This window comes from Phlebotomus papatasi, chromosome 1, assembly GCF_024763615.1.
Source record: "Phlebotomus papatasi isolate M1 chromosome 1, Ppap_2.1, whole genome shotgun sequence".
NCBI lineage: Eukaryota > Metazoa > Arthropoda > Insecta > Diptera > Psychodidae > Phlebotomus > Phlebotomus papatasi.
Window position 1 is genome coordinate 5,548,819 of NC_077222.1, and position 107,800 is coordinate 5,656,618.

A 107,800-nucleotide genomic window follows, 5' to 3' on the forward strand; every position below is an offset into this window, starting at 1 on the left:
TAAGATATTTTTTGTAGGACCTCAATTAATTCCTGAGCTTAGATATTTTTGATTAAAAATTGTGAAATTGGCTTGCAGCATAATTATGCTGCGGTCTGGAAAAGGTTATTCGCACATGCTGCATATGCTGCATAGCATACTACATATCTTACTAATCTCATTCATGGGTAACGTTTACGCTTACACAATGGAATTGAGCGTAAGGTGTAGCCAAGCTGGGTTCGTGAATGAATCAGCTGTCATTTTGCCTACTTTGTTTTCAATTCGCGCAGCAATAAACAACACAAAAAACCGTGTAATCAAGTGATTAAAATTGCCAAGAATGGCTCTCACGAATGTGCTACTCCTCTCCCAGATAGCCGGAAATGCCGTGGCATTTGTCCTGTCCCTGTGCATTCTAGCCCCATTGAGTCTCCATGTAACACAATTCGAGTGAGTTCGCATCCCAATTACCGAAATTGCGATTCTTTTGCACTGATAAGTGGGTGTTTGCGCACTTTGTGTCTTTCAGTGGAAAATGCCTATTATTCGCCCAAGGGACTTGGGGTGAAACTGATGGGCTATTCAATGTCACCTGGCCATCGCAGATCAATTGCAGCTTCCCAATAATCACCTCAGTCATCTTGATATCTGTCTCCATCATTCAGATCTATCGATTTGCTCGATTGTCCATCAAACAGGAGGAAGCCTCCTTCCTGGAGCTCTTCCTTGATGTCTTCATCGGCTTCATCCTGTGCCTCATGACAATCGTATCTGCGATGATAATCACAATAGGCTTCATGGATTGGTGCGCAGATATCACACAGAGATTCCCATCTTGCGAAATAGCTGCTGGCCAGAAAATCATCAAGGGAGATGACAAAATTGACACTTCTGGATTCTACGTACAAATGGGTACTGCACAATTTGGAGCATGGGGAGCCTTTGCCACTTGCGTCTTGATCACGGTAGCAGGTCTGTTGAAGCTGATCAACAATCACGAGATGACCAACATGAGAGTATCAATGTACCTCGAAAGGCAACGTTTGGTCAATGAGGATGCTTCTAGGGAGAGCCTCGATACTCCAGGAGATTTCTCCCATTAAAGCACTGCACTACAGTCATATCACGAATTTCTTATCCAGTAACTAATTAATTAATTATAATAAATAAATAAATATTCCAACCTCTTGTGATCCCTCAAAATTCTGGTGAAATTCATCATTCGTTCTACTTATTAGACAACAAAAAATCATTGAAAATAGAAAGAGCAATAGTGTATTTGCGCGAGTTAAATTAGAATAAATGTTTTTTTCTTAATAAATTGTTGGTTTTCTTGCAGATAGCTAACGGTAAGCCTAAATCAGCTATTGTAAGGTGTGCTAATTCAATTTTAAGCTGAATTTTTGAGGACGTAATGCAAATTTTGTATTTAAACCGAAACCAAAACCTGGCCAGGAATCACTTTTACCGTACAAAAACATAAAAAATGAGAATTCTGGACAATTTGAATGAAGATTTCATGATTTCTAACAATTGATCAGGAATTTCCAAATACCACAAAAGACTCATCATTTATCCTTTTTTAGTTCTGCGCAGGAATGATTGAGTAAGGTTTTACTGTTCCTGAACAGGAAGCAATTTTACTCAATATTAATACAGTGGTGGCCAAAATAATAGGACCACCCCTGCAAAAACCATTATTCTTACTTTTGTATTTTTTTTATTTCAATTTCAAATAATTTTGATAATGTAAATGTCCTAGTTCAAAACCATTTCCAGACGCTTTAACTTTGACAGAAGATTCAACACATTAAGTTCATAGTTTTTTCTGAAGAGAATTACAGTAGACTCTCTCTCAATCGGGAATATCGGGCAAAATGTCATCCGGTTTAGCGATAGAATTGAGCGTCAAAGCCTTTGTAAATTCCACAAAAAACGCTCAATTATAAAGAATCACGATAAAATAGGAAGAACTACAGCGAATTTGAGCAAATTAGTTTTATAATTAAACGTGAAAATTGTTAACAAAATTTGTTGCCCGATTGAGTGAAAGTCTACTGTACGTAAATTTGCTCCTTGACTCTTCTAGAATCTTGCTGTTTAGTGAAAATTCTTTAGATATATTTTGAAAACTTCTTAAATACAAGAAAAATACGCGAGTATAAAAAGCTTCAATTGGAAACAAATAAATCCAAATGGAGACAAGAGAAATGTTCTAATTGGAGACAAGCAGTGTAAGTGAAACCGCGACGAAAGGCTTCCAAAAACTTGTTGAGTTGCTCTTGAGTGCAGGATTTGTTCTTATTCCTGGTCTTTTCTCCTTTCTCATCTAAAACAATAAGAAAATCTCTCCAAAAAAATCATATTTCCGGGGTTTCCTATTGAAGCATTTTCAGACACTTCAGAGAAACCCTTTTTGTTCACGAAATAGGTAATTATTTCATTTGAAAACTTCACATATCGTTAACAATAAAGATTAGCACTTAATTTAACTAAAATTAGCCAGAAATATGACATAAATGTTAAAGAATACGAATAAACAACAGTCAGTATTGTGTTTTTCAAAAAAAAGAAAAATGAAAAAAAAACTATCAAAAATTCAATAGTGAAAAGGTACACTTTTAATTTTTCTGAAAAATTAACAAATTAAAATTTGTGAATATGAATGGATTTTCGCTTTATTTGGAGCAAAATTAACTAAATAATGAAACTGTGGTATAGAAAATATATAAATAAAAATTTAATATTGTATTTAATCATGGAAAAGAATGATGTTTCCATTTGGAGTAGCGAAAAGTTTCCATTTGGGACAGGTTTTGAATTAGCTTAATTTACCCTATTCTCAAAATATTTGGAGACACGATAACGTTTCCAAATGGATTTCTATTATTGACTGAAAAACAAATAATATTCCCAATTGAAAATGTTCTTATGTGTTTATCTGGTGGATTTCGTAAACCGAAAGTTTGCTAAAGATACCAAGAAGCCAAGACTTTTCTTGAAGAAAATGCCGTAAAATTTATCAAAAATTCAATGGAAAATGCCCTTTAAGTTTTTTTAGATTCTCAAAAGCTGTAAAAGAAAGGATTTTCCATCGTTTCCGTCGGGAGTAGGATACAAAACGGAGGTGATAATAAATCAATCAACCAAAGTTTCTTTCAAAAATTCGCGAAAAAATCATTGAGAAACCAATTTTTGATTAATTTGAGCAGAAGTGAAATGCTTGAAAGATTTCCAAAAATTCTCCTCTTTTATTAAATATTGATTTGCGTCGACGGGTTATTTTAAAAACTCCGTAACAAATTGATAATTGCAGTTAAATATTGTAAAAAGCAATTGCTTTGAGTGTTCCCACTTTCGCCGTGTCTGTTCCCACTTTCGCCGCGTCTATTCCCACTTTAGCCGTTTTTGTTTATACTTTCGCCGGTTCTGTTCCCACTTTCGCCGGTTCTGTTCCCACTTTAGCCGTTTTTGTTCATACTTTGGCCGGTTCTGTTCCCACTTTCGCTGGTTCTGTTCCCACTTTCGCCGTTTCTGTTCCCACTTTCGCCGCGTCTGTTCCCACTTTAGCCGTTTTTGTTCATACTTTGGCCGGTTCTGTTCCCACTTTCGCTGGTTCTGTTCCCACTTTCGCCGTTTCTGTTCCTATTTTCGCCGTAAATAGACCTAAAAGACACAAAGAGACCACCCGAGTTGTGTCCCTAGCCCAATGCTTTTTATAGGGACATTTTTACACAAATTACATTTTCTGATATTTTGATTATTTTGTTGAAGATGTGGAAAACTTGAGAGACTCCCTGTAAGCTTTTTTTAAGACGACGTTGGAACATTCTTTAAGAAAAGTTTATCATGAGCACAACGGCCCGAAGTCAGACCAAAACCCCGTTTGAAGCTTTTTAAAATTAGATTTTATGCAATATTTCTTTCAAAAATCCATTTTTAATCCAAATTGAATGATGTGGGCTCTTTGGACAGTTTGTAAGACTATTTAATTCGCAAGCTTTAAATTTAAAAATTGTCCGTACCTAGTTAGTATGATACAAAACACATTTTGATAGAGTTCTTACCTAATAATACAATGGACTTTAAAAATGTCTTTTAGAGAGAAGTTTTCCATAGAACTTTAGTAGACCTTCTGGCAGATTACCAAAAGAAACCATTGGTCACATTCAGTCACATTTATTGTCCTCATAATAAAATAGAAAATCTTACCTTATTTTCCAGTTTGGCATTTATGAATCATTTCGTCGATATCATCCCCGACATAATCTCCGCACTTTGGACAGGATTTATGGAATTTCCTGAGGTGCTTCTTTAGTGAATTTGACTGCGTGAAGTTAGCTTCACAGAAGCTACAACTGTAAGGTTTGTCTTTCGTATGGACTCTCTCGTGTTCCTTTAGCATGTTTGACCTGCTAAAAGCTTTATCACAGTATCCGCATTTATGCTCCTTCACATTGAAGTGAATCTTTCTGTGCTCCAGAAGATTCGTACTGTACCCAAAACTCTTTCCACAATCCTCACATCTAAATGGCTTCTCACCCGTGTGAGTGTTTTGGTGCTCAATCAGAGCCTTTTTGCTCTTCAGGCCCCTCTTGCAGGTGGAACAAATGAACTCTCGGTGCTTCTTCAGATGCATGTTCAGGAGATTTTCTTCAGGGAACACTTGACCACATTTCGAGCAAATGAATCTCTCACTGGCTTCATGGATTTCCTTCTCATGGAAATACAGCTGGAATCTCGATGAGAATTCATCAGAACACCTTTCACATTTTATCCTAGCTGGAGCCCCATTGGACATTTCAATCTCCTCCTGATTGTGATCCCTGAATATGTGATGCTTAAGACCATGCTTCGTGGTGAAACTCAAGCAGCATACACTGCAGGGATTGTCTGATGTGTGAGTACTGAGATGCCTCTGAAGATTGTTACTGCGCTTTGTGGTGTGATTGCAAATTTCACATATGTACAAGTTACTTTGCGTCGCTTTATTCTCTCTCCGAACTAAATAAATGTTCGATGAATTCTCCTCTAAATCCTCCTCGAGGTCCTCTTTTGTAAAACTGCAAAGGAAATTTAAAAAAAAATCAAGACTACCCTTTTTTATTGAAAAATATTTTGCTATTAGGGTCAGTCCAAAATTTCTTGCGTATTTTTTAATAAATACAATATAAACCATTTAAACTTAAGAATAAAATTCATGCGAGAAACTGATATACCAGCGAATGACTAGGAGGCGAATTGGAGGCCAATGAATGGAATATAGGAGGTCAATTCACAGATTCAGCTAATTAGGGGAGACTGGGGCAAAAAGTCACAAAACGGATATTTTATTTTTTTACAAGCTACTCGAGCGCTTCAAAAACTTCTAATTAGCGCAGTTTCATAGGAAATTTACCGCTCTACAACTTTGTGAAAGTAATATTCCTCTATTTTGTAAGGAAATGCGTTTATCGAGCCGATTTCTGAAAGGTAATTTTGTGAAAATTCTTAAAAATGCTGGGGCAAATAGTACCAGACATTACGTATTATCATATTTTGATTCGCTTCATTACGGGCTTCCATAAATTTACCTGAAAAAATACCTAGAGGACATATTTTCATAGAAAATTTATTCAGTAAAACACCGTTATCTCTGCGAGAAAAGTGAGAAAAGCACTTTTCAAGCTATTTTAGAAAAAAACACACTAAAGACTGCAAATCGTTTGACCACTGCATACAACGAGCGGCGAGACATGATAATGACGTTTCTTTTCGCCGTGAGACATCAGAAATTGCTTCGCTTTTTTGTTACTTTTTGCTCTATACCTTTTGTTACTTTTTACCCCAAGTGGCCATTTCTAATAAAAGGATTTCTGGAGAAAAGAAGTTTTGTGAAATTCTAAAATATATACCGGATTCGTATTCAAAAAATCCAAATTATTTAGAAAATATTCACCAGTGCATTAAATTTGGAAAATAAGTAGGTAATAATTGTTATCTTCTGCAAGGAAAATATTTCAAAAAAAGGGCTAAAAATTTCAATATTTTTTATTTTCTAAATTCCTTGTTCGAATTCTAAGAAACTTACGACATTGAAGAAGGTCTATGGAGGCTATCTATAGAAAAAAATTGAGCCGCTATCTTTTTTACATTGGAAGATATTGAATTTTGAATTTTTCGATTTGTGACTTTTTGCCCCAATCTCCCCTACCGTAGTACATGTTCCTACACTGAGAAAAAAACGGGGGTGCGATTAACTTTATGTCCTCATAACTGTAACACTTTTTAAGTGTAAAAATATATCAACATTTTTTAATGTTAATTTTACACTTTTTAAGAGTAGAAATAACATGAAAAAGGGTAACTTTAACCCCTAATACAACTAACAAACACAAAACAGCCGAGTGCAACAAATTCTATTCCAACTTTGAAAAACAAATTTCTATAAAAAGAAATCAACTCAAATTTGAAGACATTCCACCGTATCAAAACGGTTCCAAAAGAAAACTCTAACAAAATTGTAACTATATTTCGTAACAAAACTGTAAAGAAAACTTTTTGGAACAAACAAATATCTTCTCTAGGTACAAATTGATTCCAAAAAAATTTGTTCCAAGGAAAACTTGTTCCAATATTTTGGTCAGTGTCCAAAAGTTTTTACCGTGTATGGACGTAATATAGATATAAATGTACTCTACAATTATGCTGAAGTAATCATCGAGATCGGTTAAGCACCGATCACTAGCAGAAAATTACTTTTTCGACTGTGGCGCCCCTAGTGTTGGCCCTACGAAGTTTAATGTTCCAGAAAGTTGTAGCGCTTTGCGAGACCTTTAATTTGCGCCCTCACTTGTCAAATTTGGTCATATAGCACCGGAGATATGACGTTTTGAATTTCGTGAACTTTGATTTTGGGATTAGTTTCCTACAGATTAATAGATGAATTTTTTGAAAAGAAATTTTTTTTTCCATTATGGGGACGCGGGGAGCCGCCCTCAAATACGCGTCTTAACGGTCACTGAATTTAAATTTTGTGCATTAATTCATTACAAACTCTATTGAGTTAGATAGAGTAACTATCCAAGAAAACATATTGGGAACCAGAATTCAAATCAGGAAAGAGGAATGAGGCCAATTTTAATAAATTCAACGGGATGTCGAATTTTCCGTCCGCCATTTTGAGCAAAATTTTTGCATGACTTCGCGCGAAGCGAGAAAAGAACAAAATGTATTCCCATCTCTGTCGAGCTATTTTTTCCAAGTAATTGAAGGACTAAAGTAACTAAAAATCCATTCCCGACATAAATTCGCATATTAATTTCTCTGGAATAAATCATCTAAAATGACTCAATTTGCGTATGATGTATAATACCATGGTAAGGAATGGGTTAACTTAGAAAATTCATTTTTTTCTTTTCAATAATAACGCTCCTAGCGGTGATTTTACAAACTTCTGATGTTAGAAAGGAAAGTGGCATTTCACGAGAACTTTTCAAAACGCTCTTACTTTTTAAATTATGACAATTAGAACCGGAGTTATGGCCATTTTAAGATTTTTCTATATTCGTGATCATATTAGTGATTCGTGCTCAGGAAATGACAAAACACATTTTGGCAAAGTTTGGGCGCGATCGGAGGACATGAAATTTTGTTAGGATTATAGTAGGTGAGATTATTAAGAATCTCACATAAATATTGAACAAATTATTGAAAAATAATTTTTGAAATAATTTTAATAAAAAACAGAAAATAAATTGCGCAAGAAATAATGCACTGACCTGAGAGCTGAATTAAGTTGAAAGTCCTACTCTATTTCCTCTCCAAAGATATTAAGTGTTTCCTCTTCATATGCTGGGCCAAATATCTCTTCTGTGAAGTTATAAAATAGCAAATATGGCACTTAAATTGTCCGACATCCTCATGAACCCTCAAATGTTTGCTGAGATTAGCCTTCACCCTAAAACCCTTCCGGCAAATCTTGCAGAAATGCGTCTGTTCCTTAGAATGAATGAGCAAGTGCTCTGTCAATTGCTTCCTGAATGCAAATTTCTTGTAGCACAATTCACAGGAGAATCTCTTGTCATCGTGCACCTGTTTCCTGTGAATGTACAACGATGAGAGTGTCTTGAAAGCCTGGCTGCATTCTTTGCAGCTAAAATTCCTCTCTGTCCCATGTAAACTCTTCATGTGATTGTTCAGTGTTGATCGACAGCCGAAGACTCTGTTGCAGATCTCACACTTTTCATTCTTAATCTTCTCATGATATTGCTTGAGATGGTAACCAAAGCCACTCTTGGAGAATTCTTTGAAGCATAACTGACACTTCAATTTCTGCCCTTTTATCACACAAACATTCTCTTTAACTTCCTCCAGTTTTTCCTTCTCTCCCTTTTCTGCAAGTTCTGGCTCTATTTCCGTTGCAGCATTCTCAGCCAAATGACTGATCATGTGCTGAATTAAATTACTTCGATCAACATAATTCTCACATTGTTCACAATGAAAAACTCTTTCAATATGCTTCTCTTCGATGTGAAGCTTCAATTGGGTGTCACCTTTGAGGATTTCAGGACAAAAGGAGCAACTCTTTGAGAGGGACTTCTTTAGGCGTCTCTTGGATTTTTTTCTACGGAGCCGGCGTCGCCTGGAAAGACAACATTTTCCAGGGGAGTGAGATTAGGCTCAAAAATTTCCAAAATGTTGTTTTATTTCATGACATTTTCCCATATCAATTTGAATTGGATAAATAATTTCCAGGAAGTCCTTAAATTTAGAGGCAATTTAAGTGAACATCTGGCGCGCCACTAGCGGCAATTAGAGGAACTTTCAATATTATAAAAAGTTGTACCATTTGTAAACATTGTCAAAAACATTTCTCATGGACTATTCATCATTGAAAAAATTTCGCATTATCATTTCTAGAAAGAAGTTTTTGTCGAAATGCAAAAACTTCCACATAAATATCCTTTTTGCATTTTATAAAAAAAAAAAACACTTTTAAAAATGTTTATTCAAAAATTTGACATATTTTTGATTGGCAAATAAAATCGGATGCACAGTAAACTTTAAAATAAATCCCATGAATTAAAGAAAAACACATTCAACCAAGAAAAATGCTTTTAAAAAATCCCCTCGAAAGCCAATACAAAATTAATTGCTTTTAAAAAAATGTAGGAAATCTTTGACTGCATTTGTTATGCTTACTAAATTCCGTGTTTTTTTTTAATATTGAATTATTTTGAAATGTGCGAATCAAATTGATAAATACAGTTGAACATTATAAAACGCAATTTTGCCTCGACTGTTCCCACTTTCGCCGTCTGTTCCTATTTTCGCCGTATATGTTCTTATTTTCGCCGTAAATGTAACCAATTTGCTAGCCAAGTACAGTCGTAAACGTTGTGTTTTAAAGGACTTTTATACAAATTCAATTTTCTTATCTTGTTTTAATTATTTAAATAGTTTAAAAACAATTTAAATAATAATTTAAAGAGTTCTAAAACACGGCGAATACTGATTGGGGAAAACAGTCAAGACAGGAACCAACACAAAAAAAAGTTTATTATTTAAAACCTTTAGTATGTTATTACTGGGCCTAAAAGCTTTCGATCAGTACCAAACTCAAGGTCCTCCGACCCCCCTAATCCGAGCTAGAGGGGGTCAAAAATTCAATTTTCAAATGACCATATCTCCGGTTCTAATCGGAATTCGAAAAATTTTGGTGTTTTGGAAAGCTCTCGTGGAGTACTACAAACTTTATGACACCCTAATTTCATGCGAGTAAATCAAAGGTTTTGATTAATCGGAAAATCGATTGTCGATTAATTGATCTTGAATTTTTCGAAAACTAGACGATGCTTTTTCTTTAAATTTTAATATGTTGTAGCTGAGGTCGAGACCTTTCCAACGATTGGTCGCACTCCTCTCTCGATGTTCCCTGACCCGAGCTATGACCAAAAATGTCATGACCGGACTGAATTTTTGGTGTTTCTGAAGCGATTTCGATGAAATTTTAGTATATATTGTATCTGACATCGAGATCTTTGTAACGATGAGTCCCATCCGTTTCTACACCAACCCACTGTATCCGGATTCCGGACCCTTACTATATCTATGTGGACCGGAGCCTATCTCTAATGTTTAATAACCGATTTTAATGTATTTTTTTCTTCCATTGGCCTTCTGCACTCAAACTATTTAAAATAGAAAACGTTTGCTCGGCGCGATTTTTTACCCCCAAAATGCAATCCACAATAGAATTTTCACACATTCCTAGTTGCAAGCATTCCGAGTTGCACGCATTTCGAGGTCGCCTGTAAAGAATCTCAGCTACCATAAGCTTACCTGGGCTTATCATTGGTTTTTAATCTTTATTATACACCCGTTAATAGTGCTTTTTCAATTAAAATTATTTTTTTTGTAGCACTTTACTGCTTTCAATTGCTAAAGGTTTTAAATTTAAAAAATGGACTTTTCTATGTGTCGGTTCCTGTCACGAGAAATCTTTTTCCTTAAAATTTTTTTAGCACTTCACTGTTCTCAAGTGGTTCTGAATTATCGACTTCTCTTTCTTTTGGTTTCTCTTCCGACTGTTTTCCCCGAGTGCTTCTTGCATTCCAAAACCACAAAACAAGTTTAGTTGGTTCTTGTCATGACTGTTTGTGGTTTTGGAACACGTCAAGAACTCTAAAAACTAATTGAGACACGAACCAATACAAAGAAAAGTCATTAGGGGAAAGTACTCTCCCTTCCAACGTTCATGCCTTAGAATGATGCGAATTTTCTTTTACTTTTCCTATGAGACTTACACATTTTTACTAAATATTAGTTAGTTGGCTTATCATTAATTGTTGATAACTCCGTGATAATTTAGTGTAAATCTTTTGCGAAAAACAAAAGAAATTCACATTATTCGAAGGCATGAACGTTCGAAGGGAGAGCACTTTCCCCTATGTGTAAGAGCACTTGAGAATTGAGAATAGTAAATTTCTAAAAAAAAAAACGTTAAAGAATTACGTTTCTCCTTTATAGCACTTCACTATTCTTAAGTTATTTTTGCAACATTGACTTTTCTTTGTATTGATTGCTGCCACGACTATTTGGTGATTTTAAAACACGACGAAGACTGAGGAAGATTAGTTGAGACAGGAACCAACACAAAGAAGAGCCTATTATTTAGAACCATTTGAGAACAGTAAACTGCTAAAAAATTACATGTTTATTGTTCATTAGGATAGCACCATAATAAAAGGGGAAATCTTTTCCTAGAATATTTTTTTAGTATATGGTTGTTCCCATGTTCTTCTGCGTTATGGAATTTTCTGTGTTGGTTTATCGTCAGTTAAATCAGCATTTGTCGTAACTTCCTTTTGACAACTTTTCAGGAGACGAAATTTTCAGTTCAGCTTTATTTTTCTTAAATATGAGCCCCGAATGCGATACTTTTGAGTCAAAATAATAAAAGTGGCACTAATAAACTGTAAGTTAACTCGAGAAAATCTTTATAAAATGATTTAAAAGCTGAAATATTGAGAAATATGTGAGGAGGAACACAATAATATTTTATCGTAAGTTCTATCGTTTATAAAGCCGTAACTTCCAATGTATGGAAATCTTGGAAGTTAGGACAATTTTCTAAACAGATTTTTCCTCACTTTTTTCTCGCAAATATTGAATCAAAATAATTTAATTTTGCATTATTCGCACTGTCTTTTGATATTTGGAAGAGTTTGTGAACGTTTTATTGAGAAATATTGCAATTTTGCTGCAAATTACAAGCCACGCAAACGAGCAAAAGAAGTTACGGCAAATGCTGATTATTGAAAATTTTGTATGGAAATTTGTCGTAACTTCCCCAAAAATGGAAGTTACGACAAATTCTGATAAATTTTCGTTAATTAAGGCACTTACGATAATTTTTGTTTAAAATAATTTTTATTGGGCTTATAAAAGTTTCTTTTTCACAAGTGCGTTTAATAAAGAAAATTACGCTGATTTCAAATATGTATATATCTCAAAATCGCAAAAATGAAGTTACGATAAATGCTGATTTAACTGACGTTATGTCTCGACTGTTTTTCGTGTTCTTATGTCGTGCTTCAAAAGCACCAGACAGGAACCAACTGAAAGAAAAGTCGATAATGCAGAAGCACATGAGAACAGCCGTGTACTAAAAAAAATATTCAGGAGAAAAATTTCCTCTTTTAATTTTTCATTGGAATATCACCATAAATCCTAAGCTATTTTGGACAATATTTGAGGTAATAGTAAATCGGTTCAAATACGTTACAGGAAGAAAACACTTTAAAAAAATGCGCGAAATCGTGAAAACGAACTATATTCGCGTCAATTGAATCTAAGACAAGACCTAGAGCACCCTGCAAAGGCAGGATGATTTGTAATCTTTTTATTAAAACAGCCACAAAAATCTCAGCAAAAAATCAAGATAAAAATCAGAAAATAAATAATGAAATATGAAAAATTACCAAAAAACAGGTAGATTTTCTGTTGATTTTTTTTTAAATAATTCTACAAAGAAACATTTAAATAGAAGCAATAGCAGACTTAAAAATGAGACTTTCCTATAATTTCCGAATGCATGTCATACTCTCACCTTAAATACTGTGATGATGACTCTTCATATGCCTCATGAGATATCTCTTCATGCGAAAGGACATCAAACAATTTTCACATTGGAAGGGTTTCTCATTGCTGTGGAGGCTCCAGTGACGCTTCAGTTCAGCCTTTAGCCGAAATCTTTTCTCACAAATCGAACACTCATGCTCCTTCTCGCCCGTGTGGATTTTCATGTGAAGCTGCAGGGCATACTTTTCCCTGAATCCTCTTTTGCAGCATCCACAGGTGTACTGATGAACTGGATCATGGATTTTCCGGTGAACGAACAATCCTGCCTTCTGCCTGAAGGTCTTTCTGCAGATCTCACACTCGTACGGAGTGGATTTTGTGTGCAATCTTCTGTGCTCTGAAGCTGTGTGATAATTTGAGAAGGATTTGCTGCAAAATTCACATGAGTAGCTTTTCTCCTTCAAATGAACCTCTCGAAGGTGCCGATTGAGTCCTTGATGGATTCTGAAGGATTTCTCACAAACAGGACAAGTGAATAACTTGAGACCTGTGTGGATCTGTCTGTGCCACACAAAAGTATCCAGAGACATGAGAATTTTCCCACAATCTCCGCATTTGTATGCCGTTTTGCCTCGATGAGCGACTTTACTTCTTTTAACTTCATTCGGATCAATTTTTGGACGGATTTTGAGGCGATCTTTAACATCTTCGCTGAAGCCATGAATGTCAACGAGATGCTTCGTAAATTCTCTGCGAAGCTTGAACGACAGCTCGCATCTTGGACACTGTAGGACTCCACAACGACGGAAAAAGAGACCCTGATAGAGGGCTTGATCTACTTCCTCACTCACATTCACCCTCGGATCCTCTGATCCATCCAAATCAAACGTCTCAATCTCTTTCTCATCCATTTTCTTCTCATCCACCTCACTAAAATCCACTTCCCCCTCTGGATATTCTCTGAAGCACAGTGTTGCGAGCTGATCCGGAGATCTGCAAGTGAAAATGCTTCAGAGAAATCCAGCGGGGAGAGACAAATAGAAAAATATCTACGCACCTTGCATCCTCAAGTTCCTCCTCAAACTCTCCTTCCTGGACGATGTCAAAATTCTCTTCTTCCTTCAGAAACTCTATTTGGTCCTCCAATTCGACATCTTCCACTTCTTCCAGTACCTCTTCTGCTGTTTCTTCTGCTTCCTTGGGCACTTCAATCATCGAAAGAAACTTGGAATTTGTCTCTTGGCAGCTCAAATAGAAGCTGTGCCAGGATGCTAGGGTGTTTGAACAATGGATACAGAGTCTTTTGGGCAGGACATCTTCCAGGGAGACCTAGAAAAACACCTTGAAATTAGCGGATTCTTCAAGAAACACAAAAGTGAGGTTATGTTTACCGAAATGTTGAGATGATTGGATATTTTCTGCAGGAGTTCCGTCTCTGCCCCATCCTCTGCGTACACAGACAAGAGATTGATGTTCATATTCCCACAGAGTCGACAGAGGGATTGAAAATCCAGCTCGAAAGCTTCCAAAGTGGAAGCATCTCCTGCTTTCACTGCCCTCACTAAATTCGCCATAATTCCTTGGTCTTTTACTTTTCTAACTATTCTTTTTGGTTCTATGATAGCTGTGCTTGATCTTTTCACAATTCCCAATGATCCAAGTCCCAGGGAATACAGGAAAATCCCTGAATCCCTTATTAGCTCCGCAGACTCGAAAAATAGCAACAAATTTGACAAGCAGCGCCGCCTACTGGAAGATTCAACTCAAATTGAAATTTGAATTTTCCAACTGTCTCTAAAATTCTCAGCTTAACCCTTTAAGGACGAGAGGATATCCGCTGAACGAAATTCACTGAAATCAAGTTTCCTTTAATATTTTGGCCTAAATAAGCAATTCATGGTTAGAAAAAAAATTTTCCAGTACCTATGAGTCTTGGAAAACTATGGGACATATATGTTCCAATCGTCCATAAAGGTAAAAAACACAAAATTTTCCGGGTGGTTAAATTACTCTTTTGCTTTATTATTTTTGTGAGATAAACGGAATAAACAATTTATTGAAAATATTATCTATTGTGAAAAAGACCATTAAAGTACAAGTTTAAAAATCAGGCGATGAAACGTTGAATTCCAAAGCAAAAAAAATATAATGTATATCGTATATACCGTATATACCTATAATTTTTAGCCTCGAAAAAGTATGAGAAGACTGATAAACACAAATTTTTGTATTTCCTAGATTGTAAAGAATCTCAGCTAAAACAAATAAAACTCTAATCACATTTTTTACATAATTTCATATTTTTATTGTAGTCTTCCAAACAGTTTCGAGTACTAGTAACACACAGATAAATTTTGCATTCCTCACAAATACAGCATGGTCCTTTTTTCTTTTTCTTTTTTTAAGATAGCACAATGCGTGAATCTACGCCTTTCTTTAGTTTGTGGGCTCTTGCGGGAAATGGATAGCACTTCTAATGCTTTCAAATCTGTGCCTAGTCATGGTGGATGCAATGAAAGGAACGTGGAACGCCCATGTTAGGAGAAATGGACCAGTAGTTGCGAAAATGATTCCATGACAAAGGAAATGCCCTTCCGTCTGGTGTATATTTACATCTGTTCCAGAATTAACGCAGAAAGATCTGAGAAGCAAATAGTTGCTAGAAAAATGCTCTAAGGCGTTAATTCTATATCCTGGAACTTATGCTTCACAACTCCGGAAGGATACGTAGATTTCTCCTGCGCAATTGATGTGAAATCTTTCGACCACCTCAGGCGTGGTTCAGTCTTCTACTCATTCTTCATTGCATCAGCCACACTATCGCGAATCCTTCGGGTTTTCGTAGGAACCTCAGAAATGTTTTCAGCAACATTTCAAAGTTCCGCGTTTGTTGCCTTCCTCTTGATGCTCTTGCGAGTTTCACACGCAGATGAACATTCCTCTGGAATTGAAGGTTGTTCTAGCGATGAAGCATTCTGTATTCTGTACGAGGACTTCACAGTCTAATTCATCACCGTCTTGTTCCAAAAATGTTATATCTTTCTCATATCGAATAATATTGTTCTCATCATCGCTGATTTCCGGACATAAGATGTGTATTACTTCATGCTGGTTGATCGCAAAAATCTTTTTCCTCTGGGAAGTCATCTAACAGATACAGTAGACTCTTTCTCAATCGGGAATATGGGGCAAAATGTCATCCGGTTTAGCGATAGAATTGAGCGTCAAAGCCTTTGTAAATTCCACAAAAAGCGCTCAATTATAAAGAATCACGATAAAATAGGAAGAACTACAGCGAATTTGAGCGAATTAGCTTCATAATTAAACGTGAAAATTGTCAACAAAATTTGTCGCCCGATTGAAAAAGAGCCGATTGAGTGAAAGTCTACTGTAAAAACATAAGAATTATAATGCTAACGTAGAACTATTTGATAAATGATTAAAATATTACCTTTTCTAACCAAAATTACACTGAGGAACTTGATGTAATCACACAAGTTTTCACAAATAATTGAATATTTTGTGCACAAATAAGCAAAACAAAGAGATATTCCACCCTCAAACCTTGGAAAATCCAACAGAGACGGATTCAGTGTTTTTTTTTTACCTCTATGGACGATTGGAACATATACGTTCCATGACATTCAAGAAGCTTTCCTGAAAATACCAATTCATAATAATTTTCACTCTGAATAAAAATATTATATGCAGTTATTGTAGTTTATAGATCCCAAAAGGTTTTGCTTAAAAAAATTGTAAATATAAAAAAAAATCTAAAATTCATTGACCAATTCGAGAACTTGAAAATTCCACACTTTTGAGCTTAAATATTTAATATATACCTAATAGCTAGAGATTTGCAAAAAAATATACTAGATTCCTACATCCTTCTACTTTGCGATTACGTATAAATATTAGTAAAAAAGTATCCGTATATCGTCAGGAAAAATAATTTCTTCTATGGAACACCGGTGTTCCAATCGTCCTTAAAGGGTTAAAATAAATATTTAAAGTATTTAGAAATATTTTCAGGGTATTTTCCTGAAGATCGAGACTAAATCCAAAGAAATATCCAAAGAGGATCGAAGTTTTTCACTCTTATAACCATTTGGTAAGTCTTTTAAGGTAGTGACGGTTATTCATACTACTTTTCATGATCAATTTATTCATCCATTTTCTCTGGATTTTACATAATCAACATAAAATCATTATTAACTAAAATTTACTTGGGGAACTAGGAGCAATCTATCCATCAATGTCGTCTACGACCTCCTCCGTGACATAATCAATCTGGATGACCTGCTCAACGCTCGTGTCCACACTGTGGTAGCGATTGCAGTGATGCTCCAGTTCCTCCTCATTCAGGAAGTAATTCTTGCACATCGGACACTTGATGGTGAGATCCTTATGATTGGCATAGTGCCTTCGTAGATCCTTGTTGCTCTTGAAACTCTGCTGGCAGAACGGACACGGATGATTCCGTTCGCCCGTATGGATAGTCAGATGATACTTGAGGGCTCCAATCTGATTGAATGTCCTCTGACACACCTCACAAACAAAGTCCCGACGTCTCTGATGCTGTCGCCTGATGTGATTATTGAGACTAATTCCAGCCTTGAACATCCCATCGCAGTGCGGACACGGCACCGGTAGAGCCTTGTGCACCTGATCAATGTGCCTATCGCAATAGTACTGCTTCCGGAATTTCTGCCCACAGATCTCGCACGTCACCTTCTGCTGCACCTCCGTGTGCTTCATCATATGCGCTTTGAGTATATTTTGTGCCTTGAAAGCCTTCGAGCATATGCCACACTTGAACTGGCCATTGTGGGACTCAACGTGCACAAAGAATTCCGCCTTGGTGTTGCAGATATAGCTGCATTTGACACACTTAAATTGATGATTGAATCGTCCCTTGTCATTCTCCACACTGACATGGGCATGTAGGGATTCAATCAGCAGGAAATCCTCCCCGCACGTGCACATACACTTCTTCCTTCTGCGCGGAAAGGCCTGACAATCATGTGGCTTCACTGCACTTATCATACTTCCGCACTTATCGCAGGGTTTCTCCAGAGTCAAATGCCTCAAATTGATGTGCTTCTGAATGTGAGCCCGAATATGCCCACAGTACTGACACAAATCCCTCCGATCTCTTCCAGTTGTGATTTTTACTGGGCTACTCTTTTCATCCTCATCCTCCATTTCTTTTTCTTCTTCTTTCGAATCATCATTTTTCCCACGATTCTCCTTGTTTGACTTTCTTGACTTTTTAGTGACCGCTGATACCTTTGCAGCCCTGACAAATTCACAAAATATATTTTTAATATATTAATAAGAAACGCAAAATATTTAGAATTTAGAACATTGATGTTCTGTACAACTTTAGCCGTGCACAGTTTAAAAAGGAGAAGCAGTGTATCAGATAAGTGAAGATTGTTTGCAATGAAATCCCTAAAAGTGTCTCGGCTAAAAATAGCTTCCCGTTAGGGGAAAGCGCGTTACCTTCGGATGGTTCAAGCTTCGCACAATTAATTTTTTTTCAATGTATTTTAAATTAATTTTGCCCATTTTATTATTATATTTTGATGGCTAGTCTCTCTAGTCTAATACCTCAAATTTCCAGAAAAGAGCAGAGGAAAAAATCCATTAAGAACATAGAAAAAATTGCATTGTCCAAAGCTTGAATCGTCCAAAAGTAGCGCATTTCCCCTAATAGGGATTTCTGTTTTTTACATTCAAAATTTACACAATGTTTTTATGAAAAACTACAGTACCATATTCGATCGGTAAAAATCAATCTTTAACTCATTCGTACCCTTCGTACCCATCGATTAATATATTAATCAGAAAATAGACGATTTTTGATCATTTATTTCTGCGCAATTGATGTTCGAATTTCTGTCGGGAATGGATTTTTCGTTACTTTGGTCTTTCCTGGGCTCCTGAGAGCGAATAAAGGGGTTATTCCAGGGCCCAGGACAACAAAATCAGAAGTGGGATTCGCAGTCCACTTCTGTGGGCGTGGGTTCGAATCCCACTTCTGATTTTGTTATTCTGGGCCCTGGAATAACCCCTGTATTCGCTCTCAGGAGCCCAGGACTCGGAGCTTCATGCTCCTCACTTCACGGTCCAACCCAGACTGCCTCTATTTCCCTCTGGCATTCCATTTCTCTCATTTAGGTTATTCTTTAGGGTTTTGATTCTGAAGGTTGATAACTGCATTATAAGTATCTCTGATAGTGACCCCATGATATCTGTTCCAAAAATTCAAAGTCACTTGGTTACCGAAGGGATACAGGACACTTTTGTTACAAAAATTAAGCTGAAATTGAAAAAATGGCAAGAATGCTTGAGTGACTCCCGGGATTTCATGGGTAGGAAAGACTAATTTGTTAAAATGTTGCAAATTAACTTTTTTAACGAGTTTTGAGTAGAAATACAACATTTTAACCAAATTAGTCTTTCCTACCCATGAAATCCCGGGAGTCACTCAAGCATTCTTGCCATTTTTTCAATTTCAGCTTAATTTTTGTAACAAAAGTGTCCTGTATCCCTTCGGTAACCAAGTGACTTTGAATTTTTGGAACAGATATCATGGGGTCACTATCAGAGATACTTATAATGCAGTTATCAACTTTCAGAATCAAAACCCTAAAGAATAACCTAAAATTGCTAAATTATTTTTAAGGTAAATATAAAACCAATAATTAACCCCTATGGCTAATTTTGTTGCTAAGAGGAAAAAGAGGCTATTGTATATTAATTTCCTCATTAGAACAGTGTTTTCTTTTGCACTGTTCACAATTTATCACTATTTTATGTTTTTTTTTCTGTATTTTTGTTAAGGTTATATCCCCGTGATGTTTGAAACGGAAGCTGTATGAGGCAGGGGTTTTGAGTAAAGATTTTTGGGACGAAAAATAATTATTTAGGAATGTGCTTTATATTTTAGTAAATTAATTTTGAAAAAAAAGTTAAGCTGCCTGTAACTACCCCACTCTCCCCTAAATTATTTAGTAAGGTTTTTCAATTTGGGAAAAAATGATTGTACTCACTTTGGCTGCACGTTGACGGGTCTTGCCCACCATGGAACGCCTTCATGCACCCCAAAATCTTCCGGATCATCGAAATCGTGCACAAATTCTTTGGGGATGTCATACTCCCTGTAGTAGGCTCTCTTTGTCTTTTCAGCTTCCTCCTCTTCAATTTCTTGCGTATAAACCTGATCCAGATGATTGATGTCCACTGGTGGAATGAGGAATTTGACCAGTTCATCGGCTGAATCAATGCCATGCACAGTCCGTTGGTGATCCATGAAAGCCTGGCCGAAGGGGAACATAATTCCACAGAATTCACATTCTCGCTTCCTTGTGGTGCTGTTGGCCCCTTTCAGGAGTGACACGAGCTTTGTCTTCTTCAATTCGGTGAGTGAAGGCATATCCTGCGGGACCAGGTTTGTGGATCTGAAGCAGAGGGTACCATTGGCATCGATGTGTCGCTTGAATAGGCTCAAATCCCGGAACTGAGACTGACAATTCATGCATTCCAGATTGTGAGTTCCCGGAGCTCCTCTCTTGATGGCCGCCTGAATATGCTCCACGAGATTCTCAATCGAGGTGACAATCTTTGAGCATGAGCACATGTACCTGTTTGATTGTACGGTTTTCTGCTTATCTGGCATTGAGATTTCTGGTTTTTCCTCAACAATCTCATCCTCCAGAATGTCATTGTCATCATTTTGTTGTGATTCATCCTGGACAGTGACTTCGTACTCCTCAAAGTCCATAGGCTGATCATCTTGCACCTCATCCTGAATCTCTTCCTCAATATCCATGTCCGGCTGATGAAATAGGATCATATGGAGGTCATAGTTCATCTCAAACTTCCCACATAAATGGCATTGCTTCTTCTCCTCAATTCCCGGCTCTGTATCAATATCCTCGTCATTCTTTGAACATTGCATTACCACAGGACGTGCCCACCATGGTAGCCCATCGTAATGAATGCCAAAGTATTCAGAATCATCAAAATCATCTTCAAATTCCTTCGGAATCCCCAGCAAACTGAAGTACTTCTCTTTGGCTCTCTTGTACTCCTCCAGGACCTTGTAGAAGTTTTCCGTTTCCTGCGGTGGTTTCCTCTTGAGCTGAACCACCTTCTGTACAACTTCCTTCACGGGTGACGGAACAGCATTCCAGGCCAGCCTCTTCTTCCCATCTGGTGTTGCTTGTACATATTTCGGATTGAAGTGCTTTTCGCAGATTTTCTGTGACACACCCGGCACAGCTTTGACTCGCAGTAACTCCCGCCATTTCTTCTCTTCCTTCTCAAGTGGAGGAAATCTGCAAGAAGCGCGCTTTTGAGACCTCGCACAAGGCTCTTCCTCTTCTCCCCTTGGCTTTGCCAACCTACCTGAAGAAACTATGATGCCTCAGTTTTATTCCTCCTTTGATGAGATTAGCACTGGTACATCCAGGAACACAACACTTCATTGTTTTTTAACACAAAAACTTGTAAAATCTAGCCCAAAAGTTTTTACACTTCAATGACATAACCTCAAAAGCGTCACCTCTCAATATTCCCTTGAAAATACAATGTTTTACGCGATTCTCTTGAAATTTTCACTGCATCCACCTTCTTTGAAAGTTTAACTTGCTTTTGCATGTGAAATTCACCGTGAAAACTGCCGCAAAGTAAGGTTTCTTGAAGAAAATTGAGAATAAAAGACGCTTTGTTGACACTTTTCAATCCACAATGGCTTCCATATTTTCGTTGGGTTTTTCGTTAAGTTTCCGCCTACTTGACGAAGGTATCATAGTAGAGATGTGCGCCGAGTCAATTTTAGCCACTCGGCGAGAGCCGCCGAGTTTTTTACTTAGCTGCCGCCGCCAAAAATAAATAATAAATAATGCGCGCCGCCAGCCGCCGCACGTCACGACGAATTTTGTTTTTACAGTAGACTCTCGGAAATTCGGCTCTTTTAAGATCGGGCTACTTTTTAATTCAGACAGCAGTTACATTTGAAAAAAATTTGTTGTCATTTTTCAATTTTGATTATGATTATCAAATGAATCAAATATGCCCAAATTTGGCATGGTTTGTCTTAATTTTGATGTGATTTTGCATTATTGAGGGATTTTCATGCAATTTACGTTATATATCGCACATTGAATATTACAATGGCGGATGTAAGATTTCAGCATTTTTCAGGAGACGGCCTCAAAAACTGAATTTCATAATATTTTCTTATTTTCATTTACAAATTTCAAAGATTGTATATGATTCCACTGGATGGAGCACATATGTGAAACTCGTAATGTTGGACTTTTGTTACCCAAAAATATAGTTATTTAAAAAATTAAAAAAATGATCCGTCACTTTTACACTTATGCGGCAAAATTGCCAAAATTATACGTCACTGTAATACTAAAAATCCAGACAAGGATTTTAAGATACGCCTCTTGTTTAGTAATTTAAATTTTAATAGAATTATTTCTTATTGGATTTCAACAATATTTCTTTTGTTGTTCGACCATAAATTAATTTTAAAAATCATAGACCCATTGAAATTAAAGATAAATAATGAAAAGTTGTGTATTTTTTATTTATATTTCTTTTTATTTGTCCATGAATCCATTTCATTTCTTCAGATCTCTTTGTACTCTATATACAATTAACATTTTTTATATAAAAAAGTCAAGTTTCGAATATTTACTTTTACAATATAGTCAAGATAAAATGTGTGGTGATTTTTTGGAATAAGATTTCCCTCACACAAAGAAATAAGATCACGTTTCTTTGTGTCTTTTAGAGGCAGTGGTCAATTGTAAACCTTTTCCATTCTGCAATTTCAATCTACAAAACAATCCACTGCACTGCACGAGCGAACTAGGTTATGTTGTCACCGTTTATTCCTCGAAATGTCAAAAAATGAATGTCGTTTAGTGATATAGTGGATTCATAGTCAGTGGAATAGTGGCGTATGATTCCTCAGATAACACCATTGTAACACTAAAAACACTCAGGGAAATAATTATACGCCACTTTTATGCCATTTTTGTAAATAATGCAAAAAAATCTAACAAAGTTGTTTAGATTATAAAATATAATGAATATTTAATAAATTTCCTATCAGAAAACATTAATTTCTCAAAATTGACAAAAACCAAGATCCGCCGTTGTAATATTCAATGTGCGATATATTGTATTTTCCAAAAAAAAAAAGTATTTTTCAACTTCAAATAAATAAAATGATAATTAAGAAAACCATTCCTTAAATTTTCCTCTCGAAAATCACACAAAAACAGAAAATCTCGTACTTTGCGGGCATCTCTGAAAGTGTCCAATAGTTATGAGACGTTTTGAGGTTGGAATTCATATTTTATAAAATTCACCACTCAGGGTTGCATCGCAAATCTCATTAATATAAAATCTCGTTCTAAACAGAGCCTGCCAAAAAAATTACGAGATTTGACATCTCGTTCATAAGTTAATAGACTAATAGACGAGATCTGTAAAGTTGCATCGCGCTGTAAATTTATAATTCCAGATAAAATTATTTTCATTTTTACGTATTTACGGATTTTAAAATTTTTTTAAAAAATATTTTTATTGAATCTGTCTTTTTGTAAAATCGTCAAAAGTTCTGCCTAAAGTTGACAGATTGTTTTCTATCTGTTATTACTACAGTGCTGTCTCGCTATATGCACAGTTTGGGTACTTTTTTTTTGACAGTTCTCTCTCTGAATATGCACAAATTTTTTTGAAATTCCCAACGGTTTTTTCTTTCTTTTAATAAATTATTATATTTTTTATTGTTCTAGTATTTCTCGTGTTATTTTAACTATAATATGAGACAGAAAATATAAAATTAAGATAATAAAAAACGAGAAAAATTAGTTACCAAGAAAATAATTTTCTTTATTACTTTGTCAAAATGTAAACAAATTGATTTTGAATGCAACCGACACAAAAGCTGTGCATATAGAGAGTGTGCATATAGAGAGACAGCACTGTATTTTTTTTTTAATAGTTTTCCATTATTAGTAATTTTAGCAAGAAAAAAAATGAGAAAAATCGATAATTTATGTGGATTGTAATCAAAAAATATTAAGGAAAAGTCTGGCGCGCCTAGCTGAGCCGCAGCCGTTGCCTCAGCTGGCGCGCAGCCAGCCGCCAATTTTTAAATGTCAGCCGCCGCCGCTGAAATTATCTCGGCGCACATTCCTCTATCATAGTCGGCTAAATAAATTTTATTCATTTTCCTTTCTGCTTTTCTGTGTCTATTGAAACAAGAAAAATCTTCCCGAAAAAATGGTGATTGAAGTGAAATTGAAAGGATATGAAAATTTCCTCGAGTACATTGGAAAATTGGACGCCAAAGGGGAGAATGTAAATGTTTACTTTACCGGTGATAAAGTTGACGGGGTATCCTGGTGTCCAGATTGCAATGATGCAGAGCCCCATGTCCGGAAGGCTCTGTCCCTGGCTCCAGAGAACTCCTACTTTATCTACGTGGAAGTTGGCGATCGAGCATTGTAAGTAAATGTGATAAAATTGAAGATAGTGCCTTGATAATCACTTTTGTACACGTATTTTGTATTCCAAGTTGGAAAGATCTCAAGTGCCCCTTCAGAACTGATAAGAACATCCATATTAGCGTAATCCCCTCATTTATTCGCTGGAAGAATCCACAGCGTCTCGAAGGCGTTGATCAGATCTCCAAGGAGGATTTGCTAGAGCTCTTCCTGACTGATTGAAAAGATATTTTGCATTATATTTTCAAATGAAAGACAAATATATATATTTTTAAGAAAAAAAAAGTCCAAGAGCGTATTTTAATGACGAGGAGAACGATAGTTTCTTGGCACGCGGGGAGAGCGAGAAGCAGCCCGAAAAGCCTTCATGGGCGTACTTGGGCTGTGCAGACGCTGTGACACTTTCACCAGACGCTTGGGGGTATTTTCCATCAGAGCCGGCCGAATTGCTGGTGGCTTTAGGAACATCTCCGTGGTGGCCATCTCTTGAGTTCCTGCTTCATTGACTTGTTTGAGCACTCGACTGGATTCTCCTCCTGCGCCATCTCTCATTCGAAGTTTCTGACCTTTAGGGCTTCGGCCTCTCTTTGGCGTGGTATTTTCTGCATCCTGACCCCTCCTGATCAGCCTTCCCGAGCGACTCTCATCGCTAAGTCCATCGAAGAGTTTCGCCTTAGCCGCCACCATTCCGGCATTTTGACTCCTAAGCCGGGCAATAGAAGCGCGTCCCGTGGGCGGAAGTTCAGGATGATCGTCAAAGGGACTTTTCGGGAAGATCATTCTCGGCACCTTCTGGCGCTGTCCGGGTGTCTTTTTGGGCAGACTCGTTGGAGGCAGCATTGGTGTGTCATTGACTGAGATCTGTGTTTTGAATCTTGGAGAATCATCTGGTTTTTTGGCTGATCTCAGACTCAGCCGACGCTCCTCAGCCTGAGGTGTCCTGTACGGTGAGATCTCCTTCCGTTTCTCCGTGATGAACACAATTTTCTCCTCATCCGTGGCCTGTGGCTGCGTCAGGAAGAATTCCTCAGCACTTGTCCACAATTCTTGGTCAGTTTCCGCAGTCAGAGAGATGTCAGGGATTTTGGTGGTCTTGGGAGCCGGACTGGGATGCCTCAGGCCAGTCTGAACTGTATTTGGGCGTCCACGCTTGAGAGTAGCTTTGGGATAGAATGAGAGATCGATGATTTTCTGCTCGGGAAGTGCCTTGGTACCCAAATGCCAGGACATTGCTCTGGTCACCTTGGCAGAAGATTCTCTCGATCTCCGACGAATTGTACCAATCTTCCGTGCACTGGGCGACCGGAAGATCCTCCTTTCATCACTCCGACGAATCTTGAGATCCCGGCTGAGCCTACGTGCCAATTCATCCGTGGCTGGCTGACTGATTGACTCAGCCTCTTCCAGTGTCTGTTCGTAGATGTCCTGCACAAGCCCCGGATCCGCCGGAAGCGTCTCTACGGCAAATTCCTGACTAATGCGTGCCTCAATGGCCGATAGTCGTTCATTGAGAGCCTGATATCCACGATACTCACTCTTCGGGATCTTCACATAGTCCTTGTCCTCATCCTCAGTGTCTGCCTGGGCTGAAATGTCCACAAAGTCCGTGGAAGTGGCCATATCCTGGTGACTAGGCTCAGCAGAGGAGAAATTGAGGCATGGCAGAGAGACCACGGGCGAAAAGTACTTTGTGGCATCTGCATCAAATTCCCCAGAAGTCTCCTTCTTTATCGGCGTCCCCACAACACTCCAGCGTCTCTCCATCTGTGGCAGTTCCAGATGACCTTCGGTTATTGTCTCTGGAGGCTCCACTCCCGGAAACTTTGTGATCCTCCTGGAACTCCCAAAACTCAGCCGGATCTTTTTGTTCTCCCTCACGAGCATCGGGGTATTGGGCAGGAGGCTCCCATTAGGCAACAGAGCCATAATCTGTTTCTTCTTCTTGGCACTCATCCCACTCTGATCCCCGGCTTTGCGTTTTTTCGTGGACTTTGTGAGACAGGGAGTTGCTCCTAGAGTTTCAATACTCTTATCCAGATCATCCGTTGATCCCCGGACGCCAACAATCTTCTTCAGGCCATTGAAAACCCTAGTCAGTGAGCCACTTCTTCGTTTTTTCTTCTTTTTCTCCTCCTTTTCAGCCATCTCATTTTTTGCCTTCCCATCCAGAAACTTCTCCGGAACCATGCCAATTCTGTCTGAATTCAAGATCAGCATCTCAATTATCTTTACATAGTTATTGAGCCTTGCCGGATACATCTCTGGAAGGGGCATGAGACTTGGAGTGAATATAATAGCGAGATTTTCGATTGTCATCAGATTCTGATCACTGTGCAGGGAAACCGTGTGGAGAAACTGCATAAAGAATGCCAGAACATTGAGCGTGAGCGGAGGCAATAGGAGGCACGTTAACAAAAGAGTATTGAGCTTCTGTTCTCCAGTAAATAAACACCTCAGCATCGAATCCTGCACATTTCCGGACGGCAAAAGTGCCTCCGGCAATTCCCTGAAGAAACTCTTCAGCAAATTGGCCACATCAATCACATGATGGCATTTCTCCAGATTCTCTCCACTCTCCAGCAGTCGCCTGATAGCCTTCTGCCTGGCTGCTGAGCCAGCTTTCCGGAACAATCCCTCCGTTGTCACTTGATCGAGAATCCTCTGACAGGCGTCAGAAACAAATTTTGGCACCTGAACGATGCTCCCATTGACCAGGACCCCATCTGTCAGTTCCAATTGATGCAGTGGCGTATGGAAAATCTTCCTAATGCCACTTTTGTCCTGAAATTGAGCCATTTGATTTACAAAATATCCCAAAAAGCGACCTTATCAGCTTCCTTGTACCTGACCCAATTGACGCTTCTTTGATTTTGGGTATTTAATCCCATGATCTCGGAGTTCCTTCTGCACAACAGTCAACACAGAGTCCTTATCTTCAATATTATTCACAAACATTTTCACTTGCGCATCACTTATGGTGTCAAATTGGCAAAAATATAATTTTTCACACTGAAAACAATAGACATGTTCAAATTGAAATGGCCAACTGTTTGCTATGGCGAGTTTTTGGGACAGTTCGCCGCTTGTGGAACATGTGGAAGGAATTTGAATTTTAAAAAATCCGTTGATGGGTCGGAGGTCAAAGATAAGAAAAAACAAGGAAATAGAACAAAATAGAAAGTATTCCAATCTGGATTTCGTAACTTTACAGCACGATCAGTGCGCTTTTGCGTGTACATCACAATATTTGTGTCAGTCTTGATAAAAAACAATTCACAATCATCATATTTTTAGATTTTTCTAAGGCTTTTGATAGTATCAATCACGAAATTGTTCTAAATAAATTTTTAAACCTTATAGGGTAAGTGTGCCTAATTCCGGCCAGCCTGCAATTTCGGCCACCTTTTTTGTTCCTCGAATTTTCATGAACTTTTAGATTTTACGTACTCCTAGGGATTATACAATGCAAAAGAATAACAAAAAATATAGCTTTGACAAATGAGATGACTTAAAAAGATATTGGAAGAATTCCCGAAGGGCAAGGAACTATGAGAATAAAGGTGGCCGAAATAGGGTACCAAAGCTGTGCCTATATTTTTATTCATTTTAAAATGTATTAAGAATGATTTTAGAGTAAATAAAGACGATAAACTCTTTTCAAGGTTCCAAGCAACACTCTTTCAGAAGAAAGAATAAAAAAAATCAATTTGTATTTTAAATATTACATTTCATACTAGACTTTGACGCTTGCATGCAACTATGCCGAAATTTGGCACACTTACTATACTAATTTTCTTCTTCCAGCATAAAACTGCTCAAATCGTATTTATCTGGCAGAATTCAATCTGTTAAAATAATAAATAAATAAATGTAATCGAAAAGTACCTTCTGATTTTAGGCATATTAGCCTTCCTCCTGTTCTCTCGAAAGCATTTGAATTTCTTCTTCATGAACAAGTTTCCCAACATTTGAATGACAATGGATTACTTTGTGACTTTCAGTCAGGGGTGGAATGATAACTTTTCGATACTATCGAATCGATAAATCTATATCTGTTAGATTAAGTGAATGTCGACTTTTTACGGATTGGTGGGCCATTCATTGCAACATTCTTAAAAGAATGAGGCTGTTGATAAACATCTATACAGGATGGATACATGGATACAGGAAATGCAGCTATCGTTTAGTTTTCAGAATCGACAGTCGATAGTATCGAAAATAAGTTATCATGTCACCCCAGGTTTCCGTAAGGGTCACAGTACTACTTCTGCCCTCCTCAGAGTAAGGGGAGTAAGGCCTTCGATAGTCTCCTTCATGATCTCCTTTGCTATAAAGGCTATAAATTATGCACTGTGGTTCAGTTCTCTTCTTCAGCAGTTGCCCTTATTCGATCTTAGTTTTCTGACAGATCACAAATTGTTAAGTTTGGTGATGATATGTCGCCACCTTCTATCTTGAGCAAGGACATTGGCCAAGGTTCCATTCTTGGTCCTCTGCTCTTCTCCCTTTTCATTAATGATCTCCCCTCTGTCTTGTAAAATTGTTCGTTTTTCATCTTAATGCAGATGACCTACAAATTTATTAGCAAAAAATTAGCACTGGTTTTCTTCAAATGGGCTAGTTCTGAATTCTAAAAAGTCCCAAGCCATAATCATCTCCAAAAAAAAAACAGTCTCTCCTGTTTTCTATCCCTTATACCTTCATGGTGAAATTATTCCTTTCGTTGATCAGGTCAAAAACGATGGTATTTTTTCAATTCTACTCTCTCATGGTCTGATCATGCTACATCCATTTGCCGTAAGATCGATTATTTTCTCTATACTCTGCGACGCTTCCGGGACATCACACCCTATGATACTCGTATGATTTTCGCACTAGCGCTTCTTCTTCCTTTCTTTAGTATGGTGCAGAGCTTTTTTTTTGCAGCGGATAGTAACATATTGTGATAGGATAGGTATATTTCCGGTTTAAGTCGCCGAGATCACATCACTCCCTACAGAAATCAATTTATTGGCTGTGATTTGCCATCACTGCTATGAACGCTATGAATGAGAGCTGTATTATTCCTGTTTCATCTGCTGATTTCTGAGTGCCCTGTGTACCTATCGAGCCTTAAGTTAGGGGGGGGGGTTTGAAGACTTTTAGGTTCATGAAGACTGCCTTTATCGGTCTCTTTTTGTGATAGGTGTTATTTGCTGCCATTCGTGGTTATTTCCATGCTAAGTCCTAGAAACTTTTTTTTCTTCATATTTTTGCTTTTTGTGTATTTTCTTAACTTTTATTACTTTTTTTTTTTTCTCTTGAATATTTCTTAACTTATCTTGTCACAATTGTAAGAGGGATGACCCTATTTTTGTGATTAATAAATATTATTATTATTATTAAGAACTACGATATTATTTCGTGCCTCTTGCCTCTTTCTAGGGGAATTGGTCAGGGTTCGGTATTTGGACCTTTCCTTTCACTCATTCATTTTCAACCGCCTATCCTTATTGGGATCGCGGGCCCATGATACCCACATTAGCAGACCACGCTTACCGATCCTCCGCCACTTCAGGAAGATGTTGGGGTTCGATCCCAAGGCGTTCCAAGGCAAGATTCTGAATTTGATTCAGCCACCTTGTCCTAGGTCTGCCTCGAGGTCGACGCCTTCTCACAATGGCTTACATAGCTTTTCTGTGGAATCTTTTTTTAATCTCTTCTTTTTTCTATATATCGTCGGTTGCGTCTAAGTCTATCGTATCTGCATTTCTTTTGTGTGACCATTTCACGCAATCGGGGACGTCTGCATTGTAGCTTGCACCGAATGCAGACACAAAACAAATGCATATATACGACAGAGGTAGACGCAACCGACGATATGTTAACGATCTCTCCTCAATTTAATCATAGTTTCCATTTATATGCTGACGACTTACAAATTCGTCTTTTTGAAAATATCCGGGCTTCTGAGAACTGTTTTACTGATGCAAATAATATCCTGAATTCCGTTTCACGGTGGGCATCTTCTAACGATCTTCTTCTTAACCCGAAGAAGTCACAGGTTATGACTGTGTCAAGTAATCGGCTTCGTCCTTCCCCAATCCCCATTTTTCTCAAAGGCAAAGAAATTTACTGCTTACATAAAATCAGGAATCTTGGAATAATTTTCAATGATACCCTGACTTGGGACGATCCCATATTTTACATTTGTAAGAGAGTGTACTTTTCACTTTTCGTAGATGTCGTTTCTACACTCCTCAGAGTGACCGGCTTCTTTTAGTGCGAGCTCTGCTTATTCCTTTATTTTCCTATGATGCTGAACTGTTCTATTCATGTGATAAAGCTTCTTTGAGACGTCTCCAAGTTACGATCCAAGTTCGTCTGATCATATCTCTCCTTTTACTAATTCTGAACAACCTTTTACAATCTGAAAAGGAACATTTCTACCGTTTGGCTCTGGAGTGGTCACCAATGCTGAGACGGCGGTGGACGTAAATAATTTCCTACCTGTATTTTCGCCTCTAAGAAACACACAGTTTCAAAGGCAGTTTTTTCATAAATAAAAGTATTTTCCAAAAGAAATCGCAGAGAAAACATCCAAAAATGCTTTTGAAAGTCCTTTGTGACAATTTTCTTATTTTTTTTCACACACAAAATACCATCAATGTTTCTATACATTGAAGTATATATTTCTATTTTTTATCATAAATTGTTAATTAACATAATGGAATTTAGTATTTTCCATAGGATGTACATTAAAACGTAAAATTAATAACTTTGTTTTTTAATTACTTCTACCATCTAATGCATTTTTCTTTCTTTTCATTCGTGAACTCTCTCATTTTTATTCTTAAATTTAAGAGAACGCTCTTCTGTAAAAAAAAAACAATAGTTTTCAATTAAAAAAAAGAATATGTATATTAAATCCGAAATATACCCTCTTCAACGTATAAATTGCCAAAGAAAAAAAAATTGTATATGTGTGAAAAAATATTCAGGTAATGAGAAAAATTCATTTGAAAAACGAAAAAGTAACATTTTTCACAGTGAGGGACATTTTTTTTTAAAAAAATATTTATACATTAAAGGAAAAAAATAACACTTAAAACCTAAAGGAGCAATGTTGAGTGAGAAATAATCAATTTCAACAGAGAGTTTGGTAAAGAAAAAAATAAAAGATTTTTAATTCAGATTCGCGACTGAAAGAGGATGAAATACGAAGCTTGGATTATTAAGATCATTTTTTCTTTTTTTTTGTTGTTTTTCTTTTTTAAAGGGGATTAATTTGTTGGTTGAAATCAGTCCTTGTACGTTTTTTTTTCTTCAACATTTTCTTCTTATCCTGTGCGGCTCTTTCTAGGCCATCGCTTGCACAGAGCAATCCCCCTCTCTCTGCCCACACCCGCCCAAAAAAAAAACTCCCCATTTATAAGAAAATGGACACATGAGACGCAAATAAAAAGTGTGCGATCCGGAGAGAGAAATTTCTTAAGGTTTTCAAGCGAAGGATCCACTCGTTTTGAGTTTCTTGGTGCGCCTAGCACTCAGATTGCTCTCTTCAGCATCTGAGCTGCTGTCTGAGCCACGTGAGCTGTCCGCTTTGGAATTGTTGACATTGAGGTTCATCTCATTGGATTCATTGCCATTGAATGTATTTCCATTGGCCCGAGCTCGTTCCAGCTGCCGAACTGCAAAGAACCCAAAGACATCATTCTCCCCTACTTTCACTTCTGATTAACCTTTTAGCCAAATATTCCACTCACTCTGTGCTTCCAGAACATTGTTCTGCTTCTTGAGATCCTCAATATCTTGGTGGTGAGAGTGATTCTTTCGTCGCATAAACTGAATATACTCGGCAGCCTTCTTCAGTATTTGCGCACGACTCGCCTGAAAAGATTTGCCAGGCTGTAAAGGTAAATTTCTGGAGGATCCATCACGAATTATGAGCATTTCACATTCATCCTTTTAATCAAGACTTTTTTTTTTAATTATCCCTCGTTTTGGGTCAATTCAAAGCATTCACTCAAATATTAAAATAAATTTGAATCACTTTAAAAATCCTAATTATTTCTGGTATTTATTTTAGGCAGGAGAGAGCTAGGCAATATTCAATGGGAATACCATCACTGAAAGAAATCCGAAAGAGTTTAAATAACATTCCGGAAATGTTTATTTTACCCTGCAGTATTGATCCGAAATCGGTGTAAATATTACGCTTTTTTGGTATATTAGGGGTTAAAGTTACCCTTTTCCGCATTAATTTTACCCTTAAAAAGATGTAAAATTAACATTAAAAAATGTTGATATATTTTTACACCTAAAAAGTGTTAAAGTTATGAGGGAAAAATGTTAATCGCACGCCCGGCCCCGTTTTTCTCTCAGTGATCCATTGTTATTAAGGGAAAGTACTCTCCTTTCGAAAGTTCATACCTTCGAATGTGATTTTTTTTATTTTGTCTAAAAGAGACTTTCACATTTCAATTCAATTTAGTTAATTTAAAATAGGATAAACTATCTTCTGTACAAAAATGGACCTACACTCTAAGAAAAAAGAAAATAAATTCACATTATTCTAAGGCAGGAACGTTCGAAGGGAGTGTACTTTCCCCTCTTTCCCCTATACCTAAATTTTTCCGGCCTTCTAATTTACCAGACGTAGATGAAAAATAAATAAATTATAAATCCTCTAATGACCTTGAATTACTACTTTTAGATTTTTTCAAGGTCAAATGTATGTAGGTGTCTAAAAGACATAATTCAGGAAAAATCATTTTCCCTGTAGGACACCGGTATTTCAATCGCCTATAGTCCGGTTTCTAAAAAAACGATTTGGATGATGAAAATTGATGAAGACTGACCGAACTTTAATAATATAAAAAAAGAATTGACCACTGCCCGGTAGTTTACCATCTCTTTGCCAGGTCAGACCGAATCAGTAAGCTTAGGATTTTCAAGACCTTTCAAATAAATCCAATTCCGATCAAATCGGCTAAGAAATAAAGCTCCCTAAAATGGTTTAACTATGACTAATTTTCGCAAGAGCTACTTTCAAAAGATATCGCAAAGTGAAAGAAGACCCTGGAGCCGTTCTCGCAAAAAAAAAAAACGCAAAAATAAAAGATTTTAGAAGGAAATTAATAAGTAAAAGAATAAGGTGAAAAAATCCCTATTAGACAATATTAATTTATACGGTCTTCAGACATAAAATTTAGCCATTAGCTTAACTTCTGTGCTTTAATCAATCAAGACTGTTTTTTAAATGGGTTTTGGATATGATTTTATTAAAGCCAAATGACCTATGAGACCAAACACAAGTAGATTTTGATTCTCCAATAGTGTCTTGGATAAAAGGTAAATGGAACTCTATGGGAGCATTTAAACGGGGGGATTTCATTTCGAAATCGCCATTGTGACAAAAAAGTCCCCCATTGAGATTTAGAGCGGTGCATTTTTACCTATCTTTCGGCGCTTAAAATCTCCCTCTTTGAAAGCTCCATTTGTCTATGTTCGAATATTTTGACATTTCAATCGATTTTAAATATTTTTTTTTTGTTTTTCAAGAGATGTTTCTCTCGTGAACTATTTTCAAAGTTATCAAAAGTCGAAAAGCAGGTGTAATAGGGACACGGTATCGATCACTCTTCTGAATGTATCGTTTAATTTTCATTAGAATATGGTCGAATTGTTAAATAGATATCCTTAAATAGAAATAAAGAAATAAATAAATAGAATAAAGTTGATTTATAGAAAAATGAAAACTTAGGATATTTTCTTAATTCAGGAACAATATTGGCATAAAATCCTGCGGTAGGACGGTTTTGATATAAGAGGATGGGTGCCTCATCTCCTCTTCCTTATAAAGTGTGCGTCACCAGGCATAAATATATACTTTACCACGCTTTAACAAATTCATTAATTGTAAAACACAGTGTGATTGACGTCTGAAACGTTTCGAAATAAAACAAAAGGTCTTCCAGACTATCTATTTTAGTTAGAGCACACTTGGAAAATTTATAACAATGGGTGGAGAAAATTTATCTCAGGAATGAACCACTAGGGGATATTTCCCGAGACTCACTGGTGCATAGCACAGTGGGGTGCATTTTGAAATCCCCCCGTATCGAAGACGCCTATTTGCACAAAAAAGTATTTGATGTTCGAAAAATTCAAATTCAATTTCGAATTTTCATACAAAATTTTCGAACAAGATGGGGAAAATTAACAAATATCACTCTAAAAAGCTGGCAGAAGAGTTAGTGATTATGGAGTGATTAAATAATGGGACAAGAACAGTAAGCATCGCTGTTCTGTTTTTTTTCCTCAGAAAAAATGTGAAGACCGACACATTTTGACACTTGAGCACTTCGAAATTCGAACAGGATGAATATCAGCCCCCTTGCGGAATTATCAAGAAGAAAAAAGTCTCCTTTTTGGATCTTCAAATAGATTTTCGAATTTTTCAAGATCTACTTGTGGATGGAAAGATTGTATTATAGAGAACCAATCAAATATGGTACATTTTAGGATTTTAGGACCATTGCAAACTGGGCTGAACCCCTAATCTGAAATCAGCCTTAGAAAAGAGGTGGGGGGGGGGGTCATCGAAGACTGGAAGCCGATATCTCATATCTAGCTTCCTAAGTGAAAAACTGTGAAATGCTTAGTTCGAGTAATAAAAATATTTTAAGAAGACGAAACTTAAATTCCAGTATGATGTCAATGTAGCCCTATACTCTCCCTATATTGTTCCACCTGATCTCAATTCTTAGAAACACCCTCAAGAACCAAAGGAAATCAAGTATTCCTAGAATCTTGAATTCAATCCCTTCGTCGATTGTTATCTTTTTCAGTCCCAACTCAAAGAAAACCACAAGAAATGTAATGAAATAAGCATGAGGGCTATAAGCAAATCTGAAAGAAATGCTTCCTCAGCAAGATAGTCATTTCGTGGGTGTTCTTTTCTCTTGCCTCCCCTCCTCCGTTCTTAAGCAAACCCCACGAGTCTTACGTAAGTATATGAGAATAAAAGAAGCCCCATTGGGCTGAGTCTGGCTCACCTTCTCTCCCTGAAGCGATGGCACGGAATCCCGCAGCGATGTAAAGCTGTCTTTGATGTGATCTCGCCTCTTCCGTTCCAGTGCATTGTGGTGAGCCCTTTTTTCTGCCTGCAAAGAGAATTTAGAGAAATTTTGATGGAGGATGAGAAGAAAATTGTGGGTGGTGAGTGATAGGGAGGGTGCTTTTGGGGGGGTGGTTTTATTGAATTTTTTGGGGGGAAAACCAATTCTGTAACGGCCATCTTCACGTGATTGCACCGTGCAGAGTTTTGGTCTCCCGCGAGTGTGTGTGCAAAAAGGCACAAAATGGCGATGAATACGGTGTCTCTGTTTACATAAACGCTCTTTTGCACCCCATTTGGCCCCCATGGCACTCACCTGAGAACAGTATTGGCTATTTACAGAGTTCCTCTGCTGAGGACGGGTACCGTCTGAGTCATTGTCTTCCTGCAATGATGCCAAAAATGCCCTTGAAAATCCACTATCGAATCATAAGTCGGGATGGGTTTCTTTGTGTGTATGAGATTGTCAATTTTTGTTATTTGGGATTTTATTTGCAACTTACATCGCTCTCAATGTCAATATCACGATCATCATCGCTCATTCCGTCGTACTTATCCTGAACCTTGCCCTTGGAAGAAGCGTTCTCCTCGTAGAATTTCATTCAAACTGCTTTTTCACAACCACTTTGTCAAGGGAAAAGAAAACACTGCACAAGAGATCCCAAAAAATCCTCTCTTTTTTTTGGACACACAAGCGCTGCCCTCTGTCAAAACGCGTGCGCATACCCCAGCGCCCCCAATCGGAGAAAATTCCCGCCTTTCTGGGACAGACACGTTTTGCCATCCGTTACAGAAGCAACTTTTGAAATTTTTCTCTCCATTTTTACTCCGTAACAATTAAATATTACAAATAGCCCCCTTTCTGGGGAGCAAGAGACAAAAAAAGATAGTATTATTGTTAAAATTACTCACAAATCGATGAGATTTTAGTCTGAAGAAATTATATTTTGAGTTTTAGAGCACGGAGATTGTCCCAGAAAAATTTCCTTTATTTTAATTATCCCTTTCAGAGTCATCATCCCAGATATCCTCAATCTCCGTGGAGGCTTCTGTCGAAGGTGATTTCCCTTTCCGGGCTCGGTATGCATAGCTAGCAGAGACTGCAGATGGGGGAATATTGTGGACAGGATGCGTGGGAAGGAGTTCATTGGAAGAATACCCAATAACTCGAGGTTCCATATTGAATTCCGCATGCTGGGCTATTGAGAGTCCACTGAGGGCGTAGCACGTATGATAGACGTCTGCAGATCTGAAAAAAAGCCAGTGATAAGCCTAGATCAGCTTATAGAGGTGTGATTCCTTCATTGCAAATTTGGATTGTGGCAAATTCGAACGATATTTAGACATAAATACCTAATGCAAATTTCGTTTAATAATTCTTAAACTGTATGTAACTTATTATCATTACTAATGAGGGAAATTGGATGAGAAATACATAAAAGTGTTTGAAAATCTTTAAAACGATTATTTTTCATATGTCATATTATAATTTATTTATTTTTTAAATAGTCTTTATAATAGGGTGGAATAACCACTTATCGCCATGTTTAGGAAAAACGGGAATTAATTTTATTTTAACTTCTGAACACTTATTACAAGATAACTCAAATTTGACACAAAGTTACTTAACCCTCTAACGGTGTTTTCTTTAATATCCAAAAAAGTAGTTAAATAATTTTGTCTAGGGTAATTAATGGTCCACTGAACTCAAAAATACTATCAATTCTTCATTATCTCTTTCCGTTTGGGCGCCAGGTGAGAAAAGGTAAAAGACCGCCTCCAGGCGGTCATATGCGTTTAAGGCATAAAAAGACAGAAATATTTTAATTTAAAAATAGTGAACAAATAGTAAAATAAATTAATTTTAAACGTTTTTTATGGATGAATGTTGTATGATTATCTAAGAAATGATAATATTTAGGAAAAAACGTTTATAATTTTTATAATTAGACGTTAATGAAGCTCAAGATGTTTCAATAAGACTAATTTTTACCGAATAGGTCACAGATCAGCTATGAAAACGTCATCTTCTTGTATAATTTAAAGGTCCTTTGAAATACATTGCTCATTTTTTGGTTTTATTTCACGATCCTGGGCATTAAAGGACGAATTAGGGAATTCATCATCACTGTTGCATTCTGCTTCTTTTTCAAATTTGCTTAATTCGCAGAAATCGACCATTTTACTCATTCTGGACAGTCTTCGTGTAATCTCAATTGTTTTCCATGATTAATATCATGGAAAATAATAATATATTTTACCAGAACAACCAAAACAATAAATAAAAAAATCGGTAATTTTTGAAAATTTTACCCTTGAACCGATAAGACCGCCCACAGGCGGTCTTCCTTTTTTTCTTCTAAAACTCATACTTTTAGTTTTTTCACACTTTTGAATTGCAATATAGAAACTAGAAAAACATATCTTTCAGGAAATAATATTCTTACTACAGTTAGATTACTTTAAAACAATCTCTTTTGTACTTGAAAACGCAAAATGTCGCGAGCGACATTTTGTTGTTTTTTCTCTGACCTGTCACACAAAACTGAAGATTGTAAGCAAACGAAAAGTGAAAATTAGTTCAGCATCAGAAAATAAGTTAGTAAGACTACAACTGAGGACACTGTAGATATTTAAACTTCAAATAAGTAATATTATCGCAGTAAATGCGATTTATAGAATGACCGCCTGGAGGCGGTCTTACCCGTTAGAGGGTTAAATGTATTGGTTGCAGATTTGTGAAAACAATAGTCCTCCAATTTAACCTTGGACTATTTAAAAAACTGATTTTTATTAACAATGCAAAAATAACCACTTCGCCGCCACTTTTTAGCAATTTTCGCCAGTTTTGTAACCACTTTTCGCCACTCATTTGAAAAAGTTCGAACTCGATTATTTTGGGCAATATTATGCAATGAATACATTCAGTATTTCTCTTTCCTCATGATCACCCTATCATTACTCAATTTAAAGGATTTTTCTTCGCTTTTATTTGACAAATCAAACTATAGGACTAATGCATAAAGTAAACAACTGACAACTGAGAATCTACGAAGTGAAGTTTGCGTCGCGTATTGAAAAGAAATGGCGACAGATGGTAAAATCATTCCAAAATATTACCACTTTTCGCCATGCCTCATTTTTATAAAAATATAATATAAAATGAAATATTAATTAACTAAATACAAATTTTATCTATTCCACAAGTGTAATTAAATATTCAATAGTCAAATTATTTATCCAAAAAGGTATATTTTGCTTGATGTAAATTTGATGACTCTTAGCATATTGGGTAAGAAATATTGGATTCGATGCACTTGCTTAAAATATTGCTCTAAAAAATTATGAAAATCGTAAATTCAAAACGAATTTCGACTCTATACGTAGCAGCAGTAAAAATACAAGTAACTTTGCGGCTCATTTATTTCATAAATCGCGAAAAATAGCGATTTCAATATGAGTGGCGAAAAGTGGGACACTGACTAGAAGTGGTGATTCCACCCTAGTCAGATTTTAATGTCTGAAAATCTTTAAAGTCGATTATCTCGTAAACTATGAGAGATAGAGGCCTCAAACTTTACATCCTTTTAGAGCCTCCCTCTGGCTTGATATTTGCAAAAAGTCACTTGAAAATGAGAAGAATTGTATGAGAAATGCATAAAAATGTCTGAAAATCCTTAAAGTTGACGAAATTTCGCGACTTACGAAAATCCGCGAAAAATTTCGCGATCCGCCAAAATCCGCGAAAAATTTCTTAAATTTGCAATCTTTAACTTGAAATATCTTGAGAAATCATGAAGCAATCTCCAATTTTTTTTTTAAATTGGTCTACTCAAGTAGCGCTACAACATGAACATAAAATGGTTCAAATTGCATAGGCCAATTTCTAGAAAACCTATAAAAACCGGTTTAGAACCGGTTTTTTAAAAAACTAATAACATAGAAATTGTCGCACGCGCAAGTAGACATTTAAAAAAAAATTATGAAGATAATCTCTTTCCAATACGGAGATATTGCGTACTACGGACGGCCGGACGGCCGGCCGGACCCGAAAATGGCGGCTTATTATTTTTGGCATCAGGGATGTTCAAAACATATACCCAGTGAATTTTAGCTCGATCGGAGCACTTTTAGAAAATCGGAGTATCACAATAGGTGTGATTATGAAGAAATCACATCTAAAATCGTTAAAAAAAATCTCATTGTGGATTTATTCCCCAAACTTACTTCTGTGGCTTGTCGATGAAGCCTCCATTGGCTCTCTGGCAGCAGATCAGGATGTACTCCTGAAGAGCTTCACTGTAGAACATTGGTCGAGTTGTTGGGACTTTTGCAAAGGGATCCGAACTGGCCATAAGTGTCTGTACAATGACCACAAGGGATCCCTGCCAGAAAGAATAGCACGAATCCACCAGTTTATTTGTCCTTCCCTGAAATCCACCCTCATAGGCCATCTGCCTGTTAATTGTCCACCTCAGAAGTGCCTTGAGATCACAAACTTCCGGCCTTCCTAGCAGTGCCAGAGCAGCTGCTGCACAAAATGAGTATCCACCATGAGCTTCGAGATCTGGAGCACCTCCAAATCCCCCTTCATACGTCTGACAGCTGGCAATCCAGTCAGCTGTACCCTCGAATATCACTGCAAAGTCCTCAGGTGGAATTGCAGCCAATTTAGCCGCAGCAATTGCACAGTAAGCCCCCCGGACATCCAACTCTCCATCAATGTGCATCCGGAAAGCCCCATTGGGCTCACGAATGGTCTTGAGAAAGCTCACCAGAGCCTCCCGATCGATCGCTTCTAAGGCACTCTGAGTCCCAATGATAGCCAAGGCATTCACAGCAGCATACGTAGGTGCCAGATGCGGAAATTGTCCAGGACCTCCGGCAAAGCCACCAATTGGACTTTGGCACTTTTTCAAAAATTCCACAGTTCGTTGAAGTTGACTGTCTGTGAATCTGTGATTGAGTAGAGCTGCTGAATTGAGAATCCAATAGACTATCCATGGGCGACTACTGTCCAGAGTTGAGTAACTTTCCGGGAGTCCCTTGAGGCACTTCTCAAGGTATGCTGTGTGATTTTCTCGGTGTAGCAGAGGTAATTCTGGATCAAGTGCCGCATACTGGACAAATCTCTCAAAATGTTGAAAGACAAGTTGCTCTGTGGCAATCTTTCCGGAAGAGGAAACACCGTTCAGGGCAAATCCATGGCAAAACGTAGGGAAAACTGTATAAACATACCTGTTCTTCAGATGTTATAGTATCTACGCCTTCCGTGTTGAATCTGTAGTTCTTCAGCCTTCGAAAATCACGTATTCTCACAGAATTTTCCATTTTCAAGCGGTTTTTCCTGCACTATTTTTCTTCACTTTGTTGACACATAACCTCACAAATGGACTGTCCCAAAATGATCTTTTCTCTGCATTGGAGAGGGGGTATTTGTCCCAAAAACCGGAAAATCAAAACAAATTGTTTCTTTGTGGAATTTTTGAGAAAAATTAGTTATAAAAATGATGATTAACATTAATAGCAGTAGAATTAGATTAACAGGTATCTTAAGAAGTCGTGGGATGGGAAATTTCTCTACAAAACCTCTTCCGAAGAGCAAGTAAGTCAACTCTAGAAACATCACAAATCAAAGCAAGTTTCAGAGTCATCCTAATAAGTTTTAATATTCCTGGCCAAGGCTGAAGTGGAAGAGTGTTGTGGGATTGGAGATCCACGCTCAGATCGAGACAAATTCAAAGCTCTTCTCAGGAGCTCAAGTGGAATTTGCAGCTCCTGTTAATGCCAATGTCTCCCTCTTCGATGCTGCAATTCCCGGAACTCTTCCAGTTCTCAATGAAGCCTGCGTCCGAGCAGGACTATCAACAGCCTTGGCTCTATCTTGTGACATCAATTTGGTGTCAATGTTCGACAGGAAGCACTATTTCTATGCAGATTTACCAGCTGGCTATCAAATAACTCAGCAGAGAGCTCCTTTGGCTCGAAATGGAACCCTATCTTTCCCAGTCTTCATCCCAGGGATCACTAAGAAGCCCTACCAGAAAACTGTCCATCTGCACCAACTACAACTGGAACAGGATAGTGGAAAATCCCTCCATGATGATGCAGCTGGGAAGAGTTTAGTAGATCTCAATCGAGCAGGAGCACCTCTCATGGAATTTGTTTTTGATCCTGATCTCAGTGACGGAGAAGAAGCTGCAGCATTGGTCAAAGAGCTCATCCTAATCCTTACACGATTGAAAACTTGCTCTTGCAAAATGGAAGGTAAGGAAGACTTTAATCTTAATCTCTTCCAGGAAATCTCAAGAAAAAACATTCCTTTCAGAGGGAGCCCTTCGAGTGGACGCCAATGTTTCTGTGCACGAGCCAGGAACTCCTTTGGGCACAAGGACGGAAATCAAAAATATCGGATCTGTCAGGGGAGTTGCAAATGCGATAGCTCATGAAATCTCCCGGCAAATTGACATAATTGAAGATGGTGGGAAGATTCACAATGAAACTCGATCCTGGGATGCCACCTCCAAGACTACAGTGGCCATGAGAGACAAAGAAGTCCTGCAGGACTATCGTTTTATGCCTGAACCCAATCTTCCTCCATTGAGACTCAGTCAAAGTTTCATTGAAGATCTCCGGCAAGGACTTCCCGAACTACCCGAAGAAACCCGTGAAAAATTAACCAGGGATTATTCACTGCCTCCAGAGACTGCAATTATTTTAGTGGTGAGTCTGGGAATTGAGGAAAATTTGTAAGGATCTCATTGTGATTTTTTCCCGCAGAATGATGACATTCTTCTGAGATTTTTCCTGGAAATATCCAACCAGGATGGGAGCATACCGCCAAAACTAATTGCTAACATTCTCACCAATGAACTCCTGACCATTTACAACAAGAACAAGGCATCAATAGAGGAATGGTAAGGGAAAATCTTAAGGAATGTTCAAATTTTTAACAATATTGGCCTCATTTTTCAGTGAAATCCCTTCAAGATCCCTTGGGAATTTGATCAAGATGCTTCATCAGGGTAAAGTTAATCTTCAGATAACTCGATTGATCCTCCAAGAGCTCTTTCAAAATCCCTCTGAGTGCCCCAATAACGTGGCAGAATCCAAGAACTGGAAGCAAATCTCTGATGAAGGCGAAATTGAGAAAATCTGTGAGGCTACTTTGGTCGCAAATCCTAAACTTGTAGCTGCATACCGTGGAGGAAAAACAAAGGTATTCTACGCGATAGTTGGTGAAGTGGCCAAAAGCACGGAAAATCGTGCAAATATATCGATTGTGGTGGAAAAACTCAAGAAAATGTTGAAATAAATCGCAAAATCGCCATGCTATGGCGCCCGTTACAATTTGAATTTTGCCACTAGAGGCGCTGAAAGCGCAGCTTTCGGGGATGTTCGTGGGCGTTCGGGTCGCATGTAGACAGGTCGTCGGGGATTTGATAGCGGAGAGTCGAGTTGTGTGAAAAAAAGGAGGGTGGTTGTGTGAAAATGACTGTGTAGAACTCCTCCAGTGATTGCCCAGAGTGAGTGCACTGGATGTGACAAAGTATGCTAAAAGTGCACTAAAATTGGAGAGGAGGAACCGTTTGATACTCGTATTTGGCTACGAGAGGCAGCAGGACGCGCTGGAGGCAGAATGGATGTGGTGGCCAAGATGTTCAATGATCTCGAGTCGAGTGATCTGAAGGAGGTGGAGGAGAACAAGACTAAACTCATCGAGAGCTTCAGCCAGAGTAAGTTACCTGACCACTCTATCTACAACATGGTAGCTTCTATTGCATGGAATTATCATGGGAAAAGATTGTAGTCCGGGAACAAAGACTTTTTTCTCGCCCCACGCACACATACACACACCTTTTTACATCCAAATGGGAATCAGCTGTCAAATGATCTAACCTCACTTTTTGCCTTTTTTTCCTTCCGGCTTTTACTCTCAAGACCTTTTTTTCTACCCAATTTCCTGGCCATTTGTCTTATTTGCTAACATTTCTTTATCACTTTGTTTTTCTCAATTCAATCCTATCTTTTTTTTTACTAACTGCTCACAATGATATCGTCTAACAAAATCATTTTCTTTTGATAAATTAAAAGCCTACTGTTTATTTCCAATCAGCGGAATATTTCTTTTTTTTTTGTTATAGCTGCACAAAGCAATTGTTTCTGATAACAGGAAAGAATACGTCTTTAGGTTGCTAATTATTTGATAAACTGCTGGGAAAATGCATATGAAATTTTTAAAGCTAAATTTGATATCACAAACACATCCAATATTAAGAATATTTACCTACAATAAGTTTTATTATAATTTATTATGAATATTTTATAATAGAGAACAATTAAATAAAACCTGTATTTCTTCTATAATTATTCAAGGTTAAACTTATTCAGAAAAATAGAACTTTTCCTAGATGTTTTTTTTATATCATATATTATTAAGTAATATTATGTCGTCGGTTCCATTATATTACTATTTTATTGATTTTAGGCGCTTAAGATATTCTTACGACTTTTTTTATCAGGAGAATTTCAAATAGTTTTTATAAAATATCACCATCTAAGAGAGAGTAGTGCAATAGGCCTCTGTCGATTGCTGAAACTCGCAGTAACTTTGTAACCTCTCCCCCCATCAAAGAATAATATTTTTGCATTATTTTTTAGAAGTTCAAATCAGAGAAAAAAAGTTTGTATTTCCTAACTGAAGTAACATTTTACGCTAATTTATTTTTCTTTACCACAGCAAAAAAAAATGTTCAGTAGGGGAGATCGGAGCAGAATTAGACAGGGGTAAAATTAATGGACTGTTAAGCGGTCTTCAGACTAGAGGCTTATGCCCTAGACACACTTACGAGTTAAGCCGAGAGACGACTTAGTAGAAAATGATGGAAATGTACTTTAATCATTATTTCAAATATAATTACGCTAAGCCTTCTCTCGGCTAATCCTCAGGTCTGCCGAGGCCCTTAGCCCAGTTCCCAAAGGTCTCAAAATGCTAAATGGCGAGCAATTTTATTGTTTTGTGAGAGCCTAATAAGTCAGTTATCTTTAATAATCCAATCCTAAGTAAAATTTTTCTAAAAAATCGTGATTGATAACAAATTAAAGCAGTTAAGCCATTTGGCTAAGCCTTAGGCCTGAAGCCCGTATTATAGTTTTCTTAGAAAGAATATAGAGCAAATTACTGTTAGTTTAGAGTCTTCCTCTTCACTAAAATATCGGTCCGATCTAAACATATTTTCCACAAATTAGAGGCAAAGAAAAAATAATTTTGCTATAATAACCAATTCGATTATACCGAAAAGGAATAAAAAAATATATAAAAACAAAAGATTTTCCCTCAAATTTTTGAGTGTTAAGTCTGTATTTAACTTATAAATACGATCTGTAGACTTAAGGATCAGTCCAGTTCTCTTAGGTTTTGAATTTCTAATAGTAAGCAATTTCAGATAGTGACAGATCTAATACCCCTTTAATACATAAATCTAAGTAAAAATTTTCCCAAAAATTCGCTAATTATCGTACGAAATCAGTTAAGCTAAACTTTAAATCTAATCCTAATGCCCTAGACCAACCAAACGTTTCCGTTATTTATAGATTATTTATTTTTTAAGTTATTGACAGTTTGATCCATTTGGGTTTTTTATTGGACAGGATATCGGTCAAAATAGGCCTAAGGCCTAAGACCTGAGCAAGGGAATTAAAGGAGGGGAACAAAAAAAAAAGACATTGACCAATATTCTTTGACGCGCGATTTCTCTAATGGTTCCGAGGCTTATTGGAATCTCCACTATTTCTAACCAATTTTTTTGTGTACTCCATTGCTTCAGAGCTTCTTTCAGGACAATTTCATAGTCCAAAAGTACCAAAGGAAAGCGATAATTTGACATCGCAGAAGTCCATACTATAAAAAATTATGGTCCTTGACTTCAGGTGGACGTTCAAATGTTGAAATTATAGTATGACCTATAGTAATAGTATATAGTAGTGTAGTATAGTATAGTAATACTATACTATAGTATTACTATACAATACTATAGTAATACTATACTATATAGTAAATTTTGAAGCTCAAAAATGACGAATTTTTTAATTCTTATAATGAAAAAAATTTTAAATATTTTTTATACTTCCAATTTTTTTTAAGCAAAACTGTTTTGGGAAAAGAAACTACAATACTCAAACATATTTTTCATTAGAATGAAAATTATCATTCATTAGTATTGTTAGAAAAATTACTTAAATTTGTAGGCTATTTTTGTCCCCATCGTTCATAGAGACAAAAAAAATACACCAAATCAAACTCTTCTGGCTTTTCGAAGGCCAGATATAAGACCTTTTACTGATTTTATTTATTGGTTTCATTTTTATTGCTGATTTTCAGTCCGCGAAAATTGTCTCGTCGTTAAAGGGTTAAGGACGATGGCTTACAATGAGGCATTTTTTTTCAACATCCACCATAGAATTTTATAATGCTGGAAGGGCTGGAAGTATCCCTGTTTCGGGTTATATTTGAAAACTCAAAAGATTTAATCCCAATCAGGTTTTGATTATAGATAACCATTGGAACCTTTCCAGTCGAATATAGAGCAATTGCGCTATCATATTTGAGTGCCATTACGGATAACAGAAAAATCACAAAAAAATGATAAATGCTTTTGTGGACTTGTAACCAATAAAATGAACTAACTTTATCCTAAATTTGACCATGCTGTCCCGAACGGTTTCATAGTTATAGCGATCTAAATTTAGTTGCAGTTCAATTGACTCGTCCTAGTGACTTTTGGAACCCTTGGAACCTTCAGAGAATACCTCATAAGTCGACCAGGGACTATTAGCATGAACCTGATGTTTTTTGGGGTGTGCTTAACTCTTTCGTCTCTTTTGGGACTCTGAGTACCCAAAGCAGCATATGAATATTCAGTGAAAAACAATGTTTTTTAATTATTCAGGACTGATAAAATTCCGATTCTTGTGGATGATTACAAACTATAAGGATGTCCAAATATAAAATATGTTTTGTAGGACCTCAATTAATTCCTGAGCTTAGATATTTTTGATTAAAAAATGGCGCATTTGTCTTGCAGCATATGCTGCGGTCCGGAAAGAGTTAAAAATACGTAGTGCGATTTTTTTTTATTTTTGGATATGTTTTCAGATTACCCAGACGCACATTTAGTCCATGCACGAAAATAATGTTGAATCATTCCTGATAACGGTTTTCAAGGTCAAAGTTTTAAAAAGCTCTAAGGAGTGTATTTCTCAACCGAGTGGTACATTATTTGGGGCCGTAGGAAAGGTCTTGGAATTTCTGATAAGACTAAACCGATTGCAAAAGGGTTCTGAACCGATAACTAATTTTTATCCGAAAATTAAGGTTATCACTCCCAAGTCATTTTGGGTGATGTTTTGAGTAATTTTTAAATGGGTTTAAATCGGTTGTGAATCTGTAAATGATGGGAAAGTACTTTTGAGGTGTAGCATTGAAGCCACGAGTTCGGGCATTTCACAAAACTAAGACGCTTTGCACCCCTTTTTTATAGAGAATTTCGAAAAACTGATACAATTTGGCCAGGTCTTGAATTGGAAGTCCTGGGAGGATGTGAAATATAACTTTGCAAATTTGTGTTTTTATAATGTATCAATGATTTAAGAATAACTCGGTTTATATTTGATTCACCCTTGTGTAAGTAGTTTAATTTCTTCAAGAGGAGTCATTCAACAGTTATAAGTACTTTAGGTACACAGGTACACAAAATACAAATGTGCAGTGAAGTTTAGTGAAGTTTAAATAAGATTATTTGCCCTCTGGATAAATCGAAATTCTTTTCATACTAAAAAGTTTTAATAAAATAAATTCTATTTAGAGCAGGTTCTGAGTTTTCAGAATCAATCCCAAAATGGGATAGAATCAATCCCAGAGTGGGATATAATTAATCCCAGGGCAGATTCTGACCCTAAAGAGCGGCAAGTATTTGTAGCAAAACTCCGTGTTTTTCGACAGTGTCCTGTCAGCACAATGATATATCTTTATTATGAACAACTGAACATGATAGTAAATGGTTAAGATACTTAAAAGATTTTTGTCATATTGGAGTATCAGTAAAGTCGTCTCCTTCAAGGGATTACTGCAATAGAAAAGAACATGCATAAAATTTAGGTGGATTGCAACAGTTGCTACCTTATTAAACTTACCACAAATCTGTTAACTTTAATATTCTGACGTGGACGAAAGGCACTAGTTTCCCGCATGGATTCAAATTTGGCCGAAAGGCTGAAAAAGATTGAAAATTGGAGTAAATGTTTTCTAAAGGGGTTTCTGTGTTCTATCCAGGTGTATTACTGACCTCTTTGTGCTTTCAACCTGAGACTCTTCCATGTCCTCCATAATCCTAGCACTGCTGCTAGTTCTTTGAACGCCATCAAAGTCCCAATTTTCGAATTTAGACTTGAGTTCGCGTGCTTTAGCTGCCCTCTTGGCATTCTCTTCGGCTTCACTAGCACCATTTGTGGCGCTTGGTGGTGGCGTGAATTCCTTAGGTCCTTTAAGACCATCCCCAATTACTTCGTCATCTTGCATCAGTTCCATCTGTCGGAACAGTGATAGCATTCGCTTGGCCGTTGCCTTCGATTCTGTCTCTTCCAGCACTTCTGGTGCTTTTGGCCAATCAGCATATTCTGGCTTCTCTGGCGATGGCATCCGAACAACGCCCTCTCTTGGTGGTGTTATGCGAAATTGACGCTTTTCCGGTTCCTGTGGTCGATAGGTCTCAAAGAATCGGAAGCGTGAACTTATTTGAGATGTTTCCACCTGAACATTGTCGACCTGCAATAAGAATTGGCTTTTAGAAGACTTTGAGTCCTTTGCTGTGTTATCACACTTGCACATTCACATTAAAATTTTAATATGATTCACATTAATTGTCGCTGGTGAGAGTCCAAATGTGTAATTTGTGTGTTTGAATCATTTTGTATTCAAAATTTGATCTATTTGTTGATAAAAAGGTAGACTTGGCCCGCAAAATTTGATATAAATTGATTTCTAGCATTAATGCGAAAAATTAATGTGATTTTCTCTTTAATTTTTTAATGTGAAAAATATTTATGCTTTAGGTAAATTTAAACTTATTTTTTCAGGCCAAGTCCACTTCTTTATCAATAAATAGAAAAATCCCAAATATTAAGTGACTCAAAGACACAAATAACATATTTGGACGCTCACAAGCGACAATTAATGTGAATCACATTAAAATTTTAATGTGCAAGTGTGATAACGCCGTTGGACAGATCTGTAGGGTCGTGGTTGCAACAAACCTGCGAGTCTGAACGCACAATTTCTCCCTGGGGCTGATTAGCAGCATTGACACTTGATGGGGATCGATGAAGTTCAGCTGATGGTCTTCGAGCAGCAGATGGTGTTATTCCCTTTGTTGCATCGAGCTCCTTGAAAATTGATCGGCTCTTTTTAGCCAATCCATGCTCCACTAGCTCACTCACATCCTCCTCCTTCGATACTTGATTACTCTTGGCAAATGCCTCACCCTTTTCAAAGCGCTCTCGGATATTTTTAGCTTCCTGGCATACAGGAACATCCTTAGGCGTGGCCAGATTGGTACCACTTTCACTTTCTAACACTGCCTGCTGATACATTTCTTTGATTCTGGCCTGTTTTCCCATGAAGAGCCTTGAACGGATATTCTGGATTTCCTGTTTGCGCTCCTCACGTCTTTCCTCTCGGCTCAAGTGGCCATCTTCGAATTTTTTTCTAATGTCACGCATCTCCTTGTATCCCAATCTCTGGCTCATATTGCCTCCACCGCCCTCTTCCTCGCTAGACTCTTCTTCCTCTTCTGGTTCTTCCCGGCGCTTAAATACCTTGCCCTGCTCAAACATTTGGTATTTCTGTCTCAAATTAATAGTCTGTAGCTCTTCCAGTCCTAAATTTGGCTTATCACTGGATCTCACGACATCTGGAGGCAACTCAGCAGGTTGATTTTCCCGCACGATCACTTCATATTTCTTCGGGGGCGCTACTAAGAAATTCAAACTCTCAAAATCGGTATTAAAAAATTCAAAGAAATATATTTTTTGAATCAGAAGCCTAATGCAAAGGTCTTCTTTAAATGCTGCAACTTTATAAAATATTGCAAATTCCTTGGGTTAACGCTAGAGGCGCTAGTGGCACAACTTTGAGAAATCTGGCAGATTTCTCAGGTACTTACCATTATCCGTGACTTCTTTAACTGGTTTTGGAGCAAAAAGAGCCCTAAAGTGCGGTTTACAGTAGAGGATACCCTCGTGACTCTGATAGGTATCCATACGAAGTTGTTTATTGCACTCAAAGCACTTAAAGCAATTTCTGTGCCAGAAACTCTTTTCTGCTTTCAGTAATTCCATATGGAAGACATCTTTTTCGCATTTTTTGCACTTCTTAACCGATTTATCAATGCCATTGGTTGGATGATCCTAGGCACAAGGAAAAAAAGCGAAAAATGAAATTCCTCTCCGGATATTACGCAAGTTTGCAAAAGAGGAGGAGGATTGTAGGCTATAAAAATGAGATGTCTTACATTCTTTGTTGTCGCCATTTTTCTCTCAGCAAAATTTATTATCTCCTTTTGGGTTATCCTGAAAAGTCCCTGGTTGAATCACACAAAAAAAATGGTTCACTTGAATTTGACGAGAAAGAAAAATGTGACTTTTACTGAAAGAATTCCTCAAATCTTCTTTTTTTTCGTGGATTTTGACTTAATTCTCTGCGCACGTTCTTCACTTTTCGTACATTTTTCACTCACTAATTAAGCATGCGTCGGCAAATGTATAATTTTGTGCACTGGTTTCTCACTCTTCCCACTGACTTTGGCGCCAAAAATAGCATAACGATCGACAGTCGGATCAACTTCGTTCAGGTGCGTTTGCGCACGTGCTAAATTCCTCTGCACAGCCTATTCTTAGCACTAGAGCACAAATCAAACGACTATGACTCACAGAAATCACGCAGCTCAAAGTAAAAGAAACATTCAATGAACTCTGTCTAGACACGGTATACTGAAGAAAATTTGCAAAAAGATCTGTCCAAATCGGCCGGTAATATCTCGATAAATTAACAATTTCATGATTTTACATGATAAATTAGATTACAAAAGGTTGTGAATCTATGCAGATTATATGAAGACCATTAATTTGAAATGAATTTCAAATATAATGCCTTCGGCACACCTTTTAGATCGGTAAAATTTGATGAAATCAAAATTCTCGTAACTTTTTTTCTCAAAAAAATTAAATAAGTCTATCCCACTCTTTCGGTCTCAAAATTGGACTAAACTAAATTTAATTTGGTGTGATGTTGAAAAGAAGAAGAAGAGTGCGAAAAAGTAGGATAGACATCTGCGAAGCTTTTACGAAAGAAAGGAATGTGAATTTTGACTTTATGAAATTTTCCTGATCTAAAAGGTGTGCCCGTGCTATAATAATTTATTAGATATTTTATTTTAAACAAGCTTTCGGGAGATCTGATTGATTTCTAAACAGCGTGTTCTTTTAGGAAATTTATCGCTCTCCAACTTTTCTAGATATTATTTTCCTTTATCTTGTAGAAAAATATGTTTCTCTAGTAATTTCCCAAAGATTCTTTTGACAGAAAAGGGGTAACAAAGACTTTGCGAAATGCTCGAACTCGTGACTTATGAGTATATTATAAAATTCTTCAATATGGACATAAATTTCTCTAGTGTGTAGAGGCCATTACATGCTATAGCTAAAAAGTACTTTCGCATCATTTACAGTTTCTCGTTTCTTAACCGCATTAAACCGTCAGTCAAGATTCCAAAAAATAGTTTAAAGAGTAATAAAAATGATTTTCAGACAAAAATTATTTATCGGTTTATAACCGGTTCATTGCCGGTTTAAAACCGTTTCGAACTGATTTAAATCACACAAAATATTTCCCTAAATACACTTCAGAACTAATTTAATTGAATTTTGTATGAAAATTAGTTATCACTTATGAACCGGTTCATTACCGGTTCAAACCCGATTGTAACCGGTTCAGTTTTGTCGGAAATTTCAACTCCTTTCCAACGAGCCTCTACGAGCGCTCTCTAGAGCCTTTTTCAACTTTTGACCTTGAAAAACCGTTATTTAGGAATGATTCAACAGTATTTTCGTCTAAGGACAAAATGTCCGCCTGGGTAATCTCTAAACCAGGGGCTTCTCGACATTTCATTTTTCCATACGTTTTTACATAGAGGCACTGAAGACTATTGGCAAGTTTTTTCCTCAAAAGAATTAACTTATCAGTTTTGATACATTTCGAAATCATGTATTAAAAGCTTTTTAAAAATATATATATATCATAATGTTCGCCGAAATAATACAAGAACTATTAGCAAATTTGTTTAAGTCGCGGTGCAATATCTGCAAAATTTTTACAAGGAAAAGTGAAAAATAGCTTCACTTTTTATTAGGCTTGATAGGCTTCTGCTTTAAACATATCCAAAATTGAAAAAAAAATCGCACGACGGGTTTTCCAGCAATCCCAAAAAAAAAACAAAGTTTTGGAGGGGAAGGCGAGGAGTGGGGAGAAAATGAGGGCCATGTTAACGATCCTTGGGTCGACTTATGGGAGAGTTCGAGTTCCCCGAATGTCTCAAGTCGCTATCTCTTACCGTTTGGCGTCTAGAGCTGGCGACAGCCGGACGAACAAACAGTGTTACAACATTTCTCAGAAATCGCCTGAAACGCGAAGATTTGTTGAGAAAAGTGGTGAAAAAATCGAGGGATTAAATATACCGCTCTCTTCGTGGAGTTTGAGCAATAAAATGTGTTTTTACTGATTTGGGAAAGGCAGAATAGGCGAATTGGAAACAATCAGACACTTAAATTGAGACCTTCAGAGCAAAAGAGGCCTATTGCATATGCATTTCCCTATTAATGAGTGACTCCATTTTAGTAATTCTAATATAATCTTATTTATCCGAGCACGAGCACATGACAGATTTTTACTCCTTGTCCCCTACCACGTTTTATTCCAAATATTTTTTTTAAGAAAAATACTTTTGCATGAAAAACCCGAAAATGAAGAAAATGGATTCATGCTCAGCAGATACGAATTTTTCTAAAACACTTATTTACTTGGTCTTCAACTTAAATGCACCTAGTTGACCTGTAGTGGAATTCTATAACAGCATGACAATGTCATATGACAAATTTAAAATTTTTGATGTGGTAAAGTTGGAAGAACTCTTTGATAAAGGCGACTCATATCAGTTACTAAAAGCTTCATGAAGCTCCATTAGACACTCACTGGGCTTTAATGTGATCCTGGTTACGAATTTTACCACGAGAATTTGTCATATGACATTGTCATATCGTTACAGAATTTCCATTCTGTATCATAGAAGTGCAATGTCACAGAATGTAGGGGAGAGGCGGATGACTCAAGCTTCGAATAACTGATTTTTTTCAATATGTTCTTAATGAATTTGACCCATTGCAAAATCATATATTATTTTCTAGTACAATGCCTCAAATTTCCTGGTAAGATCCATGAGTCAAATCCATCAGGAACATTGAAAAAATTGAGTCGCCCGAAGCTTGAATCGTCTGAATACAACGCGCTTTCCCTAGTCATGTTTTATTATTACTCACTCGTTTTTTACCATAATGGCCGATTTTCGAGAAATGCATGATCCAATCCAATCAAAAGTTCTTGGTAACAATTCTCATCGACAGTTTAGCTCGATTTTAGCAGTTCATAACACTTAATCCTTTGTTAGTCCTTTCAAGTGATGAGCATTGACTTATTAGATATATTTCGCCATTTTTTCCGATGTTAATCCTTTATCTAATGAAAGCTACAATATTTTGGGTTTAGAATTTGATTAGATTTAGATTTAGACGAGGGGGCGGTCAAAGGTGACGCTGCACCCAGGGGGTGGATTATGTAAGTAAGAACCCGGTGAATAATTCACTTGATAGACAAAAGTGAACATTTCACTAGTGAACCGCTAAAATGCGATTATGAAGACGGTGAACGATTCACTTCACTCAGTTTTTTGAGGTTGGCTTTTTCACCATCATTTGATGGGGTGAAACTGGAAGTGAATGCAATTTTTAGGACGAAAAATACATTGCAGAACCGGAAGTAAGGCTTTTTCACATAACTAGTATATAATGTGACTCGAAATCATTAAGTTTATAAAGCATATAACGAAAAAAATTGTCAAAATATAATTTATCGAAACACTGTTTTCGTAGCACGTTATAGAATACTCACTTCCGGACAAATCGAAAAGATTGACAAAATTTCTCACTCACGTTAACAGGCGCTGCTCACGGGTTTGTACACACTTTGTATTATTTTAACACCAATTTCACTCCATTTTTTCCTAAAATATCGCGGAAAACTTAGAAAATTTGTGAAAAACTACATGACCACTGAACAAAAACAATGAATTTTGACGTCTTCGAATTCACTCTAGCAGTTTTTCACCGCAACTACATTTGATTGGATTATGTAATGCTATTTTTACATAATGCACCCCCGGGCCTCTGAATTGGGTCTATTATGCATCCTTAAAAAAAATCTGGTGTGTCAACCAACCAATTGAGGCAGTATCGCTTTACCAAGCAGCTTTCGCCTCAAATTACATAAACTGGGGCAGATCATTCAGATGATTCTTCAAACAATAGCCAGTTAAATTGTTGGCAGTCTCACGACATTTTTGTAAATACATAGAACGGAAAGGAATCTTACAGCCGCGTTAATACGGCTTTCAAGATGGTATAGATCGGCGGCTTCAATTGTTTTTGGTCTTTCGATTCTTTACGTCGAAATCCCCATTTTTGAAACATTTAATCAATTTTGTCATATGATTTTCGATGGTACATGTTCGCGGTAGGCGTCTTTAATCAATTGACGTTCTTTATTGAAGGCTTTCGGGCCTCGCACACACTCTGACTTCGAACACTTTATATTTTTCCCATATTCATTTAATGTATCAAACGTTTCATAGTCACACATTCAGGCTATTCAGAGATTATTATAAATATCGGTGTCTCTGTAGAGCTTGAGCAAATAATTAAAAAAAGCAACTGTGACTCACTCTTTACAATTTGCAGCAAAGGATCCATGGCTGGCTCACGGGATGGTGGATTACTTCTGCCAAACAAACTCCATTCGGATTGTGGAGATTCTGGTGAAGGTTCAATCACCTCACGATCGATTTATCTTCGATCGTATCGCTGATCATATTCGAGGCTCTGATAAGTCCAACAGAGTGTCTGCCCTCTCAATTCTCGGTCTCATCATTCCCCGACATCCGACATGGCTCTTCCGAGTAACTGCCCATCCGCTCTGGAAGGATTTGCTGAAATTGTTAAAGGTTGGAAAGAATAGGGTTTCATCCGTCTAAAATATGAATGGTATTTGAGAGAATTTCTTTCGGTTTTCAGACGGAGCGGGAAATTATTCCGGTGTTCAGTGCCCTACTGTGCGTTATTACCCTAATGCCCATGATCCCCTACCAGATGAAAGAGTCCCTGCCTGACCTTTTTGATGTGTTCAGTCACTTGGCATCGTGGAGTAGTCAACATCAGAATAGGGCACCTGATGATCTTCTGGTGCACCTTCAGTTTGGTTTCTATGACTTTTTTCACAGGCTCTATGGAATGTTTCCCTGTAACTTTATCAGTTTCCTACAGCATGAGTACAGTGGAAATAAGGATAAGTCAGCCATATTTACGCACACTATTAAACCTTTGCTGGAAACAGTTAAGATGCATCCGATGCTCGTGACGGAGAACAGAGAGACTGAAACCAACACCAAACGCTGGAGAACTATGGAACCCCATGATGTTGTTGTGGAGTGTGCCAAGTTGACACTGGATTCATTGGGAAAGGTGTCAACTGAATGTAGTCATCACCTTCCACCACGTCCAATTGAGTCAGCTGACCTGATTTTGCCACCAGAACAGAAGACAGCGGGTTTTGTTCGAGGAAATTTGTATGAGAATGTCTGGACACCGAGTCAGGTGATCTTGGCTACACCACCAACAAGTGCCACATCTGTACCACATACCCCAACTCCTGGACATTTCTCTAGTGTTCCCATGGCTACTCCTACATTGCCCTCCAGTCAGTTGATGACAGCTGGAGGAGCTTCTCCGCCAGAGGCTGCTGTGGAAGCCACCCCAGAGACTACTCCCATGAAGGACACCGTCAAAACTATACATCAACTGCCCACAAACTCAACGGTAGCTCGTGCTTTCTTGAATCTTGGATCGTCTCAGCCGTCGTCACCGATGAAGAAAGATGTTTCACCATTTCGCTTTCCAGATCCAACTGGGGATCATATGACGGACAGTCCACAACTTGTGACGTCGGCTAAGTTTGTCAAACTCGTTCAGGATCGCCATCAGCCTCCGCATCATAGTGATGTGGTCAGGACGGCATCTTTTGAGTCTCCACAGACAGGAAGTATACCCGGAAGTCCCCTACCGGACAGTTTAAGATCTCCAGCTGGACAGTATGACACCGACGGTCAAGGGAATGATCCAGGAAGTGCTGAAGACAAAGAAAACCAGGGGCAAAATGACGGAACCTTTTCGCAGGACTGCGAAGATTACGATGCTGCTGCCGAGGGAAGTCCATGCAGTGCCGGAGGTCTTCATATTCCCAATTCACGCTCTATGCTGGACTTTGCCAGGAAATTCAATCGTTGGCGCATGCACAGTCACTGTCTCGGGGATACCAGTCAGTGTTTCAGTGCAGGAACGAGTCCAGCCGAAGTGGCAGCATGCGGAATGGTTGGTGGACGCGTGATGAAGCGTTCACGCTCCTGGCCAGATATCCGTCGATCGACACCTCCGAAGCCACCGCAACAGAATGGAGAGGGCATCTTTGTTAAGGCAGAGCCGCGTCAACAAAATATCCGGAAGCCACTGCGTGAACTGGGCAGAATGGAGATTGTCGAGAGGATGGACAGAGATACTCAAACCATTGAACAGTGGCCATTGGCCTATGAACATCTCTTTATCAATTTGCTAAGTGAAACCAATAAGGTCAAACAGAATCAGGAGAATAGTGTGGAATCTAAATCACCGTATTCAATGCTAGATCGATACATTGAGCTGTCCATAAGCAAAAAGCAAGCCATGGATACCAGAGATCAAGTATCAATGTATCGAGACCAGATACAACTTCTCACACTTCAGTTGCAGTATGAGCGTCATCGCAGAGAAGTCCATGCTGAGCGCAATCGCCGGCTTCTTGGACGAAATCGCACGAATCTGGCACTTGAACTTCAGAATGAGACCCTAAGGAAGCAGATGATGCAACTGGGACAAGACTACAGCATCCTCCAGACAACACTCAATAGTTCGCGTCAGCACTTCAATAAGCGCGAACAGGAACTTCACAAAGACTGCAACACCTGGAAGCTGAAGTACAACAAGGAAGTGGAGGAGACCAAACAACTTCGTCAGCGTATAGAATCCCTGGAAAATCGCCTAGCGGACGAGATGAAGCAACGGCAGGAGGCCAATGGGATGATAGGATCAGTACGAGGTGAACTGATGGATCTCAAGAATGAGATGCAGCAAGTGGAGTATCATGCTGATCTTGGTAGTCACTATCGCGATGAGTATCTGCATATGCAGAAGGAGTTGATGGTGATGGGAGAGATTCAGGCCAAGTGTCGGGATAAATTGAGCGAATTGGCCAGCCTGAGGGAACGTGACGAGGAGTTTAAGCAACTCCACAGGACCTATGAGGCCACAGTGGCAGAACTGAGGGCGGGGTATGAGCAGAAATCATCACAATTGGAGAGGACAAAGGCTAGACTGGCTGAATTGGAGGCCAACCTCACGGGGAGAGATGAAATAATGACGGAGCAGAAAAGGCTCCTCAAGACTGTCAAGGAAGAGTTCGAGGAGAGATTTGAGGTGAGAAAATCTATATTGGAAGTTAAAGAACATTCGAAGAATTTGACAAAAAAAAACGGTGTTTTTCAACAGGCCCAGGAGGAAAAGTATAATGCCCTGAAAGCTATTATTGCGAGAATGGAGGAGCAGATGTTGGAACTCTACAAAAATCCAGCTAATTTCAGCATGATCGCCCAATCACCAGAATCTGACAAAACCGGTAAGTTGAAAAATTCCAAGTACAACGTACAACCTATTTGACAATGACTAACCCAGCTAACGGTTTGTAAATATTTACCACCGAAAATCCTCCAAATACCCAATATAACCCAATATGGTTTTCTTTTTTGTTCTTTAAAAGCCAGATTCATTTCAAATGGTGGAAAAGTACTTACTCTAGTACATCAGAACTTTCTCAATGAACAACAATTTAACTTTTCTCTTAAATTAAGAGAAAAGTAGTCAATAAGCTGCGTCAAAGGTGTTTTTCTTCTATTTTTAGATCTATTCAATATCTAAGAAAATTTTAATAAATTTTTTTGGAGGCAATATATACAAAAAGGGTTTCTGATAGCGATAAACACTAAAAGCAGGACCCCGTAGAGGAATTCAATAATAATTTGACAGTCATATAATAAATTTCATTGGTAAATTCGATAGCAGGACAACATTAAACCCAGTGAGAATTGAATATCCATTGTAAAAAACTCAATGAAGCTCTTGGTAACAGATATGAATTGGATTTTTGATTAGTTCATCTGCATTTACCACATAAAAAAAAATGAGTTTTCATGACATTGTCATACTCTTACGTTTTTCGTCCATAGCACTTACAAACTTCTTCATTCATTAGAACGTAATATCACATCATAGTCCAAGAAAAATGAATTGCAAGCTACAGTAATTCGTCTCTTGAAAATAAAAATGTTCCAACTGCATTTCTTTGCATCTACAATGCTGATACAAATCGTAGTGTTGTTCTCACACAAACAATCCGAGAACAAAACCGACTGAGAACTTGAAAGAAGGGTCCAGAAGGGGGATTCTATAACAGTATGACGTTTTATTCAATTCAATTCAATTCAATTTATTATGCTGCGAACAAAGCATTTGGATTAGTAAGAAATGGGTTTCCCTTTGAATAATTTTGGGTTGCTGAATATGTGTAACTGTCACTATTTTATATTTACGAATATTCCATTAGGCATTTTTGTTCGTGAAAATAGATATTTTATTAGGTTTTCTGCCCCATACATACTAGCAAGCCCTGCTACTTGGAGGACAATTGCCTGAAGTGACATTCCCACCCGATTTTGAAAATTCTGCGACACTCACTGGAGATTCAGCGTTCATTGGATGGCTTCTTGAAGACAAACTCCTCGCCACTGAAGGACCCATTATCACTGTTGTTTCCCTGTCTGCGTATGGCAGTTGATATCACCGATGGCTGAGGATTTCTAGAAATGTTTCGTGACTCTCCGACACTCGGTATCGGGCTCAGTAACTGAAAGATATTCCACAATCCCTGGGTTTGGGGGCACTTCCAAAATCTCTTCAGATGTGCTGATCGATGATCTCTTTGGTTCTTCTTCTACATCACTGAAAGAAAACGTGGGCTGAACTCCTGAATTTTCAATTACACAGTTTGAAGTCGTCGGTAGAAGGACATTCCTTCTTATTGTGTCAATTTGTCTAAAAAAAACATAATTTTGAATAACATTTGACACTTGAATTTATACTCAAACACCTACCTTCGACGATGCAAATTCTCTTGTTTGAAAAGAAAGTTGCTCATAAAATTGAGCGTTTTTTGGCCTATACTTTTTAACCGCCTTCAGTTCCACTAGGAATTCTTTGATTCTTCTGGTAATAAAAAGACTTTTTAAGGCAATTTCACTTTTTTTGTGGCTCTTCGACTACAAAGAAAAACTACATAAACAAAGAAAAAATCAAAGCACATTTCACTACCTTACCTGTTATTTCGAGTTCCGACTATTAGCCATTTCAAGTTATCCGCATCGGACCTGCAATGGTTTTTCGAAGCCTTTCTTCAAATGGATTCGTTATTTCTCACTAATTCAATTAATATTTCACGTATTTCGTTTATCCAAAAACTTGTCATCTTGATGTTTTGTTTTCTGACAACTGTCAAACGCGAATTCAGCGCTTGGGTTGCCATATGATATCTGCAGATTTTGGCGGTTTTTCTTAACCCGAATTTTCTTCAACCTAATTTTGCACAGCTTTTTGGATCAGAATGAGAGTAAAATGGCCATATGTTGAACGCAAGCGAAGGAAAGAGAACAACTATTTTAGCCAAACCAAATAATACCAATCAAAATGGTTTGTTTGCAGCATTAAAAACCACGCAAATTAGGGTGTATCCTTCTTACAAATGTGCAGTGAAATTTCGAAGAAAAAGGCAATAGAAAACTCAAAGTGTATGAATGCAAAAATAAAAATAAAAAAGCTGAAGAGAATTTAAAACTGCACAGTTAAACTACAGAACAGCTTGGAGAAGTGCCTTCTCAAAATTGCTCGAGACATACGAGCTTCTCGAGGAAGTGAGTTGAAGATGCTCACTCCTTCCACAAAGAGCGTACGATAAAAAATATCAGATTGAACTCTCGGCATGATTAGCCCCTGAACCCTGGCCGAGCCCCCCGTCGTCAAAAATGACGCCAGGTAGGCAGGGCATTCGGGCTCCACAAGGCCCAACAGGAACAACACAGCTCGCATTTTAAAAAAGGATGGGAGATCACATCCTACAAACACATTCCTGTGTGATGAGATGTGATCACGGGGACCATGTTCACAGATGACCACTTTGTTCTCCGAATTATTTTTGAGTTACTGGACCATCATTCTCTGAGAAGTATCACGAAAATATCGTGAGAAATGTCACAAAAATAGGCATGGAGAATCACACTTGAATGACAAATTTCGGTAGGGGAAAGTATGAACCTTCGAACCTTCATGCCTTCAAATATTGTGAATTTCTTTTGGTTTTTCTAAAAAACTTACACATTTCTATTAAATATTAGTTAGCTTATTATCAATTACGAGTCTTCTCCAAAAATAGAGAGCCTAGTGATTCGTTTTTATGCTTTTATTAGAAAAAAATGAAAATGGACTCAAAGCTTCATTTTAATAGTGAATTTTACATGTATTTTTAACTATTTAAAATGATATTTGGGAAAACGTGACTAGTGTGAATGATAAAGAGTTAATTAAGATTGATTATCGTCAACATTGTTTTTTTCGAGAAGGATACCATTTTTGTGGGTGGTGGATAACTTGCAAAACCACCTATACCTTGCCTTCGAATTTAAGAATTTCATGCCTTCGAATGCTTATCTAGTAACACTACCGCTATTTAATATGTCATATGTTATTCCACAACCTCACATTTTTATATGTTTTGCTCCACATTGCTCTCGAAAAATTCACAAGTATTCTAGTAGTAAAGCAAATAAATTCACCGTCGCCGCTGACTAAATGCATCGTATATTATGTACTTACTTAAAAGTAGGATTATTCTTGTATCGTGAGGAAATTGTAAATTTTGCAGCTTTATTTTCATTTCACTCCAATCGGAATGGTGATAGTGTAATGTGTTGTCTTTTTGAGAGTCTTGAAATAATGGTCCGATGAAGATGTTTAAAAGTCTTCAAATCGGTACGTGACTAGTTATTTCATTGCTCACCATGGTGATCTTGCAGGATCACAAAAAGGCAAAACATTTGATTGATATCATTTAAGAAACAATTTCCAAAATTTTGTTTTTATTTCTTTCCGGAAACAAAATAACCTCAGTTTATTGACTTCAAAATGGCATGAAGTATCACCCTTCTCTTTTTACAGTCGTATTTTAGGGTTGTCATATCGATAATATGGCTTTTCCAACAATTTATTCCTATTGGAATAGCAGTATTTCAGAAAAATTGGAAAAGATTCTTATTGTTAGCGTTTTTCTCTGTAGTGATAGTTTCAGTGAGTGTATTAGACCTCAGGCTAATCAATAATAGATTGTTTAGTGTTTCGATAGAAATATTTTCCGAGAAAATTCTAGATTCAATGGCATGTACCGTCACATTCGAAGGCAAAAATTGTACCATGCCTTGGATCAAATGGACCAAATTGACGTAGTATTTTTATTTACCTCATAAAAAGAAACTAAGGGATTTTAAATGGTAAATGAGATAAGCATGGGATCTCAATTAACTAGAGATTTTTTTGGTGTAATAAAAATTAGGATTCATTTTCGATTTTTCCAGAAAAAAAATCATCAAGTTCGAACTTCATATTTGTGGTCCAACCTAGAGTACTTTCCCCTATTTTCTCGTTTTTAGGACTTCTCACGTTCTCACAAAGTTACAGAATTTACCCCTAGGACCACATTAAAGACCAGTGAGCATCTAATGGCCATTGCAGAGCTTTTTGATATGAATCGGATTTACAAATTAGTTCTTCCGAATTTACCATATAAAAAAATTTAAATTTGTCATATGACATTGTCATACTGTTACAGAATTCCCCTACAGGAACCTACGGGCGATGGCAGCTCAATAAGGTTAATAATAATAATAATGCTGGCACAAATTTCCATAGAGGAACTAGGTGTTCCCGCAAAGAAATTTCTAAGTCTAAACTCATGCCCTGTGGAGCTCTTTCAAGTCTAGTGAAGGGTGTGTAGATGTATTCATAGCTCAGGATCAACTCTTTCCGTACAGAAGTAGATCTTGAAAAATTCGAAAATCTATTTCAAGATCCAAAAAAGAGACTTTCTTACTTCTTAATACTTTCGCAAGGTGGCGGAAGTTACATCCTGTTCGAATTTCGAAGTGCTCAAGTGTCAAAATGTGACGGTCTTCACATTGTTGTGAGGAAAAAAACTGAACAACGACGTTTACTGTTCTCGCCCCAGTATTTAATCACTCCATAATCACTGAGTAACTCTTTTGTGAGCTTTTTAGTGTGATATTTGATAAATTTTCCCCAACTTGTTCGAAAATTTAGTATGAAAATTCGAAATTGAATTTAAATTCTTCGAACTTCAACGACTTTTTGTGCAAATAGAGTTCCATTTACCTTTCATCCAAGACACTATTGGAGAATCAAAATCTACTTGTGATCGGGCTCACTGAGTATCTGCAAGAGCATTATGCCATCAGAAGGCATGAGCGCTCCATGCCTAAAGTTTTTATGCACATCAGAAGGCATGTTCACTGTTAGGCTTTAAAGATACACAGAACACCAATTAGTTGTCTTTGAATGACTTGGGGAAAGTGTGCCAAATTTCGGCATAGTTGCATGCAAGCGTCAAAGTGTCAAGTTTGAAATGTAATATTTCAAATACAAATTAATTTTTTTATTCTTTCTTCTGAAAGAGTGTTGCATGGAACCTTGTAAAGAGTTTACCATCTTTATTTACTCTAAAATCATTCTTAATTCATTTTAGAATGAATAAAAATATAGACATAGCTTTGGTACCCTATTACGGCCACCTTCATTCTCTTAGTTCCTTGCCCTTCAGGAATTCTTTCAATACCTTTTTCACGTCATCTCGTTTGTCGTAGTTACATTTATTGTTATTCTTTTGCATTGTATAATCTTTAGAGTACGTAAAATCTAAAAGTTCATGGAAATTCGAGGAACAAAAAAGGTGTCCGAAATTGCAAGCTGGCCGGAATTAGGCACACTTACTCTACTTTCGGTATTTCCCAAACATTAGGCTATCTATTCAGATTAGCCTATGCTCTTTTCGGAAATAATAATAATAAATAATAATGTTTTATTCAAACTCTACATATCCCATGCGTCTGCCGCCGTCTTAGCGTTGATGACCAGCCTCCGAAGCCAAACGGCAGAAATGCTTCTTCATTGGCTGTGTAATCTTTCAAATGTTTGATGTTACAAAATTCATTTTAAATATTACAATGGCAGAAACCTAGCGCAAAGGCACAAGGATGTAGAGTGCGTTTTTTTTTTGTAGAGTTAGCGCATAGCCAAAAGCTGTTCGCGCTCTCTAAAAATACAATGTGAAGTTCGAATTAGACAAAAGAAAAATTGAAAACTTACCAACTTATTCCGTCCGTGTTAGATATGGTTGGATCACTGGATCATGCATCACCGCTGTCCATTTCCCTGGCCTCGAGTGATGGTGTCTCAGCCAGTTTGCGATCAATGGCAGAGATTCGGGATCTGCAGAGTCTGGTACAACCTCAGCAGACCACCAATAACAATCCCACGTCCACGACAACTATCAACAGTCAGACGGATGAGGGCAATACAGCAAGTTCCAGCACTTCGTGGCATCTCAGTAAATGAAGATATTTTCCGGACAATTCACACTCTGCTTTTTCTTCTTTCTTCACACACAGCCACAGACGAAAAGGAGGAAAAAAAAGTAATCCTCAAAAGCTGCGGGTGAGATATTTGAGAATTTCATGAAAGTATGTTACTTGTGGTAGGAATTTCTGTGCTTTGAGTGAATTGTATGGGAGAGAGATGAGGGCAAAGTTAAGAAAGAAAAAAAAAATGAAGAAGATATATCTGCTTAAATTGTTAGAGAGATGGAGAAACACACAGTAAACGTTCTAAATAATGTGAGAGCAGAACAAAAAAAAGAGACCAAATTGCTGCATATTTTGACGAGATGAAGGATTCTTCTGTTCCAAAGCTGCAAGAAAAAAAAACGAAGCAGCATAAGAAATCTTTCATTCATCTCCATCATCGTCAGAGAGAGAGAGAGAGAACTGTTGAGGTATTGGAGGAACAGCAGTTAACCCTCAATGCATTTTATGCGATATTTCGCTTGCAAAATAACCCATTTGCTATCCCCTTTTGGACTTTTTGTCTCTCCATCTCTCTCTTCACATCTTTCTTTTGTTCACTTTGGGCTTTTGTAGAAATATCAATGGAAAATGCTGAGCAATTTTTATTTTATTTCATCGGCGATTTTATCATTTTCTCTCTGTCGCCCATTGAGTGTTTGTGGTGTAATTTAGGCGGAAGAACAAAAAAAAATAAACAACAAAATTTAGGATTGAGTTTAATGTGCCTTAAAAAAAACGATATTGTAAAATAATGAAAAATATATATCTAGGAAACCAACATTTTTACACAAAAATTTAACATTTATATATATTTTTTTATGTTTTCTTTTTTATAAAAGTCGCACATGAAATTTAGAATCAAAAAACAAAAAAAGTAAGAAAAATCAAACATTATTTATAAATTGCTCAGCATTTCTTCGGTAAATTGGTAAACTTTGAAGAATTATTTGGCATAAAAATTAAGCATTTTGTGGATTTAATTGAGAGATGTGAAAAAAGCTATATTATTGTTATTTCATGATTATTGAAGAGAAGAAATATTAAAAAAAAAAGAAGGTGAAAAATGAATAATCCCATTGAGTAATTAAAGATAAAAAAAAGTATAACAAAATAATCAGTGTTTTTTTTTTCTTCATTTTGGCCGTGCCATTCGCACCAACTAAACGGTGAGAACTTTTTCAATGAGAATATTAGATGGGATCGTGCAAGAAGAATATTGCAGAGCTATTTTTAGAACGTAGTTTTATTGACTCCTTCGCGAGTTTGCAGACTCTTCTTAAAGTTGAGGGGTTTTTGTACAAGGACAAAGTGTGTAATCCGCAAAGGCAAGAAGATATTCAAGGTACAGTATTATAAATTTTCACTGAACAATACTCCACTTACGGAATCGAATCATTTTTCAATCACTGTTCAAGATTTTTTTAAATTAGGGTAAGTGTGCCAAATTTCGGCATAGTTGCATGCAATCTCCAAAGTCTCAGGTTTGAAATGTAATATTTTTAATACAAATTGATTTTTTTTTATTCTTTCTTCTGAAAGAGTGTTGCTTGGAACCTTGTAAAGAGTTTACTGTCTTTATTTACTCTAAAATCATTTTCAATACATTTTAAAATAAATAAAAATGTAGACATAACTTTGGTGCCCTATTTCGCCCACCTTTATTGTCATAGTTCCTTGGCCTTTCGAGAATTCTTCCAATGGTTTTTTTCATGTCATCTCGTTTGTCGAAACTAATTTTTTTGTTATTCTCTTACGTTGTATTATCTCCAAGTATGTAAGAACTAAAATTTCATGGAAATTCGAGTAACAAAAAAGATGGCCGGAATTGCAAGCTGGCCGGAATTTGGTACACTTACCCTAAGAGGTTTTGGTGGGAAATCTCGAAATTCAAATCTTCTAGAAAAGCTCATTTTTTGGGTAGCAAAAACATTTTTTATTCCGGAAAATCTTTGCAGGGTTTGCAGGTAACAGAAAATTCAGGAAAATCACAATCTAGGGTAAGATGGGGTAATTTGAAATCATGTCTAATTTGAAACTTTGAAATTTCCAAACGATCTTAGATGGCAAAAGAAAAAACAAGGAAAAAGTACTCCCGAATGTAAAGTCTTGTACTTCTTCGTGGTTTTCTTTTTCTCTTTGGTCCATCTGAAACAATGAGAAAATCTCAAAACTCCAAAATAGACATGACTCGGAATTACCCCATCTTACCCTAGCACTTTCTAATAAAAACTGCTGTCTTCAGAAAATCTCTAAATCTCTCAATCTAAAGAGAATTGACTTATCAGTCTGTTATATTTCGAAATTGTGCATTAAAAGCTTTGTCGTAACTCTCGTAACTTCCTCAGTTCAGCTTTATTTTCCTTAAAAATGAGCCCCGAATGCGATACTTTTGAGTCAAAATAATGAAAGTGGCACTTAACTCAAGAAAATCTTTATAAAGTTATTTAAAAGCAGAGATATTGAGATATATGTCCCATGAAACACAATAGGATTTTACCGTAACTTCCATCGTTTATAAAGCCGTAACTTCTAGTATGAAGATCTTCGAAGTTACGACAATTTTTCAAAATACATTATATCAATTTCAATTACTCTAGTGATAATAAGCGCCTTTATTTGACTCTGTTCTTCCGGGTAATTAAAGATCGTTTTCTTCTTCCTTGACGCCTTTTTATTACACAAGAAAACCAAAATTATTCAAAGAAACATTTTGTCCGAGATTGCATTAGAGATGCTTTGAATGTGACATGAAATTCAATTAGTGTATTTTCTTCAGCTTTCACTGTTACAAATGTATACTTATTATTATTAATAACCCACAAATTTATGCCAAAAATCAAGCAAAATACACTAACGTTTTATTAGAAACCTTTAGAAAGGATTAGTAACCTTTTGATTGAAAATAAAATTTAATTGATTTTTTATTTAGTTTTAAGGCAGGTGTTCGTCTTTCTGTTGTGACTGAAGTTCCAAATTTTTATCCTAATGTAATATTTACATTTTTTTAGATCAGCTGAAAAGCTATTTTGAGGTTATGCTGCATAACCTTACAAAATTGATTTGGACTTTAAATGAAACAACTTCCAAATTTATTCGAATACGAATATGTTCATTAATTAATCCAGAGGTGTGCAAGAAACCGTTGAAACCGAATTAACGTCAAATGAAACATGTACGTCAATGGTCAAAACGCTACTATAACAAACTTATTTTGACGTTAATTCGGTTTCAACAGTTTCTTGCACACCTCTGAATTAATCCATTTGCGTTTTTATTTTTTGGTACTCCCTTGGTTAAGATTTAAGAGATTTAACCTTGTAATATTTTTTATTTATTATTTTAAGGTTATGTCTTAATATAACCTCTTGTTGCGAATGAACTTTCTCGCAGTTTATGAAGTGAGGATGCTGCTTAATATAAAAAAGAATTCTACGTACATTGTTTTTTAAATAAAGAAAGAAAGATTGATGCGCTGGTTTGTCTTTTAGGTTAATCGGATAATAATCTTATAATTAAAAGGGACAGAAAACTTTGCTCTTCTCAAAGCTTTATCATTTATTTAACAATACCCCAAACTTCTTGCTTAATTACACTGAACCACCCACAATGGTTAAGGAAAATTACGAAGTATTGCTCACCCTTGTTCTAACAACTCCCAAGCTCAGAAAGAAATAAATGCAAAAAAAGAGGGCGAGAAATGAAGGTGGCCAGCAAGATGAACAAGCATGAGAAACGAAGAGAAAGGAATCTCATCATTTTACGACTTGTTATTTGTTTACAAACTGCCGGAGAAGCGCTGCCGTTTGAAGATATTCCTGCCCTTCACACTCCTCGCCAGAATATCGAGGTGAGAATTTTACGCTACGCGCCAAACTCGCAGCTTTTATTAGTGCCCATCAAAATGAGAAAAGAAATATCCCTCACAATGAAGATCATTGGGCATGTGAATGGGAAAAAACGATTGGGCGAGATGCTGCATGAAGATTCAGGGATTTTATCACCGTGCTCGAGAATCTCTTGACCTTTTTCCCGCTGCAGTTTATTTATTTATTTATTTTTTTTAACAAAAGGAGATTATTGAGAATACACAATTCACCACCTTCAATGGAAAATTATCGTGTTCGTGTGGAAAATGTGAGTAAATTTCAGTATTTGGGAGAGATAATGATGGAGAAATTAACTGGGAAATAAAAGGGCGATGAAGTGAATAAGGTGGATGCTCGAACTCATGTCCTGAATTTTAGATTATAAAAATAAATTCCGCATTTTTAAAAAAAAAATATCGGTGGTTTATATGTAATATGATTTTATTTGGGATATTCAATCTCCGGCTGTTCAAGTGAATCGAACTTTAACTTTTGACCTTAAACCGTAAAGGGGATGTTTGAAGTTATTGTTTACGATCACATCAGAAATCAGTATTAAGAATTTAAATGCACCTAAGGTACGGTAGTCTCTTAAATCTGAATCTCTCAAATTCGAACGGCGCACAGTGGGGCAGAATACCCAAAAACCTGGAAAAAAATATTTTATGGCACCTATGCATTCTGAATGTCTCTAGAATAATTTAATTTCTATTAATTTTTAGAAATCAACATTTTTTCTCTACATTTTAACTTCTCGAACTCCAAGAGAAAGCACTTTCAACAAACGACTTTTTTTCAATTTCGCTTAATCGTGGCTGCTAAACGGTAAGAGATATTAGCCTCCGGTCTTCGGTGACCCCCCCACAAGTCAACATCCTCTATCTAAGTTACCCGGATTACCCCCCACCCCTTCTAACCCCTTAAAAAACATGGTTTTTTGACTTTGCAAAAAATTTGCCCTGGCGATTTCGTTTATTTTTTGGAAACTATGAGAGATAGAAGCCTCAAACTTTACATCCATTTAGAGCCTCCTCAGCTACCCGCAAGAATCCGCGAAAATATTCATTGCCGACCAATATCCATGGAAAAAATACGCGATCTGCGAAAAATTTCGCGACCCGCAAAAATTCGCGAACAAATACATGCCCTACGAAAATCTTTGAAAAAATACACGCCTCGCGAAAATCCGCGAAAAATTCGCGCCCCGCGTAAATCTGCGAAAAAAATCGCGTCTCGCGAAAATCCGCTTCTGAGGAATGTTGACTTATGGGGGTATCATAAAAAACTAAAAGTAGAGATCTCGTGCCGCTTGTCTTACAAACCAAAAGACAATACAAACAAAAGAGAATGCTCCCGAAAGTCAATTTACCACATTTTCAAAATATCATTGCGAAAAAAAACGCAAAAAAGGTTCAAGGTTTCTCGACGGTTTTTGACAGAACAAGACCTCTAGAATAAGATAATTTTTGTTAGAAAGTGGAATTCCGCGGAATTTTTTTACTATATTCATACTTCAAATATATGCTAATTTTCCATATAAAATCGACAAAATCGCAATGTAAGGTCAACTCTGGTGTAATATTTCAAATTTCAAGGTAGGGTGAAAGGAACGTCTATTGACACTTTAAGAACTCGTGTCAGCACCTGACACCCTACTCTTTACCATTTGGGATATGAAATTTGAACATCTCTGTTTATAATAAAAGGTATATTACAGAAAAAACGTTATATTACTTATATTTTACTAGATACATTAAATAATTTTCAACATTTTGACAAAAGTGTCAATAGGGGTTCCCTGTCGAACAGACGTTCCTCCGACCCTACCATAACTTCAATGAAAAAAACGGAGTATAGGGTTTAGTGAGGATACTTGTCAATGTTAAAAATACCCCCCACCCCGAGCGTTCGAATTTAGAAGACTCTACTGTAAATGGAATACTCAAAGTTTCAAATGGAATATATAGGGGAAGGTTTTGCAGCTTCGTAATTGTTAAGAATTTGAAATTTAAATTTACATGATTGTATAACTTTAGGCTTTTTTGAAGTTCCCTTGGGTAATATTGCATTTATCAAAAACCTGTAGATCATCTTCACTCTCTCATTGAATACCGCAATCGGTACTTCCGTATAAAAAATACAGTTTGACCAGTCTTTGGCAAAATTCCATGTGAGTAGACAAGTGATCCACGAGGTGAAGAATAAAATTATAATTTCTGTGAAAATAAAAGTGTTTTTAATTCCGGAAATTGTCCAGTGAAATCCTTGGAAATAGTTGCAGCAGCAGAGGAAAGAAACTTTGATCCTACTCGATCGGATTGTAATAGTTTCTGTGTTTTTAATAGGTGAGAGACTATTTGCAGAAGTAGAAGGGCTGGTGATTGATATTTTCGGTGGTTATTCTACAAATTATAGGTGAGCACGTCACTGAGGTGGCCAAAGGGGCATCATAACAAGTTACCAGCGGTTTTTGTCTTGTAATTTAATAGGTAAATCCTCATCATTTGATCCTACTCGATCGGATTGTAATAGTTTCTGTGTTTTTAATAGGTGAGAGACTATTTGCAGAAGTAGAAGGGCTGGTGATTGATATTTTCGGTGGTTATTCTACAAATTATAGGTGAGCACGTCACTGAGGTGGCCAAAGGGGCATCATAACAAGTTACCAGCGGTTTTTGTCTTGTAATTTAATAGGTAAATCCTCATCATTTGGTCCGACGTCGCCTTCAGGGAACAATTTGATTTCACGATGCCTGAAAAGGAACTAAGTAGACGTGCCTACAAGGGACAACTTACTAGCATCAAGAAGGTGCTTGAGAAGTTCCAGAATGATCCAACCCTCCTTGAAAGAGATAATGCAGAGATGCAAATTGTATCACACCGTGATATGGTTGGACGGGTGGAGCAAAAGTTTCAATTAATCCAAATGGAAATTATCAAGGACACGACCACTCCGGAGGATAAAGAGAGAGAGCAAAAGGAATTGATGAGCTTTCTGGATGACTGCATGGTCACTGAGATGGCATTTACGAAGCTATTGGCAACCATCTCATCGCAATCTCCACGGTCACTCGCTGATGATTCTATTTGCTTAGAAGGAGCGGGCCCCGGAAGCTCAGGTCTGGAGACTTTGCTTAATTTAATGAGCAAACAATTGAAAGAACAGCGCCAGCAACGCTTGAGTGATGAGTCTAGACTCAAGGAAATTCTTGATGTTCAGCGAGAGGAGTTCAGTAAAATGCTGGAGACTCGTAGGGAACTTAATACTTCTCTTAGCGAAACTGACCTTCTTTTTACTGAGTCATCGGCAAAACTTGAGCCTATTAAAATTCCTTCTTTTGGGGGCTCTTATTGTGATTGGCAATCTTTCAAAAATCTTTTTCTCTCCTCTGTCGATAAAAACCCACGGCTCACAAAGTCACAAAAAATGCAATATCTTGTGAGTAACACCAATGGGGAGGCTTTGGCTCTCTTCAGTAAACTCCCATTCTCTGATGAGAACTACGATATTGCATGGAATCGCCTGGTGAAGAGGTATGATGACAAAATGTTGATAGTCGCTGCACATATGGATGCATTTTTAAGCCAACAAGTGATCTCTAAGCCGAATGCTTCAGCCCTAAGGAAACTCCAATCATCTACTAATCAAGCATTGGAGGCCATTAATGCTTTGCAAGTCACGGAAAGAGACCCTTGGCTCATCCACTGGACTCTCAATCATGTGGACCATCAGACCAGGACACTGTGGAGTGAAAAGAAGCCCCAGTCTACACCTACATGGGCGGACTTTGATGACTTCTTGAACACCAGGTGTCGGAACATGGAGTCCTGTCCACCGCAGCAGTCCTCAAGTAAGTCAAAGCATGTGTCTTCTCATGTAACCGAAAACCAGAAACGCGAAAATTGCAAATACTGTAATGTCAATCCACATAGATTGTATAAATGCAAGAAGTTTTTGGGTCTTCAACCCAAGAAAAGACTTGAAACAGTTAAAAATCTTAAGCTCTGCCAAAATTGTCTTATCGATTGTCATGAAATCAAAAATTGTTCATATCAGTCATGTAAAGTTTGTAAGCAAAGACACAATCATTTGATTCATGATGCATTTACAAGTCCAAATCCCACTGCAGTGCCACTCTCAATACTGGATAACCCTACCCCATCTGATACTGGTACTAATCCCTGTCCCTCAACATCCACTAGTTTGAATTGTGCGGGAAAATCACGAGGGGTGCGATCCCATGTATTGTTCGCAACTGCTGTTGTAAAACTTTTGGGCAACAATAATACCCAAGAATATTGTCGAATTATCTTGGACCCCGGATCCCAGATTAATATCATCTCCACTTTCATGTGCGAAAAGTTACAATTGCCACTTACCCGAACAAATTTTATTGTTGACGGAGTAGGGTCAATTTCACAAGTCTCGCAACAGGAAACTCAGGTTCGATTGCAGATCAAGGACAAATCTGAAATCCAGACCCATATATTGGATTGTCTTGTGATGATGAAAGTCATTGGGGAGCAGCCGAATTGGGAGATAGATGTCAGTAGGATCCAAATACCCCCACAATTTCAGTTAGCTGACCCCCTCTGGTTCAAGCGACAGAAAGTAGATTTGCTGATCGGTGGTAGCCATGCGTGGCAATTCCTGGGGCTTGAAAAACACGTTCTAGGAGAAGGTCTTCCCATGCTCCAACACAGTGTTTTTGGCTGGTTGGTAGTGGGTCCGTGCTATTCCACAGATTATACAGTAGTAGGTTCTTGCAACATTACCACATTGACTAGCATAGATCGGACACTCAAAAGGTTCTGGGAAATCGAGGATGTCCCCAAGGAGTTCGGTGCTCAATCAGAACATGAAGAAGTTGAAGCACACTTCCAAGACACAACCTTTCAGGACCCAGAGGGAAGATATGTAGTATCACTTCCACTTAGGGATGATGTAAAAGATCTAGATAACAATCGTGGGGCTGCTGTGCGTCAACTGAACTACTTGAACAGAAGATTGGTAAAAAACCCAGCATTGCTGAACCAGTATGATGGGATATTCAAAGAATATTTGAGCCTCAATATTATTGAGAAAGTTCCTTTCGATGAATTACAGAAGCCATCTTACTACTTTCCTCACCATGGCGTGATCAAGAATGATTCCTCAACTACCAAGATACGGATAGTGTTTAATGCTAGCTCACGCACAAAGTCTGGGAGGAGTTTGAATGATTGTATGATGGCCTGTCCAGTGGTTCAACCAACTCTGGTGTCAATCTTGTGGAGATTTCGATTACATGAGGTCGTCTTAACCTGTGATATTGTTAAGATGTACCTACAGGTTCTCATGAATCCCTCACACCGAGACTATCATCGGTTCGTTTGGTTTGAAAATTCAGAAATGGTGGATTATCGGTTCAGAACCGTTTGCTTTGGTGTAGCAGCATCTCCATACTTAGCAACTAGAGTTCTAAATCAAATTGCCACAGATAATAAAACGGAGTTTCCTTTGGCTTGTTCAATCCTGACTCAAAATTTCTATGTGGATGACTGCCTGTTCTCTGCCCCAACCATAGGCGAAGCCATAGATGCTAAAAATCAATTAGAAAATGTTCTAGGTGGTGCAGGGATGAAGCTATCCAAATTCAGAACTAACAGGTTAGAAGTTCTACAGCCAGAAGATGATATTACTCCAAATTCCACTGAACTCGTCTTAGATGAAGAAGCCAAAACTTTGGGTATCCTATGGAATCCAAAGACAGACGCTTTCCATTTTCGAGTGACCAACCAACCAAGCGGAGAAAATCCTACGAAACGCTATATTCTTTCAACGATTGCAAGAATCTTTGATCCGTGTGGACTAATCGGACCGATTGTCACAATAGCAAAAATCATTCTGCAAGACGTATGGGAGACTGAGGCTGATTGGGATACTCCAATCCCTAATGTGTTGGAAAAAAGGTGGCAAATGTTTGTTGCGGACTTAGCAGATATTGAACAAATCCAAATCACAAGATGGATATCCACAATCAGTAATCCAAGTCATCGTGAGCTCCACGCATTTTGCGATGCTTCGAAAACCGCTTATGGAGTCTCAATTTATTTGGTTTGCGAAGATAGTCATACTTCTCGGTCGTCAAGTTTATTGGTTTCGAAGTCCAGGCTCATGCCAATCCCATCAAAGAAGGGTGCGACTCCTACAAAAATTGCATTGACGATACCAAAGGCAGAACTCAGTGGAGCAGAATTAGCCACGCAAGTAATGAATGCTGTCTCAAAATCATTGGGAATAGAAAGATGTTTCTTTTGGACTGATGCAATGGTTATCCTGCATCAAATACATTCGCCAAATCGTCCAAGAGAGGTATTTGTACGGCATCGGGTATCCAAAATTCTGAGTTTGTCAACAGCATCCCAATGGCGACATGTGCCTACGTCGCATAATCCCGCAGATGTCCTTTCACGTGGTAGCAGAGTCAGGGCACTTGCCTCTAATAAGTTGTGGTGGAGTGGACCTGAGTGGTTGCTGAAGACAGAAGAAAATTGGCCTCAAGAATTTTGTCCGGGAAAACCCAACCTGTGTTGTTCGGAGACTTTGGCGGGTATGGGATTATCAACTACAGTGGATCCAGACATGATTGTTTACGATCGTCTGTTGGAACACCATGGTTCATTTTTGAGGATCAGTAGAGTTCTCGCATGGATTTTTCGAGCAGTTGCCATTTTCAAGAGCATGAGAATACGCCGAACCCGAAATTCTGTTATGATTTTTCCTGAGAATTTGCAGGTCACAGAGTTAGAAGAAGCGGAAGTTCGCATATTAAAGTGGGATCAGAAAAGGCACTTGAAAAATGTTCGTGATTTGGTCAAGGCTAACCGCCTGAATTCGTTGCCTAGCCCTATGCGAAAACTGCGTCCCTTTATGGATCCTCAAGGAATCTTACGAGTTGGTGGACGATTAAGCCTGTCTTCAGAGGATTTTGATCTTCGACATCCCATAATTTTGCCAAAAGGAAAACTTTCGGATTTACTCGCGCTACGTGAACATCAACGGCTTCTACATGCTGGGCCACAGCTCACGCTAGCGTCGCTGAGAAGAAGATATTGGCCTTTAAACGGGAGAAACACTGTGAAGCGCATCATTCATTCTTGCGTGAAATGCATACGATTAAAGCCTCCAAAATCTCAGCAGTTGATGGGTGACCTTCCACCTTCGAGAGTATCTTTTACTCGCCCATTCCGTTATACGGGGATCGATTTTACGGGCCATATTATGATCAAAAGGGCCCCCAGAGGTGGTGTGCAAGAAAAGTCATATGTGGCAGTCTTTGTCTGCATGACAGTCAAGGCCGTTCATCTCGAACTCATTACTTCGTTAACAACGCACGCCTTTATTGCTGCATTCAAACGATTTGTCGCAAGACGGGGTCTACCAGCACATATCTATAGCGACAATGGCACTAACCTTGTCGGGGGAGAGAAGGAGTTACGAAGGTTGCTCAGGAATCGTCAGGCTCAACAAGAGCTGTCAGACTTCGCATCAAAGCTACACGTTCAGTGGCACTTCAACACTCCAGGTGCCCCACATCAAGGTGGCTTGTGGGAGGCTGCCGTTAAATCCTTCAAATATCATCTCTCACGAATTGTTGGAAATGTGTCTTTGACTTACGAGGAGCTGAACACTGTGATCATCCAGATCGAAGCAGTATTGAACAGCAGACCCCTAGTTGCTCTCACAGATGACCCACAAGACCCAACCAGTTTGACACCTGGAGACTTCCTTACAGGGGGAGCTCTCACACAGCTACCAGTTGTTCAACAAGATCTAGAGAGGACGGATCGTTTGCATAGATGGGAATTATGTACCAAGTTGCAACACGATTTCATGACCCGATGGAAGAGAGACTATCTTCATACGTTGCAACAGAGACATTGCTGGAACCGAGACTCTCCCAATATCGAACCAGGAGACGTTGTTTTGGTTAAATCAGACATTGCACCTAATTTGGATTGGCCAATGGCTCTAGTGGAGAAAGTTTTTCCTGGCAAGGATAATAGGGTGAGAGTGGCACAGGTAAAAGTCAAGGGCAAATCATTTTCAAGACCCATTACAAAATTAATAAAATTACCAGTTCGTGATAATGAAATAAATTAAATTGCGTCTTTGCATTTTCTTAAGTTAAACAAAAAAGGTCTAAAATTTATTATTCTAAACGTAAACTTCAAAAAGGGGGAGTGATGTTAAGAATTTGAAATTTAAATTTACATGATTGTATAACTTTAGGCTTTTTTGAAGTTCCCTTGGGTAATATTGCATTTATCAAAAACCTGTAGATCATCTTCACTCTCTCATTGAATACCGCAATCGGTACTTCCGTATAAAAAATACAGTTTGACCAGTCTTTGGCAAAATTCCATGTGAGTAGACAAGTGATCCACGAGGTGAAGAATAAAATTATAATTTCTGTGAAAATAAAAGTGTTTTTAATTCCGGAAATTGTCCAGTGAAATCCTTGGAAATAGTTGCAGCAGCAGAGGAAAGAAACTTTGATCCTACTCGATCGGATTGTAATAGTTTCTGTGTTTTTAATAGGTGAGAGACTATTTGCAGAAGTAGAAGGGCTGGTGATTGATATTTTCGGTGGTTATTCTACAAATTATAGGTGAGCACGTCACTGAGGTGGCCAAAGGGGCATCATAACAAGTTACCAGCGGTTTTTGTCTTGTAATTTAATAGGTAAATCCTCATCAGTAATGGTGCAGCTTCGTAAAAGTTGATTTTTCTCCAAGTTACTGAATGAATTTCATCCATTGTCATATATTCTAAAAGCTAGTCCAACATCTCACATTTCCTGGTAGACTTTTGAAATGTATGAGACAAAGATGGGTCCAATGTACCATCCATTGGAGAATACCCACAAAGAGGTGGTAAAGTCCATCAGGACTATGAAGTAGCGGTCCTGATGTTAGGATCAGAATTGTATATAAACCCAGGAAGAAATAAACGTTCAGTTCAGTTCACCCCAAACCAACCACCAAATTACTTCCACTCGGATGCCACATCTTTAAAGCCTAGACCTTTTTTACTGAGTTCAAAACGCAAAAATAAAAAAATGGGCCTAAATCGTAATTCTGATATGGAATATTTTATGCATTTTTGCACATTTAAGTGTCTTTTCGAATAAACAACTATTCCAAGTTATAGAGGGTAAGATGTTAGAGAAAATCCAAGGGTTACAATAGGTGTGATTATGAGAGATTCACTCCTAACCAAGCTTTTAAGTGACTAAAAGAATGTAGGGAAAAATGGTTTTCCGGGTTTTCCGGGAGTGAAAAACATGTGTTAGAAAAATAGCATAAAATTGATTTTTTAATGCGTGATATCTCCTACAAATGGTGAAAACAAGTAGATGAAATTTCTATCTAGGCCAGGCCTGAGCTAAAAGAAAAGCCGAAGTGAATTTGGTGGTGCCTGTTGGCATTCTTCGAAATGCCGCGAAAATTACCATAGAAAAAATGAGAGGTTTTTTAATGTGAAAATTGTTTAATTCCTAAGAGTTAAGTCATTTTCACAAGAAAATCCTTTTAATAATTTAGTTGAATACAGTTATTTGAGTTAATTGTAAATTATTGTCGATATTACAACAAAAACATTGGGATGAAATTTTGAGCTGGATGAGTCATATTCTTTTGAGCTGTCTCAAAATTCAGGATAGGTTTGAGAAAAATCCTTTTGTACTACACTATTTTGGTTAATAAAGAATGCAAAAGTGTGTATCACAAGAACGTACACGACCTGCTAAGAAGCATAAAATAGAGAAGAAAATATTTTGTGGCATTTTAGAGATTTTTCGCAATCGCAGCGCCGCCAGACGTTTGTAAAGTGAGTTATTTGTGTCTCTATCTCTCTCTCACAGTTGAATTGCGCGCGATTTAAGAACTTTCCATTTGAAGTGATAATTGCATTTAATTTCTTTGTTGAAAGAGGTGATTTGTATGTATATCTAAATTTGAAAGAGGTGAGTTTGTATTTCTGCAAGATTCAAGTAAAAGGATGTGTAGTGAACAGCTATCCGTCTTCCGACAAAAATATCAAGAAGACAATTTCTTTTTATATGAGTTTTTATTTCTGTTATGTCTTTTTGGCGAAAAAATATTTATCATGGCACCCTGAATGAGCGGGATTAGTGTTACTAGTACTATCTGTAATTTCCATTAAAATTATCAACACAAAATTTCCGATATTACACGACTTTTAACGAGCACAGGTCTGATCTAGGCAGTAATGCGCAAATTCTTGTGTCCAGTGCAATGTTCTCGGAGAAAATTAGGCCTACATAGGTATACAAAATGTTGTACGAAGCTGAGCAAATCAGGGCAACTTCGTAAACATCACCACTAAATTTTCTATTTGCTAGAGGAAAAATCCAAGGATTTTCAGGAATTTTGTGGGGCGGAATTACGAACGTAATAAGAGATTTTTTGACATAGCGATGTAATTGATTTGATTTGTGTGGTATTCAGTAAAAAATTTTAGGGGAAACTGGGGCACCACCAAACACGGGGTAGCACCAAACACTAATTTTTATTTCTTAACTACTTGGACTATCTCAACCATTTCTTCAGTAGACAAGCATCCCTATAGTGCCTATAAATTCCTATAGGTCTTGTCTTTAGAAGTCGAATATCTGATTAAAAAATCGCAGTGTTTGGTGCTATCCCGTCTTTGGTGGTGCCCCAGTTTCCCCTAAGTCTTGGATGTCATTTTCCATACGAAGCTGCACAATCTCCCCCTATGCAAAATGCCACAAAATAGTTTATTATGGACATTATCGAACATTTTTCTTAACTAGACGACCCCTACTTTCCTGGCTTTATTCAGTTTGAATACTTCTATTAATTCGTTTATGGAAATATGCACTTTCTGATATTTATTGAAACAGGGTTGTTTTAATGTGTTGTCTCTCGAAAACCCCAAGTCGCTATCTCTCATCGTTTGGCCTTTAAGTAAAGTTTCACTCAGGAGTGGTGGATGGAGATATACCTCAAGTTTAATATTGCTTTCTCTCAGGGTTGGAGGAATAAAAAGGCCAGTATTGCATGTGAGAGAATTATTGTAAAATGAAGTGTTCTCTTTTTCAGAAGAAGGAGCTGTTAGCAGAAAAAAAAGAACGATCGTAAGTGGAAGATCATCAATAATCTTGCCAAACAATTCGCACGTCACACGTTCAAGGAGAGAGATTGCAAGAACAAAATGCCCTGTGATTTGTCAATTGATTGTTGTGCACCATACGGAGATGATAGTGAAAAATTGTCCCCCCAGTGAGAGATCTTCAAGCCACAAGGAGACAACGATACAATCGAACATACACATAAATATTCTTGCTTTTTGTCCTCCTTGGCATCTTCAAGCCACGATTGGGGCGAATGCATAAAAAAAAGGTGCAAGAAGAATCATTGACAGAGAATGAAGAGGGACAAATGAAACTGAAAGTGACCCATTTTGAGAGTTTCTTTGATCTCTCATCAACTGGACAACAATAAAAGGAGATCGTGCAGAAATTACAATTGCACAACATTCACATATTCCAACGTTCTCTTCTCGACACCAATTGCACTTTTTAGTGGAGAGAACTTTTAGTGTTTCACGCACCAAAATTGCTAAATTACACCACCAAAGCTATAAAATATAAATTAACATTAAAGTACTGCAGGAGACTTACTTCTGTACTTCCAATACTTCATTTAAAACACTTAAAAACCTTTTATAATCTCGGTTTTTGATGATGTTTTTACCCCAGGAAAACCCGTATTTTAGGACAATCAGATTAATATGTCAGAAATTGTGTGTTAAATCATTGAGTTAAGATATGAATAGCTAATAAATCAGTTAACATTATAAATAAGTGTTCTGACCGCGAAACAACGGGTACTGCTGTTTTTTTTTCAGTTTAAACTCCAACAATAAAAGTTAATCAATGAGAAACATTCATGAAACATTAAAGAAACATTCTTTTAAAAATAAGAGATGTTTCACATGAGAAGCAATACACGGACAATTTGCATAAAGGCACGATACGTTAATGAGAAAATATCCTGATATTATTGAAAATTGCAGTCTTTCTGAAAAATTAATCTTAATAAATTGCGAAGGCATTAGAATAAGGAAATGGCCTCCAATTAAGAAACATGCTCCTAATACCTTTTTCGCGCGATTTTTACGTTCTTCTCTTTTTTTATATATCTCACGATCTCATCACAGAAAAAATAGCATCATGTGTACTTGAATGATAAGAAAATAATGTAAAACATGCGTCAGCTATTACATGTGAAAGAAAAACATCTATTGAGAAGTTCTTCAATGAAAATGCTCATTGAAAATTAGTGTTTTTTCCCCCGTATTGGTATTTGGTATTTCCATATTTAATGTCTGACACTTGTTCAAATAAAAGAAACAAAAGGTATTAATGCTTGACAAAACTAACAATTCCTCAGGGAAAGAAAAACAATAATTTTCTGGTTAACTCTTTTCAGATAAGGAGAAATGTTTATTGGTCATGGACAGATTTCGATAAAAGAAACTTCACACAATCTTCCCGGTATAAAAGGCAGAAGCCTAGGCACAAATACCTCAGTTTCTACTATTTTCACGTCAAAGAACACCGGGTAACTTCACAAAAAAAATAGCAATGAATTTTTTATTTTTTACCTTTGTAACTGCTCTCAGTTTTCCTGCGTCTAATGCAATTTTTTCAGTAAGCTCAAAGTTACTTCGAATTTTGGATATAAGGTGTTAATTTGTGTTTTTAATATTTCTAGTCTCTCTTTGATTACTTTGATAATTACTACGACTACGAAGATTCAGTGCCTTCAGATAATACCTTCGACTTTTTCGATCCCTTCGACTTTACAGACATTTTTCATGGTTATCCTGAGAGTGACGAAAAAAATGTAACTGAAATAAAAAATGTTGAAGGTGATGTGAAAGTGATTGAAATTTTGATAAAAAAGCACACAGGAGTTATAAAAAGTTTGTTAATTTCAGTTCAGTGTGATGGTTGCAATATAAAGATTAATTGTACCAACTGTACAGTTGAGGGATTACCACCAACAGCATCGTCAATGCATGATTCAACAGCAAATCCAATACAAAGTTCAACATCAGCTCCAACATCAACTTCAGCAGCACCTGGATCTGGGGTTTGTATTTCGAATTAAGGGAGAGTGGAGACCTGACAAAGGATTTTTACTGAAATATTGTACGCTTCATAGCCCCACACTACTTTTAACAATCGGGTTTTGGTGAAACCAGAGGTGACATGATAACTTCTTTTCGATAGTATCGACTGTCGATTCTGAAAAATTACAATGATAGCTGCACCTTTTGTAGCTCATATAAATATTTATATTAACTGTTATGACCAGCGCACAATACCTTTTGTTTGTAAACATGTTTTCAAAATTTTCCATGAGAATGAGCGAGATGACTAGATCTAGATCTCACTCACTCTCATTGAAATGTCAAAAACATGTTTACTAAACAAAAATTATTGTGCGTTGGGCATTATGCCCAACGCACAACACCTTTTGTTTAGTAAACATGTTTTTGACATTTCAATGAGAGTGAATGAGATCTAGATCTAGTCATCTCGCTTATTCTCATAGGAAATTTTGAAAACATGTTTACAAACAAAAGTTATTGTGCGCTGGTCATTAAACCCAACGCACAATAACTTTTGTTTGTAAACATGTTTTCAAAATTTCCCATGAGAATGAGCGAGATGACTAGATCTAGATCTCACTCACTCTCATTGAAATGTCAAAAACATGTTTACTAAACAAAAGTTATTTTGCGTTGAGCATTATGTCCAGCGCACAATAACTTTTGTTTGTAAACATGTTTTTGAAATTTCCTATGAGAATGAGCGAGATGACTAGATCTAGATCTCACTCACTCTCATTGAAATGTCAAAAACATGTTTACAAAACAAAAGTTATTGTGCGTTGGACATTATGCTCAACGCACAATAATTTTTGTTTGTAAATATGTTTTCAAAATTTCCTATGAGAGTAAGCGAGATGACTAGATTTAGTTCTCTTTCACTCTCACTGAAATGTCAAAAACATATTTACAAAACAAAAGTTATTGTGCGTTGGGCATTACATTCTTTTAAGAATGGTACAATAAATAATTCAATATTGTTTTAAATTCTGTCCTTCACTTAATTTAAGAGATACAGATTTATCGATACTATCGATTCGATAGTATTGAAAAGTTATCATTTCACCCCAGGGCTAAATTTGCCGGAAAAAGATTTTTTCTATACTTTTTGATAAACTACCTAGATTATATTGTCAATTATTTCAATGAATAGGTAGATCTGTTCGTTAAAAAAAGTTTTGTTGAGTGAACAAGTGGATCTTGTACAAATTTTGTCAAAAGGATGTTGTTTACCAATTTGACTAAACTTTTTCACAATTTGTATGGAAGAACATCCTTTTGACAAACTTTTCTTGTTAATTTGACAAAGCATTTTTTCATAGTAGAGGAAAGCGCCCATGCTTGATACCATTGGAAGCTTCGTAATGACTAAATTTTTCCTATGATTCTCAATTAACCTGACGCCGCAATATATTTTAAAAATTGCCCTTTTTCCCATAGTTTTTAAAATATGGTTGCGATGAGTTATACATATATTGTGAAACATAGAAAATTTAGTCATTACGAAGCTTCCAATGGGATCAAGCATGGTCACTTTTCCTTTGATTGATACAAAGGAGGTTAGCTTAAAATTTTTAGTTGAACAAAAAACATCGCACAGAGCAATTTTGCCCTACCTCTATATCAATTATTCTACTATTTTATATATTTTTAAAAAATCAAGGATGTTGAAAAGATTGAGTGTCGCAAAACAAGACCGTCATTTCTTAGATAAATTTATTGTACAATAATAATAATGCTGGCAATACATTCTATATAAGAACTAGACCCTTCCACAATATTCAATCCTAATGGCTCCGGTACACAATTTAGATCAGGAAAGTTTATGAAGTCAAAATTCACAACCCTTTCGCTTTTTAAAAGTTTTGTATATATGAATCCCACTCTTTTGCACTCTTCTTCTTCTTTTGAACATCACACCAAATTAAATTTAGTTCAGTCTAATTTGGAGTCCGAAAGATTGGGATAGACTTATGCAAATCTTTTGAGAAAGGCCGAGGACATAAGTAAACATTTTCCAAAAAAAATCACTGAAAAGAATTTAGATAAGTTAAGTTATATGTCTAAGCATTATGCCGAAAATAGACACAGGCTGATCCTCGAGAATACTCAGTTAGAAAAAATTGGCGGTAGAAGATCACTCTAAACACTATCATACACTGAGGATTTAGGATCAAGTATTAGCATTTTTTGCGTAAATTTCTATTAAATGTGCACACTTTGATTGCTGAAAGACATCTTAGGTACAATATCGACGTATTTTCATACAGATAGGAGTACTCTGATTCTCTCATTACTCGAATTTTAATGCATTTTAAAATTTTGCGACATTGCGTACCATTTACTCTCCATGTTTTTATTTTATTTTTTTTATTATTTATATTATTATTTTACCCAATTCACATTTCGAAAATTACCCAAAAACACCCGTGAAGTTTTATATTTTTGCCATTGGCGCTGATGTCGCTAATCCTCGTAAATTTTACTAGACCTCATGAATTAAGAATCTCCAGTTTGATCCTGATCCTCCAAATTTTGAACTGATCCCTGAGTGTATTGACACCAATCCTAATTTTTTCGAGCTGATCCCTAAGCCGATCCCCCTATACCTATTTTGGGCTTTAGGTCTGAAACCTATATATTAGGCATATGTATTATTACACTGGTAAAAATAAAAGTTTCATATTGATCCAAATTTGATCCTTTTGCAAAGGATGGATCAAATTTCAGACTTTGAATGCACACTTATCATAATAGAACATATTTTATCATGAGCTTATTACTCACAACATATTTCTCTCATCAGAGAGAACATCAAAGATGAGTTTTCATTGTTTTTATTCATTTATTACTTAGTTAAAAAAAAAGTGATACTTTTGAAATGATCCTTGATGATCCATTTATTTTTACCAGTATATTGTTCCTTATACAGGGATAGGGATATCAGCTCCATTCCCTGTGGAGTCAAGTATACTAAAGTTCACTGAAAGGACTTTAAACACCGCTTAGTTCTAGAAAAATTCCTGGTGACTTAATTAGGGGTATAAACCTGGGACACTTGCATCATAGAGCGAGTGGTCTACCACTTGACCCATTAAGTGCGAATTTTGCGAGTGTTTTTATATGAACTACCTCTATAAAATATTTTAAAAGATTTTTGGAAAGTTAATCATTGCCGTATGTGACACTAATTGTACTTCTCACAAGTATAATTAGTATGGGAAAGTAGGGTAGTTTCATGCATGCATAACTTTCGAAAATATTCAATTTTGAAATAATATTTTTTTAGAAATTTTTAAATAGCTAATAGTCAAGAGAAACTAATGAAACTTAGTTTGAATATGGTTCATGTTCGTTTAGGAAATGTGATTTGAAAAAGAGTTCAGCAGGGTGAAACTGCTCAACCATCCCCTAAGGGTGTGTGAAAACCGTACCTCAGTTAATTCACTGTTTTTTGCAAGGCCTTCAGCAGTCTGTTTAGTTAACTTTATATAGACAAATTAAATAATGTATAAATGACATTTCTCAATCCTTAAATTCGAACGTCATTTTCAAAAAAAAATTAACGGCATTCATGTGATATTATTTACTTTGAAATAAAAATAAAACATAAAGAAATTAGTAGACAGATAGTACAATATCTTTTAGTACTTTACTGTAGATTTTCTAACACTGAACGCCTTAATTTTTACAAGGAATTTTATTTCTATAAGCTTGTTTTGTTTCTATAAGCTCAAATGTTCGTATTTATTCACAAATTTTTGTTCTGATGAATTTGCTTTTCATTTAATACCGCAATCGTATTTGAAGAACTTGACTGTATTTTATTAAACAAAAACCATAAACGTAGTGCTCTTTACAACCAACGCACAATAAATTTTGTTTGTAAACATGTTTTCAAAATTTCCCATGAAAATGAGCGAGATGACTAGACCAATGTTGCATTGACTATCATTGAAATGTCAATAACATGTTTACTAAACAAAAGTTATTGTGTGTTGGGCATTATAATCAATAAATTTTTGTTTTTTTTTTAGAGAAAAATATTCACAAAGAATATCTGTTCTTATTTTGGCTTATAGATAAAAAGTAAATAGATTTTTTTTGCGAAAGTTATTTAAAGAGATTATATCACTTTAAGATGAGTAGGGTGGCGGAATTACTTGTGGCTTTTGTCTTTACTTATGGCCTCCTCACAAAAAACACTACAATGTTACAAAGTGATTTTGAAAAACCCCAAAATTAAAAATATTTGATGTCTTATGGTAACATCACATTTTTTTTTGGTTTTTGGAATTATTTTCTGACCAAAATTGCGATGAGGCCATAAGTAAAGACAGGCCACAAGTAATGTCACCACCCTACGTAGGTCAGTACGAGCATGTACTGTTGATATTACAAAAGTTGTTAATATGAAACAAATGTAATAAGTGTTATTCTTTAATAACTTTTAGGTCGCGCCGTTTTCAAGAATACAAATGATATTTTTGGATTACAAAAGTTAATTTAGAGACATTAAAAGCCAAAAAAAATAGTTAAAATTGGTCATTTAATTTTTTCTTTGTTAAAATTTTCATGAAAATCTTACTGCCTTTAAAGTTATAAAAATTAAGTATACTGACTGATCAAATTTTATGTTTTGTTAACTAAATTTAATTTTTTACTACTTACTTGCACAGTAGCATATTGAAATATATTAGGAGCGAAGGGAGCGAATAAACTAAGTCTGGGGAGAGAGCTACAAAGAATCGTATCCTGAAAAATTAACCACGATCTTATTAATTATATTGACGTTTACTTGTTCCACTGAATTATTCTTGTATTAGAAAATTATTCACTTAATTATTAACAGTGATAATTTTTCATAACTCAAGCTTGGAAAATTAGAACATTTCTATCAATTTGGCTCGGTTTCAAATGACTTCTCAGAGTTTTTTATTTTTTCCTTGAACACAAGTTAGACATAATCGGATTAAGAACCCCTGAACTGATCTAAAAAATTCGGCTGTTCCATTTAGTTGCCTAATGGCTCTGGCACACCTTTTAGATCAGGAAAATTTCATGAAGTCGAAATTCCCCTTTCTTTCTCAAATGTTTTGCATATGACTATCTCATTCTTTCGCATACTAAATTCGATTGAGCTAAATTGATTTTATTGTGATGTTTAAAAGAAGAAGAAGAGTGCGAGAGAATTTGATAGATATATGCAAATCATGTGAGAAAGAAAGTTATTCGAATTTCGACTTCATGAAATTTTCCTGATCTAAAAGGTGTGCCAGAGCCATAAAGATTAAATTTTAGTATAAATTCAATATGAACGAAAATTGGTTTATAATGCCTCCGGCACATCTCTTCAATTTGGTGAAATTCAATTTAATTAAATTTTTACCTCTTTCTTATTATCTTTCAATCCAAAATCAAATATAATTGTCTCTTTTTGATATATGAAAATCGAAATTGAAATTTAAATGTTTTTATAATGGAAAGAGAGAGTTACATCTCATATCAGTTTGAAAGAGAGTAAAAGGTTCGATTTTAATCGATTGAATTTCACTAAATTGAAAATGAGTGCCGGCGCCAAAAACTGCAAATAGAATGCTAATGCTAAAGTTCACATCCCCCTTCTTTCTTCAACGTTTCGCATAATGTTCAACATAATCCTTCACACTCAAATTGGATTAAATTACAATAGAGTCTCCTAAATTCGAACGCTCAGGGGTATTTTCTACATTTCTCACCTCCCAAATTCGAAAGATTTTTTCAAAACTAACGAAATTTGTGTGAGATTAAATTGTACTTTGAATCAAATTCTCGCACTTTCTCGCAAATCTTAGTGGTAACCGGGGTAACATACTTCCTTTTCATTTTATACGATCATAATGTATGTAAACATTCAGAAAGAAGCACATAAATATGATTTTCATTGACCTAGAATACGAACTTTCTAACATAACCTCACAATTGACATTTTGAATCCAAACGGCCGGCGTTCGAATTTGAGAGATTCAGATTTCAGAGACTATACTGCAAATTGAATTTGTTGTGATGTTCAAGAGAAGAAGAAGAGTACCAAAGAGTAAGATAGACGTATGGCAAAAGCTTGAAAAAGAAAAAGACACCAATTTTGATTTCAAGTTCTCCTGGTCTAAAAGGTGTGTCGGAATCATACACTTTGCAAATGAAATGCCTACGTTCCACACCTTTTATAAAAGAAAAATTTCATGAAATTGACATACATATTTGTCTCAAAAGTTTAGCACATATATCTATCCTACTCTTCGTATTCTTCTGTTTCTTTTGAACGTTACAATGCAGGGGGGTGACATTAGCTCTGAAAAATGCGACCAGTTTTAGTGTAATTTTTTCCCTGTTTTCGTACACATTTCACGAGATATCTCCAAAACAACGTAGATTGCCAATTTAAGGTTCTCGGTTGCCTCTTCGTTATTAAATTGGCTTTTATTTTGTATTAGTATTTTTTATTAATTCATTCTACAATGACAGAAAACAGCTAATAAACTCAAAAATTTTTTCGGCTCGCTAGAAACATATGGGAAACATAGGAAATGTCATGCCCCTGTTACAATGAATTCAATTTCGCTCAATCAAATTTCGAGTGCATAAGGATGATTCAAATCTAAATTGAATTTGTTTTGATGCTATGTTTCTTTTTCATTTGGAAATGTCTAGAGCACCTCTCCAGTGGCTCAGGATGCGACACCTTCTGCGGCTTCAACTCAGACGGAACCAACAACAGTTTCGGCCCCAACTGATGCGGCTAAAGTGGACGATTCCATCCAGGAAAATTCTATGACAACCATTGCTCCACAGAGTAATAGCACTGAGGTAAATTCCACAGAAGCATCAACTGAAACGACTACAGCAGGAACGAAATAATTGAGGGATGTGACGTTGATGGAGAAGGAGAATAGTTTTTAGAAAAAAAAATGGGTGCACGAGATCCCAAAGAGACAAAAGCCCACCAATTTATGGTCCTTGAACAATAAATTTTTGGTCTATTTGCCCCAATCATGGGTTCTTCACCCCAAAAACTGCTCCGGAGAAGGTTACTTTGCAGAGTTCACCGAAACATCCAATTCTTCAACTTTTTTTTTGTTGTTCCTTCCTCTTCTCAACTCTTCCTTTTTTGCTTGGAGGTATATATACCAAAAATCGCATGCAAAATATAAAATAAGGCTATTGAAATAGAAACGAAAAAGAAGTTGCATTTTTGATCATTTTCGGGATTCTCTCTCTATTCTTTTCCACCCTCTTTTTCATTCCTTTCAAATATATCCAATCGCTGAAGAATTTTTTTTATTTTTTGGTTTCTTGGGTGGTGTGATGTTCTATAATACCCAACATTTTGCAAAAGGAGAGGCGATGAAAACGCGATTTCTCTTTTTGCTCTGCGACATAGCATTTTGTTTTATTACCCATCTTCTCCTTTTCATCATCTTGCTTTGCATCACATCCTCCTTAGTTATATATATTTAATATAAAAAAAATACATATATTTTTTGGAACTTTGGGTTTCCAATGCGCGCGATATTGATCGAAATGATCGTGTGGAGCGCTTTAAAATGAAGAAGCAGAAAATTTGAGCTTCTTTTGATCTCATGTAGGGTTCTTCCTGAAATTTTTATTAATACCATCAAGTCTCTCTCTCTTACTCTCAAAGAAATATCGAAGGCCAAGGATTATTCAGAATTATTGTATCTGCAGATGCACATAAAAGAGTACACGCACTAAAGATGCAAGACAAAAAAGTTGTTCGCACTTGACTTTTTAACAAGAAAAATAAGGTAATAATATAAGAGAGCATCATTCATTTATACGATTTCCCCCATCAATCATAATCCGAATGCGGTGTTTTTATCTCTCTATAAGTCTATATGTTCATTTGAACGGTAAAATCCAATTATTATCGATAATTTTATTAAGCATAATGATACATAAATAGCTAGAGTATGTGCATAATAATTATTTTAGTAATACGCACTGCGCCATCCAACTCCAAAGAAAATATAGCTGGGGTGCCCCATAATAATTAGCAAAATGGATATTTGCTCCAAAAAAAAAAATATAAAAAAATAAAAATATAAATATTGAAAAAATATCAAAACACATTCGCATGATAGATTAATGACCAAATTGAGAAGTTGGACACCAGGGAGAGATGCATAATTAATAATTTTAATGAGAAGTATGTGGCAAAATTGAAGAATGTTTACCCCACATTGCCTGGATTATTCAATATGATATCTCTCCTCTCTGTCCTCAACTCAGCAAGATTTCACGGTGTGTGGCAGGAGGAAACGAAAGGAAGGCATATAAATTAAATTTATTGACATTCCTCACTCTGGTCATTTTCGCGCGTTCTCCACACAAAACGCCTTTTATGATTATCTCTCTCACTCCACCACAATTTTATCCATAATATAATTGATAATTTTAATTCTATAATCCTACACATTTAGCACACTAATTAAACTGTAAATTACTTTCATTATTTTACTCATTGGATTATATATGATTGACAGTTGCTAACTCATTTTAATGCTTTTTAGACGAAAAAAAAACATTTATCGTCTATTTAGCCCATTTGTAGTAGACATTTATTGCTAAATTCTCTTGGATATTTTTTTATTTTATTTTATGATACTGTCATTTGAAACAACTAATGATGTAAGCTTTTTGATATAACTATTGAAAAACTCTAACTTAAAAGTTTTTATACTAGTTTAATAAGGAAGGAAAGCTCGAAAAAAAATTAGAGGAATAGCTGTTATGTCTGAAAGCGATGAGAAATGTGTAATGAGTATGAGCTAGCAAAAATCCCGAAAGCTAAAATCACAAGAGACAAAATCCCGAACGCCAAAAGCCAGGAAACCTGATATCCTGAATAGATAAAATTCCGAAAGTCAAAGTCGGAAAAAATTGAAATCCTGAATATGGTAAATCCTGAAAGCCAAAATTCAGAAAGGGACAAATCAAAATCCCAAAAGTAATAAAATTTCTAATATTCCAAAAGCCAAAATCCCCTAAGCCAACCAAAAGCCAAAATCTCAAAAGTCAAAATACGGAAACGTCCAAAATTGCAAAAGTGCCAAAAGTGCCAAAAGCGTGAAAAGCTGAAATCTCGTAAGTCAAAATAACGAATGCCAAAAGCCGAGAGGGCTGAAACCCTGAATAGACAAAATCCTGAAAGCTAAAACCCTGAAAGCCAAAATCCGGAAAGGACAACAAGCCCGAAAGCCAAAATACCAAAAGGAATAAATTCCCAAAAAGCCAGAAAGAAATCCAAAATAGCGAAATCCACAATACCGAAAGCCAAAAGTCTGAAAAACTAAAATCCCTAAAGCCAAAATCCCGAATTCTAAAATCTCGAACGTCAAAAGTCTGAAAACGAAAGCCAAAATTTCAGAAAGCCAAAATCCCGTAAGCCAAAATCCAGAAAGGTCCAAGATCGCAAAAGCTAAATTCATCTACGTCAAAAACTTGAAAACCAAAAATCCCGAATAGACAAAGCCCTTAAGGGAGCATCTAAACGGGGGGATTTTATTTCGAAATCGCCATTTTGACACAAAAGTCCCCCACTGAGCTTTAGACCGGTGCATTTTTGCTTATCTTTTGGCGCTTAAAATCTCCCTCTTTGAAAGCTCCATTTGTTTATCTTCAAATATTTTGACATTTTAGGTGACAAATCAGGTGAAATAGGGACACGGTATCGATCCCTCTTCTGAATGTATTATTTAATCTTCTTAATATGGTCGAATTGTTAACAAGACATCATTAAATAGAAATAAAGAAATAGTTAGATAGAATAAAGTTGATTTATAGAAAAATAAAAACTTAGGATATTCTCTTAATTTAGCAATAATATTGGCATAAAATCCTGCGGTAGGACGGTTTTGATATAGAGGATGGGTGCCTCATCTCCTCTTCCTTATGAAGTGTTCATCACCAGACATAAATATCAACTTTACCACTCTTTAACAAATTCTTTGACTGTAAAACACTATGTGAATGACTTCGAAAGAAAATAGAAAGTCTTCCAGACTATCTATTTTAGTCAGAGCACACTTGGAGAATTTATAACAGAGGGTGGAGAAAATTTATCTCAGGAATGAACCACTAGAGGAGATTTCCCGAGACTCACTGGTGCATAGCACAGTGGGGTGCATTTCGAAATCCCCCCGTATAGAAGACGCCTAAAAGCCAAATTGATATGTTATCAATTGTCATATTTATGCGTTTTGAACATATAAATTTCTGGCAAAAATTGCCAGTGCAACTTTTGCATCGTCGCGTTGAATAATATTATGCCCAACGCACAATAACCTTTGTTTTGTAAACATGTTTTTGACATTTCAATGAGAGTGAGTGAGATCTAAATCTAGTCATCTCTTTCACTCTCACATATAGTTTTGAAAACATGTTTACAAACAAAAGTTATTGTGCGTTGGGCATTATGCCCAGCGCACAATACACTCAGAAAACGGCAGTTCTAACTTTGTATGGGACTTGCAAAAATGCAGTTCTTGTCTGTAAGAATATTTTAAGAGCCGAATCAACCTAAACATGTCGTGCTTAGAATGAAGAGCTGTTTTCTAAAACAGATCAACTAAGAGCTGCCGTGTCTTGAGAGAGGGAGAGAGCGTACCGTCTCTTTAGAAAATTTTCAGTGGCTTCCAGTGCTGTCAAATGATAGACAAAACAATTCACAGTGCAATTAATTCGCAAAGTTGTGATTGTTTTCGCGAGTTTTCTCAATAAAACTATAGTGAAAATTGTGGGGAGAAGCCTCTACAAGTAGTGAAGTGTCTTGTGGTGCAAAAAAATACAGTGCCGATAAGAATTATGTGGATATTTGGTGAGTTAATGCTCGAAAAATAGGAAATTTTTTTTTCCTGAAAAATAAAATATTGTGCCCCACGAGCTCGCTCAAGTGTCTGGAGTGTTGTGAAAATGTGTTTTTTTATTAAGAAAACTTATAATAGTGAAAAATTAAAAGATTTTTGTGAGGTGGTTCGGATGAAAAAAAAATTGTAAACATGTCGGGCATCTCGCTCAGCGATAGTCGGACGGAGAAATATCTTTCCAAATGTGAGTTTTGATTTAGTCCAAAATTGATCTATTTCGTTCAGATTTTAGGAAAAATATACTGAAAGTGAAATATTATAAATTAAGAAGTGTATACGGTGGTAGGGAAATAAAGAAAACGTGAAATTCTATTGCTTTTTTTAATTGTGAGTGTACGTCAATATTGTTGCGATACAGCAGAAAAAATCTGACACTAGAATCAAAATTCGTTATGTTTTGCTCCAAGAACTGCTTAGTACCTAAAATTCCTCCAGAGACCATTTTTGCCATCTATGAAAATTCAAAGACTGTACGTTCTTGAACCAAAGCATGTTTTAAAATAAATGCTTTCCTTCAAGTAAAATAGTCTTTAAGCTCAACACACAAATGCCCGTTCTTATATCAAGAGCTAAATTAAGAGCTGTTTCCACAGAGCTGTTTTCTGAGTGTACCTTTTGTTTTGTAAACATGTTTTTGACATTTTAGTAAGAGTAAATGAGATCTCAATCTAGTCATCTCGCTCACTCTCATATGCATTTTGAAAACATGTTTACAAACAAAAATTAATGTGCGCTGGGCATTACAATCGACGTTTTTTTTTTTGAACGAAAAACACAAGCCTCTGTTTTTGTTCATTCAATTTTACTGAAGTTTTTTGGGCTTTTCTGGTAAGTTTTTAGTGATAAAAGTGTTGATTTAAATTTGCGGTAAACAAAAAAATCAAGGAAAATCAAGGAACAAATGATTGTTATTTTATCGAAGAAAAAAAATATTTTACTAGGTTGAATTTTTAATCAAAATTTAGGCCCTTGGATATGGTTCAAACATATATACTTTACCCTACGCTATCAGATTTTTATTTATCATTCTTTTATTGAGATACTCTTTTATACTTCATAATGTTCTGAAAAAATACATCTTAACCACCAAAATATTTATACAACAATAGATGATGCAGGTGATGGTGTTTTCGAGTAGAAAAATGCATTATATAATTCAATTATACTGCTACATTTGTAAAGTTGAAATTTCAGGAATGTATTGTACTATCAGGATATTAAATGAAGTGTATGATTATTGCAAATCAATTAGCAACAGAAACAAATGCGGAATTAATAAGGAGAATTTTTCATTAACACTAAAAGGTATGGAAATCATTCTCTTGGACGTTTGCAGTCTGTATATTTCATGCATATTAAGCGATTACTTGCGAAGAATTCGCAGTGGAGGAAATTTCTTAAATAAAATTGATAATAATTATTATAAAGTGGGATTTTGTTCTTTAGTGCCAAAACTGTTTCTGTGTACTAGGGTAATTGTACCAAATTCTGACCAGTTTGCATTTTCGGCCACTTTTTTTTGTTCCTGAAATTTCGATGAATTTTTAGTTTTTGCATACTCTAGAGATTATACAATGTAAAAAAATAACAAAAAGAGTCACTTAGACGCAGGGGATGATGTGAAAAAGATTTTAGAAGAATTCCGGAAGGGCAATGGAACTATGAAAATAAAGGTGGCCGAAATAGGAAACCAAATAGATTTTAGATAAAATAAAGACGATAAACTTTCTACAAGGTTCCAAGCAACACTCCTTATAAATAAATAACAAAAAAATAAATTTGCATTAGAAATATTACATTTCAAACTTGAGGCTTTGGCGCTTGCATGCAACTATGCCGAAATTTGGCACACTTACCCTATGCATTTACACACCAAAGGGAGAAATTGGTGATTCCAGACACCGTTAAATGAAATATTTGGTAAAAAAACTTACAAATTGTTTGTTTCAGTTAAAAAAGAAACATCTTTGATACTGTTACCATAAATTACTTTTTGCTTAACCCATTCGTATCTATCGCATTACATATCATAAGCCATAACTAGACCATTTTGGATAGTTTATTTCTCTGTAGTAGATATCCGAATTGCTGCCCGGAAAGGATTTTTAGTAACTTTAGTCCTTCAATGATGTAGAAAACAGCTCAACAGAAGTAGAAATGCATTTTGTTGCTCTTTTATCTCTTCGCAATAGGTCATGCAGAGTTTTTGCTCAAAGTGGCGCATGGAACTTTTGACATCGCGTCGATTTTGATAATATTTTTCTTTATTTTTACTGCTAATGTCAATTCTAAGACACAAATTCTTTTCTCATGTAGTTACACTATATAAATAAATAGTGTTGACCATCTCAAACTTTCAAAATATCTCAAAATTCCAAAATAGACATGATTCCGAATTAACCCATCTTACCCTATAACGGATTACTCATTCACAGCAAACAGACTGGGCTTTTCTACATGGTCATTGCTTTTTTACGCCTTCATTGCTTTTTTACACGTGGAAAAAATATTCAAAAAATTGCGGCACCACACCAATTTTTGCATTAATTTGATGTTTTTTTCCGTTCTCTGAGACAATATTCTTTAAAAAGAAAATGATTTTTTAGTAAAATTTGCCAAATCTAAACACCTCGAATCAAAAGCAAAAAGCAATTGACCGGTCAATTTCTTTTTGCTCTTTGCTGAAGGTATTTATAATCGGAAAATTTTTACTAATATATCATTTTCTTCTAAAAGAATATAATCTCATAAGGCGTAAAAAACATCAAATTAGTGCAAAAATTGGTTTGGTGCCGCAATTTTTTGATTTTCCACGTGTAAAAAAGCAATGAAGGCGTAAAAAGGAAATGACCATGTAGAAAAGCTCAGTCTGTTCGCTGTGTAAAGAATTATACAAGACAATGTAAAGAAGATAATGCTTTTTGGTATTTCTTTTAGGTATGAAAAAATATCACTTATCAATTATTTATGATTCTATGCAACTTGGCGCCTCTGCCGGCGATTTCTTAAGCCTTCAATGTTCTAAAACCTTTAAATATTCCAATAATAAATTAAATTTCAGGTAAATTAGCCCATGAACAGTTAGAAATTATATATACCTACAAGGAGTGAGATGATAAAGATATTTCCTGATGGTACATAAATTCGGCCATACCTAACCCCATTTTCTTCTTCCATTTAAACTAATTTATAATATGTAAACTTCAGTGAGATATCTCAATAAATCTTTCATCTCTCCACTTTATTTGCCAGTGAAGAAAAAAATTATCGAGTTCATCTTCCCCGTAAAATGACAAATTAATTTGCATTACAGTGTGCATACATATAATAAAATTGTCCCCCATTGCCTATCACTGGTATGGATATAGTTAATGTTCTTGGAAAATATGTTGAGGGTCTTCTATATCTCTTGGGTAGAGTTATAAGAAATTTCTAATTGAACGCAACTGGGTTCTACTCGTCTTTCGATACCCTGGAGGCTCTTAATTTCCAAGACAACATCCACAGGAGAGTGGTTGAGGGGGAAATAAAAAGAGAAGATACCCATGTTCGATGTTCAATTTATCGTTGGTGTGGAAATTATGATGAAATTTAAAATAATAAATTGACAAATAATTCAAGTGTGTGTCACAATTTCATAACTCTAAAATCAATTGCATCTCGATCGCGCGCGCACACCTCAATTTCCCGCCAAATCTACCACACATATTGGCCAGAGAAAAGGTGGGTATTCTGATCACCCAGAAGAAATGGAGGTGGAAGGGAGGTGGGAATTGAAAATGCCTGGAGAGGAGAGAGAGATTGTATGACTACTTGCGGCTGCCAAGTTAGTTGGATATGAAATAATTTATTGAAAATTTCCAACACGCTGATTTGTTCGATTATTCAATTCTCTCTCTGGCAACTTTACATTTTATACTTTTTTTTTTTATATTTATATCAAGTCTTCTCCTGTGCAATATAAAAGGTACCATCCACCACTTGTTCCACCTCTTTTCCCTCCTCCACATAAAAATTTCACATGCTCCACGAGTGCACATCTCAAGGGAAAATTCACCACGCGAAGTGTGTGTTGTACCAAATCGATGAGGTAGATCAATTCGAGACATTTTTAGCGATCTTATGCCATGATACCTTATACAATGTAGCTAAAGTGTATATTATAATGCCTCCCAATGAATCTCTCAATTTCCCCAACACTGCACCGCCCACCTCTCATCCTCCCCACGTCGATATAGCGCGAAAAATTTGACTTTCAATTATATTTTGCGATAATAAATTAGCAAAGACTTGACATCCATGTGATAAAGATACCGAAACATGGCATAAATTGCATAGATATTCCACACATCTCTCTCTTTCATTCGCCTCATCCATTAATTGCCGATGGATTCTCATGGTGTGTGCATATTCCCAAGGATTAAATTGAGAACACAAGAAGCTCTCTTTTCTGATTTCTTTCGCGCCTTAAATTCTTCCTCCTTCTCATCTTCCACTAAATCCATGAGCTTTTTTTTGCATCTCCTTTTGCTCCCCCAGCACAGATTTCATAGCGGCAAACTCTTCAGTTTCATCATGATTTGCAATGTTTCTTTTTCCTCCAAAATCCTCTTTTTTTTCTTTGCTTCAACATCTTTAAGAGATTTTAACATAAGCCAAAACATTCAACTTTGTCGTCGCTTTGGCTGTTGGCTCCTGACTTTTTGTTGCCCGATGACTGATGATCAAAGATCATGCTTCATGAATTTTTCTTAATTATTTAACTTTTATCAAATAGATAAAAGATACATAGATACTGTTAAGAGGGGGATCTTAGTGGCGTAATAGGCAAGAGCGTTGGCTCTTGGGCGGTTCGATCCTCGGCTTGACTTACAGTGTTGTGAGAGTTCGAGTCTCGCCCGATAGAAAGATCTGAATAAGGGAAGAGCACCCCGGATCGGAATGTTAAGAGACATGCTCGATCTTTAGTTGAAAATATAAGCCTCAAAATACTATTTGGTATTTTTGTGTCTGCTAATCGGCATACTAGTGATTCATTTAACTATATCTGCGCATTTGAATTTCAAATTTTAAGAATAAATTAATAAAAAATGGATGTAATTGCAAGTATGTATTCTGTACCTCTGATCGTCACGAATTTAATCAGGTGTCTCACGGAAAATTGGTTTTATAAAATAAATCTAAGCTAATGCACATAATTATTGTAAGAGTTAAATGGTAAAAAGTAGCTAATAATTTTTAAAAATTCAATTGAATTGGTGCGACAATTTGATAGTAACCTGACGATCAGAGGAAAACTGCCGATCGCTGGTGCTCTTACCTTATCTAAAGCAGTGGCAGCCAAAATCCCGAAAGCCAAAATCCCGAATGTTCAAAATCATGAATGGGATGAAATTATATAGAGGAAAATGTTCAGAATGATTTCCCACGACACCAAGGATTTCCCTTTGCCTCCAGAAGGCGTGGGTGCAATCGTGGGAGTAGCTATAACACTTTTAAGAATTCGGGATTTTGGCTTTCGGGATTTTGGCGTTCGGGATTTTGGCTTTCGGGATTTGGACTTTCGGGATTTTGACCGGGACCCATCTAAAGACATTTTGGAAGAAGCATCCACACTACGAGGAAGGCGTTCCTGAGAGATCTACGATCAACATGAGAAAAATCGTAATAATGTTCCGGGGATCGACTTATGGGGAGGAGGGGGTGTCTTCCGATGATCCGAAGTCCGTATCTCTTACCGTTTCGCCTTTACATGGGTAAAAAGTTTACGGACAGAAAAGAAGAATATTTAAAAGAGATTGCTCATTTATGGGTTTTTAATCGATTCATTACCGATTGCGACTGATACAATCTGATTTTAAATTTCAAGATCTTTCCAAAAAATCCAAATTTATCCAAATCGGTTGAAAAATAGATCCCCAAAGTAGTAAAAACTTTTTCCTTCAAAAATTCAAGATGGCGTTTTTTTAAGACATAGATATGTTTGGACGAAATGTTCGCCTGGATCAACTCCAAAACATATCCAGAAATAAATCTCTCTTTGAGTTCGAGCAGTAAAAATTCGAATATGTTCTTACATGCATTTTTGACAGAATTTTGACGTTTCCATCTACAACAGTACAGAGGACTTCCTCTAAAAAAAAGCAATGTTTTCTTTTGACGTATATTATCTTTGTTCGTTTTGTGGCTTCGGCATATCTTTTAGATTAGGAATATTTCATGAAAATAAAATTTATATCATTTCATATTTAATTTGGTTCAGTCCAAATTTGAGTGCGAAAGAATAAGACAGACATATAAAAAATTTCAATAATGGATCTGGCACACCTTTTAGATCAGTAAAATTTCATGTAATCGAAATATCTCACTTCTTTCTTTCTCAAACGTTTTTCATATGTCTATTTCACTTTTTTGAACTCTTCTTCTTTTATTAAATTACATAAAAAACATCAAATCAAATTAAATTTAGTTCAATCTAATTTTGAATGAGAAATGTGGGATAGAATTATACAAATCTTTTGAGAAAGAAAGAGCTGCGGATTTTGATTTCATCAAATTTTATTGATCTAAAAGATTGGAGGAATATCAACTGATCATACAATTTTCAAATAGAATTCAACAATTAACCTTACCATGATAAGGCTACACAAGATCATTTTTTTAATGCAAGGAATCCCGATTCCTTTTCACAATAAAGCGGTGACTAATATGGACTAATATGATTCATATGAAGATTAATATTTATTTCTATAAGGGGAAGTCCTCGAGAATGCTTCAATGGCTTCAATTATCCTGGGATTAAGTTCGCTTCACACAATTTTAAAATATTTGAAATAATGTTAGTTGCTCGGCTCCAGGTCATTGTAGTACTCACGGAAAACCAACGGGGATTCGAGAAGGGAAAATCTTAAGCAGGTGCCATTCGCTCTATTAGAATACTAATGAATCACAAAATAGGAAAGAAAGATTTACATATGGTATTTATAGACCTGAAAAAAGCTCTTGATCGCATTCCTAGAAAGCTTATCTAGGAAGTTCTTCCAGGAAGAAGGGTACCGGAAGGCTACATGAATGTATCATGACATCACGACGTAAGGACGCAGCTTGACTGGAGTTGGAGAACGATTTGGGGTCCGTGTTAGGAATCTCAAGTTTCAGGGTTGAAACCACTACTCTTCAATGTCTTTCAATGACTTTGATTTATGCAGATGATGCAGTGTTGGTGGAGAAAAATAGAGATCTCCTGCAATGCAGGTTAGATCTGTAGAGGGAGGCATTGTAGAGTGATAGCTTTAAAATTATCAATCAGAAGTGGTATTCACAGTCCACTTCCGGCGTGGGTTCGAATCCCACTTCTGATTTGTTGTTCTGAAGGGGAATTCTGTAACGATATGACAATGTCATATGACAAATTTTCGTTGAAAATTCGGATGCAGGACAGTATTAAAGCCCAGTAAGCATTACCAGGTTTCATATAACCGATATAAATCTTAGTTCCGATAATTTTGTCTAAATTTACCACTTGAAAAATTTTAAATTTGTCATATGACATTGTCATACTGTTACAGAATTTCCCTACTGGGACCTGGGATAACCGATTATCCACTCATAAAGGCCCATTCAAAATATTAGCTCATTTCTTTTTCTCGATATACAAAATGTTACATTTTATATTCATTTTGGTCAACAATTCTAAGATCTACACTGACATGATAAGAAATTCCTTTGAGTCATATACTGAAGAACATAAATCCTACATAAATTCCTTCACGATTGTAATAAAACAAGTCCCTTGCATGGATTTAGTCCTAAATGTTTTATTTACGCACTGTGGTGGAATCAAAAGTTTGGCATTTGGAAACTTTTTGTTTAGCAATGGTATAGAAACTATTGAATAATTTGTAACATTTCTGCATTCTCAAGAGGTCAAAGAATCCTCCTGGCTCAGAAATTTTTCCACAATTGCCGGCAGCACAATCCTCCAAGCACACTTCATCCCAAGAACATGCCACAGAGTGAATTTGCACTGATTGGTATGGTATTGACCATCAAAAATTCAGAATCATCTCTTGTGTGCAAATTTTTTCTCATCGAAATGTGTTGAGCGCACTTTTTGTGCCCTCAACTCAACTCCTAAAGATGCGCTCTCCTCATGTTATTGGCTCATTTATCAAAATTGTGGCTATAAATTAAGTATATACAGGAATTATTGGCGCCGTGCACAAAGTCATGGTCTTTTTCCCCAATTTGCATATTAATTTTATTTTCTTTGCCAACTTCTCCTGGTCTTTTCATCCTCTCTCTGACCCTCAAATCACTGAAGAATTTCTCTTTTTTTCATCACTCATGCTATTCCTTTACATAGAATCCTTCATCCTTAGCTCGTGCAAAAAAAAAAACAACAGAATTCAACATTTTTAGTCAGGTTTAGATCGATACACCTCACACTGGTGCATTCCTCTTTGCAAATTAATTATGGAATTTAATGAAGATTGCCGAAAAGGCCAAAGAAAGGGTGGAGATAGAAGAAGGACAGAGACCTTTATATCGAATTCATGTCACATACAATCGATACACTTTTTGGAAAAAAAGGAACTCCAGAAAAAAAAGAACGAATGGAGAGTGAAATGAAAGATGGTAAATTATATGTGATCAAGGGAGATATAAATATAAATCCAGCATCTCTCTTTTTCGAAGCCAGGGATGATTGAACACGCAAAGGAGTTTTAATTTATATATAATACATAAATTAATTCAATCAGAAGCTCTCCCTCTTGTACCTTGTCTCACCAGCCAGGCCCCCATCTCTTTGCCTCTCATTTATTCATTTCGCGTGTGATCTTGCGGCAAAGGAGAAAATTCCCTCAGAAAGGAATTTAATGAGAAAATACCAATAGTGAGGATCGTTGCTCTCATTTTTTTTTGCTTTCTTCACCCCGCACAAAACATTGATTAATTAAGAAGAAAGGCAAAGGAAAAAGGTTTTGCAGTATGGTCGAAACTTTGAATTTCAATGTGATTGAATTCTTATCTTATGAGCAATACACAACCATTTTTATTTTGTAAATATGTTTGCGGAATGTCCTATGAGAGTGAGCGAGATGACTAGCTGAGGATTTCATTCACTCTCACCGAAACTTCACACACTTTTCAACGCAAATGTTATTGTATGCTGCGCTTGATGACAAATGCACAATAACTTTTGTTTTGTAAACATATTTTCGACAGTGCCTATAAGAGTGAGCAAGATGACTAGATCTAGATCTCATTCACTCTCACTGAAACGTTAGGAGAATTTAAGACATAGTAGTCTCGCTCCCTTCTACAAACAGTTTCAAAAACATGTTTACAAAACATATGCCCAACGCACAATAACTTTAGTTTGTAAACATGTTTTCAAAATTCCCCATGTGAGAGAGTGAGACGACTAGATCTAGGTTTCGTTCATTCTCATGGAAAAGTCAAAAGCATGTTTACAAAACAAAAATTATTGAACCCTGAGCATTATGCCCAACGCACAATAATTTTTGTTTAGTAAACATGTTTTTGACATTTCAATGAGAGTGAGTGAGATCTAGATCGAGCCATCTCGCTCATTCCTATAGAAAATTTTGAAAACATGTTTACAAATAAAGGTTATTGTGCTTTGGGCATTATTATCCTTTTTAGAAACCTGAATAACAATATTCAAAAAATATATATAAACATTGCAACAAATAGCTCTCAAGGTGAGAAATGAAATTCATTCACATATTCATTGTTTCCACCTGAAATCGATGTCGATCTTTTGCACCTATTTCAGAAGCTCTACCAGCCACCGATCTCATCAAGATGATCATCGATCGTGCGAAGAGAGAACAAGTATTAAATTTAATTTATTTTATTACGCAAAAGTCTACATGTCATAATTGACGAGTTATGATCGTGTGATCATCCTCCTCTCTCAGTACACCCCAGGAACAAAGTGAACAAAAAAAAATGAGTAAAGTGAGTATGAAAAGAATTTAAGAGCTAACACAAAAAAAAGAAAGATCAACGTTAAAAAGAAAGATCACTCGGGCTTCACTGACGCACCGAAGAAATAACACTCAACAAGGTGGAATGAGAAAAAAAGAAATCCGTTGCAACAGTTTTTATTTACATATTTTTATTTCAATATTTTTCAATTCCATCTTTGATCATCTCCTTGCACCCATACATAGTCCCATTGGTCGATTGAAAAATTCTGAAATGAGCAATAGTGCTTCACATTCACACATTAAAGCAGCCCTAATTTCGTGGATTTGTAGAATATATTTTAGTTTAAATACTTAAAGAATTATAGCTTTTAAGGCCTCTACACATTGGAGCATTTTTCGTCAAAAATTGCTTTTTTGAAGGAACTGCACCAATAGGTACACAGCTCTCTCCGATATCCGGCACTTCGATATCCGGCTGACAGCTGCCAAACCCTGACGGGTAATGAATTCAAACTTTACTAAGTATGCATCTTGTCCAGCATGAATTAAAATGTTATTTTCACTTTATCAAAGCCTTTGAGACTTAATTGTGGTATAAAATGGAACATAAGCGCACCACAAACAAAATTCTGTTATTTTTCAACAGAAAATAATTTCACACAGACCGAAACAGAAAAACCGTTTACCCCGTTGACCAAATTCAAAAATCCCAAACGTCATTTTTGAACGTCATTTGTGTACAACCTCAAAATTCTGTCAAAAATGCAATTTTTGACAAAAATTGCTCCTAATGTGTAGAAACCCTTACAAAGACATATTGTTTATTTTTTGCACATTTAAAAAAAAACTGAAAGGGTATTTTAAAATTACGATTAGAGTAAGATGGGGTAATTTGGAATCATGTCTATTTTGGAATTTCGACATTTTCTCATTGTTTCAGATTTTTAAAGAAAAAAAGAAAACCATGAAGAAGTACAAAACTTATGCATTCAAGAGCACTTCTTCGTCGTTTTTTCCATTTGCCACCTAAAACTGTTAGAAAATCTCACAGTTCTAAATTAGATATGATTCCAAATTACCTCATCTTACCCTATGCCCTTGGAAGAAGCACCACGGAAAGAGAATATTTAAATAAAACTGAGTTTCCTTCTTTTTTATTATTATTCTTAAATTTATTAAGAAGTTAATAAAGTTCTTCATGAAAGGAAGAAGTTTTCGGTTTGTGGTCTCGTGGTGCAATTGATAAGGGCTTTTGGCTTTTGGATGGTGATACTTCTGGTTCCATTGACACAGGTGAGTTCGAGTCCTGCCCCTTGAAGGGACATTTTTAATGTACAAAATGGGTAAAATGACTCGGTGTTAATAAAATTTTTAACCAAAAAATAAAGTTTGTTCAAGTACTTCGTACTTGAACGAAGAATTTCTTGTTTCCTTGATCACAACTTATTTTACAAGAGGAAACGTGATGCAAAATTGTATGCCGAGAATAAGTTTTTTTTGTGTAAATTTCTCCCAAATATTGAGATTTCATTTTGTCCAAAAATCCTTCGATCAAGCACGAGTTTGACTCATCTGCTAGCACGAAATATGTTGTATTTTGACTTCTGATGAATCTACTGCGAATGCTTTTTAATAGTTACTATAGCAAAAAAGGTCTCCGAAATTCAGGTCCCAGTCTGAATTTTGAAAATTTTTTAAATGGAAATTGCAGAAAAGTTAGTTTAACGGCGTTATCACACTTGCACATTAAAATTTTAATGTGAATCACATTAATTGTCGCTTGTGAGCGTCCAAATATGTTATTTGTGTCTTTGAGTCACTTAATATTTGGGATTTTTCTATTTATTGATAAAGAACTTGGCCTGCAAAAATAAGTTCAAATTTACTTAAAGCATAAATATTTTTCACATTAAAAAATTAAAGTGAAAATCGCATTAATTTTTCGCATTAATGCTATAAATCAATTTATATCAAATTTTGCGGGCCAAGTCTACCTTTTTATCAACAAATAGATCAAATTTTGAATATAAAATGATTCAAACATAAAAATTACACATTTGGACTTTCACCAGCGACAATTAATGTGAATCATATTAAAATTTTAATGTGCAAGTGTGATAACACAGTAAGTGTTATACTTTATGATGCTCAAGAGCTTAAATAAAATAAATTTTTAATTATGTTTCTAAAATACTGAACACGTTCTGTTTCATTAGTCTTCTTGAAAAGTAGCTTTAGATTTTTATACGAGTGTCCTTTCCATAGTATTCTCCTAAGATTATGGCTCATTTTTATTATTTATTTAAAGAGGTGTGTGCGTCTTGTTTTTAACTTTTAGGATAAGATAATTCAGTAAGATTATCCAGGTGCAGCAGTTTTGTTTTGAATAGAATCATACGCCTTCACACTGAGAAAAAAGAGGATGCGATTAACTTGTTTTCCTTATAACTTTAACACTTTTTATGTGTAAAAATATATCAACATTTTTTAATGTTAATTTTACACCTTTTTAAGGGTAAACTAACCAAGAAAAAGGGTAACTTTAATCCCCAATACACCTAAAAAGGGTAATATTTACACCGATTTTGGATCAACACTGCAGGGTAAAACTAACATCTCCGGAATGTTATTTTAACTTTTTCGGATTTCTCTCAGTGTTTGAATTATATCAATATTCCCTCGGAAGTGTTACTTTCAAATTGAAATATAAAAAATGCAGCATATTTTTTTAATTAAAACATATTTTAAAAAAAATATAACTTCACATCGCGGAAAATTTAACTGAAAAACAAAATAAGATCATTAGAAAACAATTAGAATTATCGTTTTTTTCTGTAAATCGAAAAATTTAAAGAACTTTCAAAGAAGATGAGTTAAGAGACTAATAATCTAGTTTTAGCTAGACAATTCCTTATAAATGACGTAGGGTAAAATGGGATAAATTGGAATTTTAAGATTGCCTTATGTTTTAGTAATGCAAAAAAGCTGTTCCTTGTCTTCTTTATTCTTTTTTCCTTATGAAACAGTAAGGAAACCTCAAGTGTTCCAAATTGGGAAGTAGTTCCAGATTACCCCATTTTACCCTAAACTAAACAACCAAGATAAGCAATATGGTTTCTCAAAACTTCTGCGAATTCAAAATTACTAAAAACAACTGAGATTTTAGAATTTCTTTCCACGAATTTGAAAAATATGGAAATATTTACTGCCTCAAATTTTATTACATAATTTAGATATACAAAATTTATATAAAAATCCAATCATTTGTAAACTTAATTGTCATGAAATTGTGAAGCAAATCCGATTCACAGTTTTATCATAAAACATCTCACATACAATTTTAATGTCACTAAAAAGTAATTAAGATTTGCAAATATCTAACAATGCAGAGATTAATGGTCATCGATCGTAAGAGCTTCAGAACATATTTATCGACTGATGGGTAAATTTTCACAAAAGGAGAGACACTTTTTTTTCCTGCTCTCATATCTTTCCAGAGCATTACATGATTATAATTTGATACAATATTCTCGATTTCTCGTGATTATTTCTCCCATTGCAGAGATTCTTTTTCTCTCAAAGAGCAAACTTATTTTTTTTTTGTACTTTAACCATCTCCTTGTGCATCGCAAAATGTCACGCCAAACCAAAAATGGGGATGGAAAAGTTACGGTGCTGATGTGTAGATCACGCCAGATAAATTATATGTGGATACATTGTAGTAGAAATATGGAACAGAATCATCACTTGGACATATAGCATTTCTCTAGATGTTGGATATTTTATAAGAGAAGAATTTAATAAAATTGATATCAATTTCTCATTATGTCTGTGACTTCTTTCCCACTCTTCATCATATCTTTGCAATTTTTTTTCCTGATGTCCACACACCACTTGCATCGTCTTGGCTGCTTGCCCTCCTTGTTGGTCAGTTTGTTTGCACACACTTTGGCGAAGAAGAGCACAAGAAGTCCAAAAAAAAAGAGCCTATGGAAAGAACTGCATTTAGGGGAGACTGGGGATGTTTGAGGCAGTTTCTTTCGTTTGATGATAAAAGCCAAAAAATGACTTTGAAATTTATTTGATTCATTAAGCTTCTCCCAGAAATTCAAGTTTCTGGATAAATAATTCTTTAAGTTTTCTATTGCAATCCTAAATTAGAATTTAAACTTATTTCTTAATTTAATCTTTAGAATATTTTCTTATTATTTTAGCAAAATTCTTTACAATTTTCAGAGTTAGGGCATTTTTAGAGACCAAATTTAGGACATTGAGAAAAAATATAATGACCAGCAAATAAACTATTAAATTTGTAAAAATATTAAAATAAAATGCAAAGAATTATACGAAAAAAGTAAGTTGTAAGTTTTATTAAGTTCTAATTCTAACATCAGGACTGTAAAAGAGTTCAATATTATATCATTATAACACATAGAAAAAAAAACAGATACTGAAATCAAATACCTTTGCATTAATGTTCAAAATGAGAACCAAGTTAACAACCAAATTAAGAAACTTGGTGATTAATATGGACGTGAATTATGGACTCAAAATAGAAAACAATTTAAGTTCTTAATCTTGGTTCTGCTATTAGATTTATAATCCAAGTAATGAGATTCTAATATTTAGAGGATAGTGTATATTAACTTCCTTCACCGTCTTAGCGTTGATTCCAAATTTCCAAAACTAAAGGATACAAAGTAGCCTCATAATAATTCTAAATTCTAATGAATATATAAAAGAAGTGTGACAGTTGTTTGGCGGTGCGTGGCGGTACCGAGTTTTGTTTGAGCTTCCAGTATCTTTTACCGAATTTTTTGATCCTACAACTTCAGAACTCCTTTCAGGACAATTTTCCAATAAACTTTTTCATTTATTTTGACGCTACAGTTCAAAAACACTATGAGCAATTCACAGAAGTAGGGGGAGGCTTTGAACTTTCGCACACAAAAATGATGTTCAAGTTCAGTGATTTTTTCTGACTACCATGCAAACCGTATCGATTCTCCAACTACGCCAAAAAAGTCTCTTACTTATAGGGTTCATAATCCCACCTCAGATAATCCCAGGAAATCCTCAGATTTTCCTCTTAAGGAAAATGAAAATTTAATGGCGATTTGTGCGAAAGTTCAATCAAGTTTCCATCTTCATACACGATTCACGTCATAATTGAACACCCTATTTTTACCTTAAATTTTTCACCAGATACTAAAAGTTGCACATCATTGTTTGAAGGAATAAAAAGGAATAAGGAATAATAAAAAGGAAAAAAAGGAAAAAATGAATAAAACATCTTAATATCACTTTTTTAGAACTTTTCTAAGAGATGTTTTCATGGCACTAAAAACCACTTTTTCGCTTGATTCCATGGGAATTTCATTCCTGGAAATGGTACATCTGATGAATGCTTTCTTGAAAAGTCCAAATATCACCAAATTTACACGAATCAATTAGTTTTTTAAGCTAAAAATTGACTAAAACTCTGTAAGCAAGAAGACCGCAAAGATTCCACCATTCCTCTAGGGAGCCGGATATGCTCAAAAACGTTTGAATGTGCATCATTGAAGATTTCTCTGTCCCTGTCCCTACAGCTACAGGAATCGGGATTTAGCACAGAGATTGAGCTTCTGAGGGTGAACAGGCCAAAATTTTCACAAAACAGTCTCTCACGGACAAATTTTTCTCTTTGACGTGAAAAACAACACAAAAGTGAGGTTATGTCAAAGATTCTCAAAAACCAGTTGTAAACAATGTGAGCTTATTGTAGATGTGATTTTTTCATTGTACATTCAGTTTGTGCAAGCTTGAAAAATATTTTTACATCAAAGAAATGCTAAATTGCTTAAAAAATTACTCAACTGCGGCCTATTTGAAACAATTACTTCTTGTTTATCAACTTTAAGATTTTTAAGATTTACTTTTTAGTGGTGGATTAAATCCGTAGATTACAATAGATGTGAATATGAGGGATCGCATCTAAAATAAAGTTTCCTGGAAAATGTGCGAAGAAGCAATGTCTTCTATGTGCGATCGATCAATGTGAGTCAAGTTTGTTCCACCCACAAAAAGTGCCTCTTAAGCCTAAAAGAGTTTTACATAAATCTGAACCCTAATAACCCCTCTACCCTCTGTGATAGTAGTTTTTCAGAAAAGTGATATTAATTGTGCACAATCGTCTGAAGTATTGCACAGCAAAATTACAGTTTTGGACCTGTTTTTAATTTTTGCTTCCTGAAATTAGGAAAAAAGGATTAGACTCCTAATTTTTTCAGGAAAGGTGGGATTTAAGACTGGCTATTGAAATATATAGCCATAGGTAAAATTCATAAATGAATACGGAAGAAATACGAAGTGTTTGAAGGTAACGTATGTGCGAATGATCAAAGCTTTC

The 107,800-nt window shown here is 36.3% G+C and overlaps 12 protein-coding genes across 19 annotated transcripts; 6 read left to right on the forward strand and 6 right to left on the reverse strand.

Annotated features, from left to right (window-relative positions):
* Nucleotides 1-207: 207 nt before the first annotated feature.
* On the forward strand, nt 208-1,303 carry LOC129798569 (transmembrane protein 179). Its single transcript, XM_055841778.1, has 2 exons — nt 208-432; nt 512-1,303. The coding sequence occupies exons 1-2, from the start codon at nt 323-325 to the stop codon at nt 1,083-1,085; spliced, it is 684 nt and encodes a 227-aa protein (XP_055697753.1). The 5' UTR covers nt 208-322; the 3' UTR covers nt 1,086-1,303.
* Nucleotides 1,304-4,195: 2,892 nt separating this feature from the next.
* On the reverse strand, nt 4,196-8,412 carry LOC129798780 (zinc finger protein 595-like). Its single transcript, XM_055842122.1, has 2 exons — nt 7,865-8,412; nt 4,196-5,045 (listed from the first exon to the last, which is right to left on the reverse strand). The coding sequence occupies exons 1-2, from the start codon at nt 8,410-8,412 to the stop codon at nt 4,196-4,198; spliced, it is 1,398 nt and encodes a 465-aa protein (XP_055698097.1).
* Nucleotides 8,413-8,541: 129 nt separating this feature from the next.
* Nucleotides 8,542-21,308, reverse strand: LOC129798781 (uncharacterized). Its single transcript, XM_055842123.1, has 7 exons — nt 20,962-21,308; nt 19,605-20,891; nt 16,794-17,845; nt 13,938-14,308; nt 13,604-13,875; nt 12,575-13,554; nt 8,542-8,605 (listed from the first exon to the last, which is right to left on the reverse strand). Exons 1-6 carry the CDS (start codon nt 21,039-21,041, stop codon nt 12,576-12,578), a joined length of 4,041 nt encoding a protein of 1,346 aa, XP_055698098.1. The 5' UTR covers nt 21,042-21,308; the 3' UTR covers nt 8,542-8,605; nt 12,575.
* Nucleotides 21,309-23,772: 2,464 nt separating this feature from the next.
* On the forward strand, nt 23,773-24,381 carry LOC129798570 (thioredoxin domain-containing protein 17-like). Its single transcript, XM_055841779.1, has 2 exons — nt 23,773-24,086; nt 24,158-24,381. Exons 1-2 carry the CDS (start codon nt 23,863-23,865, stop codon nt 24,306-24,308), a joined length of 375 nt encoding a protein of 124 aa, XP_055697754.1. The 5' UTR covers nt 23,773-23,862; the 3' UTR covers nt 24,309-24,381.
* LOC129798782 (uncharacterized) lies at nt 24,326-27,988 on the reverse strand. The gene is made up of 3 exons (XM_055842124.1): nt 27,972-27,988; nt 26,931-27,168; nt 24,326-26,867 (listed from the first exon to the last, which is right to left on the reverse strand). Exons 1-3 carry the CDS (start codon nt 27,986-27,988, stop codon nt 24,387-24,389), a joined length of 2,736 nt encoding a protein of 911 aa, XP_055698099.1. The 3' UTR covers nt 24,326-24,386.
* Nucleotides 27,989-30,672: 2,684 nt separating this feature from the next.
* LOC129798576 (protein max) lies at nt 30,673-35,929 on the reverse strand. Of its 6 annotated transcripts, none has more exons than XM_055841786.1 (5): nt 35,691-35,929; nt 35,504-35,572; nt 35,126-35,233; nt 31,832-31,973; nt 30,673-31,756 (listed from the first exon to the last, which is right to left on the reverse strand). In XM_055841786.1, exons 1-5 carry the CDS (start codon nt 35,787-35,789, stop codon nt 31,566-31,568), a joined length of 609 nt encoding a protein of 202 aa, XP_055697761.1. In that variant the 5' UTR covers nt 35,790-35,929; the 3' UTR covers nt 30,673-31,565. The 6 variants fall into 6 exon arrangements, with proteins under 6 accessions (XP_055697761.1, XP_055697762.1, XP_055697765.1 ...); XM_055841787.1 differs by having other exon boundaries at nt 31,832-31,955; nt 35,691-35,927; XM_055841790.1 differs by having other exon boundaries at nt 31,832-31,955; nt 35,528-35,572; nt 35,691-35,912.
* Nucleotides 35,930-35,987: 58 nt separating this feature from the next.
* LOC129798575 (protein farnesyltransferase subunit beta) lies at nt 35,988-43,402 on the reverse strand. Of its 2 annotated transcripts, none has more exons than XM_055841785.1 (4): nt 43,087-43,402; nt 40,426-40,603; nt 39,415-40,355; nt 35,988-36,436 (listed from the first exon to the last, which is right to left on the reverse strand). In XM_055841785.1, exons 2-4 carry the CDS (start codon nt 40,516-40,518, stop codon nt 36,181-36,183), a joined length of 1,290 nt encoding a protein of 429 aa, XP_055697760.1. In that variant the 5' UTR covers nt 40,519-40,603; nt 43,087-43,402; the 3' UTR covers nt 35,988-36,180. The 2 variants fall into 2 exon arrangements, with proteins under 2 accessions (XP_055697760.1, XP_055697759.1); XM_055841784.1 differs by having other exon boundaries at nt 43,045-43,402.
* LOC129798573 (glutamyl-tRNA(Gln) amidotransferase subunit B, mitochondrial) lies at nt 40,589-42,534 on the forward strand. Its single transcript, XM_055841783.1, has 5 exons — nt 40,589-40,792; nt 40,871-41,454; nt 41,516-41,910; nt 41,968-42,104; nt 42,163-42,534. The coding sequence occupies exons 1-5, from the start codon at nt 40,695-40,697 to the stop codon at nt 42,500-42,502; spliced, it is 1,554 nt and encodes a 517-aa protein (XP_055697758.1). The 5' UTR covers nt 40,589-40,694; the 3' UTR covers nt 42,503-42,534.
* On the forward strand, nt 42,586-64,563 carry LOC129798571 (hamartin). Its single transcript, XM_055841780.1, has 5 exons — nt 42,586-42,923; nt 54,307-54,569; nt 54,640-57,129; nt 57,202-57,328; nt 63,212-64,563. The coding sequence occupies exons 1-5, from the start codon at nt 42,827-42,829 to the stop codon at nt 63,436-63,438; spliced, it is 3,204 nt and encodes a 1,067-aa protein (XP_055697755.1). The 5' UTR covers nt 42,586-42,826; the 3' UTR covers nt 63,439-64,563.
* On the reverse strand, nt 47,178-50,025 carry LOC129798572 (F-actin-monooxygenase MICAL3). Of its 2 annotated transcripts, none has more exons than XM_055841782.1 (6): nt 49,755-50,025; nt 49,407-49,650; nt 48,499-49,214; nt 47,532-48,010; nt 47,380-47,458; nt 47,178-47,312 (listed from the first exon to the last, which is right to left on the reverse strand). In XM_055841782.1, the coding sequence occupies exons 1-6, from the start codon at nt 49,770-49,772 to the stop codon at nt 47,310-47,312; spliced, it is 1,539 nt and encodes a 512-aa protein (XP_055697757.1). In that variant the 5' UTR covers nt 49,773-50,025; the 3' UTR covers nt 47,178-47,309. The 2 variants fall into 2 exon arrangements, with proteins under 2 accessions (XP_055697757.1, XP_055697756.1); XM_055841781.1 differs by having other exon boundaries at nt 48,499-49,217.
* Nucleotides 64,564-70,061: 5,498 nt separating the features above from the next.
* LOC129798798 (uncharacterized) lies at nt 70,062-76,258 on the forward strand. Its single transcript, XM_055842146.1, has 3 exons — nt 70,062-71,163; nt 71,443-75,377; nt 76,163-76,258. The coding sequence occupies exons 1-3, from the start codon at nt 70,062-70,064 to the stop codon at nt 76,256-76,258; spliced, it is 5,133 nt and encodes a 1,710-aa protein (XP_055698121.1).
* Nucleotides 76,259-79,915: 3,657 nt separating this feature from the next.
* On the forward strand, nt 79,916-87,749 carry LOC129798595 (uncharacterized). The gene is made up of 4 exons (XM_055841815.1): nt 79,916-80,058; nt 80,123-80,279; nt 80,349-80,503; nt 87,216-87,749. The coding sequence occupies exons 1-4, from the start codon at nt 79,993-79,995 to the stop codon at nt 87,420-87,422; spliced, it is 585 nt and encodes a 194-aa protein (XP_055697790.1). The 5' UTR covers nt 79,916-79,992; the 3' UTR covers nt 87,423-87,749.
* Nucleotides 87,750-107,800: the final 20,051 nt, after the last annotated feature.

What these genes read in the sequence shown, in the direction of transcription:
- LOC129798569 (XM_055841778.1), top strand. Translation starts at nt 323, where the DNA reads ATGGCTCTCACGAATGTGCTACTCCTCTCCCAGATAGCCGGAAATGCC. An exon ending in CTCCATGTAACACAATTCGA is followed by an intron (nt 433 to 511) that starts GTGAGTTCGCAT and finishes TGTGTCTTTCAG; the next exon opens with TGGAAAATGCCTATTATTCG.
- LOC129798780 (XM_055842122.1), bottom strand. Translation starts at nt 8,412, where the DNA reads ATGATCAGTCATTTGGCTGAGAATGCTGCAACGGAAATAGAGCCAGAA. An exon ending in GAGGATGTCGGACAATTTAA is followed by an intron (nt 5,046 to 7,864) that starts GTGCCATATTTG and finishes TTTCCTTTGCAG; the next exon opens with TTTTACAAAAGAGGACCTCG.
- LOC129798781 (XM_055842123.1), bottom strand. Translation starts at nt 21,041, where the DNA reads ATGAAGTGTTGTGTTCCTGGATGTACCAGTGCTAATCTCATCAAAGGA. An exon ending in CGTAGACGACATTGATGGAT is followed by an intron (nt 14,309 to 16,793) that starts AGATTGCTCCTA and finishes TTTCAATTTGAG; the next exon opens with TTGAATCTTCCAGTAGGCGG. An exon ending in GAGGAACTTGAGGATGCAAG is followed by an intron (nt 13,555 to 13,603) that starts GTGCGTAGATAT and finishes ATTTCTCTGAAG; the next exon opens with CATTTTCACTTGCAGATCTC.
- LOC129798570 (XM_055841779.1), top strand. Translation starts at nt 23,863, where the DNA reads ATGGTGATTGAAGTGAAATTGAAAGGATATGAAAATTTCCTCGAGTAC. An exon ending in GAAGTTGGCGATCGAGCATT is followed by an intron (nt 24,087 to 24,157) that starts GTAAGTAAATGT and finishes TTGTATTCCAAG; the next exon opens with TTGGAAAGATCTCAAGTGCC.
- LOC129798782 (XM_055842124.1), bottom strand. An exon ending in AGAAGCGTCAATTGGGTCAG is followed by an intron (nt 26,868 to 26,930) that starts GTACAAGGAAGC and finishes GCTCAATTTCAG; the next exon opens with GACAAAAGTGGCATTAGGAA.
- LOC129798576 (XM_055841786.1), bottom strand. Translation starts at nt 35,789, where the DNA reads ATGAAATTCTACGAGGAGAACGCTTCTTCCAAGGGCAAGGTTCAGGAT. An exon ending in ATATTGACATTGAGAGCGAT is followed by an intron (nt 35,573 to 35,690) that starts GTAAGTTGCAAA and finishes GCATCATTGCAG; the next exon opens with GAAGACAATGACTCAGACGG. An exon ending in CATCGCTTCAGGGAGAGAAG is followed by an intron (nt 31,974 to 35,125) that starts GTGAGCCAGACT and finishes TTACCTTTACAG; the next exon opens with CCTGGCAAATCTTTTCAGGC.
- LOC129798575 (XM_055841785.1), bottom strand. Translation starts at nt 40,518, where the DNA reads ATGGAAAATTCTGTGAGAATACGTGATTTTCGAAGGCTGAAGAACTAC. An exon ending in CTATAACATCTGAAGAACAG is followed by an intron (nt 40,356 to 40,425) that starts GTATGTTTATAC and finishes TCTTCCGGAAAG; the next exon opens with ATTGCCACAGAGCAACTTGT. An exon ending in TTCATCGACAAGCCACAGAA is followed by an intron (nt 36,437 to 39,414) that starts GTAAGTTTGGGG and finishes GCTTTTTTTCAG; the next exon opens with ATCTGCAGACGTCTATCATA.
- LOC129798573 (XM_055841783.1), top strand. Translation starts at nt 40,695, where the DNA reads ATGATGATTAACATTAATAGCAGTAGAATTAGATTAACAGGTATCTTA. An exon ending in AAACCTCTTCCGAAGAGCAA is followed by an intron (nt 40,793 to 40,870) that starts GTAAGTCAACTC and finishes TTCCTGGCCAAG; the next exon opens with GCTGAAGTGGAAGAGTGTTG. An exon ending in AAGGCATCAATAGAGGAATG is followed by an intron (nt 42,105 to 42,162) that starts GTAAGGGAAAAT and finishes CTCATTTTTCAG; the next exon opens with TGAAATCCCTTCAAGATCCC.
- LOC129798571 (XM_055841780.1), top strand. Translation starts at nt 42,827, where the DNA reads ATGGATGTGGTGGCCAAGATGTTCAATGATCTCGAGTCGAGTGATCTG. An exon ending in ATTTGCTGAAATTGTTAAAG is followed by an intron (nt 54,570 to 54,639) that starts GTTGGAAAGAAT and finishes TTCGGTTTTCAG; the next exon opens with ACGGAGCGGGAAATTATTCC. An exon ending in ACCAGAATCTGACAAAACCG is followed by an intron (nt 57,329 to 63,211) that starts GTAAGTTGAAAA and finishes CGTCCGTGTTAG; the next exon opens with ATATGGTTGGATCACTGGAT.
- LOC129798572 (XM_055841781.1), bottom strand. An exon ending in TAAAGAAGTCACGGATAATG is followed by an intron (nt 49,218 to 49,406) that starts GTAAGTACCTGA and finishes TGAATTTCTTAG; the next exon opens with TAGCGCCCCCGAAGAAATAT. An exon ending in CAGGTTGAAAGCACAAAGAG is followed by an intron (nt 47,459 to 47,531) that starts GTCAGTAATACA and finishes AATCTTTTTCAG; the next exon opens with CCTTTCGGCCAAATTTGAAT.
- LOC129798798 (XM_055842146.1), top strand. Translation starts at nt 70,062, where the DNA reads ATGCCTGAAAAGGAACTAAGTAGACGTGCCTACAAGGGACAACTTACT. An exon ending in TCCACCGCAGCAGTCCTCAA is followed by an intron (nt 71,164 to 71,442) that starts GTAAGTCAAAGC and finishes ATCCCACTGCAG; the next exon opens with TGCCACTCTCAATACTGGAT. An exon ending in ATAGGGTGAGAGTGGCACAG is followed by an intron (nt 75,378 to 76,162) that starts GTAAAAGTCAAG and finishes ATTTCCTGGTAG; the next exon opens with ACTTTTGAAATGTATGAGAC.
- LOC129798595 (XM_055841815.1), top strand. Translation starts at nt 79,993, where the DNA reads ATGAATTTTTTATTTTTTACCTTTGTAACTGCTCTCAGTTTTCCTGCG. An exon ending in CGTCTAATGCAATTTTTTCA is followed by an intron (nt 80,059 to 80,122) that starts GTAAGCTCAAAG and finishes TAATATTTCTAG; the next exon opens with TCTCTCTTTGATTACTTTGA. An exon ending in TGAAATAAAAAATGTTGAAG is followed by an intron (nt 80,280 to 80,348) that starts GTGATGTGAAAG and finishes TGTTAATTTCAG; the next exon opens with TTCAGTGTGATGGTTGCAAT.